The sequence below is a fragment of the Leptosomus discolor genome, chromosome Z (genome assembly GCF_034619465.1).
Source record: "Leptosomus discolor isolate bLepDis1 chromosome Z, bLepDis1.hap2, whole genome shotgun sequence".
In the NCBI taxonomy this organism is placed as follows: domain Eukaryota; kingdom Metazoa; phylum Chordata; class Aves; order Leptosomiformes; family Leptosomidae; genus Leptosomus; species Leptosomus discolor.
This window is the reverse complement of record NC_141419.1, coordinates 24,779,654-24,923,832: the sequence shown is the minus strand read 5'-3', so window position 1 is coordinate 24,923,832 and position 144,179 is coordinate 24,779,654. Positions and strand designations below refer to the sequence as shown.

Sequence of the window (144,179 nt, the reverse complement as noted above, 5' to 3'; positions counted from 1 at the left end):
TGTTCTGTTTGCTGTTTTTCAGTGCAGGGTATTTGTATGGTATAGGCAGTTCTTCAGGCACAACAAAGGAAAGAGCAAGCAGATGACAGACGATAATTTTGTGCTGTGCAAAGAAGCATCGTGAACAAAGCCCAGTGAGCATATAAATCCCTGCCTGGTCAATTATGAAGTTACATCTTTATCTGCCGTTTTTACCCAGAGGAGAGAAACTTCCAGAGCTCTGGCAATTTTGCTCCAGCACCAGCTGCAAGACAAGCCTACAGCTCTAATTGCTGAAACCTTGTCACGGTGATGAAATCTGCTCTTTCTTTTCACCTCAGGGACAGCCAGGGATACTGATTGAAGCCAGAGTCCCAGAGCCTTTTTTTCTCATGGATGTATATGCCACTGCAGTAAATCAACTTCCTTAATCAGTCCTCTGATCTATGTGGACTCGGATCAGGTCCTTTCCAACTCTTCATGCACCCAACACTCAAAGTGCAGATGCCTGTCATTTAAAAGCCTAAAAACCGTCACAAAAAACATTGCAGCTCTTTTGCAAGACTCTTCAACTGGGGGAAGTTATTTCCAAACCACCAAACTAGGAGCCAGCAGAGCTGCAACTGGCACTGGTGCTGAACCAGTGCCGCAGGTCAAGCCAAACTGGCCCCTGCTTCCACCCCTGTGTTAAACCCTGCAGATGCTGTGCCAGAGAGGGCCAATACCAGTCCACCACTGGCCAGCCTCCTTGTGACACCCCAGCACACCTGGAGAGGTGGGAAGTGAGAAAGAGAAAGAGATAATTTCCTCTCACTTCTGCTTTGTTGTCTCCTTGCAATGGGGTGAGCCCTGCTCGAGGTGCCCCTAGGACCTGCTCTCCCACAGCCTCCACAAGGTGCTCCTCTGCTCAGGGGCTTCAAGGAGAGCTTTGAGATCTTCACAGGGAGGGAGGGGGATCTTTCTGCCCCTTTCTGGCTGGAAAGTAACCTACAGCTTCCAAAGCAGAGTTTTTTTTCCTCTGGTGTTGGTTGGAACTGATTACACCTCCATAGTACAGTCTAGCCTTGCCCCTGGCAGGGCAATGTCCCTACACCCCAGGCTGAAGCAATTAAGAAGTGATCCATTACCTCCCAAGGACACTTCCCAAATGTGGCCAGTAAGCAGATGAGCTCCAGCAGAGCAAACACCTGGTTTAGATGTTGTAGCCATGACCAGCGATGTTGACATCTAGTTTTCAAAATTTGGAAAGAACAGTTTCCATATTGTTTCTTATGCTCAACACCTTGTGGTTTACTCAAGGGCATTTAAAATAAAACCAGACAGAATTTTCACTGGGAAGACTGACTCTTTTAGCAAGAGTCAAATTCTCTGTGATGTTTGTGAATTAATTTCTTGTATTTTTTTAGGATAATGAAGGTCATATCCCCACAAGAGCGCTTTCTCTGCTCTCCTTTCATTCATATGCAGAGACAGGAGGGAGAGGTAAGGTGCAGAACTGAAAAAAAGGGTGAAAGGTGGTGCTGAAGTAATACCAGAGAAATAACATGCGGTGAATGGTGTAAGGGGCTAGTTTGTCAATTTGTGCAAGTCAACATCAGTGAAACTAAGTGAACTGCGTCTGCTAGGGAGCTGACCCCTTCACTGCAGAGATTTCCCAATTCTCAGCTGCCAAAAGGATGAAACAGGAGGCTGGTTATATAAATTTCTGGGTGACTCTTTCCAAACATTTCCAAAGAATTTTAATGTTCCTTTCTTGCTTGTCAGGGTTACACATCCTTGGATAGGGTCTCTATAGCAGGTTTTAACATCCTTTCTTATATCCTTAAAATGGCCTGTAATGCTAGAGAGAGCTCCAACTTTGCATAGTTTAAACCAGTCATAGTTACAGAGCTGTTATATCCTGTGCATCTTGCCTCAAGGCACAACGTAAATGAAAGTGGATCTAAGAATAGGGCCTCGTGTCTCAGCTGAGGGGAGAAGCATGTGCCTGCCTACATAAAGAGAAGTGGGTTACACTTGGAATAGCAACACACTTTCTTCTCTTTTTTTCCCTCAAGAATTAAAAAATAAGGTGTCAAAAGTATCAACTAAGCAGAGCTGATCTATTCTCCTTGCCTCATTCCTAAGCAGGTAAACTATATATACAAGAAAAACAGACAGACAGAAAATATTCCCAAAGGAGAATCTTGTCTTGTTTAAGACGTAATGAATTCAGTCTTCAGAGACCATGAAGTCTGAGTGTTTTTAAGCTCTGTAAAGTCAGTCGAATAATTATCTCACAAAATGTGTTTGTGTAGGTGAGGTCCCTCTGGTTTGGTTGCTTTCCTGCTATGAAATAGAAAGCTGCTAACCCCTTGAAAAAAAAATACAGTGAAATCAGAAAACGTCAGGTTTGTATAAACACTGTTTTCCACTTGCATTCTTCATTTAAATCTTTGTGACAAAACACCTTAGAAATAATGCTTCTCTGTGACACAGACTTCTCTCTCAGTTGTATGTGCAGACAACCAGAGTGAAATGTTAAAATAAAGAAAATTAAACACGTTGCCAAACTGTTGAGTGTAAAACATGTCATTAACTGAAAATCTTACGCTGAAGTGAAATACAGACATTTCAGAAAAACACCCTAATCAAACACATTTATTTTCTTTTTGTTAAGCTAATTAAAAATAGAGTATTAATTCAGTTGCAAAGTGACGATGTCATTAACTTGATTAGGTATTTTGAGATGTAGAATATTTCACATTTAGGAGATAAAATCTGGCAGTGTGGACAGTGGATATGCAACTGGATTAAGAATTAATCTGCTAATTGACTGGGCAATTGGGCAAAGAGCATAATCCCTCTGCATGCCTCATAGTTCTTCATCTTTAATACAGAGTTTTTATGCACTTCAACTTTCAGAAAGTGCTTTGATATACACAGATAAAAGGCTTATATTAATTATTATAGATGAGTACTGAAATGCCATAAAAGCATTGCTTAATGAAATATTGATTTAAAAAATATCAAGTGGGACTAACTCCTTGCCTTCGATACTGAGGAAACACCTGTGAACTAAGGGTCTTAGATCAGTCTCCTCAAAGATGATTTGCCGGTCTGACTGGAGAAGCAGACAGAAAACAGAGGTATTGCGTTGTTCAGCAGAAAAGTCAAGCCCTGGGTCTCCTAAATGACCTGCTGGGAGTGCCATTAACAGCCCAACCACATGCACCTAAGACGCCACCACCGCTCGCGGGAAGATTCCTGGTGACTTCAGTGTCTTTGGGCTGAGGTTTTTAAGTGGAAATGAAACCTAGGGGAGTTGAAGACATAATTTCATCTCTTGCAAAAAGCTTCCAATTTTGTGCTCTGCCTCTTTCAGTGGAAAGTGGTCTGGACCGAGTTGGGTGGTGGCAGGGAGCATTTAAAGGTTAGTAACTAACGAGGCTGCATGGAATCTGAGAGACGAAGGATGGGAGGAGGAGGAGGGAAGGGTTTCTGCTAACTAAATTAGGGAATCAACTGAAAGCTGTTCAAGCTTACATTTGCAGAGACATTTACAGGATCCCACAAACACCTACAGCTTAATGCACCGTGGGTATTTTAGGTGACAGTAGAACGCTGAAGCATTTCGATAACACAGTAAGAAAGTTTCTTAACTGTAAAGGCAATCTGACAGGAGCCTCATAACTGTTGCTTTATCATTAGAAGTGCTTGAAAATAGGTTGGCAAGCTATCTGGAGCATCTGGGAGGTAGAAAATCATGTGAGTAGGATGAAATGGGTTAAAGTAAGTGATGTGATCTTTCTGCCCTCACAGTTATGAAACACAACACTTTTCTTTTTATGTTCATATTAATGTCCTTCTCTGAATTCTGACCTTTTCTTGTGTTACTCCATTTTTCTATTACCATTCCACATTTTTTCCGAAAGCATTTTTCCTCCCTCTTTGTTGATGCTACTTTGTGTACCAGATGGCACCGAGATAAAACTGACCACAACCATGTTTCCTAAAGCTACAGTAAACACTACTGAAAAGTTTACCAATGTACCTAATTCAGCTTTGCTTCCCTGACAGAAAACCACTGGGAACACTGGCAGAGCATGAAAGGGGCTGACTCGGATCTCAAGCCCCAAGGCTGCATCTGCCAGCGCATCACAGGTCACAGAGCCAGTGAGCCTGGAGTGCTGCTCATCCACCAGAAAAAGAGGAGAGGCACGTGCAAAGCCGTGCTATCACCTTGGTTTGTTTCCCAATCTAGATCTTTGGTTTCTGAAAGGAAATCTGGCTGCCAGAGAGGCTGGTGGCACAGCACAGACATTAGCATTTGCACCACGCTCAGGCTGCAGATGAGCCCTGGAAACCACGGAGGTTTTGGGCTACATACAGCCATGTGAAGCTCTGATGATCCCCTGGCTAGATTCCAGTGCAGCCAGGTATTTTATCACAGGTATAATTTTACGTGCATCCGTAATCCCACTGAAATCTATTGCGTTATTCACATCTTTCTGTTTAGGCATTTTCCATAAGTACTTTGCTGAATCTGTCCCTGGGAGCTTATTGATTTTTTTTTTTTTTTAGTCATCTTTAGCCTGCTTACCCCACACAACAGTTTACCAAAGTCTAGTTAACACCACTACCACTACTTAGATGACCCAGAAGCACAGTTTAAAGCACAGATGGTAATAAAGACAGATCAAGTGAAGAAAGATCAAAGCTCCCATAGGATGAAATTCAGATAACATTGTATCAAATGCCTATGCCACAAGTTGCCCAGGTGGCTTCCAGGAGACCCTTGCAGGGGTAAGGTGATATTCAGTGGGAACTGGGGCACTGGAGTTTGGCACTTAATAGCAGAGAGGGCACACTGAGACATGAAAATACAAAATGAAGAAAACAGTAGCCAAGCAGTGAACATCTGGCACAGCCCAGCCTGCAGAGCCCACCTGTGTTATGTTTGAAGGGAGCCCACAGAAATACAGGATGACTGAGCTTGTAACCTCCTGCACCAGGGGACACGTTCCCTGTGCTCAGCCTTCTGCAGACTCTGTGCATGGTACATTAAGAGCAGAGATTCAATACAGCAGAAATAATAGAAGCCAGCAAAAAACACCACCACATTTACTGGTTTATGGCATGGGGGTTGGGGTAATCTTTCATCCATCTAATCTGCAACAATGCATTTCTGGATTTTCATTGGTGTTAGTGAGAGAACTGCAAACGCAGAGGCTCAAGGTACACTAATTCATGTCCCTCTATCTTTTCGGATCACTCTGTGTCAAGCTCAAGAGCCTCTGTTAATAAGAAAACAAGCCCAGTAGAGAAGAGCTTAGTGTTCAGTTTTGCCTTTTCTCCTGGGAGCAGGAGTACAGTCCTCTGTTTCCATGACTGCCCTGTGCCAGTCGTTTTCTTGGGTTATCCTGTTCTGTGATCCTACAACAGCAGAGAGTACAGCAGCATAAATCAAAAATATCTCCACAGAAATAATTTAAAGCGATGATCTAGAAATAGACTGAATTCTCACCTAGGGCTTCAGTTTTGCCAGTGACAGTGTCTTTGATGTGACTTCTTCAGACGCCATGATAAATTCATACATCCAACTCATTTTAAAGAGTGGTAAAATTAATCCTTATTTTAGCTCTGTCACTTCAGAGAACGTACACCAAGAAGGAATCAGCCCCTTAAAATAGATTTGAACTCAAGTCAGAAAGTTGAAAGTCTAATGCTTTATGAGTATCCATTAGGTATCTAGTAAAAGTGCAGAATATTCCAGATTTTCTCCGTCTGATTTTATAGTTATCCGAATAATAGAGACAAATCTGAAAGCTGGATCTATTAAACTCTTCATATAAAAACAAAAGCTGAGAATCAGCAAAAAACTGGAAAGTGTGAAAAGTTTCACTTCAGTTCCCTTTCCCCACCCCCCCACCCCCCCACTGTAACTTCTTTCCCACTATCACTTCAGTGATTCAAATTCTACTCCACCATCTGTTCTAAAAAGAAACAAATGGAGTGCATCTAATTTCTGGAAATTCTGAAATAACCTGGGTAATCTGGCTCCAGCACAGAATCTGAGTACAAGTCAGCTTTCTGATCTTTATGTTATACAAGAATACACAGCTGAGACTGGGTCAAAAGAATGCTTTGTAGAACAGAATGCAAACAACATAACAGAGTAAATATAGACCAAAAAATATATTTAGTCCTTCACTGCGTTGCTCCACCTAATTTGCCCATTACCTCAAGTGACAGGATAGTGTCACACTGCCAGACCGCATAACAAGTCCAAAGGACACTCTCAGAAAAGTTACTCAAGAAAGTTCCCCTAAAGCTCTGGATTAAAAGCTAAAAGCGACTATCAAATCTGTAATCTAACTTGGCAGATTTGAAACCATGTTTTTAACCTTGTCAGCTGCCCATGAGTTAAACAGCATGAAAAGCATCCCTTCCCCTTGATGGCAAAGGCAACTGTACATCATCTTTTCACTGCAATGTGTGAGGGAGATGACAGATGATCTTCCTCCATATTCCTGTTCAATGTTGAGAGATGCAATATTATGACAATGCACATCAGCCCCTCTCCAGGAAAAAAAAAAAAATAGATTGAGGGAAAAAAAAAATGCCTTTTAGGAGAACTCCTGCACTTTTTCATCTGCATGCCTAACTTAGCTTCTTTCCACATAATAGCCCGTAGGTTAACACACAGCTAACAGTCAGATAAGAGTGAGAAGAAATAGAGCTGTTATTCCTCCCATTAAAGATAAGCATAAATAGCTATGCAAGAACCCTATAAAGATTGCTGGTTAAATGTACAGTGACTAACTAGACATCACAGCGTGGAGTCCTCGCTTCCGAACACCACATCTGCTGAACATCGCAGACTTAGATTATAATGGTTTATAAAACAGTCAGGCTATTAAAACAGGTAACTGCCTTTCGGATTCCCTCTGCAGAAAGCTTGTTCTGTCATTCCAGGAGGCTCGAAATGAACTTCTGGTGGGGCCTTTGATCACTTCTGCTGGAGATTTCTCTTTGGTCTTACAGACTTTATATAGGCGGTTTTTAAGTCACTGTCTAGTGTGGCCAATATCTAGCATGTAGATATACAAACACAGTCAGTGGAAGTCTGAAATCTCTGAAGTCTGAAAGCTTTCTTTTTTAAAACACCTGCAGAGGTACTTAAGAGTCTTCTGATGGCCAGCACACAGCTCAGTTTTTCCTTACTATGTGTGCAGGATCCAAACAGAAATTATGACAGTGCTAGTTCTGAAGATTAATGGGTGTAGGACTCACCTTAAGAGTGAGCTCTGTGGCAGTTCTTAACATTATCCTGATGAATGGAACTCAGCCCAGGTTTAGCAGTCAGAGCCCTTGCTTCTGCCACTTTCCTCTGGGAAGCTTGACAAATAAAAAAGCGTTCTCAGTGCAAAACAGAATTATTTTAGCATTGTTCACAAGACAGTAGTGCCCACAGGTCCCTTTCAGAATCAGGCCTGTACTGCTCTGCCATTATACAAGCAATCCTACCCCAAAAGTTAAAAAAAGCAAGTCCCATATGAAAGACTACAAGTTAGATAAAATAAATTGCAAATAAAAACTGTGCCACACAGCACCCTGAATCCTGTATGAGTGACAAGATTTATAAGAAAAGAAATGGAAATTATTTTAAAATTATTTTAAAAGTACTAGAGGGGGCTCATATATCCCTTAGAAGATGAAGCCAGCAGTGGGAAGGAGAAGAATATAAGTAATTCTTGCAGAGTTCTAAATGATGAATGGCTTATCATCACTGGTCACCAAAAAATGGTGATCTTAAGCCATTCTTTTAGATAAAACAATATTTTTGATTCAACAATAACACCTTCCAGTCTGCCACGGCTAAATGAACTCTATATCATCACAGCACAGGAAACAATTTCACAAGAAGGTTTTATTAGGTTGCAATTAATGGACCACAACTTCATGGCTCACTGCAGGGCTATGCAGAGCTACCTTCACCTGCCTCTGTAGTGTTTCTCTGTTGCTCAATCTGCCTAAATAGCTCTGCTGAAAAGCAAAATATTTTAGCCTGGGTAGTGGGCTGTTCTTTCATGGCTACTTCAGCACCTCAGCTATCCCAGGTATCCCCACATACCACTGCTTGGACCTGCCTGTGTTCCCATTTTTCACCTTAATTTTCTGTGGAACACACATTGGGTAGCCTTTCTTCAAGAAATTCTATGTGGCAGAAACCCAGGTTCCACAATCAGGGCAATATTGGATGCAAACGACATAACAAACACTACAAAAATAGATCCTTCTGCATGAATGAGCTCTACATAAGAAATACGGGCTTCAACAGTGCCACAGTCTTAGGATTCATATTGTAACAATATAAACTCTTGGATATGTTTTGTGGGGTTCTTCTTAGTACCTTTAGCTACATTTATAGCCTTCAAGAACAGGCATGATTTCAAAACAGAAGTCTTGGGAAGTTAGAGCTATCCCTTTCAGACAATACACGTGGATTGTATTACTGTCAGGGAATAGTTCCTCTTGTTCTTTTTTGCTTGTATTACTAGACACCACTGTCACATACTGACTTTTTTAAGGTTTTTACAATGTGTTAAGCTAGGTCCACAGATGAAGCTTGATGGAATTCTAAGTAGGACATAATTTTTCATCTGCTTCCTTCCTGTACTGACCATTTGACATTCTTGAGCCACCATGGGATGTGAGTGAATACTACCTACATCTAAGCTGATGTAATGCCTTTAAAATGGATCTTAACAGAGGCTATAGAGAAGATCCTGTAATAGTTTAGTTCTCTGTCCAATTTATTAGCTTTCTGTCACCATTTTAGCAATTTCCAGACTCCTGTAATACTACAATTATTTTCTCTGTACTTCACATATGCAACACTTAATAAATAATTTGATAGCACTTACTGATGAACTCCCCTCAAATAAAAATTCTGCATCCTCCTACCTCTGACCCTACCCCCAACTACAAATCAGCAACAGATCTTAAGGAGTAAGGTTATGAATATATATTAATTTGAAAAGAAGTAAAACACAATTTAAGTGAGCATAGCAAGAAAGTATCTGCCCTTGAACCAGACAGAAGCTTAGATCTGCCCCAAAGTGATTTCAAACACTCTTTATACATAAAAGTTATTTGACCAAGTGGATGCTTCTTGGAGATCTTCACATTTCATCAATAAGGCATTTTCTGTAGATCTGTCTGCAAACTGTGAATAACCATGTGGCTATAAATTCAAGATTCAGCTTCATCCTTTGATTTTATTTCAGGTGTTTGCAAGGAGAGGTAAAAATATTTGGGACTGTAATTTGATACGGCTTAGCTTTAGTTCAAGCAGCCTTTGGCCTCTCTTTTACGAGAAACTCCCTATCATTTTATATCCTTGCAAAAATTCTCACAGCCTGAAGATGTGTCTCAGGAAAAAGGTGAATCAAGAGATATCTTTATCTTTAGTAGGCAGCACATTTAAAGCAATCCTTCTTTTATAGAACTCCAATGTAATGGAGAGGTATTAGAGGAATAACTATAGTCTAACACCTGATACTTGGTATCCTGCAAAACCAGAACTTTCCCGGCAATCAGATTAAAAGGTAAGAATAAAAGTTGTATAAATACTAACACTGAAAGCTGGTTAAAACCAATCAACCGAAAAACCAAATAAAAACCACAACAAAGAGAAATTAACATAGGGAAAAAAACTTTCAGTTATTCTGCCTGGATGCTAAAAACAACAGATAAAAGAAATAGCTGGGTGAATAAAGGAGGGCATGTTTCCTCCCTCCCACTCTCCTCTCCTGACAAGGGAAGAAATACTTGTCCAAGAGCTGAGATTAACGTGGACCTCAGAAAAATCACTGTATCCCAATTAGCATGTTGGTAACTATTTACAACACAAAACTGGATAACCAGGAAAACTTTGAGGACTACCTAGAATTTTTATCCCCAGAAATCTGTCACAGTGAGCTTTCCTGAAAAATAATTCTGATAGACAATAAGAACTATCTATGTAAATGAGTAATGTGAGAACATGACAAGGTGAAGGCAAAATAAACTCAGGGCTGGTATACAGAAAGTAATGAATGATATGCCTCAACTGAGGCAAATGAAGTGTCAGCAGCTCTCCATGGGGATGAAGAACCAGCAGGTGTCGGAGAGCAATCTGAGAAATGATCATTTGTAAAAGCAATTTACCTACCAGCTAAACAAAAGATTTTAGCCAGGGGTTTAAGCAGGAGCCACAGTACTGCAGTCCATTCATGTGACAGAATGATGCTGGAAGGAGCCAAGTCCCCACCCGCTTGCTCGGCTGCCTACTTTACAGAGCAGCCAAACCCTAAATCCAGCTCCTGGTGCACAAGCAACAGCTCATCTGCCACACAGAGTGGGACAGCATTGACCCTTTGAAGCCCAAGTAACCCTTCCTCGATTACAGGTACCTGTATAGTAAATATGGAAACAGGCAGCTATGGGGTGAAGTCTCTTAAAAAAGATGGCAGGGAAGATGGATTGTGAAAAGTGGAGTTGGTGAAGATGGAAATAATGATAAAACCAGAGCTGGCCAGGCGGGAAACAAGCTCCTGAAGTGCTCTTTAAAATTTGAGTCATCCTTTTCCAAATGCCAAAATGACTACATCCGAAAAAGCAATTGATTAAGCGTCAGGTAGACACTGAGATCACTGAGCATTTCTAATATTCCCCTAGGAACAAACTGACCGTAAATGTGCTAAATTCTTCTGCCAGTGTTTAATTCAGTACAGATGGATCCCACTGTAGAAGGACAAAGTACCAGGACACATCTGTGTGTGTGGATGTCCATAGCCCTGAGTTCACCCACCTGGTGATGGAGATATGGAGGGAGATAAGGAGTAAACAGATTCTGCCTGGGTGACGTTCAGTGCGCTGAGGAAAACATCTACTTTAAGCTTTGAAAGGTAGGACAGTGAAATGTTACCTGATTTTGTGACTTTAGAGGAATATACCTGTGCTCAATACATCAAAAATTACATCAAATTTCATATGACCAATCCTCTGCCTTCCTGAGCAAGGAAAGCTGGATGTAAGCAAGCTGAGATTTGACATCCTGATGACAGATGAAAGAAGACAAGGTTTGAGGTAGCTCCTGCAAAAATACTTCCTTCTGCTATACCCACAAAACAAGGCTCAGTAACACTGGGAAGAATGTCTGGGCTCAGCTGCCATCCTAATGAAAGGCAGCTCCAACCAATGACTTGCTGAAGCTTACAAAGACAATAAAAGAGCTGGACTAATCTGGCACACATAAAACCTGAATCAAAGGTCTGAACAGATGAGTTTTAGGACTGAAGTGCTGGGAATGATGGCAAAGCACCCCTTTGTGGAAGCTAGGATATGCTTCCCATTAGGAACTGGAGTTGAACTGTATGAAATACAATCTTGAGCTGTTGGATTAGCAACTTAAGTGATATGCATCAAGGGAAACTAGTGGGGGACTAAATGTAACTTTATTTACATCCCCTCCACAGTCACACCAGTAAATATACATGGAGCCAGATCAGGGTTCAACATTGCTTGCCAGCATGGTGAAAAAGTGGCAAACCAGGTGCTCAGATTTGGTCTTTAGACAGTTTTATTTGGTAGCTTTTTGAAGAACCTCTCTATTTTTGAACTCTTCCTTGTTGTAGCCTGTGCTACTGAGATTGTCTTCATCCTGAAAAAGAACACTGTGAAGCCCTCTGCCCCTTGAGTGCTATATACTACCTACTGCACAATAGGGCACAGAGGACTTTACATCAATAGTTGAAGAAACACTCACAGCACAAGCAGTAGGACGGACCTTTCAGCCACACACAGCAAAACTGCAGACACAGTATGTTCAGGGGAGAACCTGAGATGCACCAGTCTGTGGATGCAAAAACGGTGCTCATCTGGAGATTCTTATGCCAAATTCTTCAGTAGGACATTGGTTTCCACTGCCTCCTGAGCCAAACGAACATGGCACACCATGGAAACTCCCACATTAAAAGGTTATCTTATTCTGTAAACATGCTACCTTATTCTGTAAAAAGGCCTGCCTATAGGCAATACGCAGTCAAAAGGATTACCCCAGCACACTGTTCAGCTGAGGTAACTGGCTGTGATACCTGAAGTACCAAAATTTGCTGGTTTCTTGGTGTTAAATGTTCTGTGTCCTGACAGTTACTAGGTTAATCTTCATTTAATAAAAAGCATCAGAACAATGGCAAGATGAGACTAAGGCTTAAAACAGTACCTACATGAAAATGAAGTATATGTGTAGCTGAACCAGCTTCATACTGCATGATACTAGACATCAAAGAACTCAAAGCCCAGCAATCAGACAGTGTGTCACAAATTCACCCTAGAAAATTAAGCCATGCGAGCTTCTGACTGCCACTCTTTGTTCCATTTAAAGCAGTAAATATTTTCAGTTTTTAAACTGGGAATACACATAGACCCTCTGAAATATGGGCAGAGGCTACTTGGTAGTCTGCTGTGCTGCTATCAGATCCTTTGCAGCACAGTCCATTAGAGTATTTCAGTTCAGTTCTGCATGTTTTTGGTAATATAGAATTATTTGTATCATAAACCCAAAGATGTTTTATGTTCTTATCTTTTGCTGATAAGAAACACATCAGTCTTGCAAGCTCAGCAGCTAGTATTTATGTGTATCTTGGTTTTTAGCAGGAAATTAAAATCTCTTGAGGAATAGTATCAAATCCGTGCTTACAAAACACTTGAGTGAAAAGCGTTGCTGATGTCTCTTCAGAGGATTTAACTTGACCGTGTCACATTAATCACCTCTGAAGTAAAGGAATGACTCATAATTGTTTTCCATTACCTTGTGTTTGCTTTTTCAGCATTGCAAAAATGCCTGGGCCAGGACCAGGTATCATAAATCTCATCAGACTCGCGCACAAGTCTTTGAGTGTTTTTTTGCCATGCTAGGTTACGTTAGCCTTTTTCTTACGATTACAAAAATATGTTTCAAATATAGGTACTTCTGAAGCACCATGTTTTCAGCCTTCTGTTCCTTTGAACACAATGCTCCTGTCAGTCCTTACAGATGGTAAAATTAATCTATAGGACTGTTTCATATCCTCTAGAATAAGCTCAGACCTGTTTGTTTTTCAATGAAGCGACTGAAAACTACTGTGTACTAATACCCAAATAAACAGACTGTATTTGCAGCTAACAGATCATTTTGCTAGTGCAGCAAAATCTCTATAAATACAATTTTATGTGATCACTTAAGGAAGCAATGGACACATTTGTTTCTTAGCAGAACTGATCTTCTAATAAAGGCAGATTAGAAATGTGCTTCATGTGTGCAGAGATGTTTCTTTTTTTTTTTTTTTTGGTTTTGTTTTGTTTTGGTTTTGGTTTTTTTTAACAGGCTTTTCTGTGTCTTACCTAATCATCTCTGTTGTTTGGCTGGTTTATTTAGTCACTTCCCCGTACCAGCAGTACTGACCTTGAGTGTCATCATGATGAACAGTGCAATTTTACACAGTATAATCCATTTGTGAATGGTGTTTTACTGGCTTTAAGATCCATACTTAGTCCTTCAAAAGTGCACAGCAACAGAGGACTCTTGACAGAAAAATGGCATATCCTGATCCTTGTTTTGAAAAGTGGCCAAGGTACATGTGTTACAAATAGGGAACAAACATAGCAAACCATTAATTACAACTTAAAATTGTAGGGCAAATTATGGGCAAAACCAGCTATCTCAAGATTCACAGTGAGTCAGGGTAAAAACAGTAAAAGACAGAATCTGTCAGCAAAGAAGTCAAAAAAGAAACTAGCAAGTTTGGAGGAAGGTTTTCATGAAATCAAAGGGAGAACTAGAACTCTAGCTCATGGTTTAGCAGGATGCATCATTCTTACTGGGCCTTTAGAACTGTCCTCAGAGATCACGTTCACAAAATCTGATGGCTTAAAGACTAGGGAAAGGTATCTGCACTTTTCATATTATGTTCTGTGAGTAAGATCCACAACCACAGGATTTCACCGAACTTGCACCCAGGGAGAGGCATGGACAACAATTCCATTTCAAATCAATTAATCTAAATCTTTGGAAATCGATTTCTAACTGTTTTGTCTCCAAGCAGACTCTTCCTTGAAGATAAAGTGTTGTTTCAGGTTGGCGTAGTTGCGTTTTCTTGGTTTTCCTCATGTTCACGACCATTGAACAGTTACCCATGGATTCTCACAGTACTGTCATCCCAGACTTGGAAAAGGATCATCTTTCAAACATGGGAGAAATATAAGGAGGAAAGGGAGCAATAAGGAGAAAAGATTATGCAAAGAAATCTGTAGCATCTTTGCCTGGTCACCAAGTCATTGGAAAGATTCTGTCAAACCAAAGATCATCATCAAACGATTTTAACTAAATGCAGTATGAAGTATTCGTTGAATATAAGTATTGACATTCAAGAGGTAGAGCATATCTTCACACAAGTGATATGAAGATGTCTCGTATCTCTTTATAAGAGAGATACAGCTGCTTTATCTGAAGGCTGACAGAGCTCTCAAGGCCTGGAGTTTCAAGGGAGGAACTATCACTTTTGACGCAGAAGTGGGCTAACACAGCAGCTGAAGGCACTATCATCTGATTTGAAACCACAGAAATCACTTGACTGAAGGTAGCTATGACTAAGGGTCTACTCTGGTAAATAAAAAGTACAGTCATGTCTTCAGCCTGGGTTTGATTTAGGCAGACCTATGAAAGGCAGAACGAAGTTCCAAGTTCATGCTTTGTGACCTTGCATGCTGAAATAAGGTTGATTAATATGAAGTTTCCTTTCTTCCAACATGCTGAAATCATTATGCCACAGGGATACGACCTTTTGCTTAGATACTCTCACACATTCATATCTAGACCTGCCTGGAAGGGACTCAAGGGCAGATTTTATTCATCTGACATAGTAGTTAAACCATGAACTTTGCTCCAGGCACCAGAGTAAGCTCCACCTTTGACTTCTCTTTCATATTGACCATTTTGACTAAGTATTCATTTAAAACTTCTCTGTTCCCAGAGAGAAGGTTGATCTTAAAACTTACCGACACCAGTGCTGAGAAAGAGATATTCACCAATCCAAAACGGTCTATCTACCCTAACAAACATAGCCTGTTCAGCCACGAAGACATTAAAATTACCCAAGGTGCTTTGCCTTCCCAGTTGGGCGCTCTTTGCAGAGGCAGGTGACAGCAGTGCTGCCCAGCTGTGCGTGAGGTCATTCAGGGCCCTGTGCCCTCTGTCCTGACACACAGAAGGGCTCCAAGGGCTATCCTTCTACTGACTACAGATACAGAGGAATCAATCAGTACACTACCAGGCTTTCAATGGGTAGATAGAAGGGTGACATCTGACAGGGAAGATGCAGTTCAATTGTAGAAGGACATTAAAAGGACTCAAAGTCACTTACTGGGTGTTGCAATGAGGAGTGCACACAGTCTGTGTTGCCCAAATAAGAACTGAAAACACTCCATTTCACTGCAAGTATACTCAGTGATATACTGTGCTCTGTTGCTTAAAGGAGACGCTGATCTGCTTATTTTTTCCTTTTTGGCTATTTATAACTTCTTTTTTCCCCTAAGCTTATGTTTTAGTATCAGATTTTCTAAGAAACTGGGACCACTGCCATTCATCCTGTGAGAGACAGTGAGTGAACATAGCTCCGAAGGGATCAGCTCATGTTTATGGGCTTGTTTTTTCTACGTTTATCTGATGTACTTCACTTCTGTTGCCTTAAATCAGATTCTGAAGATGATTTAGTTTGCTGCAATCCATAAGAATGATGTGGGGAAGCACGGATTCATGTAGGGAGTTTCGCTGCAAAGGAGAAATTGGGTCACTCATAGGTTGGTCTGAGAGTTTGCTCCAGAAATGACCAAATGGTTAGTAATTCCTGTGTCCTGAGAGGCTGGTATTGTTTTACCTCCCTTCTCATATAGACCTTTCTGGGTCCCTCTCAAAGTAAGTTTCAAACTTGGGGTGCTAGGTAAACCTCCATGAAAGCTTTACCCTACCTGGAACTGTGCTGAATGCTGGCCTGAGACAGGAGAACGGGTCTCCTTGTGAGCAGAGATGAAGCAGGGGAGGAGAAAGGTCCTTTTTCATTCTTGACATCTGCGACGCATATCTCCAGGCTGTGTATGAGTTGCAAGTGGAAGGAATGTGTTAGGAATCAGAAGAGGAGAAGATGGCAGACACCTGCCACCAGAAGGCATAGCTCCTGAATGAGACATGAGGGACTCATCCGGGATGCAAAGGGCTACTCCTCTGACCTCATTCTTCACATGGAGGAGACCTGGGCAAAAGTGCTGCGTGTCATGAAGAAAACGTTCTCATCCCTTCCAGGGTGAAGAGCTAAGCTAACAACACTCAGTCCAAGCTTTGCCCAAGGCAGTCAGCTTCTCTAATCTTTTCCTGACTCACCGTTGTCCAGGAAATAGGCAGAGCTCACCTAACTGGCTATGTGACATGCAAACCAAGGCACGTGCCTAAGCTGTGTCCCAATGCTCAACAGAGAGCAGTGGGTGGAACAGGAGACATGGTCCTTCCCTCACTCCCCTGGGCTTTGCTCAGATTCATTCTCTGCCGCTTATTGGCTATGGAAAACTCTTCAAAAGCAGAAACAAATCGAAGAAAGCAAATCTTCAAAATGCTTACTGTGTATGTTAATTGCATAATTTCTTAAATCAAACAGGGGTTTGCCTTTTCTTTTTCTTTTCTTTTTTTTTTTTTTTTTTAAACAAAGCTGCATTTCTTAACACTGTGGAGACAGAAAAACAAAAAAGTGGGTGATGGAAAACATGTGGCATTCTCCTGCTGCCCATGAAATGCAATTTAGTTAAGTTGCCCTACCGTTGAACCTGCGGATTGGAACTAGAAGAAACAAAGTTATCTCACCTGTATGCAGAGCTCTTCATGTTAACCCTCATGGGATGAACCTTCCCACACAGTGCAGATGCAAGCAGACTCGTTACCACTAAGCAGGGAGTGCTGCTTCTCATCCCTTCACTTGTCCTGAATGACTAGAGGGTGAATTCCAAAAACGACGATCTGGTGCTCCAGCATGTCCAGTCCTGTAACTAGTACTGTACAGAAGAGGCCAGCTGCCTGCAGATGTGATCTGTACTACCATCTCAGAGACAGATGCTACATTCATCCAGGTTTCCTGGAATGTATGCTGCATATCACCACAGAGGGACAGTTAAGGTAACAGTGATTACAAGAGGATAGAAGTGTCCCACTTGGAAATGGAGTTTGCTCTAACAAACTGGTGATCATGTTATGTGAACAGCCAGTCAAGACAGTTATGCTTCTAACAGGCATCGAGTTCCACATTGCCTTCCTGTGCTTTCAATAAATAGAGAAAACCTTGGAAAACCATGGAAGGTATTTTAGCCTCAGTAGAGAAAGAACTAATCTTGTCAGTGAGAGGGACATAGCTCCATACATAGCTCAACACAGCCGGAGAGCATCTGACTTTTAACAGACCAATATTTTCTCCTATCTCTTGAGAAACAAAATAATGAAGGAATGAAGGGATCATCTAAACACTTTATTTCAGTTAAAATGACAGCATATAATTTGATCAACACAATTACAAAGACCAAGGGAAAATCCAATGAAATTGATTTATTACTATGGAAATTAGAAAACACTTTATGCGAGAGTCATAGATAAAAGCATCTTATTAATTTATCTTTATGAGACACCATCAACAGTGTATCAGACAGTAGCATCAGAGTTAATCCACCTAGATGAAATCACTGTTATCCAGGAGGCCAGTTTGGCTGATCCATAGAAAAGGAACTTTCTCACACTAGCTCAAAATGTTCATTTTCATTAGTCAAGCTACACAAGGGTCACAAAATGATATGACACTTATTCACTGCGCAATAGGTTTTATTAAGCTCTGTCATTTCTTCACCATAATGTGAGTGAATTCACAATCTTTGAAGATACAATATGCCAATGTGGCCAAACAATGAAATGTTACTGATATTGGAAATCAGAGAATATGAGATGGAACAAGTGTGAAGGGGAGCTTATACCATTTTATCACAATAAACACTTTTCTTCCTTTGACCAGCGTAAGACTTAGCATTTCAGTAAAATCTTTATGCTTTGAAAGAACTTCAAATTCTTTAAAATCAGACCGTACAAAAAGAAGCTGCAAGTCATAACTCAAAATCGATGTGTCAATAAATCCAGGAATTAAGGGGGAATTTGAAAGCTGCCTCTGGAGAGCCAAAGCAGGTTTGGCAATTAGTCAGAATTTTAGATAGTAAAGTTATATTTATCTATCCATCTACACATTTTATTTCAATAAAAAGAGAATGAAGAAACTTACAGACTTTTCATATTTTGTTGAGAAAGAAGAAATATATGTCTAAGGCTGAACTGGGCAAAGAGAATCTAACACATTTGTACTCAACAAGCATTAATGTGCTGTTAGTGTTGTTTTTGCTAAGTGATGTACAAATGGTTGCTCTTCACCAGTAAGTTGGTATTTTTGAGGTAGTTCTCACACTGGTTTTCATTTTAGGCCAGAACTCCAAGTCTTCACGTCAAAACAACACTGATGCTTCTTTACACACAAACTCAAAGAATTCCTTCTTTTTCCAATAGTCCATTTGAGGTAGATTTTGATATTACAGCTTTGAGAGAAGTACAGTCACCGAAAGTACTGTCTTTAATGTCTAAGCAAAGATGAATCATGTTTTTAAAATGCACTGAAAGATCTGAAAGTAGATTTAGTAATTCTTACTCATTCAGATTTCCACTTCTAGACTTCAACAAATCTCTGCAAATATCTTCCTTCAACACTATCAGAAGCCTTGGTAATTTCAGTTCTGGATCATGCCCAAGAGGTATTACAGTCCGATGCTTTGCTAGGACCCCGACGAGAGCCTGGGGCACGTCCCTTTCCTTTCCTGCAGTAAAAACTCCAAAATACTCACAAGACTCACTCTTCAAAACTATGTTTTACCAAAACAGAAATCAAAAACTTGAAGACCTTCAGCATGCACATCCCTGCCTATGCTCCCATACCAACCTGATGTATTCAGTTCTGAAGAGGCTACATGCCTTCTTCCTCCCAGGAAGTGTTTTTCTTTCTGCCCCCTCTGAGGTAACGGCATTGGGTCTAGTCCCTGCTGCAGGCAGATCTTCCATTCTCCCCAGGCATCCCCTCAGTCTGTGCTGGTGCTTGTTTTTCTCCTGTTCCCTGACATGCTGGGACACTGGACTCTATCCTAGAGCATCTGCTCTCAGGGGAAAACTAATCTTCCCTTCTCCAGGTCCACTCAGGCCCAGAGAGCAGAAACCAAAATAAAAGCCTTCTTTTCTGCAAGGCCTAACAAAAAAAAAGCCTAAATAGTTCTGCTCTTTCATAGTTAGTCAAGTTTCTCCCTTATTCAGGAGCACTTAAATAAGTGACAATGTTCTTCAAGATGGCACTGGTTATGCTGTTGCTACCCCATAATGTACAAGCCCAAAGCTTCCCATTACATAAAGAAAAGTCTTTCTAAACTGTTTATTTCTGAGTGCTCATTGACAAAAGATAACAATTGTGCTTCTTACCATGAGCTATAGTATGGCTTTTATTATGGTTTCTGACAGTAAGACATTTGGTGCATCTAGTGAAAAAGAAAAGGCATCCACTGCCAAAGAAATCACAGCTCTCTTCATCCACCTGCAAACAAGGAGAAACACTAAATAAATTTTACAGAATCCTGCAACCTTAGGCTCTGTTTTTTCTATTTCTCCTTTTAAGATTATTTCATCACTTTTAAAATATTTCATATTAAAGCTAGATTTAAAATGCTCTTTTTTTGTTATCCCAAACTTCTGATTTTAGCCAAATTTGCACCAAGGCTGACACTTCTGGGTTAGTTCAAAACACTAGATACAGTTACACAACTGGCCATATTTTTCATGGTTAACTCTGGTTTACTTAGTTTCCCCAGTTTTCCTCACATTCCCCTACTGTATTCTCCCCCTCTGCTTAATACTTTTTTGGTAGATACACTTTTGCCAGCTTTTCCAGTGTTCCTCGTCTCTTACAGTTGTCCAACTCCCAAATTCCATCCTTGGGAATATCCACTACTCTGTTCTCTCCTTCTTTTTTCCCATGCCCAGTTTCTTCCTAGTCTGTCTTGAATTCTTATTTTGTTTTCAGATGTGGCTGCTGATCTGTCCAATGCTTCCTGCACTCGGAACTGGTCCTGCCTTCACCTTGTTCTCCAGGTTTCATCCATCACTGTCTATACTGACAAAGATAACTTAATCCCTCTCTCACACTCAGACAACTGCCTTAGTATGTCCTGCATCCACACAGGAGAGTCTTCAACTCACTTCAGACCTGACTTCCGGAACTTAAGCCACAGAAACTCATGGAAAACATTCAAGAGCAGTGTCCTAGCACATGACATACTGTCCCACAGGACCAGCAGAGAAGCCAGGACCTAAGTGTCAAGAAGAAGGGGATTTTCCTAGCTGCACTAACTACATGGCACTGCTAGTGCTGGCAGGCAGAGGGAACGGTGGGGATGTGCTCATCTGCAGGCATACACCAACCTATGCGGCCTGAGATGAGCAAGCTGGCAAGCTGTTGCTGAATAGCCAGACTGAGGATGTGATGTCTGTGGGTGGGAGTGTTGTATCCTTAGAAGATGAGGCATGTTTACCAGTGGCTTGAGACAAGACTTAAGTTTGGCAGCCAGCCTCACAAGGTGTAGAGGGTACGATTCTGCTGTGCAACAGTGACTCCTTCTTTCCAATAGGGTAATAATAGCGTTACCTTACCAGAGTGGTACAGTATCATCTGACATTTCAGTTAAGAACTATAAATGTGGTTTTTTTCTTCAGTGCCCTTTACACACACATAGGTTCTTAATGACTTTATCTTCTAAATCTGTTCTTTCACAGCTTTAAATAACTGCTGCAAACCCCTTCAGTATTCTAGAGGTGACAGCACAATCCCTAATAAAGCAGCACAAAAGGTCCAAAACAACCCTCCAAAAGCAACAAAGCAAGAAATCTGGCACAAGATGAGCTAAACACCAGCTATTCAAAACATGCCTTTTGGCTATACTTAGATCTACTGTCATGAGCAAACAAATCTCAAAAGAAACTGGCTGGTTGGATATTAACCATTCCTATTTTAGGCACCTGGAAGAAAAAAGGCTTGTTCAGGGAATCCCTTAAGGATGAAGAAAGATAAGCTAAGGCCAAAGATTTTTGTCTCCTCTCATCTTCTATTAGCCCCAAGTAAAGAGTTGTATACTCTGCCCATTACCAAGGTGCAGCAATAAAGTTGCCTGTCAATGAATGTCAACAAACAAGAACTAAGATGACTTTTACCTTCCCATACTGCTTGTGAACCTCCATTCATCTGGAACTAATGTGTGAAAACATGACTAACTTTGCCTTTAAGTCACTGTACTTTATTTCTTCCTGTTTGATGGAAAAATAGTGGTGGACAGCATTAGGAAGGACCAACAAATAGCTTTCAGAAAACTGATCGCCAGACTATTTCAGTGTTCTTCGTTATATACTCTGAGATTTCTCCTCCCAGTTTTATACCACGCTACTTAGACTCATTGGTATGCATTGTAACTTCTGTAAAAATAGGAATATGTGTGTACTTATTCTTGTATCAGTGCTGAAAATCAATGTATTTAAAGTTAGTGGCAGTGCTGGCTGCAATATTGATTGTGAGATTTTTTTGACACCAAAAAATACAAGGTGAGGGAAGCTAGTCTCCTTATCTTGATAAAGGCTACTAGGTATGAGATCGTGTACCTTGAGAGCTGCTTCTGAAGTAGTCCTAAACCAGGATCTAATGTTCTTCCTGTGGTAGTCTTTGTTATTAAAGATGCTGAATGATTATTCATTTATCACCATTCTGTGTGGAAGGTGACTTTGTAAAGCTGCTGAGGCCGAGGTCTTAATCAACATCCCCTCCACTGTCACTTGCATACTTGCATCAGTCTATAGTTACCACCTCTTGCTCTGCAAATCCAAACTTTGTGACTGAATTAAGTTTCAGTTAGACTCTTTTTTGCTACTGTGTACAGCAGGAGAAAAAGTTTAACCTGCTGAACGGAAAAGAAACAAGTTCTCCTTCCTTTTGCTTGTGTGGAGCTAAGAGTGCTAAAAGCAGGGGAGAGAAGGGCAGGAAGAATGTCTTTACTGATTAACAGCTACTGTAGTTTTCAGAGAGCTGCACTTAATGTTGTTCAGTGTTAGACAGCCTTGCTCATTATGGAATTGAACAATTCTGCATAAAGATAATGCTGTACTTACTGTGTCATTATTTTTCCGTGCCAGTATTGGATTTTCTTCCTTTTACGAGAACACCGGACTGTTGATACTCGTCTGTACAAAACTGAACTTGATGGGTTTTGCTGCTTGAAAGTGGGATTTTTCTGCTAGCAGGTGTAGTTCAGATTGGCTTTTAGTTATAGAGATTCCTGTTTGTATTAAAATACTGTGTAAACTGACATTTTGTAGATATTTTGGAAGCTTCACTTTTTCCTGAAGTTAATAGCCTATGCACGGCTTAACATGCTGCATGAAAAAACAAGAGCAAGAGTGTAATGAAAACTATTTATATGTTTTATATTATCAATTATCAATATAATATAAAGTAGTACACATAATTATATATGATATTATGTTATAATTATATTATATTATATATGTTATACTACAACACTCCCCTCAACTACACCACCACTTCCTACACGCCTCCCCCCTCATCTCACCCCTGCTCTGGGTTTAATCCCAGCTTCCTGCCCTAGTGCTGACTGTGACAGCTCTGTGCTTGCTGGGTGGGTTTGGAAAGGTGCTTTTCCCCCCACTTTTTGGGCACACCAGGCTGGGGTGGTGGCAAGTCTGTCCCTGAATATCACCATGGCTGCTAGGGCTCCGTCCTGATAAAGTTGAATTGCTCAAGGCTCAGGACTGCATTGGAGGTCTTGAGAACACTGTAGTCGGTGCTGAGGAGCTCCTCAGGCAGTGACAGCAAGCTGATGTCACCCTGAGAGATGGCTCTGCTGGTGCCACCAGGGTTCCCGGGCACGGGGATGCCGCTGGGATGTCCTGGCTGACTAAGGAGCAATACAGTAGCACCTCCTTGGGCAGTGGAGGGTCACCCGCTGGGTCCCCAACAGCTTGGATGTGGGGGCCAGCACAGTGGCTGGGGATATTGCTGCCTGGGGGGATGTTGCTGTCCAGGGCTGACCCCACTGGAGTAGCCATGTCAGAAAGCCTGAGCTGTGCAGACCACTCCTCCGTGTCCTGGTAGCCAGGGAAGCACAACGGCAGCATCATGGGGCCTAGGGCTGTTCCCTGAAGGTTGAAGGGTGCAGTTGGCCCTAGAGGGTCCCAGAGGCTTCCCAGGCTCGGGGGGTCCCACAGCCCCAGGGTCCCCACCCCAGAACCCGGCAGAGATGCAATGCCATGGCTGATCATGGAGGTGGCCACTGGAGACAAGTCGGTGCTTGTCCACTGCATATAGGAGACCCAGAGGTTGAGGAAACAGCCCCATGGAGCCATCTGCGGACCTACGTGGGTAAGAGGGAGCAGTGCTGGGCCAGGGGACCCTCCAGGGTGGCTCACCGAGCCAGTCCTGATCACCAACGTCTCCTGGCTCTGTGCCAGGCACGTGGATGCTTGTGGCTGGTGCACTCCCCATGGGGTGAGCTGCTGCGCCAGCAGGACAGGGCTGCAGATCAGGGAAGAGACTTGCTTATAGGAGGTGAAACAGGAGACATGGCCCCAGGTATTTGGGAAATTCTCTGTAAGTTGTGTTTACTGTGCATGCATCACCCAGGCAAGGACATGGACGCTCGCACAGGATTGCTGAACTCTTGTGCCAAAAACACCAGGGTCATAGGGGTGCCACCCCTGCCGGGGGCGCCCAGGCTGCAGGGAAGGGCTGCTTCAGCCCAGACAGTCAGCACAGGTTTGCTGAGCCTGAAAAGAGAGACGGGAGCCATTGCTGCTGGTCACTTCCACTCTTGCCCCCAAGAGCATCCCCAGGCTGCAGGAGTCAGGGTTGGTCCCCACCTTGAGGGTAGAAGGTTCTGGGATGGACAAAGGGCTGAAGCAGCCAGGGCATTGGAGTGCAGCGGCTGGGAACTGCACAGTAGGAGCCACAGTCCTGGCAGTGCCACGGTCTGTTATGTCTGTTGGCTGCTAAGGAGTCTCTGGAGTTGCTGGCTCTGGCCTACTGTTTGGGGGTATCTCATGAGGGAATGTGTGTCTCTCCATGTTCCACCCTGCCCCCAGTGCCTCACAGGAAGGGAAAGGGTTAAGGGGGACTACTGGGTGCTGTGGTTGCAAATGCTTTTGGCTGGAAGCCTTAGTCAGTTCCCAGAGCTATGATATCATTGGTGCTAGTGAGACTTGGTGGAATGAGTTGCACTACAGGAAGTCAGGGATGGAGGACAACAGGAGGGACAGACAGGGCAGGCAAGGGAGAGGTTTGATTGCTCAGGCTTGCAGTTAGTGATGATGTGGTTGAGAGCCTCTGCGTGAGGATTAGGGTGATGTTAAACAAAGGAGATGTAGTAGTGGGTGTCTACTACCGATTGCCCAGACAGGATGCTAGCACTGAGGAGTTAATCTTTACGCAGTTATGAGAAACCTCTGGATTAGCAGTCCTTGTCCTTATGGGAGATTTCAACTTCCCAGACATGAACTGGGCATATCATACTGCTGTGACGAGCAGGTTGGGGAAATACTTGAAGTTTATGGAAGATAATTTCTTGTCACAAGCACTCAGAGAGCCAATGAGGAAAGATGCCCTCCTAGACTTGCTGTTTATGAATGGAGAAGGACTCCACGGTCCCTCACAACATCCTTCTCTCTCAATTGGAGAGATAGTAGTGATGGATGCACTATTTAGTGCATAAGAAATTAACATCCAGAGAGTAATGGCAAATAGCTCAATGTCCAGATGGAAATGAGTGATGAGGGGTGTCCCCCAGGTGTCTGTATTGCTACCAGTACTGTATATCTTCAGTGGCAGTGGGATTGACTTCACTCTCAGCAAGTTTGCAGACAACACTGAGCTGAGTGGTGTGGTTGACACACCTGAGGGAAGGGATGCCATCCAGAGGGACCTGGACAAGCTCTAGAAGTGGGCCCGTGTGAACTTCATGAAGTTCAACAAGGCCAAGTGCACCTGCACCTGGGTCAGGGCCATCCCCAGCATCAACACAGGGTGGGGGATGAAGGGATTGAGAGCAGCCCCGCTGAAAAGGGCTGGGGGTGCTGGTGGATGAAAAATTAGACATGAGCTGTTAATGCACACTCACGGCCCAGAAAGGCAATCGCATCCTGGGCTGCATCAAAAGCAGCGTGGCCAGCAGGTCGAGGGAGGTGATTCTGCCCCTCTACTCTGCTCTGGTGAGAACCACCTGCAGTACTGCGTCCAGCTCTGGGGCCACCAGCACAGGAAAGACTTGTTGATGATTTAGAAGAAAAAAAAAACAAACTAAAAAAAGAACAAAGATAATGAAATTAAGTTAAAGTAGCCCAAACTAAATCAATTTTTAAATTCTGAATTTATTTTGACAAATTTGCAATAAGCATTATCAATCATGTGAATAACAATTAAAAATTATAGATATTTTATCAGTTGTGTGTTTTCTTAGTACTTCTATGCCTAAAAAATAGATTTTATTCCTGGTCCCTCACTAGTATGCAAATTTCTACCAGAATCAAGTAATACACATAACAGGACAAAAAAAAAGTAATTCCGAAGCAAGGCAGCATTCTTTTTTTTCTTTTTTTCCTGCAAGTAAAGCCATTCCTCACAATTGCTCAGAAAACAAGAGAAAGTCCATTAGAATCTTCAGACCCTTAAAAAAGACTCCTGGCTAATATTACTGGTCTAAAAAGGAAAGAAGCCATATAATTTTACAGGAAGCAACCCACCGAATCCTTCAGCAAACACAGCTTGGCAATCTATCTTCAATTCAAAATAATGAGGTGGCAGGAGTGTGATGGAGAAATAAGTCTTCAAAAACATCATGTAAGGGAATCCAGCTGTGCTTGTATAGTTTCCAGCTATTTAAAGGAACAAAAAAAGAGAGAAAAATCTCCAGTCATATAAAATGTTGTTTAGAAACATGCAAACAGTAAAAAACCCCCACATTCCAGTATCTTCAGCTATGCATACTAAATCTATTCACATGGCAATAAAAAAATCCTGTACTCATGAATATTTGTTTTTACATGAAGCTATTAGAATTCATTGCTGCAGTTTAAATATTCAAATTTTAAAGAAACAGTTGCCTAAATACTGCTTTTTTTACATGCACAGATGTTTTGCTGCGAATTTCCAATGCATAATAACAAGGAAAAAAAATAATAGAGTTCATTTTGATTGGATTACAAGCCTGGCATTTCAACTGAAGATGTAATGCAAAGATGCTCTTTCCAAAGAGCTCCTCATTATTAATCATCAGCTGCTACTCTCGATCTAACCATCAGGTATGCTTACAATGACCCAAGCCCTGCCTATTCCAAATTTCAACGCACAGATTCTTCCTGCAAATGCTTTATGTGATCAAATAAATCCAACAGCCTTAATAAAAGTTGGATCCATTTTCCTTCCAGTTTCATTAGATTTAATTCATATAGGCAACACTTCCTGCTGAGCAGCATAAGGTGTTTACAAAGAAACTATAGTATTGTAAAATCTACAGACCTTGTTATAGAACTCAAACAGCTCCTGATGACTAAATTCTACAAACACTCTCTTCAGGTTCTGTGAAGGAAAAAGAAAAAAAACGAAGCAATAAGCATACTTTTTTCTTTTCTTTTTGGTATTAATTCCAGTAATTCGGAATATGAGATTAAGTTATGTGAAAGATAATGGTTGCAACAGTTAGTTTTCCTTCCATTCACTACAATATCCCTCATTATGCATATTCCATTGCAGTGACAAATTCAAGTCTACAGGTACATATATTCTCCTCCTGCGAAGAATAATAATAAAATAGTCTATGAAAATGATTTTTTTACCTTGTATTTAAGTCAGATAAAAAATGAAAGATTACATTCATCTTTCTCAGCAGTCCATCTAAGATCTGGTAAATACTATTACACAACGACAAAGTCAGTAGTGTATTTGATTGAACTTGCACAGCTATTAATGTACTGCACTGGCACAGAGCTAATACTTCCATTCATTAATCTAACAGTTATGATCTTAGCATGCTGACACTGCTACAGGCAGCTATGCACAGATTCAGCCTAAGTTAACAACACAACAGCTTCAAAGCAGTGCTTAAACACTAAAAAGGCAAAACAACACAACTGATGGAAACCACTGTGGATAAAACAGATGGTGGTAATAATCCTCTGCACGCATGTGCTGATGTCTATGCAGATAGGGGTTAAACTAAAATTTCTGTCCTTTTTAACTTGCTTGCAAGAAACAGGTAGTTTAAATCTCGCTACTTTCAATCACAGTGCAGATCTATGCAGACTGTTTCTAGCCTTATTCTTTCTACTTCGCTTTGTCACTTTACTTCTTTTGAAATAAATTCCTATTACTGCATATTCTCTGTGTTGTTGCTAGACTTTCCAAGGCTTGGAGGCATTCCTGAGGATAACAGCTGCACTTTCATGAACCCTAATAAGGCTTTGTGAAAACTGAATCTGCAGACACCTCTACTCACAAAATATTATCAGCTGAAACAACATAAACATGTTAATTTTGGTTAACTGGTACCAACTTCATGTATCACAAGTCAGTAGAAAAACTTATTTATCAATTCAGCTTAAATGAGCAAGCATACTTTTGCATACAGACAGGGCTGTGGGCCAGATTTTGTGTACTCTCACACCAATGCAAGTCTCTAAGTCAAATAACACGGCTGAATTTGGCGCACCAAATGCACAAAAGCAGCAGAAGCCCTGGGAACTCAGGATAGGTACTGACTGGTGCCTGCTCCTCAAAAGGAGCTGTAAGACACAGGAAAGGGATAAAATGACTGGGGCCAGCCTGTCTGGTGCAATTCCTTCTCCCCGCTCTGCAGAAAGAAGGATCCTTTCCAACAATTTCAGGAAGGCTACAAAAGCCTAGAAAAGGACCAGTGATTTGCATGAGAGACCAATCTTCCCCCTCTGGGAAGGAACAATGCAATTCTGGGAATCATACGGTGAATACAAAATAAAACTACCAGGACAGCAGTTCTCTTTGCCATGACTCCAGCTGATCCTCCCTCCAAAGAGCATAATGCGGTGACAGGGAAGTAAAAGCATTTTCAAAGGCTTTCTAAAGGCTACAAAACAAAGAAAAAGCAAACAAGTGGTTTCTTCAGAAAAGAAAGTGGGTAGAGGAAAGAAGAAAGATACACTAATAGCAAATGGATCTACCATTTCAGCCTGCTGTTTGGCATTTGCCGTTCCAGAAGGATTATGGCGTTTGAATGGAAGGAAGTGAAAGTGAAAAGAGGAGGTTCACAACAAAAGAAAGATATCGTACATCTTAAAGATTATCAGTCACAACGAATTGTCAGGGTCATCTCTTGCATGCTTTCTGGCAGAAGAGTCTGCTGGATTTCAATATGACAGTTTTGCGATGCCTCCAGAGAGAGGCAGTGGGTGTGTAACACCCTCAACCACCAGATCTCATTTGTCCGAGCTCTATGTCTCATTCAAGACAGGCCTCTTCCAGTACTACTTCAGAACAGCAAGCCAGATCAACTTCTCACACACACACACAAATCAAAAAGCTTGTCTTTCATATTTTCCTCTAATTACATTAATTACTGTAAGTCATAAGACAGCATATGCAAATAAAAAAGTGTGGTCTTTTTAATTCAGCTTCTTTTTATACTAAAAATCACTATGCTTTATGAACAGGCTGAGATCCCTCTTCCCATTATTATTTCATAATCACAGTCTGATAACTAAGACAAAATTTATGTTGCATTATGGCAGGCAAATGTCTGTGAAGATCTGAAAGAAAGCACGGTGTGCCAGGCTACGCTTCTGATCTGGGGGCAGGAGTGTCAATGGGAGAGAGGATATAAGAATCTTTTATGAAATATGTTGTGTATCTGCACTTAATCCTCTGCTAAAATAGAACTGTTTCCATGTGTAAAAACCTGCTACATCGACTATGTCACTTCAGTGAAGAGCAGTGTCAGAAAAGACCGCACAGAAGTATGGCGCCATTTAAAAATGTTATTTTTTTACAATAATAAATTTTTCACTAGTATGATTCCCTTGAGGAAGGTGCCAAACAAACACTGTTCCGAGATCAGAAGTTCCTATATAGACCATTATCATAACTAGGTCCCTACAAGAAAAAGCTATGTCTGAGCAGGCTGACAGCCCCCCATTTTTAGCTCAGATATCCATTATTCACTTATTTGCTTTATTCTGTGCGAACACAAACAACTTTAATTAAAAAAGTGCGGCACAGTACTAGGTTACCATCTATTTCTTTAATCACTCAGTAAAATTGTATTAAAAATGACTGTATAGATAGAATATTGCTAAAGCCCCCCAGAGTAGGCAAACTCTTAATCTACTTCATGGAATTTAGTTCAGATAAGGATACAAAATTACAAACTGCAATAATTTCTCAACCGTAACTAAAACATAGGATAAAAAAAAACTTTCAGCTTACTGGCTTAATTAAATGTCACTGTGTGCAGATAGAGTCTCAGACTATTTATGAAAAGTGCAGCTAAGCTGCCTTCTTTTTATCTGCACACAGAGGTTTTCAGATGTTGTCTCTCACCTAGTATGGGCTTCCCAGCAGGTAAATAAGAAAACAGTAATTCGCTGAATGTCTAACTTCTTTCTTCCTTCTATCAAGTATATAATTCTCTTCTCCTCTTTTCTGATAAATTTCCTCCTATTCTTCACCTTCACTCTACTCCTTCCCTCATTTCTGGCATCTCACTTTCCCTTTGCTGTTATCATCTTCATGGGAAAGAAAACGAAACAAGAGTAACCAGAAAACTAAACTGAATTTGATTCCCATTGTCACACTCAGTCACTCTAATACTTTTCCTAATTACATCCCAAACTTTGTTGCTGTGGCAGTAAGAGTTGTAGCTCCTACTTTTAGGAGTTTTAGCCTTGAGGGTGCCCAGCTTCATAGCATCAGCGAAACATACTCAAGGACGTTATTCTTATGAAGACAAAGAAATCTCTAAAATACCAAAAGTTCATTCTTTGGGCAGCTTTGAAAACATGAAGACAGGCTCTTGGTCTGATTCAATACCCACGAAGAGTGGCAGGGACAGCACTGGAGTGATACGCTCAATGAGCACAGCTAAAGAGGAGATGTGCAGCATCTTCAGCTAAATAAAGTTGCTGTTAAGTTCAATGTGCTCATCTGCTGTTAAACATGGCAGAGCATTGCATTTACTACTTGGAAAAGTCTGCATGAATTGCAGGTGTCGCCCAAGTAAAATCTTTACATCACTCTGAATCTATTGCAAGGAATACAGTAGTATTTCTGAAACGTATGGTTTAACATACTTGGCCACATGTCACTACTGAATATATTTTTAAATGTTAAAATAAAATTTTAGTGCCATTTTGCCTTTATAGATCTAGATGGAATCTGATTTCATTCTACCTCTTCTCTCACCCCAGGGTTGTATGAATTTACAGCCTCCTGAGAACTGTGAAATTCTAATAAGTTTAACTGATTAGGGTTGTTTTCTCCCCTTACCTATCTTCTCTTTTATTGCCTGGTATCATTTCAAAAAACGTAACATCTTCACCAGTCTCTAAAACAGCTGTTTTAACATCTCCTTTGGGAGATGGAGGGGTGGGGGGAAGAGGGGAGAGAAGAGAAAGGAAAATGAAGATAAAAACTTCCTGCTCCCAGTCAACATTAACATGGTACTCTATCCAAAACAGCCATTCTTGTATGGCTAATTCTACAAAATAGCCACAATCATTTAATCTACACTTAGCTTATAACCACCAGCAAACAATTAGGCAAATTTTTAGCTGAACATGATCATCAGCCTAAAATGATGAAGATTCAACTACAAAAGATGTAAAAAGAGTCTCCAATTTCCCGCTGCCTCAGCTAACCATTTATTTTAAACATTAATACCTTCTTGCTGCAAAATGTTTCTGTGGAAACCATGCAAAAAATGTCTCCTTAAAATACTTCACAAAGTAGAGGCAAATTCCTGGTTATACTCAAAGCATTTGAGTTTTTTTGGGGTTTGGTTTGCTTGTTGGTTTTTGGGTTTTTTTCAATCTAGTGCTCTAGATACTTCCATTTTAATGCAAAAGGCTTTATTACTAATGACAGAGTTTTGCAACCTTATTTATTGCCCAGCTGTATTCCACACATTTAATTCCCCCACCCCATGCATAGGCATAGAGCACAGCACTAGAAGTTATAAATAAAAGGCAAAATTCTGGTTTTAAAGCTAACTTGAATATGAAAAATTGATATTGCTGTAATAGTTCTCAACTGCAAAGCTGTAACTACTTTTACGACATTGCAAAATAAATGCCAAGTATTCTGAAGCAAACAGATGGAGGGACAGCCTGGTTTGTATATCTAAATGTCTACTGATAATGATAATCTTCTATGACTGAGCACATGTAAAAAAATTACAGTATATTCAGTAAAGTTTGTTAATAGTAACTAGCTGAACCAACACATAGCCCAGTCTTCATATTCTATTATATGAAGCAACATCTCAATTAGGTTTAAAAGAAGAACATTTTCACATTTGCTTTCTATTTTCCAATTTCTTCCTATTAGATATCCTTAAAATCTTAAGATATAGTGGAAGGATATGGATAATTAAACTAATCAGTCTACAGTCAAGTTCAGATGCATTCCTAAACAGACCCCACTTGATTCTTAGTAGCATACATTTCCCTCTGGATCTATCAGTTTCTGTGTTACATCAATTCAGACTTCCTTTAAATTTGCTTGGACCCTGGAGAATTACACATTCACCTGGGCACTTACAGATGGGATGAGGGTCGTAAGTGGTATCTCACAGAATTTATCAGCAAGTTTAAGCTGCTTGGTCAGAAAGATGAATTGTAGCATGGTAAGAAAAGCAGACGCGTTAAAACAGAGCAGCATCACCTAAAAGCATACCTGTTCCTTAACTCTCCGCACGTAAGAGACAGCAATTAAGACTTTATATTCTTACAGCAGTAGATGGATGTAATTCAGCTCAGGGATTCTGCAGAACATAGGGAGTTAAATACCTACTTATATATCCCTAATTACACTTCTTTCAAATCATCAGAAAATGTGACCTTCAAACTTCATTCTTCTTCCAAAATGATTTCCATTTGCCAAAAATACCAAATAATTATTTTCACACAGAAAAAAAATAAAATTGTGCCTTATGACTGAATTACATGCATTTTCAAGTCTCAGTGTGCAACTGTTAAACGTCTTTCATACTAACCTCCTCTCTTCCTGACTGATATGTTAACATTTAGTTTGTACATATACTGCACTCTACATTTCAAAGTTGCATTTCTTTTTCATATGAGCTTAAGAAATTTGAATTCCTTGTGGTGCTTAGGGAGATCAAAATCAGCAGCCTACTAAGGATGTCCTTCCTCCCTTTCCAAGATATCTGTAAGCTCCCCACCCAAAGCTCCGTGTTGATTCCTCGGATCTAATCAACGTGTTACCGTAAATTGACAGCTTGCAGATACACACAGATAATCTTATTCTAGCAGATAGAGGGTCATCTAAGCATGTTTTCATAGAAAGTGCCTAGAATAAATCCAATGCCTAGTCCTGTAGTAAGCCAACGGACTCTGCAGGCGTTACGAGACAGACCTGCAGAAGACCTGACATACAAACAGCAACAAGAACTGTCAGTCATTTCCGTTTTCACTCCTGTTCCCTTACAGCCTCATGAAAACATGCATTACTGGCTGGACGAATTGGTGTAAAGTTACAGACAAGAAATGGGACACAACTACCATAAAGACTACATAGACTGGGAAGACCACAGAGCATTAGAGGTAGACAGGCCCCTTTCTTCACAGTAGGGGAAAAAAATGCTTTTAAAACTGAGAAAATTATCTGGAAACAAAGAACTAGTCAACACACCTAGTCAAGAGTAAATGCCATCTTGCTAAAGAAAAGGGAGACAGCAGAGCACTTCTTTTTCCAACAGCTGTATCCAGACAGAGGATTCCTTTGCCTTGAATGTACTAGGAATTTACATGCTTATAAACAACATCATTAGGTTGGTTGGCGTTTTAATGATACTTTTGCATGGAAAACCTCTCAAAACCAGAAATCTAGAATTACTCGGTTGTCACTTCTGTGCAAAGATTACGTTAAATACAATTTTACAAAAACATCACAGTGAACAAACACGCTTTTGGGGGAAATAGGTGGTAAATGTGAATCACCACTGTATGCCTATCACAAGAAATACTTAAAAGCAGGTCTTTTGTACCGATACCTCCCTTATGTTCTACGTACAGAAAATGGCTTATAGGAGATTTATTGAAACACTGACTTCCTTCTATGCCTGTTCTGTATTTTGTACATACCTTCACATGCCCTTCCCTTCTTTGAAGAAAACTATACACAGCACAAGTTCATTATTGATTCCACACTGGTCTCCACACGGGATCAGTCACTAACAGCATGAAGAGTTCACCTGCACAAATGTGTCACTGTAATTTCAGGATTCAATAGGAAAACGTATAGGTATAATTCCCAAATATCGCATTCAGGAAAAGATGTGTTTGAAAATCGTTAGTTTCATTCACTAATAGGCCACCACACAACTACTAAGAATACCACTGATTAATCTAAGAAACACAAGTCCTAATAATGACAACTTTCCTATTTTATCTCTCATCTGATTTTGCAAATTATACTGTACTCCTGTACACTGTATACCATAGAAAGCTCTCTGAAGAACCAACCTCACTGTAAGTTTACAACAAAGATACCCTTTCTTCCTACTAAATTTCACTGTACCAAGTATGAAAGAAAAGAGTCTCTGGGAAAGCACATACAACCTAATTGTTACGTATTGCTTACATAGTGTACAGTCTGCAACTGTCAGAATACAACTTCCTTCTTTAGTCAGAAGTCTACTTTGATAACTAAATATTTTTATTCCTGAGAAGAAATTAAATTCTTTGATCTTTCATGTTTTGGTACAGCTTATTTGGCACAGAATTTACGATACAAAAAAAAAAAAAAAGTTCATGAACACTGCAAGGAAAAACGGAGTTAAAACTCTGTGTTTCATTTATTTCCGTCAGGGCTATCACATAAGTCTTCAAACACCATGAAGCTTGGTGAGTTCACACCTCTATTCTAAAGATACCTCACATCAAGACTGACTCAACAGTCTTACATTCACCTTGAATGACAAGGAATTCACTTTTCTTCTTACGCTTGCACTTGTAGAGAACTACTGCTGAAGAAACAGAGAGCCTAGCAGTAAGCATGCTGGCTTCAGAAATGCTTTTAAGCTTTTCTGATCTCACATATTCACTGAGTTTGATCACAGCCAAATTAATTTTTTACAAACTACACGTGAAAAAGATTTCACACAGGCACGGTTACGAAATATTTCCATTATGTTCTCAGAAATTAATCCAATTCTAGGAAGCTAACAGAACTGAGTATAAGTATTTGAAGGGCAACATTAGCCTAGCATTGGGATCCGAAGACTTAAAAGATTACGGAGTCAAATGGCAAAAACTGCAACTTGGATAAGTATTTTAGCGAAGCTCAGGCCTACAGCATCAAAGGCAGACTGGGACAGGTTTGTATGTGGATGGTCAAAATCTCCTACAGCAAGGAGAGTGGCTCATCAACATGCACAGTGTTTTAGAGAGCTTCTCACACAGCTTGCTTGTAGCTGATGTGACTAACATGGAGTTGCAACACCTTCATGTTCAAATCAGATAAACATCTATTGCTGGGCCTGAAGAAAGCTGGACCTAGAGAAAGCTCAAATTGTGAGAAGAAACTGCATTATTGTCATATGCATCCACATCCAGAGCAACTGCTCTGAGAGGAATTTTACATGGGGTAGTCATGCAGACAAGTAACACTTTAAGAAGGCTTTAGATGAATGGAGGAAGCTGGCATCTTTTTGCAGCATTAGCTTCTGAGCCTACCTGGTTTAATAAGATACTACAACACCGCATTGTTTTATCATGAAAGGCCTTTCTTTAACACCACAAAACCTGGAAGTATCTATTGTTTCTACTGAGGGACAAGAAAAAGAGGCTGAATAAAAGATGCCAGCAGTCAGAAAAAAGATCTAAGGAAGCTCAGATCCACATGAAATCAATGTAACTAAGTGAAAACATCCTTTCCAAAAAATCTGCTTAAATATTTACAGAACATCAAGATTAGATGATTTGTAAATTAGTTTTTTTGTTTGGGATGGGTCACTCAGAGTATCAGCAGCTTGGATTGTGTTAGGCAGACAAGCAAAGATAAAATGTTTGGGTTTTTTTCTGTGCTAAAAAGGTGTTAGTGGCTGTCAGCAGGCATATTGCTGGTCTCCACTGGCAAATCATTCCAGCAGCTAGCAAATGGGTGCTCGCACACAAGTCTCAGCTGCTGAAAACGACTGGAAAGCCACGCGGAAGTGAAGGATGTTAACTAGCAGTCTAGTCCCCAGCAGGATCAAAGACAGAGCTCTTAGGGAACAAGACTGTTTGTAAAGTAATGTATATTTTCTTTTCTTTTTTTTTTTAAAATTTATTTTATTAGGAAGTCACTTACTATTTTTACTATATTCTAAGAAACGGAACAGATACACAGCTTTTGCTACAATATTCACAATTTACAAATAAACACCAGACTCCTAGCCAATATCTCTTCCTCACCAGAAGCAATGCAGCAAGGCCTTGAACCTGGGCTACCAATTTGGATCAAGGACATACCAATGTCAAAGTGTGATGAAAAAGACACCATCACCCTGACACAAGCAAACACCAACATTTCTCAGGCAACATGGCACAATGCAAAATTGGAAGGAGGTCTTTAAAAACAAAGTTCTCAACTAGACAAAAAAGCTTTTCCTTTATGCAAGGATTAAAAAAAAAAAAGACTGGGTGGTCTTTTCTGATTATGACTGCAAAATTAAGAGGAATGTGGAAACAACCACTTATTATGAAGCAGTCCACCATCAACTTCTCTTGCTCAGTTTGTTGCTGAAGGTTATGCATGTTCTAATGATGAAAAAATTAGCTATTTTGGATTTTAGACAATGTAATTTCAGCAATTTTCTTGCCTTGTTACTTTTGATGAAAAGTCTTTAACAACTTGATGCAGTGGTGTAGTGTGAATTCTCACTGCTTACAAAGAAAACTGGACAGAGTGCTAAGGACAGAAAGTACTATGAGTGCTGTGTGTTTTCACCTACAGTGAAGATGAAATTAAACCACTCACCCACAGTTGCCTTCAAAGCCAGAATATGAATGTAAGTATACAGGTAACACCCTCTCAGGGAAGAAAAAAACCAACATTTGGGTAACATAAGCAATTTGAAAGAGGCTATCAAATCCTCCTATTTTCTTCAAGTTTGTGTGCTATTGAATTACAGCTCATACAGGCTGCCTTAAAATAGAGTGCACAATCTGAAGGAATACAGTACTAGATTTGGATTATTCTACAGATGGTGGAATACAATGCAGTACTCAGGCTGGCTGCAATGGTTCCAGTGAATATCAAAACCAAGACACTTTTACGTTTTTCTTTCCAAACAAATCCCTTTAGCTCCAAATTAATTACATTTTTCTCTTTCAAGCCAGCACTGCATGATGCAAAACTAAAATGGTAAAGCAAGGAATAAAAACTGATATTATATGGTGTAATTTTTTCATAAAGAAAGACACTAAATTAATATTTAAACTATGCTTAACATCTTTCAGACATTTATCTTGTAACTACATGTTCTTCAAAGGGAAAATTGGAAAAATAAAGTGTTACAGGTCAGTTTGCAAACGCTATTTCGTCTGTATTAACGATTTTATAAACTGATGTTTAAACCTATGTTTGAGATACTAAGCCACTTCTTCCAAAAAAATACTGAAAGCTTATGTTTTAATGTCTTGTCTACACTGATTATACCGCAGGTTAAAAGTGTAATACATGGACTTGTCATTGATACTTAGATTTGCAATCTAAGAAGTCATGAAATTTTTAAAATAACCTAATACATTTTCAATTTTCTTACGCCCCCTCTTAAATATGGAGAGGATGCTAAAAACATCTTTGCTGACTACCAAAGGTTTTACATTTAAAAGAAAAATAAATAAAGGAAATGGTTTAAAATGTTTTCTCTTGAAATAGTATTTATATGCCACAACGGAAAGGAATTCAACACATTTTTTCTCCTCCTTTTAGTCAAAATAAGGTTTTCAACATGTGTACTGTTCCCCACAACAGTCTTACCTCTGAGATGGACAGATACGGATTTAACAGATAGACTGGTAGATGGGTAATGAATTGGCCGGATGGCAGCATCAAAAGAATATTAATCGACTGCTCCATGACCAAGTGGAAACCAGTAGCCAGTGATGTCCCTCAAGGGTCTGCACTAGGACCAGTACTATTTAATATCTTCATTATTGTCTTCATTAACGATACAAATAGCGGTATTGAGTCCACCCTCAGCAAGTTTGTGAATGACACCAAGTTGAGTGGTGTGGTTGGTACACTGGAGGGAAGGGATGCCATCCAGACGGACCTTGAAAGGCTTCAGGAATGGGCCCATGCAAACCTCATGAGGTTCAACAAGGCCAAGTGCAAGGTCCTGCATGTGGGACAGGGCAATCCCCAGCATAAACACAGGCTGGGGGATGAAGGGATTCAGAACAGCCCTGTGGAGAAAGACTTGGGGATACTGGCAGATAAAAAGCTGGACATGAGCTGACAATGTGTGCTCGCAGCCCAGAAAGCCAACCGTGTCCTGGGCTGCATCAAAAGAAGTGTGGCCAGCAGGTCAAGGGAGGCGATTCTGCCCCTCTATTCCACTCTGATGAGACCCCACCTGCAGTACTGTGTCCAGCTCTGGTGTCCTTAGCACAAGAAAGACACGAACCTGTTGGAGCAGGTCCAAAGGAGGGCCATGAAAATGATGCAAGGCCTGGAGCACCTCTCCTATGAAGAAAGGCTGAGACAGTTGGGGGTGTTCAGCCTGGAGAAGAGAAGGCTCTGGGGAGACCTTATTGCAGCCTTTTAATACCTAAAGTAGGCTCATAAGAAAGATGGAGAGAGACTTCTTACCAGGGCCTGCAGTGCCAGGACATGGGGCAATGGTTTTAAACTGAAACAGCATAGATTTAGATTGGATATAAGGAAGAAATTTTTTACGATGAGGGTGGTGAGAAACCGGAAAAGACTGCCCAGAGAAGCTGTGGCTGCCTCCTCCCTGGAAGTGTTCAAGGTCAAGCTGGATGGGGCTTTGAGCAATGCACTCTAGTAACAGATATCCCTGCCCACACGGCAGGGAGGTGGGACAAGGTGAGCTTTAAAGGTTCCTTCCAACCCAAATCATTCAATGATCCAAAGACACATGTCTTCTTAATGGGGGATCATTTTACAGACAAAAATACATTCTAATACAATATTCAGAGAAATTAGAATGATGTCAAGTTAATACTGAAATACCTTGGGTTTAATACTGACTTTCAATATATTCAAGTCCAAAACAGACAGATTTTCTCTTCTTAAGGCATAAGTAATGAGGCGATGGTAAACAGAACAACAAAGAAGAATGACATGCAAGTATGGTAGGTTAAAAAACCTCTAATTTTTAAACTGACATAACAACACATTCAATATTACAAATATAAATGCAGGTTTTACATACACTGGGGAGTTTAGCTTAAACGGAGAAAGAAGAATATGATGGTAAAGAGTACTACCAGGGAACTGTTAATAGCTGCTTCCCCATTGGCTAAATGGGGACTGTTAAGTCTGGCTTTTCTTTATACAACAGAAATATTTTCCAATAATCTCAGGGAAAACTTACCTATCTTGAACCTACTGTATGTTCTCTCATATTCATATTATACACCTTTACAGTATGGCTATCCATGTACAACATATTGCTTTGACTTTACTCTTCATGATTCACATATTTGTCTATCTAATGCAAGCTTCTGTGGTTTTTTCACTTTTTTCCTAAGAAAAATGAGGAAGTATGAGAGACTGAACGATCTCAAATTCAAATTAAGCGCATATCAGAGTCAAGACGGAGACTCTAGACTTACTATTTCCTCCTATTTAGTACCAAGCCAATGCTATAGCTGCATACAATGTGTAAAACTGCACTGACCAGCTGAAAAATCAATTGGGAAAACAATCAGTTGACAGATGAACTCATGAACCAGAAAGATACCCTGATTAACCTGGTCAGGTACTTGGCTGAGACCTCAGGGTGACAGCAGTCTTATAAAAAAGCATATTAAAAGAATCTGCACTCTCTTACTGGTGAGTGACAGAATTAACAGTTGAACAGAGATGAAAGGTAGATGCCATTAGATTCCAGGCATGAGAAAAGTTTTGTGACTGCTGAAAAGAGAGTAATTCCACAGCCCTATGCAGAGGAATGAACTAACAAAATTGCAAACCAGTTGCTTTAATGAGAACAAATAGACCAATATGCTTGGGACCATTATGTTAAAAGGATTAAAGCACTGTTGTGTAGGAGAAACAATTCTATTTGGATTGTTTTGTTTATCTTGGAGATAAACAGATTAACTTGTCTGCAACCATAAACTCACCCACAGCGAGAACTCTGGTGGTCAGGCAAAGGCAGTGTGCAATCAGAGGGTGTCTAAGGAATATGTAGGTCCAGCAATTAATTTGACAGTTGGCCATCCAGCTCTCAAACTCATAAATGCAGTACTTGGGTTTTTTGTGGCATTGGTTTTACTATAGCTGAAGCCTACAGAGACATTAAAATCTAAAATGCTAGAACACAGCCTGAGATTGCAAGAGGACGGACCAACTGAATAAACTGCATCTCCATACCAGCAAGAACTTTGGTAAATATACAAAGTGAGTATTTGCATTTGAGCTGAAATGTTTCTGCAGGAATTGTTCATGTTTTCTGTGTGTTGAAAGTATTGAAATATGAAAGTAAACACATGAATGGTCAAAGGTGCAAGCCATTCAACAACCACACTTGGTATATAGCAACGAATGGAAGCTTTAGAATACTGAAGATCCAGAAAGACTTTCCATTCTTTTTTCCTTTCAGAACTAAAATTTTTCCTTCTGAAGTTCTGAAATCATCCTTCAATAGCTCTACATACAAGATAAGAGACTTCTTGTCTTAAACCATACTGCATCATATGAGGAAAAGAGCATTTACCTCCATTAGCAAGAAAACAGATATCAGGCAGAGTGAAGCAATTCTCCTCTGCTTGGTACTTTGTGGCCAAGAAGGCCAACAGCATCCTGGCCTGTATCAGTAATAGTGTGGCCAGCAGTAGTAGGAAGGTGATTGTGTCTCTGTACTCAGCACTGTGTGAAGTTTTGGGCCCCTCACCACAAGAAGGACCATTGAGGTGCTGGAGCATGTCCAGAGAAGCGCAACGAAGCTGGTGAGGGGTCTGGAGAACGGGTCTTATGAGAAGTGGCTGAGGGAATGGGAGTTGTTTAGTCTGCAGGAGAGGAGGCTGAGGGGAGACCTTATCACTCTCTACAACTACCGGAAAGGAGGTTGTAGTGAGGTGAGTGTTGGTCTCTTCTCCCAAGTAACAAGCGAGAGGACAAGAGGAAATTGCCTCAAGTTGCGCCAGGGGAGGTTTAGATTGGACATTAGGAAAAATTTCTTTACTGAAAGAGTGGCCAAACAGTGGACCAGGCTGCCCAGGGAAGTGGTGAAGGTGTTCAAAAAACGTGTAGATGTGGCACTTTGGGACACGGTTTAGTGGGTACGGTGGTGTTGGGTAGACAGTTGGACTTGATTATCTGAGAAGTCTCTTCCAACATAATGATTCTATGATTCTATGATTGTGACGCTTCATCTGAGACACTGGATCCAGTCCTGCACACTCCCAGTACAGGACAGATGTTAAGAAACTGGGGGGAGTTCAGCATCATCTGGATGGTTATCATCTGGATGTACCACATTTGAAGAAATACTAGAAGTTGGTTTGCTTAGTTTGAAACAGAGTAAAGAATGGGGAATCTAATTGCAGTCCTATTTGTAACAGTTTTAGCATTAAATTGTACATCACATGATTGTAAAATCACAGTGATTTTAGTTTATCTTGTTAAAGTTTACAAATCTTATCTGTTTAGAGAGCCCACCTCATAACAAAGAATGATATTTGGTCATAAATAACAACCATCCCTTAGCTGAGGGATCCATCCATGAGGATTCAATTTCTCTGAATATTTTTTGCACGGAGCTGACCCAAATGAAATCCCTAGAAGTCGGCAGTCACACCTCTTAGATGGCCACTGTTCTTCACTCTTAGAAGATATGGATGCACAGATAATCTCAATATGGGCTGATGAGCAGTGACAGTAGCCAGAAAGATGATCTAGACAAGGTGGTAGTAGGCCAGTAAAATTCACAAGTGACAAGACTGTTCAGTGGTCAATCTTGGGATCCAAAGACTTTCCTGACATCTTGCTTGTCTATCACCACCCTTTTAAAAGTGCTATAACTGGAGTCTGATTAATGATTTTTAAACAATGCACAAGTTCAGCACCATCTCCAATAGCTCAGAAACTTTTTAAAATCGAGTATAAAACATCCATAAAGAGAAAGACAGGACTGAATACCCAAAAGGTCCGGAGCTCTTAGATAAAAAATTCCTGCTATTAGTCAGTTACACATCTAGACACTACCATTCAGAGCATCACCCACCCATAGGGTTCTTGGTGTAGAACCAAAATGCTACGGTCAGATAATACAAGGCACTAGATTCACTTCAACTGTTAAAATGTGTTTAATAGGAAGTAAATAGGCTAGCTTTGAATCAGTGGTTGCATAATCCATTCTCTCAGAATAAAGACAGCACAAAAACACAAGGCTTGCATAAACTCTGTATTACTTGCACATATTCTAGGTAATGTGACAGAAGGCCAGTCATGTACCCAACATCACAATTCTTCTGTGAGCAATTCTGTGGTGCAGAAATACAGTACTAATGATTGTGAAATCATGCCTAGACTCCATGGCGTAAACTTAATTGTGAAATTATGGCATTAGACTTAAATTTCTTCTCCAAGTACTGACTAGCTGTGAATTGAACTGAAAGCCCTATTTACAGGCCAATATGTGGCAATATTTCCAAGCAAACAAGAGACTGAAGAGGTGAAGATAAATATCAAAATGGGGCTGTAAATTACCTTGCTGGAAGCTCTTACCCAAAAGCTCCCTGGAATATTTCTCTAATGTGAAGCCATGCCACAAAGAATGTCACAGGGCATCATTCAGATGATAATAATAATAATAGTTACTAGAAAATGCTGCATTTTCTACACTTCTGTTTAATATAGCATGGCATCATCCCCTTAGTAGTTGGATTTTCCTGTACAATGCATTTTGCTAACACTGTGTTTACAGAAACCAAGACACATTAAACACTGACACAGATACACATTCAAAACCTACACAAATTAATGACATTTTAATAAAATTTACATTGGTTACTTCATAAAATCCCAGCATCCCACTGCTTGTAGTTGCTGACGATAAAAAGCTCCTAAATTCTCTCCAACTGAATGACTGCAGCTGAAAGCACAAAATAATGCAAGAACTTCAAAACAAAATATAGCTTTGTCACAAATCCTATTTTCCACCCTGACCACAGTGCTTTATATATGCAATGGTTTCATAGCCTAGAAAATGTGTGAGATCAGCTGCGACTGATGATTACAAAGAAAGTAATTAGTTCACACAGATCAATCTAGAAATCAACATAGAAAAGACCAGCCTCAGGATCAAAAGCCTACAACAGCGACTGCTGTCCAGCCCTGCCATTACTCTGTGTTCCAGGAGCCAGGAGGCAAGACAGTCCTCCTTTCACCATCTGTGTAACTCCCAGTTAGGTGATACCTGGGCTTTGGTAACAGTCTCTACCTGTATTTCTAAACCACTATGTTGGCAGCTGTGTGAACTGAGGTTGGGGGTCTCAGTCATAACCCACAACATGCAGAAAAGAAAGCAACTGAAGTTCACACGTTTTATTGGTCTGAACGCTTCATCAGTGAGAAATAAACTATTCACTCATCCAAAGAGGTAGACAAGACAGAGTCTTAGTACAGGAAACAAACAGTGTTCTTCCATATGTGTGTTTGAAGAGCAGGTCTTGAAGAGAAGGGTAGTCTTGTTATGTATTAGGAAAAACAGAACAGCAAAATGACAACATATAATACAGGAAAGGCGGAACAGAGACCTTTCTTACAGTCAGAAAATCTTAGTTTTCCTTATTGCAAAGGATTGACAACAGCAGAGACCACCAGCAGATCTTTTCTACTGCTAAAAAGAAATTTTGATGGACTTATGATCACGGACCAACATAAAGTCCATATATTAAACAAATACATACACAGTCAGGTTATTCCTACTGAATAAGGATTTGACCAGAGCGGTCACTAGTACTGTAGAACAATTAAAAAAGAGATTTTCAAAAAAGTTAAATACAGATGTTATGTTTTGCAGTGATAAAAACTTCCTGTTCCATCAGCGTAATATATTTAATGTCTTCAAGTAAGCAAACAAATTTTAAGAATCGATAGATCTCTCATTCACTTGATGTTAAAAGTCTCAAAGTACACTCAATATTTTTGCCAGTATAGCTACTTTTCCGTGAACTGCAGTGAACGCTTTACTATTTGGGCTTTATTGGACTGCTTTTCAGTGAATTGCAGTCAATGTAGTATGATTTGGGTTTTTAAATTTCTTTCTTTTTTGGCCCCCATCAGGGAGCCTATTCATGCTATATCAGAATTAGTTCCTTCCACACTACCATAATGTATAAAATATAATACCAAAGGAAAAAACTTGTCCTAAACCCTGTGGGTAAATATTAGGTGCACATATGCAGCATTCATTATTCAAAATCTTGTATTCTGTCCTTTTAAACATTTTTTTCAATTGAAGCTTTTTTGAACAGGGAGGAAAAAAGGCACCTGAAATAAGTAAAATTATTTTAGAGATTTTTCTTTTTAACGAAAATAAAATGTGCTCACAGGCACACACGCTTTATGTAAATGCTTAGCACAAAATAACTTTATTAAGGTTAAGATATATTTCAGTGGACAAAAGGGAAGAATGGAACAGGAGAAAAGTAAAAGCTTTTAATGTACACAATCAGTGTAGATTGAAAGAGCTACAGTGGTAAATGAATGTCTATAAATATATATTTTTGAGGTTTCCAGCATCTCTGAGAATTTACCAAATATATACTACCTTTGTTCGCAGGTTTGTGCATCATCTACAGCACAGCATGAGATTAGATTTGCTACATAGCCTAATGCTTTCTTGATACATTTACCTAGCCATAGCTCCAATGTTCACTTCTCGATTTCGCTGAAAGATGAAATGGCTTGCAAATGCTTCTGCTGACTTCATTTTCCTCTTGATACTCAACACTAAAAGCTGAAATTTTAAAAGCGGCACTTCTGAAAAAGCTTAGGAGACTGTAAGAGTAGTAACTTGCCTCATACATAATTTTGTAGTGGTAATTTATATTTTTTTGTTAGAAGTAAAGTGCAGATTTGTATAAGTGAGTGGTAAATTCAGTTCCCTCATGTTGCAGGGAAGAGTTGTAAGAGCTTGACTCTCAAGATGCTTTTATTTATTTTCAACCCAAACTGGGACATGTTTTGCATGAGTGATTATTTGGATTTCTACAGTACACAGGTTCTACTTTCACACTCCAATAGGAAATGTATAAATCAAATAAAGTAATGTTTTCTCTTGGCCCTCTATATATACTTCTAAAAAAAAAAAAAAGCCTACAATATAAAATGTTTCCATCAAGGAATTAGAAGTCTGAAATCTCATTTGAAAATTACTCGTTTTTCAAAAAATCCAATTAATTAACACCCAGGTTTTAGGAAAATCCAGCTGTCCATTCCAAAAGACAATTACTATATTTGCCCAGAATATTATATCTTGCATGGCCACAGAAGTACTGACACTTAATTCAATACTGTACCAACTTGCTAGAGGGAAAATGTAGAGTTGCTCTTTTGTAAACCCTATTAAAAATGTATGAGATATTATTTATTTTGTAAAATTTAATTTTTTAATCCATAACCCTTAAATGTCACACATATTAAAACCCAACATGCATTCTAAACAAAGCAGGTCAGAAGCAGGCAGCATATATTAATAACAATGGGGCTATTAGCATGAGTAGGTCACATGTCTATATAGCAAGCTGACTGACAATATTAATTTTCTCAATATGCAAACCTTTTGTCCCAAACTACTTTTGTGGCAATTGTGGCGCACATATTTCATGCAGCCACAAGTAAGTGGCATTATTTTTTAAACATACACCTGTATTCATTTTTTCATAAGAGGAAGAATTAGCAGAAGACAGAATAATAAATTAAATGGGGGAAAAATTACAATTAAAGAAATCTAAGATATAAAATGCAAATTTTTCCTGTGTTACAAATGATCACAAGAGACTTTAAAGCATGTCATAGGAATATCTAGTATTGTCACAGAAGTCAGAGATACAACCTGGAAGAAGGATACTATTTTCTTTTGCAATACCACAAAATCAAAGCATCTGGAAAACACAGGCATATTTAATGCTAGACTCTGCTCCCAATCCAAGGAGATTACAAAGCTGCAGTCATACTCCCTTTAAAAACTTCTCAGACTTAAAAGCATCTCAACACTCTCCAGAAAGAAGCACCTTTTGTCATGCTCTGCTATCCATAACTTCAACTCCATTCTTTCAATCAGTAACCTCTCTTCAGACTTTCTCTTCTCCATTCATCTGTTCACAGACAGATGGGATTGTTGTCAAAGGTCCCTGAAACTGCCTTGAAACAGGGTGTCTGGCCTTCAGAAGTCATCAACCATTAATTCATTTTTAACAAATCTAACTAGGGTATGGAAAGAACCTTTGCACATGTGTCTGTTTAACTGACAAAATAAACTTGGAAATACACTCTTTGTCATCACAATTTTTATCTAAAGTAATAGATCCAACTGGCTCTTCTGTTTAATTCTACCACAAAACCTGACAAGTTCTCAAGCAAGTCACATACAAATGAAACACCAGTAATTATGGAACAAAGATCTGGAATCAGAAAAGTAGCAGAAATTAGTAGGCAAAGCTTCCCTTAAGAGATAATCACCTTTCCTGCTAAAAAATATAATTCATTTTCAGATTTCTTCTCTTTCACTGTGAACACTCTGAAACCGATGACTTTAAAGGTATCAGTGTATGTGCACACCTATCAGACACCCTCCCAGACTCCAACTGCACTTCTTGAGCCTCATGTGAGTTTATCTGGCCAACTACCCTCACTAAACCTCTATTCACAAGCTTGTCCCACCTTCCCCTAAACCGACGTAAAATGTCTGTATCCACATTTTTGTGCAAAGCTTTCCAAAGGACTATTAATTCTCATATGAACTTATCAACACTTCAGCTTTAATTATAAAAAAAAACCCACATCCCGATATATCAGCTTCCTTTATAAAGTTAGCATGAGTCAATGACAGTTGTATTGCTAATCTCAGTAAATGCCTTCACTCCACCTGTTAATTGGCATACTATTGTCAAATTGAGGGGAATATATTAAGACACTACTTAAAGGTTATACTACATTTTATCCACTCAAGCTTTGGAAAGACATATATTATAATGCCACATTAAGGGATTTGCTTTAACTCCTAAAGCACTTTATCCATCAGTTCAGTTTTTCTCCACCTTTAGTCCAGCTTCTCTTTACTGAAGAATCCAGTTTTGTCTCTGCATGTACAACTCACAATTAGGGAGTCTTTTACTTCCTTTCAGAAAACAGAAGATGCTTAACTCTAGGAACAGGCAAAATATTACTTCAGAATGGAAATAAACTTTAGAAACACATTATTTCCTGCTTTTTTGTTGCAATCAATATACAATTATTAAAAGTAATAATCACATGTTGATTCTGCAAAATTTTTTTTTAAAATTATTATTACAAAACTACACTAGTAATGAAACAGAATTACTGCTCACCATCACCCATCTTGCAAACACCCATTACTTTCTTAATTATTTTTTCAACACCTGGATAATTCCTTCAATTTTGCATTCCTATTCCTAAAACAGAACCCCTCTTTTTTTTTTTTCCAAAAGGTTGTTATCCCGTGTAGTTAGGAATTTCCGAACATTACACCATTTTTAAATAAACTTTGTTACAAAGTGCAATAACCAATTCAATTACAGCTTCTTCAGAGTAAGTTTGTATTATTTCTTTTACACTTATACCGCGCAAATGTAAGAACTCAGATTCTTTTTTCTATCAAATAATGGCTGTGTTAACTATTAATAAACTTATCACTTATTATTAAATTTATAGTAAAAATAATATATTTAAGTAGCAGCAGGACTAACCACTAAAAATCAGTCAGACTGCAAAAATGATGTAACTGGTTTTGGTTTTTTCCACCAAAGAGCCTACTCCATCTCTAGATAGCAAAGCAGCCTTTCCTCGCGCAAAAGCCCTAGGTAAGGTTATCACTTCAATGCATCTGCTCAGCCTCTTATTTCATAAAAATGTAGCTTGCTGCTCTACTGTAGAAACCGCCCAGCAACCTGCTAGAGAAAACTAGACTCTGCCTAAACATGTCTAAATATGCTTCAAAAGTTTGTATGTCTTTAGGTGACAGCATGTTAGATTAATGTAGACAGGATTTCTGTCTAGCCAAATCTGGTAATGACTTGCAATAGTTGCTAAGTGACTATCAGCTTCTGTTAAAAGAACAGTTGATTTCCATGTATATACAACTGGTTAGAGCTGCACAATTCAGAACAGTTCAGCTGACATATTTTTATCCATAAAGAGTAAACTAGGTAATGTGAGTAAACTTCTCAAATCCATGAAGAATGAAGACTTTTTGCTTGAAAGTAGATGTTACATTCTCATAATAGCTTAGTCTCTTCTAATCATTACAAAGTTGCTACACTACCACGTGACAGGAATCACTGTCACCTAGCCACCCCAAAAACTGAACATGGCACAGATTGTTTTTTTTTCCTCCACCAAAACTTCAGAAAGAATTTTTTCAATAATAAAGCAACAACTTCTCTGAATTTAGCACGTAAATCAATATTTATTGAAAGCAAAAAAGTGTTTAATGCAAAATATTGTTTATAGCACAAAGAGAATCAGTACCTATTCAATTGCCTTATGTTTTTAACTCATCCCAGGACACTATTACTGGGTTGTTTTTTTTGTTTGTTTGGGTTTTTGTTGTTGTTGTTTCAGGATCTGAGCACCTAAAATTTTATCTAAAGGATAAATAAGTAGACTATTTAAATTTCTTAATCTTAGTTTGAGTTTCCAGTAAGCTAAACAAGAATAATATTTAATCATTCATATATGTTAATTTTTAAATCCAGATTTATTCACTTTCTGAGGCTGTATCTTTTTCCCCATCACAAACAATGTGATGAGTATCACTAAGGCTATGTAAAAATTCTAATTAAGAACAAAGAAATATTTTCATTGCCTTTAACAGAATTCTGTGATTTTAGCCTGCAATTGTATTAACATCACTCCAACTAACACTAAGCTATTTTAATAAAGGCGTATATTGTGTCCACTGCTTTTGTACAGAAACAAACAACAGACAAGACTACTATTCTCCTAATACGAAAAAACCTGACAAGAACACTATAAAACCCTCATTTGCTCTAATGACTTGATGAATCTTGAGTCCTAAAATAACAATGTTTAAGTTTAATGTTCTGCAGGAAAGCGTACTGTGTGTGGCTGGAGAGAAGAGAGACGTGAAAGAAGAAAAAAGTCTACAAGATACATATTCTACACATAGGGAAATATTTAAAGATGCTGAAAGTGATTTTCTCTCCCTGAATATCTGTCAAAGCGTTTTCAGAAACAGTCTCTATACTTACGCAATTGTTAATGTTAGTGTAACAGTTCCGTTAATTTATTCTGGCTCATGCCTGTTACTTATAAAATTCATCAGAACAGCAGCACAGTTCTAGTTGAAGATATTGCTGTGTCTCCTCAGCTGTCTATGCAACAATCTCAAACACAGGCTGCAGACAAATCTTCACTCTTCGTTTAGCAAACTTTTCTTTGTTGACACCTTAGTTTTTTTCTTTTTGTCCTTCCAGTGATGAAGAAAACAAAGAACTTGCTGAATGCATATACTGCCTTAGTCCTTGTGTACAGAAGTAGTTTAGTATTTGGTAACTCTGCAAATTTACTGCCATTTGTGTAATACAAAACAGCTCAACATTTAGACAGCTTATGATTTCATAGTACATCTGCAGAGTTCATGCATAATACATATTTTTCTGAGATTCATCCAAATAAAAGAAACTGAACAAACAGCAATCTGTGATGATGACATGGACGTCATCTTAGTTTGAAATTTTAGTGCTCCCTGAAAAGTAAAAAACGTAATTTTACCACTGCATTGAATATCACTTCAGAATTATATTGCAACAACTAATTTGAATATTCAGAAAGTGCAACCTTCATGAATGGTCTTTGCAAATCTACTGCCCATATACACAGAGAAATACTATGTTTAGTCTTCTATATGATCAAGTACGAAGCTGTGCAGGGCATCTAGAAACAGAAAGGGAATACAGATCCTAAGGAGTATTTAACACTGTATTTAACACTACATCACTGGTATAATCCTATACCATTAAAACTTGCATTCAACAAATGTAGAGAAAATTGACAGGTATAAAGGCAGAGAGAAATAAAAATTAATTAATTATTAAGATGCTTGAAGATGGTTTACATCAGTCCTCCAAAGTCTTTTATGCTCCAGGATTCTTTAAGTTTCTTACGGAGCATAAATACAACAGGAGTACAAATACTACTGAGTGAGAAAGCTGTCAGGGTAAAAGAACATGGGAATGAAAACAAATGGACATAAATTATTCAAACATTCAGCTCAAATTCAAACAAAGGTTCCTAAACACTGTGACGCAGAAGCCTGGAAAAGTCTTCCCATCAAAGTAACAGGTCCAGAAATCTGAACTAATTTTATAGCAAAGATCACAGAATTTATGAAAGAGCTATATAATATAGCAATCTAAAAAAAAGGAAGGAAATAGTAGCACAATGTATCACTTCTAGTTCCAGATTCTTAAATTCTTATCCAAAGAGTGATGACCCCAAAATCAGAAGTCACTTCTGAGCACTGTATTACTAGATATACTAGAACAAAGCAACTTTCAGAAGTATTAGAGAATATTAGTTTCTCAAAACATGCTAAATATTAACCCACATCAAAAATAAGCCAAAAATCCACTGCATATTGACAGCTTGGGGTCAGCTAGTGCCACATTCCTCCCTTGAACCCTAAAATCATGAAGCTCAAGACTTAACAAGCAAGCAGCCTCCTAGGTACCTTGCTCTCTGCCCATTGTTTGCCGCATTTTTAATATGCCCCAACACGACATAAAGCTTTCAGTTCCACGTGCAACACATCACAAATAGTAACATGTATCTTAACTTTACCAAATTTACAAAATCTCAGAAGCAGCTTTGTACTATTGTAAAGCAAGGTAATAGTATATCAGATTGTCACACAGTTCATTTGTTTATTTTGCTGTAGTATTTGTGAGAGCTGGTAAGATAAAAATCCACTCTGCCCAGATTCTCAGTTTAGTGCAGTATCCACACGATTCTTGGGTACTCTAACCAGCATCTCTCCTACACCTAATTTTCCATCAAACATCCTAAACCATGTTAAACTCAGTGATGTCAGAAACAGCTTCAGGGAATATTGTATACTGTCACTGTGAAACAGGCACAGCAGGATACTTTACAAAATAATATCTTTCATTAAATTTTTAAGAAGTGAAATATCATTAGACGATTCATTCCCTGCAATCCGTATTGTTTTGTAAAATAACTGAAAAAAAGAGTTCATTGATCCATGTTTTACTTTTCTTCCTTTAATTCTCTGGGGCGCAGAGGATAGACAGTCTTCAAAACTCTGATAAGTAGTTTCAGTTTTATTCCTGCATTTGAGCCAAGTCCCAAAAGGGCCAATCTATAGCTAAATGAACACAGGCAGAATTTTAATTTTGCTACCATAACAGGACTAATTTCCACACCACAGAAAGAAAACTTTCTCAGTCAGCTCTTGTCCAAAATGAAAATCTCCAACCTTCGTATCTGTTTCCATAACATCTCATCTCTTACAGCCTACTGCTTCTGTATCAAAAAAACCCCAAAGCTTTCTTTATTCAAATTTTTCTTTAAACGCAGTCTTCTGATGCTTGTTTCAGATACACAACAAACTAATTTTAGTTTTCTTCTTGTGCCTTCATTCTGCTGACAGATATATAAAGAGTATTCAAACTGTATTGCTGAATTTAGGAGATTTTGTAGAAGAAGGACCCTTTCACACTTCAGTAACTGTTTATCACTAAACAATCTGTACTTGACTGAAAACAAGCTTCATTGTTTTTAATGCAAGTTTCCTCAAATAGTAAGAAAAGTTCTTCAAAAATTGCTTTGCAAACTGTGGACCTGACTGAGGCACATTCTGTTTTCTGAAAATCAAACTTTAAAAAAAATGATGCGTAGTAGTATCTTTGGCATCTTTAGTTTTTTGGTTTAGACAAAAGAGGAGCTGTAAACAACACAATGACAAAGCTTGCTCCAAATTTCTTGTCAGGTGCATGTTGGTATGAACAAACATGGACTAAGTAGTAAATTCATGTATCGGGGGGGGATGAGCACTAAAAAAAATGAAATAAATGACACTGTGCAAATTCAGGCTAAGTGGTTTATAGATTCCACAGCTTGGGATCATGCCTGAACAACTTATTTTAAAGGACAAAAACTAAAAGGGACATTGTGCTTTCAAAAATACTTTGAAAGGAGCAGTGTTCCTCAGCACAGTGCAAGAGCTAACACTACATGGAACCACTAAAAGAAATGCCTAGCTTTACACGCTACTTACAAGGAGCTCTCTATTGAGAACTAGAGATGCAAAAGAAGCAACACCTGTGAAGTATACATTATAGATTTGACACAGAAGAAAGGAACAGTACCAGCATGTGAGAACAACTCAGAGTTTCAAAAATCTGAACACTTCTTGAAATGGTCAGAATGTTTGATTCTGTATAGTACACCATTTGCAGACGCTGGTGAAAGATTTACAAGATTTTTTATTACTATTATTGTTTTTACTTTTATGTAGTCAACATTTCAATCTTGTCCTTCATTTTAAATAAAAATTTACTGTATTCTTAATCTCTAGATGTGGATGCTTACACAATCACCACAATTGTAAGACAACCGTTTATGTAGTGTTAGACACCAACATGTTCTCAGTACTAAAAAGTTACTGGACTTGCACAGAGACACAAAAAAGGATGAAGTGTAACAGCAAAGAGAGCCTCTACTCTCCAGCCACCTGCCTTTTTCTCCTCCTCTGCTATCTTTCCTTCTTTGAACGATAAATCTGGTTTACCACATTATAGCATTCACTTTTCAAAACATCCACTTTGGGAGCTGGCATTTCCAAATAGAAACATCAATTCTAGGCAGATAGGAGAGGAGAAAGAAAGGGAGATACTCTAATGAGAGTAGCAATCCACTTGAGTTTTATTTGTGTGCTGTTGATGAGCTTTGGGATATATAGTTTAATTAATACTACACAAAGATAACGGTTGTGCTCAAGGTAATGCTTGTAAAAATTCAAGCAGGAACATGTGCAGTGAGCATGCTTCGATTGTGAGTAGGTCTCATCAAGCTTTACAATGTATATGGAAACAGCACAAATATTCCCCCCTTCTCTGGTATGCTAGTAATTAAAATGCAAATAACTAATTGACATCATAAACCCTGTAATTTTTAAACCAGAAGTTTAGAAGTTGCACAAATATTCAGGAATAAAAATGTAAGCATGAAAAATGTTCCGATTTCAACTACTAAACATGAGCACATCTTGGGTGGCATACCACCTTGCAAAGGTCTGTTGTGATCTGCCACGGGGTAAAACACTATTAAAATGTGAAGAGGTTAAGAAATTACACATGATCTCATATCTTTCTTCTCCCTCAAACTGTCAAAAAGTTACTAAATGAACAGCAAAACCTTTTATACTATTTCAAGCATCTTCTTGGGAACCAAACATCCAAACCCTTAATTCCTTCTGGATATTCTGGTTCTTCCAGTTTTCTGACCTATTCTAGGGAACAGTATAATGACCGCACAGAAGCAAAGAAGGTATCACCAACTTCCAGATGCCTTCATTTTATTTTCTTCTTCAGTTGAAAGGCTGAAAGAATTTAAGCTTTTAATAAGGCTGGTTAAGATTGCTCCAGTATAGCAACTTTCTGCTAGAAAATGCTGAATTTTACATGTTCCTGCAGAAATTTTAAATTCTAACAAAAGCTTAGCTGGAAACCTCTCTGCTTTTCACAGAATCATAGAATGGTTTGGGTTGGAAGGGACCTTGAAGATCATTTAGTTTCAACCCCCCCTGCCATGGCCAGGGACACCCTCCACTAGACCAGGCTGATCAAAGCCCCATCCAACACGGCCTTGAACACTGCCAGGGAGGGGGCAGCCACAGCTTCTCTGGCAACCTCTTCCAGTGTCTCACCATCCTCACAGGAAAGAACTTCTGTCTAGTATCTAGTCTAAATCTCCCCTCTGTCAGGTGGAAACCGTTACCCCTCGTCCTTCACTGCACTCCATGATCAAGAGTCCCTCCCCACCTCTCCTGTAGACCCCCTTTAAGTACTGGAAGGCCGCTAGAATATCTCTCTGAAGCCTTCTCTTCTCCAGGCTGAACAATTCCAACTCTCTGAGCCTGTCCTCATGGGGGAACTGCTCCAGCCCCCTGATCATCTTCGTAGCCCTCCTCTGGACCTGCTCGAGCAGGTCCATGTCTTTCTTGGGCTGGAGGCCCCAGAGCTGGACACAGCACTGCAGGTGGGGTCTCATCAGAGCAGAGTAGAGGGGCAGAATCACCTGCCTCAACCTGCTGGCCACGCTTCTTTTGACACAGCCCAGAATGCAATTGGCCCTCTGGGCCGCAATTGCACATTGCTGGCTCATGTCCAGCTTTTCATCCACCAGCACCCCCAAGTCCTTCTCCAAAGGGCTGCTCTCAATTCACCCATTGCCCAGCCTGTATCTGTGTCTGGGATTGCCCCAATCCACGTGCAGGACCCTGTACTTGGCCTTGTTGAATTTCGTGAGGTTTGCACAGGCCCACCTCTCCAGCCTGTCAAGGTCCCTCTGGATGGCCTCCCTTCCCTCCACTGTTTCCACTGCAACAAACAGCCTTGTGTTATCGGCAAACATGCTGAGGGTGCACTCGATGCCACTGTCCATGTCACCGACAAAGATGTTAAACAGCGCGACCCTTGAGGAACACCACTTGTCACTGGTCTCCACTTGGACATCGAGCTGTTGACTGTGATTCTTTGAGTGTGACCATGCAGCCAATGCCTTATCCACTGAGTCGTCCACCCATCAAAGCCATGTCCCTCCAGTTTAGAGACAAGGATGTCGTGCTGTACAGTGTAAAACACCTTACACAAGTCCAGGCAGGTGATGTCAGTTGCTTTTCCCTTACGAATCAATGCTGTAACTCCATTACCAAAGACCACCAAATTGGTCAGGCACAATTCGCCCTTGATGAAGCCATGTCAGTTGTCACCAATCACCTCATTATTTTCCATGTGCCCTAAAACAGTTTCCAGGAGGATCTGCTCCATGATCTTGCCAGATACAGAGGTAAGACTGAGTAATTCCCCGAGTCTTCCTTCTTCCCCTTTTTAAATACAGGGGTTATGTTTCCTCTCTTCCCGTCAGTGGGAAGTTCGCTGGACTGCCATGACTTCTCAAATATGATGGGCAGTGGCTTAGCAACTTCATCCACGAGTTCCCTCAGGACTCATGGATGCATCTTATCAGGTCACATAGACTTGTGCACCTTCAGGTTCCTTAGTTGGTCCCAAACCTGATCCTCTCCTGCAGAGGGCAGTTCTTCATTCTCCCAGTCCCTGCCTTTATCATCTGCAACTTGGGTGCGTGGCTGGATCACTTGCTGGTGAAAACTGAGCAAAAAAAAGTCATTGAGTACCTCAGCCTTCTCCATATTCATGTCTCCATATCCCCGATAGCCAGGTCTCCTGGCAGCCGCTCTGCCCGACTCCCTGGGCATGAAGACTGTCACGGACATAAAGCCAGTGAGGTTCTCATATCGTCCACCAATTTGTACAGAGGGCTGCTGCAGGGCGGAAGTACAAGGATACCAATAGTTTGGAATTTCCAAACCCACGCTATCCCTGGCTAATGAATGATGAAGATATCAGGGTTTCTGAGCTTGGGGCCTAACAACAGCACCATCAAGGGCTGCTTGAAGCTTTGGCTTGCAAGATCTCGTCAACAGGCTGTCTGGTCACCAGCCAAACCCTCAAGGCTATCAGTGATTCTAGGTGGCAGCTGGCCAAACATCTGCTACTCTGTCTTACAGGTTAGGGTACAAAGTCATCCAGGTTATCTCAGAGTCTGATATGTTCCTCATCAAGAAACCAAGATCCTTATCTGTACGTGATTTTCCCACACCTACTGTTAGACCTGAACAAGGCTTTGTAGTTTTTATAGTCCTCAGCCTGCTTGATAAAGATAACTGTATTTTGTTGCAAAAGACAAAGCATGGCAAGTATCTGGTTTTAATATGTGTTGCTGGTGGGTTTTATAAGTATATAAGAACAATATAAAAGAAGATGTAACACTGTGGATTGAACTACAACTGTGGTGTCACCCAAGGAAAGCAGTTTGTCACTTAAACTTTGGGTTTTGGACACAAAATCCAGGCTGTTTTTACTTACACTGCAGTTAAAACATTTAAATAGCAAAAGGCTTTATATATACCATGATATGTACGCAGAAATCCTGAGCCATTCTGTAGGAAATATCCAGCAACCAAATCTGAAGGGTAAAATCTAAGAATCAATGAATAAACAACTATTCATTAAATAATAGATTACTTTAGGTGTTATCACAGAAAATGGACCAGATAAGCAGGAAAAGCCTTATAATCAAACATTGTATTTGCTGCAATGTGAGTAACATATAAATGGGTTTAAAAGTAGTAAAATCATAATTTTCTGAGCACAGCCAGTAAACCACGAAAAATAAAGTGGTTTCTTAAGTAAAATAAGCTTTGAAATGAAGTAGAAGTACACTGTGCTGAAATGGATGAGAAGCTGGTGAGGTGTCCAGTAATGATGCATTTAAATAAGCAATTTGGCTAGAATTTGCAGTCATCTGTGAATAATTTATCAAATTGAGTAAAGTAGTTCAAAAACACACACTGGCTAAAAGCTGCTGAATATTTTTGCTGTGTTAAAATTCAAAGTCTCCCTCAGTTTCAGTTCTTTTTCTTCTAAATCCATAAACCGGATAAGAACATTCCTGTACGCTGCCTTGGTGACAGCTGATCACAGACTGTATTTTTCCTAAAAACATTCCCAAATAAAGACTGTAAATATGGACAAGTTCTTCTTCTTTCTCTGAGAAAACAAAGGAAAAATATAACTACTAAAGCATCATGCACGTTCACAGACACAGCATGCTCTCCATCAGTAGATCTCTACACACTCTACAATCAGTGCCTGAGACTAAGGCACACACTTGCTAATCCTACAAGCCATACAGCGTCCTACTCTCAGCAGCCTATGTGCAGTCTGTATCATAACACGGTCTTTGTATACCAACCGCCCAGAATCAAAAAAAAAACCAAAACAACAAACCACAACAGGAGCAGTGGACACTTGACTGCTTGTCCCACCCTATACTCTTCAGAAACTGAAAAGGAATATTCAGACTCCTTTTGGAAGGAATTTGGATACCAGATTCAGACTGATTTCTATTTGGGTTTGATATTTGGTTATTTTCAGTCCTAGCCTCACCGGAGAGAAGAAATTTTGCAGAAGAAAAACAAATTCTAAACAGAACTCACTCTGTAAGACAGGTGTGAAAAACTTTAGCTCCACATCACTGTCCCATATTCAGGAATAGCACATTTATTACTACAAACTGTAGAGTCCACGGTCATCTCAAAGAACCCTCTGTCTCTAATTACAACATACTTTTATTTATACCACAGGAATTCTTGTCCTTAGCAAGCATACTTACCTCAAATGCAGCGATAAAGAGCAACCAATCTCAAAAATTTTAATATTGTGTCCCTTCTTTTCTATCACAATTTAGCCTTCATGAGTATGTTTTTGCCCATATACAAAAAATCCACCTTCTGAAACCCTACCTCTGATATGGTGGAACCTTTTGCTGTACCTCAGTAATACTGCTCACTAAAAAAATCTTATTCTACCATTCTAACAAAACCAGACTTGATTCTAACACATAAAGCTCCTATCTTTCCCCTACATTTCTCAAACGCAGCTTCCAGAAAGGGAATCCCTTCAGCCTTTTACTGTTTAGCCAGCTCTTGTAATAATTCATTAAAAAAAAAAAATTAAACCCTTAAAATTCAAGCATTCCACTTGCTTGAATCAAAACCTTGATGACCTGCCCAACATGGAAAATCCATACCCTGCCCCCCCTAAACTGTCTCTACTTTATGAAGCTCATGGCTGCCATAGTTGCCATGTCTCTTCTAAAAATACTGAACATCAAGGAGAACAAAGAACATACTGACATGTTCAAACTAGCTTGACAAAGCCAAATGACTCTAACAAGTTTCTAGAATACTTCATTTATCAACAGAAAAAATGGCATTGCACAGTATTTCACTGGAGAAATGTAAGATTAAGAAAAAATTAATTTTACTAATTGAAAAAAAAGCAAAAATCTTCCACTTTATGACTTTGAGGACAGAATACTGAAAAGGTCCTAAAGCCTATTAATTAAAATGCTTTGTTTCATTTTTTTGAAGAAAGCGTTCAGATTAGTGAAACCATGTAGAACTCATCATTATAACAATACTCAAGTCCCTGATACATAACTCCTGTTTCCACCAGGAAAAACAGTGTTTCCTGTGCACTTTTGCTTTTTTATATAATGATAGAAAAAAAATCTGCCTGGTCAAGAAGAAAATACAGCATGTATTTCTTCACAGAACAAGTTTGAAAAGACTTCTGCTGACTTGACCCGGCTTGACAGTATAGATAACTGCAATGACTTAAAAGACTGTATAAATTTTCTATGTTCTGAAACACATACATACTACTGAAAATAATATATTCAGACACTACTTTAAATACAATAAGTTCTGCTAATGCAATCTATATTGCAGCATTCAGGGGATAACAGAATAGGAACATGATGTAGCACCCCTCAACAGCTGCACTTAAAATGTTGTATCTGAAATGCAGCAAATGGAATAAAGAAGTGGAAATTAATACAAACTTAACTCACAGGTACATAGATCACGAGCTAATTCTATTAAAATGTGAATAGAACTGTGTCAAAATGAAGTATAATGCTGAACAAACTTCCTTCGTCGTTACAGTTAAGTGAATTAAACTTTTCTTGATATATTCTCACTTGAGGCTCAGGAATCCTTTATGACTGTCTAAATCAAGACTGGATAATGTATGTCTTGTGGTTTTTTCATATTATCATTTTAATTTTCAAAATATCTCAAGAGGTGAAAAAGCACTAAAGATGAAAATAGTTCTATCAAAAGAAAAAAAAAAAAAGAAAGAAAACCCACACAATTTAATTAGCTGAGAAACCAGAGCTTTGTTAAAAGTTGTAAATATAATAAAGAAGATTATCACTCAGCCACAGAAAAAAATCTCCCAGCATGCCGTTGAAGAAGGATATTTAAATTCACCAAAAGATCAATTACTGTTTGTAAGGACAACTATGAAAGTTAATAGAGAGCGTTGTTCTCGTAATAAGCCAGCAAAGTACCACAGATAAAGTAATACAAAATATTAAAGCTTCAGAGATGATGGCTCTCCCAAAACACAGCTCAATCACATACAGAAAATGAACAGAGGAAAGGCTTATCTGAGAGTCTGGAAAAACTCAGTCCAGAAGTTAATACTCAAACCCATGTTACGTTTTGGCATTACTGAGTACTCAAAACTCAAGTTCAACGAAAGTATTCTTCCTCAATTGGTTGCTCTTAAGATTTCCCCTTAAGGCTCCTCATGTGCTAACTCCTTCTTCCTAGATACTTTTCCATTTGAAATACAGCCCATAAGGGCTTGCTCAGTCATGTACACAGGAATGAAGCAAGAGAACTTCAGTAATTTTATACCTGGACCTAAAAGCTTTATTCCAAGAATCCTAGTGCCTTCTTCCAGTTTTTCCAATGAAAAGTGAAGTTGGAAAATAATACGGAAACCCCCCACTCTTTAACTCTATATGTTTTGATTGTCCCAAAGCTTAGCTAGCGCAGTTTCAGTGTGCTCAGATGCTTTTAGACTATGCCTTAGGCAATGAAAAATAATGTACTTACCACCTCTGCAACGTGACCTTGGCTATCAAGTCAGGGAATTGCCAACAGTCCCTGGGAACGGTTCAGTGACAAGGGTTCACAGATAGGAAAACCTCTGCAATTAGCAGAGGTTGTCCATCTTTTCATTTCTTTGGAGCTCGAAGATGAACTCCTGAAGAAAGCTACTGTCTGAGAAACCCATACAGGAAGGACAGCCAAGAGGCTGGACTAGATGATGGTTCTCAGGGGCCTGAAAATTGCTACAAGGAACATGAATAGATATGTGAATGCACTAGAACAATGTGTTATTGTTTATGCTGTATTCACACATTTACATTCCGGCACATATTTGCAAACACTCCAGCTGCATTCACTATGTTAATGCCCAGTGTGGCAACCAGTGGAGTTATCAGCGAAAGCAGCCTGGAAAAGCTGCATCTTGTGATTTGAAAAGAGTATATATTTATCCCAAGGAACCAAGAATGCCTCCTTTCAAGGCTGAACTGAATTGATTGTGTGGGAATGATTCAGCTACAAAGGTTCCCTAGAGATGAACAAAAATGCCTTCGTGTCATGGAATTACTAATAGCCTACTGGCATATATGACAATGAATCCTGAAAGTATAGCGAGGGGTAAGTGAAAGGCACATCTCAGAATGAAACCCCAGGCAAGTCTGCTGCAATTTGTGAAGAGTAAGCTCAGTGCTGGGAAAAGCCCCTACTTGCCATACCTATTTAAAACCCCAAATTTTGCCAGGGAGAGAAGGACATGTTAGGGCTTTGCCCTACAGAGCCTAGGTGTTTGTTCTGTGCCCAGAGCTGTTGGGGCTCCTGCAGAGCCTGCGCATGAGCATGTGAAGATGCAGTGAGGCATCATTCCAGAAAAGTAGAATTAAAATCCCGCAGTGGAAGCTGAACACATTAAATCATGCACTTTCTGGTTTCTAGAGGCTTTGTATTAGCTATTCTCTACATCCTCAGAAAGTACAGAGAACCAGTGAATAATCTTAACCCCATGTTAGTGAAGCTTTTATTCATTTATTTCCTTGGTCTTCAAAGCAACAAATTTCCTGGCAGGCCTTTAATTCACAAGCCTAATCCTTCTATCCATTTATGTGGATTCTTTGAGGAGATACTTCTGAATACAGAATGCTCTAATTACTCCTTTCATTGCCCTTACATCATACTCCCATTTCTCTCTTGTTCAGCACAGCCTGGTTCACACTCCTGAGGTATCTTCCCAGAAACACAGACCTCAGTAAAGGTATGGGGAACTGAAGAGCAGAGGATGCAAAACCAGCAAAGGACCAGTTTGGAGCAAGGCTGTATTTAAAAGGTTATGAAAAAACAGGAACCAGCAGTTCGAGAGGAAGACTGATAGAAGCAGGACTTATGCCTTGGGAAATTCTGACTGTATACTCTGCTGTTACAAGTTTATTATGCAGTTTTGGGCAAGCTGCTTAACACCCATGCTCGAAGTTATACTGTATATAAGCCACTGTTGTTAAAGTTCACAAGGAACTAAAGAAATGACTCAGTCACCTTATCAAGACTTGGACAAGGTCGTAACTATCCTGCACCACCCAGACTAATAAAGTTTTTATACTGACAAATATAACCTTCTTGCTGGTATCTTCCTTCTTTAAACCAATAATTTCACCAGTAGTAATAAAGGATATGTCTGTGGGACTTAAACTGTTGATGGCCAGAGCCTCCAGGTGCATATCTTCACATCCAAAAGGCCTGTCTAACCACACATGTACAAGCTGTACGTGAAAACCAGAGGCTGAGAGCACACTTGTAAAATGCTGTTAGCCAAAACACAGAGTCCAGTGTGTGAGCCCAGCTCTCCATTCCAGTGTGGGGATTGTGCCACCAGCAGCAGGCAGGCTTTCTGTGTTAGGTGAAGGAGCACTGATGGTGCTGGCTTCAGCCTCTGACATTTGTCCCTGTCCTTAGAGAAAAGCACAGGCGTGTATGAGAGGAAGAAATGAAAAAAGTCTCTTAAGAGCACAAAAATAAATCCTGCTGGACAATTTCCACCGGTCTAGTTAACGTCTGTGCAGGAAATCTGGCAGACTGCTGATCACTCCTAGGGAGTGACGAGCTACATGGAACCACCAAGCCTCAGAACTTAAAACTTCCACAGGGGAACCAAACAGATACTCTGGGTTTTTTTACTTAAGAAAAAGGGAAGTATTGTGGTACCCTTATATATAAGAAGCAGAAAATACTGTTGCCACATTTCTCAACTTACCTGAAAAGTAAAAATATTGCGGGCATCCTCACTCTAAAAAAAAACCATACAAATGTGAACTGCCAGCACTATTTCAAAACAAGCCTATCCAAATTCTGTATTTTAGAACATTAAGGGTAACTGAAACAAAAAGTAGCTTAACTATAGCAAGCTGGTGTTCCAGGATATTAATTATTGTAATGAAATACAAACAAACAGATCAGACAACAATAACACAGGTACAAGGACAGTCATTCTTTCTTCAAAAATTTGTTACTGTTAGACTTCATCTCTTCTGATCTGCGCAAATTCTATGTTCCTACTTTTTGAGAGGACATTAAAAGAAAGTTTATCCCTTACTTTTCCACAGCGGATAAAGCTTACAGTGGAACAACAACATGAAACAACTGGAATCAGTTCAAACAGTAGCTTGGATTGCAAACAGAGAAAATGCAGCTTCTTATTACATTGAGCTATTCCTGTTCGATTTTAATAAATACTTTAATTAGGGGACAAAACCCCCAAACATCTCAGCTACCGTATGAGGCCATTACACTCTTCCTGTTTTGTAAAGTTTTATAGTATTTGGAAATCAATATGACTCAAGTAGCACACAAAGTACTAAAAATAGAAACACCCAATGGCTTAGCAGGATGTAGGATCCTTGAACTTTCAAATGAGGTTTGTAAGAAAGAATAATTCCTGTAAAATATGTCACTTTCATCCAAACTATAACTTTCATAGAGTTTCCAGAAAACTTTTATAATTACCATTATAAAATGGCATAAGGGAAAGCAGTATTCCATTTGGTCAGCACAAGGGGCACTATTCTAGAAAAAAATTACAGAGTGTCTACTGGACGTCATCTCTCACAAAGATTACTGCCCTTTTGTAAGCCATACAAGCCACACAGATAAAAATGCAAAATTTCTCATAAAAATGTAATTCATTAAGGAAATTATGATTATTTTCCTCACTCCCTTGTTCTTTTATCCAATTTGGGGATTTTTTTCTGCTCACAGAGTACTTCTCTTTTACTTGCACAATACTATTTTCCTAAGATATACGTTGTCTATTTACAGTCATCCCTACTGTCCTGTCAACACTTCTCTATCAGTCAGTCTCTTGTGATCCTCAGGAGATTTGGTCACTCCACTCCTGCATGATAGTTATAGTACAAATTCACCTTCATTAAAAAGCTTCCATACAAAAGGATTTGATTCATCATTCGTAACTCCATTATAGCAACACACAGCACCATGCTGCTCGGAGAAAGACAAAAATCCCTGTGTGTGAGTTTGCTCAGTGGAGGCTTGGGAGTTGCTGAGTAGGCAAGGAAGAGTAAGGAATGGTACAGAAGGAGACATTCAGACTTGCTAAGACAGAAACAGCATTGGTATTTGGGAAATACTGCCCCTACTGTTTTATCCCATGAACTCAGACATTTTCCTAGCCAGCAGGATTGCAACCAAAGGCTCCTGCCATCAGCCACGCACCTCTCCAGCTGCTCAGGAGAATCATAAAGAGGATTCTAGAGGAATTCAGGTTGAACAGAAACAAGTATTTCCACAGACGGGCAGGGGACACTTTTAGTAGGAGTTCTTGGCTCTCCTCCATTTTCATTTTGTTTATCACAGTACTCAGAGCCCTTCTCATAAAACACCCTTAGAAAGGCAGTCAGCGTTCTGGGAAGAGTTAAATGACAACAGACTCCAATCATTCACACCATTCCTTCCACATAGGTTAAGTTTCTTTGGATTTGCAGCCTGTTGAAGATTCCTCATTAGAACCAAAGAGGTAACTTTTTCAGGTGCAAGCAGCAATAGTACTTTATCTACTCAGTCTGCTTCAGCTTTTTATAACATTACACAAAAAAGTTAAATTATAGTTTTGCATTTTAGCCTCAGTTTGGATCTAAATAAAACAAAATATTTCATGAAAATCATAGGACCTACAACATGCTGAAGAGCACAGTGAAAGACAACTTAAGTGTTAGAAATTAGGAAAAAAATGATCTTGATTTGTATGGATATTAAAGAAAGGCTTTATTTCTGAATACAAGATCTTCATAAAGGTAAGGTAAATTCAAGTTTCTCAACAATCCAGCTTTTAATTATCTTTTATATAATTCAAATATACAAAATTCTAAGAATAAAGAATACAAAGGAATGCTAGAATAAAAAAATAAAACCATTTAGAGGACATTGTATATATTTTAAAATAAAAAATAATTCAGAAACCAGGCTATACTTGTAGCCCACTTCCCCTCAGTAAGATAGTAAGGAACAGATCTTGCGCTACTATTATCACCATGGCAAATCTAAAACACTGGTTTTACATTTATGCTTAAGCATTTCCTAAGCATTATGATACCCATGAAAGACATATGCTCTAACATGTCTTAATACTTATCTTATAAGAGGAATTCTTGTAATACTATTGTTCACAAACTTCATTTCTGTAAAATTGCCAACCTTACGCACTGCTTGTTTTCTTAAGACCAGAAATAGCTTCTTTTGTCTATTCTTCAAGGAAACAGCTTAAATCACATTTCAGTAAACAGCTTGACTTCTTCAATTAGCCTGCTTTTCCAGTATATTTATAGAAGACTTTACATACTAATCTATTTATTAGAGTAAAAGATGAAAAAAACCCAACCCCTAAACAAAAAAGTCACCTGTGTTGTTCATTCACACAGAAGTTTCAGGGGAAAAAGTCTCTGCAGGGCTGGTGAGTCAATGCAGTCTCACACACAACTGGGAATTTGTTAAAAGAGATGTAATTCAAACCACAACTTTTTTAGAACTACAGCAAGTGCTTAAGTGTATTTTCAGAAGGTCATCCTGAAAAACGCCAGAATGTACAAGGACTCAACAGATGCAGTTTCTGTTGCAGCAACAGTATTGTATATTAACTACAGGTTTTAACACCCCATCACTTCTAACGGAACAGCTAGTAAACTACTTTTATCAAAGTATGTAACTGTTTAATATTGTCATTTGTTCAGACTAACAGTTCGGTTGACCCTAAACTGCTTTGAAGCATATGCATTTAGCACCCAAGTCTCTCTTGCTTTCAGGTATAAAAGTAATATTACCATCCTAAGCATCAATAAGAGTACCAAAAAAAAAAAAAAAAGATTAAAAAAGGAAAAACAAATAAACAAACAAAAAAACCCAAAACCACAAACCCCAAACTCCATTGATGTGATCAATAGATTAACTTTTGTTGGTCTAAGAAAATGTAAAATGTGAACATAAATTCTCATGCAATTTTGAGGCAGATGCAATACAGTACTTCTTCTCTTCTGTTCCTGCTTGCTCCAGTCCAACAGAGTATACTAATTCAATCACTTTTAAATACCTGAGTGGTCCCATGGAAGACAACAGAAGTATCACAGATGCAAAGCTAAGCACATGTAAATGTTCTGGTGGACTAGAGCTCCCACACAGTAACATTCAAGCTAAAAGCAATGAAACCTTACTGAAGAGTTCAGGACTTGAATGGCAAGAGCTTGACATTTCTTTAAAACACATCAGAAAAACAACCAAAGTATTTGAGAACCCATATGGCAACTAAAGGAGGAAAATAGATCTTTCATACTGTGGAGTGAATAAGTAATTTTCTTGAAGCAGCAGTGAAACTAGAACTTGAAAAAATAATGAACTGATAATAATTAAGTATGGTTCTTAATGGATCGTGAGCTTGTATGCACACACTTGTGTGGTCCAGGAGGCATTTATGACTTCTCTTTCTTACATGGACTCTTTCTGTCAGACAATATGCGAGCTCATTCTGCGGCTTTTCATTTAGTCAAGGATTTACAGCAAGCAGTACGTCCTGAACTTGAAACAAGGAGGAAAGAAATTATGTTTGATCACTCTGCTCTTTTTTCCAAACTTAGAAGAAAATAAATAATAGGTTCAAATTGCTAGGGGACGAGAAGACAAGCACTGACTACACAGATGATGCAAGTTTTACTACTTTAGAGAAATGAACTCATCAGGACAAGAGCAGGAACCCAGCTATTAAAGAGCTGAAACACTTCACAAGCCACAGCACTGGGTACCGGTAAGACCTCTTCAGAACTGGTACATGCCAGTTTGCAAGAAATATGATTCAGGATGGCACAAGAACAGGAAAAGGATGCTAGGAATTTCAGGGAATGGAAAGCTTATTTATATGAGCAACAAAACCAGCTTGACTTACGTAAGGATTGCAATACAATGACAATTAGGGAATAAGATTGCTCTTTAAATGTCAGAGGAAGTGTCATACAAAACTCTTAGGATGAAAGATAATGCTTGCACAAAAAAAGAAAAAGGAGGGTAGACTTTGAAAAGAGACCAAATATTAGAAGGTTCATTGTCCTCAGAGTCTAGACACTGGTCAAACGTCTAGTAACAACAGCAAAAGTAAATCACCTAACTAGAGGAAAGATGCATATCACACAGCTAGGAGATGCCTTTCAGTTTCATTCTACACCTATTCTTTTTTCCCTTAGGTGATACTTTGTTTCCAATATGCCAAAGAGTATCGCATAATTAGCATAAACATTCAAGTATGTAGCCATAAAAGCTGCAGCAGTAAATACACTAAAGCAGCATGCCCTTAGTTTCTACAGTTTATTATTCTGCTATGAAAATAATTAAATGCTATGCCACTAGCCTCCAAGATGAAAATAATTTATTTCAATATTTGATTTAGCAACTCTTGAATCTGATTACTAAACCAGAATAACAGTAACAAAAAAAATACATGCTGCCTAACTTGGGGCAGGGGGAGAAATCTGACTTTGGTAATGGATTTTTAAAAGCGTGTGGCTTGTTTCTTAAACATTGAAAATGGAAAAAGGATAGAGGACTCTACTAAGCAATCCCCAAAATACATTATCAAAGTTTCCAGATTATTCCCTTTCAGAGTAGGTTCCAGAACATACACCCATTAGCAGCGAGAAGTGTTACTCCAACATCTGAACTATTTTAGATCTAATGAATCAGCAGGAGTAATACATACGGCGTTGATATACCAGCCAATTCTTCTCCTCTGGGAATGGCACAGTTCATATAAAAAGTTGAACAACTCCTTAAATATCCACTGTTGAGTAAAACTTTGAGAACTGAAAAATAATGTATTGTTCTAAATGGCAAGGCTTCACAAAATGAAACCACAAGCATAGCAGCTGTCATAATAGAAACCCATATGAAATCTCTTTGCTGTCGTTTTTTGTGAAGAAATATAGACTTTCAAGGCCAAGACTTGGATAATAACCTTATGGACCCTCTTAGGCATTCCTGTCCTTTCAACTCCTGTGTACATTTCCCTGCCCTGTAACAAAGGTATTACTCTTTTTCTCACACTTGTGCACACAGTAGCTGGTAATACAAATAATTTCCATAAACCACAAGTTGACACGTGAATCATTCCATTATTGGGACCATCATACACGTTCTGAATTTGTAATACTCAGTAACTCCTAAAAAAGAGCTTATTTCAACTTGCTTTTGAAAGAGGGGAAAAATCTTTGCAACAATTAACTAGTAAACAACTGAAATGCATGCAGCTTTTCTACTTTGCATGTTTTCATTATCAGTAGAGTATTTAACCTAAGTGCTGCCACTGAAACTGATGCAACGGACTGTGACAGCAACTGCTGTAGATGAGAGCAAATATTCCCGCTTGCCATCAGAAGCCAACTCACTGGGCAGCAGCAGCGTTCAGCTGGCTGACCTTGGCGTGGTACACAGCAAGGTCATGGTAACTTAACTGCCTGTAGCAACCAACTGTCCCAGGCAGCAGCACCGGGTAAGACAGCCCCTCCTGGGGCACGAGGCTGCACATTAGCAATTCAGCACAAGAACACCGTGCTTTAAGAAGCAGTAATGGAAGCTCTTATGACAGTGGAATAGCAGGTTGAGATCTGACAATGAACTTGAGTTGAAAGAGAGGAATTAAGGACAATGTTGCTCTCCAGACAAATGATTTTGATGAGAAATAGGTAGAATCAAAAGAATCATGGAAAACAGGGAAAAAAAAAAAATTAAAAAAATGGAGAAAAGTATTGCTTACCCCAAAAGTGAAAATTCCAGTCTGCTTCACAATTAGTCCACCCTACTGAACAAGATGGATCCATAAATATTCTCCATTAAATACACTTAAGTAAATAAAGACAATATTTCTCTTCCACTTTGTAGGGAAAGTGTTTAACTCCATCCTGATGGGATGTCCAACAGCAATGTGTTACCAAGACAGCAAAGAATTACAAATACAAACATCTGATTTTTAAAATATATATATTGCTTTCAGAGAGACAGACTAGTGAGACTCCATTTTTCAAATTAAAAAATGCAGAATAGTAACATGAGGAAGAGTCTGTTCACTATTGTTTTAAATATTTTCCTTACGGTCTTTCAGGCTAGAGTGTTTTCATAGCCTTCAATGAAAGAGCATGAAGACTGAAGAGAAAAATCCTTCTTATTAATCTTCAAAAAAAACACAAAATGCAGCTTTCAGGGCATATGAAAATTCAGATCCTGACAGCTGTTACTAATGATAAATTATGAGTTATAAACCAGCATAGCTAGAGATTTTCTGGAAAAGAAGCTGCATTCAATCTGAAATTTCAGAACTCATCTGAAACTAGAAGTGTGCCAGAAGCATACGTCAGTTTGTTTGTTTGCTTTGTATTTTAATTAATTAATTTACTTATTTTAAATCTGTTTTGCATGTGGGCAAAAGCTGAGGAGGAGGGGGGGAATTTCCTGTGACCAAGTGTATTTTTGCAATAAATACCATGTTGATTGTTAATACAACTTTACTCTCGTAAGAATAACAATGCCATTGCTTCCTTATGCTCCCCTAAACACTAGTGTCTAAGGCGATTATAGCTAGGTTACAAACTTTAAAGGGTAAGAAATTCAAAGAGTTCCTAAGAGGGAAACAAAAATAAGGCTACTTGGGTGTTCAGTGTAAGGCCTGCATTCAGAGACCTTTTCCATTTAAAAAATGAGGAATTTTACATCCTCACACAATCCCATGCTCATGGCCACAGAGAAGGCCACAAGCTCAAATATTAGAAGTTGTATCATCTTATTGAGAGTTTAATGAAAACTCCAAACATAATTACATGTAATTTTTATCCAGACTAAGTTAATGACTACTTACCATTGTGCCTTATTGACCCAGACTGGGTGATTCTAAAGTTATGTTTTTAATCAGAAGCTTCTGGTGAGGAGCCAGTCAGAATAATACTTACACTGACATGTCTCAGTCACTTGGTTGGTACAAATGTGAGTGGCTAAAAATGACACAGGCCTTGTAGCCACTGTTTCACAAATATCAGTCCCCTGTGGAACTTTGAAAGTCAACTGCACATGACTTTTACTGGGGCTAACAAATATGTATCACTGCTTTTACTTTAGAGTTATCTCGCATTTGAAGTGCAATCCAGACAAGACACTTATGTTAGCAATTTCCACCCTCACTGCTTCTTTCCCTTCTCATGCAGTAACCCTATAACACACAAATATTTGATCACTCTTATTTTTCCAAGGTTCCTGCCATAGAGGATCATTTACACGCAGTAGATGAAATCTGCACAAAATACTAGATGCTCTGGAAACTTTTGAGTTGCTTCTGCTTATTATTTTTAACAACAATTTCTTGTAAGTATGCTAGATTTACATGTAGATGTATTCATTCCTTTTCATACGTTTCTTTGGGAAATATGATCTGAAACAGAATCCAAGGAATACATTCAAATGCTCCTGGAAAAAAAAGCAAAGCTGTATTCTCCTCCATAAGCTCTGACCCCAAGACTAAAGAGCCATCCTTGCTCCCAAAAAATGAGTGAAGAATTCTCTGATCTTCCTAAGCCGGGTATTGTTCTTTTCAGACTTTGCAATCGAAAGATTTGCATTTCCTGAAACTCTTTTTTATTTTCTCCTTGGACAAAAACCCAAGTCTTAGAATTTTTTTCTCTATAGAAGACTGACCTCTGCAGTCAGTCTCTGCAGAGCTCTTTATGCTGTTCTTTAATCTCCTCTTTTTCAGATTTGGGGAGGTGTGGGTGAGGGGGGATGGAGAAGAGAGGAAATAGGAAGAAAACCAGAAAAAAACTATCAACCTCAGAGGTCTGATATCAAGCATTTCAAATGTAGACAAGTTTCTCTCTCCCTTTCCCTTGCTACAGAATGAAAAACAGTTCCAGATTTTGAGGAAACAAAAAACAAAACCTTCACCAACAAAGGAACCATGCCTCCATGCCTTCTTCCGCAGTACTGAAAGAAATACAATCCTGAAATGTTCACTCACGAGGTGATCCCTCTGAATCTGTAGAAAAGGATTCTGAACCAACTGAAGACCACAAGATGAATCAACAGTGGGATGATGCTGCCCTCTCAAGTGCATTAACAGGAGTGATGTATACAAGACACACGAAGGTTTTTTTGTTGGGGTTCTTTTTTTAGTAGCAGTGAAGCATTAGCTGTGTCCGATTTCAGCAACTTTACTTCAAATGCAGACAAACTGAAAATAGTTCAGGCAAAAGCAGCAGCATAAAGTAACATTCAGAGAACGAGATTTACTAAAAAATAATAAAAAAAATTTGTTTAGAATAAAAGAGATCATCAAGGGCATATACTTCACATTTTGATATATTCAGAAGGCTTATAAAACAGATCTGTACTCCATGGCTACTTCACATAGCAAAAGCTAGTAAGCAGACCAATTTGCAGTAAGAGAGATTTAGTGTGAATGTTACACAGCCGGAAAGAGTTCCTTTCCAGCTATATGGATAATTTGCCGCAGTAGAAAGTATACAAGGAACTGAAAGAATCTCTGCCACTGGAAAATTGTAAAGAACAGTTAAGAAGTATCTCCTGGTGAAGGCTTTAGCACAATGTATCTTTGCATCAACTTGCTTTTGCTTTCCAGCCTGTCATTTACACTGTAAATTCAAATGGACAAACACAGGTAGTGAGACCAGAGACTGCTTCCTACTTTCCACCTTCTCTATTTCCACTGAGAGCAGTGTGAGAATGTAGGGTACCACAGCCAGCTTCCAGCGCAACGGGGACAGCTAGCATAGGTACTTTTACATCCAGCCCAAAGTCTCTACCTTGCTGCCTGTAGGATCTTTGCAGCACGTCAGGCCAGCCCACTACACATGGCACCCAAAACGTCTGCACACACCTGCAGCTGTATCTACAGAAACAATCATCAGAAAAGTTTCTGCAGTAATGCAAATCAGCAATACTGAGTAGGATCCCATTTTGCAGGTCCTTAACGCTTTTTCATCTAAGCAGGCAATACAACAAGCCTTCATAGAGTGACAGAGTGGTTGAAGACAGAAGGGACCTCTGGAGATCATGCAGTCCAACCTCCTTGCTCAAGCCTTGTCCCTTCCACCTTTTGAAAACGGCTACATCTGAGTGTTCAACAAGTTCAGTCACTCCAAGCCTGTTTCAAATGAAGGTCTGGACTTGCCATCAAGGAGCAGCAAACAAGAGTTTGCTAGGTAAACGAAGGATTTTGTTATAAATGGTTTATTAACATGCCCTACATGCCCATAATATGACGAACTAAAAGCCTTTATGAGACATTTTTTCCTTGCCCCCAAATTAATATATATTTTCATATATACCATAATTTTAGGCTACATTTGATTAAGTAAATGACCAGTAGCTAAAAGAAAAATAATAAACATACTGTCATGACAACACTGTAAAAGAAAAAAAAAACCCACAATACAATCATTTTATATTCCAACAAAATGCAGTAAAAAGCAGCATTAGAAACAGTCCACAAACTCTTTTTCAACACCAAGATGAATTCAAAACCATAATAACTACCTAAGCTTACGCAGCCCATTTTGCAAACACAGAAAGATGCAACACATGACATGATGATAAAATAAGTGTTAACTAGGCATTTGTTCAAGATCATGTTTACCATACACGGTACACAAACCACAGAAGTTAATATAGAATAAAGAAAAAAAGTCCTAAAGGCTTTTCTACTTGTAACTGACTGAAAGTAGAAAAGCTGCTTGCACTTTCAATATTTCTTGTCCAGAAAGTGTTGTATCTTTCTGATACACAACATCTTGTCCTAAACAAAGGAGTCTCTGCTCCTGGAGAGAAAAATCTTATTTTTGAAAGATCAATTACAAAGGAACAATGAAGAAAGTCTACACTTAATGTTTGGTAAATCTACTCAGGACAAAGGTATTGCAAGCACAGTGGACTGCATCAATTGGAACTCAAGAGACCAAAACCATAGCTTGGATTTCTATAAAAATCACCATACAAACTACGTATGTAAGAGCCCGAGCTGCCTCTTCATTCATTCAGCTTCTATTTTTTGCTCTCCTGTAATACCCTGGTACCTAGGGATGTCCCCTTATATGTTCCTCTCTCCTATAATGTATCCCTCTGTGTCCCATTATGTAGTTGTTGTCACTCTGAGATTTTTAGTCTAAATTACCATCCAATTTACCCATTCTTTTGCAAGTGATTTAGATACCCAAACAGTGCCTCTAGACAGGTAAGAGCTGTATGGTCACACCAATAACATCACCACAGTCAGGCATCACTACAAGTTTGATTAGATATATAAGAAAGACTATTTTTTTTCTCTGACAGTATAAACATGTATTGAATTTGGTTAGCCAACCTATATTCTGGGTACCTCTGTAAGTGAAATATAATTGCAGAATTATGATAAGTAACATTACACAATTTAAGTCTAAGCACTGGGCTCAAATCCAAAATAAAAAAGGCAGGGAAGCTGAAAATGCCAACGCACAGACTATAAAGGCATCACTAATTTTGTTTGATTCAACATATTATCTATAATTTGGGGGGGGGGGTCAATTTAGTTTCAAAGGAGAGACTTTCACTATTGTTTAAATTTAGCCTTTTTCTAAAACAATGTAACAAATGGCATAGTCAAAACAAGTATCGTGAAAAAGAAGAGTGAAGAGAACAAGATCGAAGATTAAATTACCTTAAAATATGCAGAGAGAGTTTTAGAGGAATATCTCACTTCAGCTATAAACTTTTTGTTATTTATTGTTCCATAAAAGTCATGAAAATGAATGACGCAATAGTTACAAAATAAACAAATTAAATGCAACTATATTTATAGGCATGTATCTAATCAGGCAATATTTTATCACTATCAACTTCAAATCTATTCTAGACTTGTATTTAAAATGCATACTCAACAACTACCACATTAAAATCCCACATCTCACAAATCACAATGCAAACTAAAACCTCTTCTCCACTGCCAGTTTATAAAACCTGAGTCTCTGTTTAGTGCTTACCACTCTCTGAGAGCTAAAAAGAAAAAAAACCCAAAATACTGAAGTAAAAGATGTCCCAATTGGATTGGATTTTTTTAAAATCCTGACATTCTAAAAATTAAACAAAAATAAAACATGATTGCAACTTAAAACTAGGAGCCTTGCACTTTTTTTTAATTTTATCTTTAATAATATGTTTGAATTGGTAAAAACAGGATGCAAGTGTTTCTGAAACGTTTTGTGAAGCTGTTTAGAAGTGCCATAAATTCAGCCACTAGCTACAAAGCATGAAAACTCAGCAAGAACATGATGCATTGTCCCCAACAGGTAACAGCTTCTCTAAACTGTGTATTTGGTCAAATTACACAAGTATCCAATAAGACCTTCCAGAAAGCTTCTTCCTTGTGAAGGTTCAAAAGAGTAACAGTTAAGGGGCAGGATGCTTGCTGGGGTTTGCACTGAGAACAGAGAAAGTTGATGTCATTTTTCATATTTCCTATCTTTCACCTCAGGGTTTGGTGGTTGTAGAAATGTATTTATTGTCTAGAAATCATGTGCATTATTAACTTGCAGATTTTATTTTATGGGTGAATTTTGAGAAAGGTGGAAACAAAAAAATAATATATTAAAAAGGATAGTTTCTAAAAAGACAGAGCTGTACTTAAAATGCTGAATTTATATTGAGAGAGAGAGAGAGAGAGAGAGAGAGAGAGAAGGCAGTTTAGTTTTCAAAAGTTCTGAGTAACCAATTTGTGACATCTATACAAATAAAATTCTTGTAGTAGATGTATTCAGATATTAACTAACACAGAAATTATCACAGTGACATATACATAAACAATGCTGTAAAATCAGGAGGAGAGGATCAGCACATAACATGTTTTTTTTCTAATTAAGATTTAAGGTATACATACAACTTAGAATAAACTTTCATGGTATCAGTAATTTGTTAAAAATTATTTTAGATTTACTGAGCTTTGAAATAAATACATCCCTTTCCTGTAAGACTACACACCATACATTCAAGCTACCTATACCTCATGTCTCTACATACTCTGCACCACTTCATCCCATCCCAGTTTTTACAAGAATATACATATAAATTTATTTTTATTCATTTCTTTAAGGAGAGTTTTGGCAACACAGCCAAAAAGAACAACAATACTTGGGCTAAAATTTTTCACAGAGGTGTCTCCCTCAGACTTTGCTTTTAAATTTACTTAATTAACTTTTGGCAAAAAATTATTTAGCTTTTTCCAATAATTCTCAAGGAACATCCCAATTTCTTTGTTAGAAGACTCTCTTTTCCTGCTACCTTTTGCCTCACTCACTATACAGCTTTTACAACAAAAGAGAGAAATGCCAAGAAAAAAACAGTGCGTTGTCCTGTAGTAAAAGAATGTAGGATGATGATAGCTGGAAGCAGACACATCCTCTAACTTCTGTGCTTGAATCTACAGCCTTAAGCTCAATAATGCTATACTAATGATTAATTCAGGATCATTTATTAAACATGCATCAATTCTACAGACTGCTACCCCATCCACAATTAGATATTCATTGAAATGACAGCTGAATCTTCCTTCTTACAACAGCAGCACTTCAAACGAGTGCACTGACTCTCAAGGTTCAGCATCTACGGTGAAAAAAAATCAGTAACTGTTACCTACAGCAGTTTCATATATATGTGCATGTTGCATATGCATTTCACTTCCTCCTCTGCCTTGCTGACATTCATAGAAAACCAAATTAGCATGGTGAAAAAGTAGCTTGAGTTTCATAAGTGATTTTGCCCCAGCATAATGTCTGGTTCCTACTGCCTTGCAAATAATGATGAATCTGGATTATAAAGGCTATCTTTTACTACTTCTGTATAAAGGCTATCTTTTCCTTCTTCTGTAATTTTACTGAGGGGAAGGGAGTAAAGAATACCATACTGCAAAGCAAAAAGTCTGTTTTTCTGAACCAAAAAACTGATGATAGCAGGAAAGCCTACACATCACCAATCAGGTTACTGAAACATCTGCTCACATGCTCACATACAATGCTGTAACAAATGTCACAGACAGGAGCACAAAATACAGAACAAATTAGTTTACATTCTTTCATATAAAACATTAAGTCTCTTTCACCTTTAGGCCAGACACACCTTCTGTTGATAACCAGTCTATTATTCTTGAACCTAGACTCTATTTTGACTGTAAAGCTACATATCTAGAGATGCAATTATCAGCAAAAAGCTGCTAGTGTTCTCCAAAAGATAATTTATCGATATTTTTGTAATCAGAAGTAAAAAAACAAAAACCAAAAATAATTGACAGCCATAAAAAAAAGTTTATCTTCTTCCAATGTCACATACAGTCAATGCATAAAGATATTTGTCTTATTCATGAATAACATAGAGATAACTTTTAAAATTTGGAACTAGTTTTTAAAGTCTCGACGTTTTAAAGCAAATCTTTCAGGTAATTTTTTTAAAGGAATACTTCAATAAAAGACAATAGCAAGGAAAAAATAAGACTGGAGCAGTACCTATAGCTTCAGCAAATCATGAGTAAGATGACATGAGGTTCTAATTGCTTCATGGAAAAACATACTACATTAGAGTAATTTGACTCAGGACAACTCAGGCCTCAAGTAAATAACACATGAACTTTCAAATTAGTGAATTAAAATAAAATCTTAAAAAGTAGGTACTTTCCCGCAATCAAACTAGGAGCTCTTTCAGCTACACTGAGCAATGAACTCAATTAAAATTAGTAGTTGCATCTGACTTCATGACGGAAAGATGAAATTACACCACTGCTAGCAGCAGCAACCAAATGGCAGACAGTAGCCATGACACAAACTGCAGTATATTGCAGGATCAGCAAGTAACGCATAACTAGATTAATTTCAATAACTTAGTGAGCAACTTGGAAGCTAGTCTTTTTTTTTCTGTCTGCATTTATAAGAAGGATGTTTATATAGGAACATTTAACAGTGTCTACAAGTACCAAGTGTTTAAATATCTAAAGTACTAATGAATACTTGAGCCATATGGTCAGCCCAGAACGCATACACAAAGTATACCTATAATACTTACCCAAAAATTAATACATTGCTGCTAGACTGATTCTTAATAGCTCTTTTGTATAAGTGGAGACTTCTTTCATCTGCGTATTAGATTTACAGTAAATTAGACTTTGATTAATTCAAAAACATACAAACCTGCAATTATAACCTATTTGGAAGTCTCCTATCTTTAAATGCTCTATTTCAGTAATTTCACTGAAATGTATTTCTCTTTATCAAATATTCATGTGAAGACTACTCTAAATATCAACTACAACAGACCAAGGACAATACTGATCCTGGGGCCTGCCAAATGAGGAATAAAAATGTAACTACATCCTGTACAGATTTTTTTCATGGATTTTATGAACTTAGTTATGACAGTATTTTGAACACTATGCTCTGCTATCTGTCTAGAACTACACAGAAATGTAAATCAGTCTTCCCTAGCTACATGAAGAGTGTTAGCACATAGGTTTTCTGACCACTCCGTCTCTCAGAAAAATACAACTGGCCTCCTCTTCTGAGTTGCAACAGTGTAAATTTCTCACAACAGTTAGCTCCAGAAGTTAGTTGTGTTCTATAATCTCAGGCTTTCAGGGCAATTAAAACACTCACATTTCTTAAATGTACAAGAGCCTGAATTTTGCAAGGTACCCATTGAGTTGGGATCTTCCAAAGCACATGGGGTATGCATAACTAAATCTTTTTGCAGTTCTGCCACATCCATTTCCCTCCTACTCGTGAGATAGCCCACCTCTTTTTACTCCTGAGCTTTCTTACTTTAATGTCTTTTTTCTTTATTACCCACGATTCTCCTGAATTTCAGTTTATGATCTAGGTGTAACCTACCACGATGCAAGATGCTATTGTATTAAAAAGGGATAAACAGTCCCTTCTGTTTTTCATTGCAAACAGTGGTAGCTATCAAATGGGATGAACTAAGCTCTCATTGGTTAGGCATATCTAAATAATTATGATAATAATAACAACAACAATAATAACAATAACAACAACAACAACAATAATAATATAATCACCTTCAAGCACATCACAACAAAAAAGAAAACAATCTCTTGAAAATAATGTAAGAGATCTTTGGGCGATTAGGCCTAATGTCATTACTGGCTTTTCAGGTGGGAAAAAAGATAAACATAAACAGAGACAGACATCAAGTTTCACAGATTAAAAAAATCCCAAATCCAAAATAAACAAAAAAAACAAAAAAAAAAACCCAAAGAAGAACCCCATATTTACAACTTCGTACATCAACTGTTAGTGCTTCTGAAATACTAAAAAAAAAAAACCAACAAAAAAAGCCCAAAAAAACCCCAACAAAAAAAGGCTCTCTATGGCTCTCTACGCCTATGAAAGAGAGAGACAACTCACTGATAACACAGCTTCAAGAAACTCCCTTTTTTATCTCGTGTTTCTGACAACACAGGGGCAATTTCCATAATGCAGGACCATACTATTACTTAAATATCTAGTCTGAAACCTAGATATACAAGGCTTCAAGACGGTTAGTAAGATACAGCATCTGCAAAAGTTAATAAAAATAAATATTTTCAGCCTAACTCATATTATAGCTCTGCATTTTTTCTATTAAATGAAATTTCAGGTTGAGTAGATTTCCAAATTAATCTATTAACATTCAATTCCAGTGGCTAAAACAAACTTGTCTGAAGATACGGTTGGCCAGGCTCCCTCCCTGCTACACTAGGGAGTATTTTCACAAAAGCAGGGCTACTAGTGGAGGTTAAATTGAGCTTGAATGCCCCAGAAGTTTGTTTGGCATCACCGTAATGCCTTCCCCATTGTGCTCTGGGTCCTACCTCCCATGAGAAAATGTAAAAGTTCTCTTCTTTTATCTTCTCCCTCTTTTGACTGCATTTCATAATTGCTAACACAGCACTGAAGCATCACAGCGTGCTCCAACTGAGTAGCAGAATTCTCAATACAGAAGTGCAGGGATACACAGCTACTTAAAGACTCTCTGATGCCACAAGAAAGCAGCATATTTTCTTGTGGGAGGGGAGGAACATATATAGACTATTTATATACATAGCTTGGAGGGACAGATTCACATTATTTTAGTGTTTCTCTCTGAGAACTATCTTTTAAACACTTCCTTCTATGCCCCCCTAGCTTCATAAAGACCTTAGGCTCACCATACTGCATCTGCATGCTTCTGATGGTATCAAGGTGAAAACAGAACTTTTTAAATAGCTTTAGTTACTAAAAATACAAAACCCTGTGTTACTTTCTTTCAATATAGAGAATTCAAAATGTTGATTAGGTTTATGTGTAAATTTATCAAAAGTTTATCTGTTTCTTCTCTTTGATCATAAGCTGCTACTAATATTATCATGTTAAATCACACCACTCTTCCTCCACAAAAAAAAATATCACAGAAACATAAAAAAAACATTAATTACATCACGTGAAGAAATCACAGTAAGGTTGACCAGAGCCAGCCAGAGAGTAGCTAGAAGTGTTACTTCCAGCGTTAAAAAAATAAGAGTGAGGAATCATGAGAAAGGACAAAGCACCCATTTTGTTTTCTCTGAATAGGATCAATAGAGTATATAGAAGGAATAGGTGTTTTCAGGCCCGTGAGAGTCCTACTCCTTTTCCTTTTAAATAATATTCAGTCCTAACAAAAATCTGAGTCTTCTTAGCACAACTCCTATCCCATCAACTTCTGTTGAATAATAACTGAAATGGTTGTTTCATAGATGCATCTGTGTTCTCCAAAGCAAAGAAAGTGTTCTTCACTGCTTGCTTAGCATCACACATTGATGGTGTCAGCGCCACTAAACTGGAAGATAGAAACAGGAGAAAATCACTCATAGACATCTACAGCCAGCAATCTTTCACTCCATCCCTACCCACGATAGGGCAAAACCATAACTGTATCACATATGCCCGACCTCCACCTTGAATTACTCAAACCACTGTGCTGACAACAAACGTGAGTATATTAACAAAAATCCAGTTCACATACAATTGAGCCCAGAAAATCTAAGTAACAGGAAGGCCACCACTCATTGCTCTGGCATAGGTTTTGCTGTGTTCTGAGCACAACCGTAAGCATCTCCCGTTTCCTATGGCACCGGCACCAGCTGCCGGAGGGGGCATTTCCCTCCCTGCTGCTCACTGCTCTATTACCACAACAGCTATGCTCCTCTGCACCAGCGAAACTGCCAAACAACAAAAAGCACTGAAACAAAGAGTTTCACGTGACTTTGACAAAAGATGGCAGCAATCGCTCGTGGAAGAAGAACAATAGATCTTAACCATATTCAGAACAGGAGCTTCAACCCTTCAATTTAGCTTTTCCCTCAAATGTCTCACACTTTCAACTATGAACTAATCAAGCTAAAAAGGCAGAGGGAGAGAGATTGTCATTTCTATTTTTAAATACAAAGGAGACAGTCAAGTACTATCAAGATGAAGGCTAGCAAGATTGACACAGGTAGGATTTATGTCTAACAATCATGTTGGTTAAGGAAGGCACACACCACTACAGACCTTTTCCAGCAGATTTGCAGAGTACGTTTCTGTGCAAGAAAAACAGACTTGAATACTGTATTTCATTAAGATGTTCTGTAATCCTGTGGCTGGCCTGTTAGAGGAATATTGCTGGATTTTTTTATAATATCTTTGAAATTCTTTTTCATCATAGAGGAAAATATAGTATCTCACAAAAACTACTACAAAATCCTCTGCCTCCTTCTCACAGCATGCAGCAAGAACTCAATGTAGTTCTGAGTCTATACTGTAATTTTCAGAAGCCAAAGATGAAGTTTCCAATTACTTGCCTAATACATTTTTAAAAGTAGGCCTAGACAGTCTTACAAATAAAGACCTTACAAAAAGGCCTAGACAAGCTTATAAACAAGTATAATTTACCTTCAGAAAGGTTCAGAAGAAATTCAGAGAAACTGCTAAGAGTCACTAACGGTTCTTTTGACATCAAAGAAGCCCGTATTCTTAATTTAGCATTTTCATCAAGTCATGTTGTATTTTAACGGTCAGATTCACTGGATTTAGATATGATCACATTCAGAAGCAGATAGTCCAGGATAACCTCCTATATTGTCAAGGTAACTAAAATTTTAGATCACTAAAAGGAATGTCTTAAAAATAGGTAAGTCCTACAATACCAAACTGTACAGACACTTGTAATTTAAGACAAAAAAAAAGACAAACAATACAAAACTGCAAGGGTTTTGCTAAGAAAAAGTGAGGCTACAATGTGGAAGGAAACTATCAGACTAGAATGAGATTTAGAGTGGAGTTCGTTACAAACCATTCTGAGAATTGACCTTATCGCAAAAACGGAACAATAAAAATGGACCACAATAACAATACTTGATGCTGAAAAAAAAAAAAAAAAAAATTCGGACTACTAGCAATACAGAGAAAGATCAGAGCATCACATTGCAAGAACTGAATAGCCTTCGAGGACCAAAGTAATAGTAATGACAAAATGCAACAGCACAAAGTCAAGGTCAAGCACTCTGAGAACACGAAGAATTTCTGTTGTAAGGTGGAGGATCATCAGCTGGAAATAACAGAGGAGGAGGAGAATGACTTGGATATATTAATCAATCAGGATGAATATAAACTCTCAGAGAGGTACATCTGTGAAACAGGCAATTGCAATCTGGCTGTATGAAGGGAGGAATTTTCAGTAGATACGGGGACATATTAAAGCCATTTCACAAGGAACTGGTAAGATCTCAACTGGAACTCCGTGAACATTTCTGGTAACCTGTGTTAAACCAAACATGATTTAAGCTGAAGCATTTGCAGAGCAAAGCTACAAGAACAGCCAGGGAAGCAAGGAGAGGATAGTACAAAGAGCACACTAACTGAGCCTGGTTTAATTAGCCTAGTAAAATGAAGGCTGAGAGGCAATGAAAGCGCTCTCTATAAATAAATCAGGGGTGTAAGAAAAGAGAAGGAGAAAAAAATCTAAAGCTGTAGACGACACTGGCACACAAGAAGCCGGTATTAACAAGCAGAGTTAGGAACTGGAAGTCCTTGTCATCAGGTGAACAATATTTTGAACAGTTTTTACCAGCAGTAATAGGGGCAAGAAACGTCAGAGGAGCGCAAGGCATTTTTGTATGGTTAGACACAATGCTACTGTTGATGAAGGCCAGAAGACCCTGGCAGTTCTCTTTTCTACAGGCCTATGCCTTACTTATATTCCAAGCTCAGGCACCACTTTTTTGATTGTTAATTCTTTCAGGTTTTCTCTTTTCCTATGTACCATGCAGAAGCATAAGACTATTTGCACACATTTCCCTATAAAACCTCCTCACTCTGAGGTATTCCTCAGCTCAGGGACTCTAGCCCAAAGGCTAAAACACTAACATTTTCTGACATAACCACTAGTGTTCCTAAAGGTGTAGAAGCAGTTTTGTCAGGCTCTCCCTTAAACAAAAACCCAGAGTATTTTTAACGTCTGCAATACATCCCAATACAACAGCACCAGACAACAACTTTATAGATCATGCTGTTCTGCATAATTAACCAGTCTGCCAGTTCTAGCTTCTTCTCCCCATCCTTATATTGTAATCCCACAGAAAGATGGTAATAAACTAACATCTGTTCCTTGCTGCATTGTAGAACAAACTAAATCAACTAGTCAACCACTCTAACCACACTATTTAATGAAAGCAAGTTCCCAACATCCTAGGCAACCTACATAAAGTTTTCAATCTTTAAAGAAACACCTAACTTTGTCATGTAACATGTCGTTAAATACAAACACAAAATCCATATCATATCTATAATAAACTGTAGTATTTAAATGCCAAAAAGTTAATTAATTTAAAAAATAAGGTTCAAATTTGAAGATAAATCCATAAATAAGGGTGCTTAAAAGCAATAATCCCTGAAAAGAGTGAGTTCTCTTCAATTTGCTTAGTAACTTTTCACTACTAATCAGAACCAGCTAAGATCATGCACCTGAACAATTACAGAGACCAGGCAATAGCTTGATTCCTGCTGTTGCAATCCATCTCATACCTACATTTTTCCAATCTAGTCTATATACTACACCTGTAATACTTAAATCAAGCTACAGCTAGCAGCCTAGCAGAGCAGCTTTTATTTTCAAACATAGGGGCAGTGAATTGTCAAAATACTGCTTGTCCTACCCAAAAGTTGCACATTATCCCAAGGAAGAGCCTTACACTACGAAAAGCCATGCGCTATCCACATGGATACACAGCCCAGAGGAGACTAGCAAGGATCTTCCTCAGTGATGACCCCAAGCATCTAGCACACTAGTTATTTACATTAGTCTGGCTAGATTATAAATGTGCATCCAGCAAAGGAGACATGTAGGCACATCCCAAATCCCTTGTGTTCAGACCCCTCATGATTATTACAGTCAGCTGTAGGAAAACACACATATACCTTAAAACTGTGGAGACATTGGTGGAAGACTACGTACTCAAACTTGGCTGCAGATTCAGAGGTCAAGATAGCATGCATTTTTGTATTTTAAAAGCAGACGGTAATAGAATTTGGACATATCTAAACACAGAAGTGCAAGCTTAGTTAAAAATGTGAGCTATATAGACCACTGATACAACCACAAGACTCTTCTCCTGGCAGGCAGGAAAGGTGATGAGCTCTTTATCTAGGGATGGAGAGGCATTTTCATTCAGTATAAAATTGGATAGATGTATTTAATGTCTCATCCTCTATTAGTCCTAAACTTCACTCAATTTGTGTAACTTTCTTCCCCAATTTCAACCACTGTTGTATTGACCATATTAACATTTAGGAAGTGCTTGTCTTTCCAGTTCACTACAGCTTGCGCTTGCAGATACTGTGCTAACACACTGATCCTAATTACTGCTGTTATTGAAAACTCAGTGCCAGTTTTTGTAGGCACCTGAAGATAAATTTGGCTTGGGCAATTACGGCTTCTGTATGTTATTCCCTTGCTAGCTAGGTTTACTCCCTCCCAGCTAAATTCAGTCTCTGCATCACTGTACTCTACTTCTAATGAAAAGATCCTAAGCAAGGCATATGTCATTCATTTTTAAACTAACATTTTAAATGTAACTGTCTCCATCTAATACACAGTCCAGCCTGATGCATGCATACATTAAAAAGAAAAACATAATAAGGAGGGTAGCATGGTGATCAAGCAGAGAAAATCAACTGTAAATACCGAGTTGCTATTAGAGAGAAGGTAACTTGGAAGGGAAGATGCACCTTGCTGCTTCAAGAGCTACGTTCCTGGAGAGAAACAGCAAGCTGCTGCTCTTTCAGGATCAGGTATACTTTTAAGTCTCTCTGCATGGACGATATTGATTTGGAGGCATTCCTTATGTAATGGCCATCTGTAACGCTATAATTAGACTGAGCAGCATACGTGCTGGATTCCTTTTCAACTCTGCGGGCATGCAGCCCTTCACCTATAACCGGCATATTAGGTGTCTTTGGCAATGACCTTTCACTGTGTGTTTTGTCCTTGCAGGCTAAACAGCACTCTCTGCTTACACATATTTCATCTCCTTTGGAAGTATACAATAATCTCAGCAGGCACCAATATTTTCACCAGTTAGCTAAAAACCACTCATTTAACAAGAATTAAATGATTATTTAATTTACTGGATTCACTAATGAACTTTATGAAGGATTCCGTGACAAAAAAATGAAGATATAATGATAATTTCAATGAACATGTTTTTCCTAAAAATTGCCACTTTAAAATTATCTGTAAAAAAACCAATAACACCACCACTGATTTTTCGTTTCACTGTAATTTCTCCCCCTTCTGCTGACCTGGGGAAGATGTTCTTGCTGGCGTAAGAGCTACAAAAAGACAGTATGTTATTTTCCCAATGAGGGCTTGCTCATTAGTTTTGAAATAGATCTAGAAAAGAGGCTTTATTTTAATAGTCCTTGAAAAAAAGATGAAGGTTGAGGAAAATGGCTAAAACAATATGGCAAACTTCTAAATGAAATGTGACATTGAAAATCTAATAATTCTTTGTGTAGGTCTTTCCTTAAATTCCAGGATCAGGCATTTGTGACACTTTTGATAGAAAATATAAAGACACTAATACAAGAGAACATTTTTTTTTAAAATTAGGATTTAGACAAGAACTACCACAGGGTTAAAAACACAGGGTACCTGGGTGCTCTGTCCTGTGGAAATCCAACTAGGCATTTATAGTGATTTAAATCACTTACACATCTGCAGAGTATCAGGAGTGAGCTCCACCCTCTGATGGTTTCTTCCATGTCCCTCAATTTCTCAGTGACATGAGAACTGTGCAACACAACTGCAGGACAGTTTTATCTGATTGCAGTATCTGTTAACAATGTCCAAGTCGTTAATATCCACCAACTACTGGTGGCTATGTAAAGCACAATCTCAGACTAGTTCCCTAAAAATATCTATCTGCATCCCAAGATGACAGCCTTCCAACAGATCACCTTTTTTAATCTTTTGTAGATGTAATTTGTTCTGTCCAAAACCCACATTTGAAGCACACCAGCAAGAAGTTATGAGAAACTGTCTACAGCATGCAACTCCAGTGTAATTTTCAATCTTCAGTACCTTCTCCTAGGTCCCTGCTCACGTACTACCTTATGTATACCACTTCAATACTCAATTAAAATATATTACTTATTTTCAGATGAAGCTATGGCACAGATAAAATGGTCATTTGTTACAAGCAGGAGAGATGCACAGGGAAGTGCCATGCTCTCTTGCTATTCTACCTAAAGGAATCTTTCAACAACTTCAGGACATCACTTGACCAGAAAAAAACTTGTGTCCTTTTTCTGCAAGACCAATGAGACTACTTGCGGTAAAGCTCAATTCTCAACTACTACAAAAGATCATTATTCAATATTTAGCCTGAAGTAAAACATACATTAATACCGTTCTTCCTTTGTAATACTGCCTCACAAGATGGAATATAAAAGGAAGTAAACTCATCCCAGAAGCAGGAAAGCTGCTGCAAACAGCACTGTCTCAAAGCACAGAAAACAACTAAAGAAAGGAAGCCTCCCCAGCATCACCTGAACCACGGGAAGCACCAGTAAAGCAACCTTATTGGGATGAGACAGTTGAGTGGACAGCATGGCGCATACTACAAAGTCTGACTGGGACTATCTGTCTGATGTAGACTTATGGGACACTTTTGAGATAGCAGACAATGGAGATCAACAGTGTGTAGCAAACAGCATTCAGATCAGTAATCCTAAACTATAACCCCTGATGGACATGACAGGATAACAAATACCTCAGCACAAAGGTATACCGCATAACACAAACAACAATACAAAACAAATACATTCAATAACTCTTGCTTTCTGGATCCTATTAAGAAAAGCTTCTCTCCTAGGACTCTTCCTTTTGAAAAAATAAACAGCATAATGATCTTTCCTCCCTACACTTAATATGAAATTTAACTTTGAAAACTCTGACATTTGACTAGGAGCACAAAGCTGTTTCTTAGATGGAAGAAAAAAACCAAACAAAAAACAATCCCCTCTCTGCCCCCCCCCCCCCCCCCCCCAACAAAACAACAACCACCAAACCAAACCAAAGTATGTTTAAGCTGCTGATATATTTCCTACAAAAAATATCTATGGAATTAAATTCCAACAAATATATCATTAATAGGAAGTTGAGCTGGAATAAGATGCACAATAGGAACACTATAAAACTAAAATTAAAATCAGTGTTGTACTGAACACAGGATGTTCTTGCCACATTTCAGAAAAGTATTTTATTATTCACTGTTACTAAGAGTATTGTGGAAGTCAAAGGTATAATCCTAAAAAGCACACATGAAACTGAAACAATCAGCAAAACCACCCCTTCTCCTGACATTATTGAGCCTATAAAATATTTTAACATTTTATTTTTGTTGCAAAACTTCATGAATCACTTCCTTTCCCACTCTTTAGATACTTTGAAAACTTCAAAGCAATGTGAGAGCTTCAATGGACATGAAATATAGCTGTGTTCTTTTAAACAGCGTTCTGAAACTAAGTTGAAATACTGCAGAATAATAGGAAAGAGCAGATGAACCTATAACTGTATTTGAACTGGGCACACTGCAGAATTTTATTTTTTTTTTCCATACAGCAGTCAACGCTTACAGGCATTTGGAAAACTTAAAGTAATTAGAAGTAGTAAGTAGGCCACAACTGTACACATCTGTGAAAGGCAGACACCAAGATAAGAAGCTTAGGTGTGTTGATAAAACTGCCTGAAAGTGGCTTTGCTTCATATACTGCTTTTTTTCTGGAGTCAGTTTTATTTTCTGTACACTGAAGCTTTACACTTCGATTAGAAACCAACTTTTAATTGTACTGAACATATTTTAAACAGGAGCATTTTAAATGCACCATTCTCTCCTTCCTATATTTAGTGGTTCTAGATGATAAAGTTAATTTTCTACTGCTTTACCACCTATAGGATAGTGACATTAATGGCTCGAGCAAGGAGAACAAATGCCTGGCTGAAACAGGCATTAACGAAACAGCAAACAGCTCTGTGCAGCACCAAGGTTCAAGTGTGAATATCAGTTCTCCAGACTAAAACTGCCCCCTGTACCTGCAAATAATTACCCACACTAAAGCAAATGGGTTGTACATGCAGTTTTCTTTACATATTGTTCAGTACTTTCCGTGTGCAGTGCAAACTTACGGTACCTAAGAAGTCCCTTGGATCTAATCCATAGTTTTACACTTCACAAGATTAAACCTCATTAAATGCAAAATACAAGAAAGTAGAAGAAGCCCTAATACATAGAAGAAACCACAGCATGGATGCTTGCTGGATTACAAAGGCTACATGTGCTACGTAACCTTACTTTGACACAAACATTTGCATTTTTTTAAGCTTTCATTTGTTTTCACTTTTAAAAAAATGCTAGCACCAAGTGATTTGTTATCTATTTTTCAACGAAGGTGGTTGGAGGCTATTTTTTCAATACTGTCTTGATAGATTACAATAATTGTATTTCTTTTAAAAGGACATTATCCCAGTGGAACAGATTTTCACGTGCAGACTATCTGCACTTTAAAATACGATCAGTTCAAACTGTAAATGAAAATAAAGTAAATGATTATATCAACCTGTGCTGCACCTGCACAAAAGAATGTTTTGAGTAGCTGTCCAGCTGCTCAATACTTACTGTCTCAGTATTTTGTCCAACTTCCAGACATCCCAATGCTCAAATGATCATTTATTAACATACTTTATAAACACATTCTAATAAACCTTTTCTTTCTTGAAGCAAATCAGAGATAACATGCAAACAGACTCTCTGATCTGAAAGGTTCAATTTCTTAAAAGCTGGAATAAATACTGAACTGAATTTTACCAGGTTTTTTTACGCACCATTCTCATCATACAAGACAAGATTCACTATTTTCCAACAAATACTTACTCAATACGAATAATCCAGGAACAGTAATCTGGTTGTCAGCATTCGAAAGAAACACTGCAAACAAGTACACAAGTTCTCATATTTCTATCTGGTAACATGGTGAAGGCTGTCCTTTTGGACAACAAAGAGAGGCACTTAGGTCTCAGTTCACAAAGAGCTTACTCCTCTTCAGAAGAAACGAAACTTAAGATTTTTTTAAAGAGGGTAGAAAGAAGGACCCTGGGAACTACTGACCCGTCAGCCTCATCTCTGTGCCTGGGAAAATCATGGAATGGATCCTCCTAGATGCCATGCTAAGGCACATGGAAGACAGGGCAGTGATTCGAGACAGCCAGCATGGCTTCACCAAGGGCAAGTCCTGTCTGAGCAACCTAGTGGCCTTCTGTGGTGGAGTGACTAGAGCAGTGGACAAAGGAATAGTTATTGATGTCATCTGTTTCAACTTCTGTAAAGCCTTTGGCACACAACATCCTTCTCTATAAATTGGAGACACACGGATTTGATGGGTGGGCTGTTTGGTGCATGAGGAATTAGCTGGATAGTTGCATTCAAAGGGTAGTGGTCAACAGCTCAATGTCCAGATGGAGATCAATGATGAGTGGTGTCCCTCAGGGGTCCAGACAGGGACCAGCGCTGTTTAACATATTCAACAGTGACACAGACAGTGGGATCGAGTGCACCCTCAGCACGTTTGCAGATGACACCAAGCTGAGTGGTGCAGTTGACACACCTGCAGGACAGGATGTCATCCAGAGGGACCAGGACAAGCTCGAGAAGTGGTTCTGTGTGAACCTCATAAGGTTCAACAAAGCCAACTGCAAGGTCCTGCCCCTGGGTCAGGGCAATCCCTCAACATCAATACAGGCTGGCAGATGAAGGGATTGAGAGCAGCCCTGCCAAGAAGGGCTTCGGGGTGCTGGTTGATGAAAAACTGAATATGAGGCAGCAATGTGCACCTGCAGCCCAGAAAGTCAACTGTATCCTGGGCTGCATCAAAAGAAGTGTGGCCAACAGGTCAAGGTGGGTGATTCTGCCCCTCTGATGCACTCTGGTGAGACCCCACCTGCAGTACTGTGTCCAGCTCTGGAGTTCTTAGTACAAGAAAGACATGGACCTGCTGGAGTAAGTCCAGAGCAGGGCCACAAAAACAATTAGAGAACTGGAACATCACTCCTGTGAGGACAGACTGAGAGAGATGGAGTTGCTGTGGATGGCTATAAGCTCTTCAGAAGGAACAGGCACAAAAGGAGAGGCAGTGGGGTGACTTTGTATGTTAGGGAGTGTTTCAATCATGTAGAAACTAACAACTGTGACGCCAAGGCTGAGTGCTTATGGGTGAGGATGAGGGGGAAGGCGAATGAGGCAGATATGCTGGTGGGAGTCTGTTACAGACCACCCAACCAGGAAGAGGAGGTGAAACACTGGAACAGGTTGCCCAGAGATGTCGTAGAAGCCCCATCCTTGGAAACATTCACGGTCAGGTTGGATGGGGCTCTGAGCAACTCAATCTAGCTGAAGATGCTCCTGTTCACTGCAGGAGGGGTGGATTAGATGACCTTTAAAGGTCCCTTCCAACCCAAACTGTTCTATGATTCTCACATAAAACCTGGGAGAAAAAAGGCAAATTGAAAAATTCACATTAAAAATACCAAAGCCTGCAGCACTATAAGCACTTAAAAGATGTGGTGCATTGGTCTCTGAAAGCCTGTCCACTCACATCGAGCTGTATGTTGCAAGCATGGCAAGGTAAACTTGCTGTATGCACAAATCTCAAATTAGGACAAAATGTTCCAAGATTCTCTGACATGATGATCATTATTGGAAATGTCTCCAAATCCAAACGGAAGTAAAAGGCCACAGATGTAAATGTTACCTTACTTCTCAATGTCCAACTATTCTACAAGGGTTTGTTTTCTATTTTAAAAAAAGTACTTCCATGCTCCAATATTCCAGTAAATTGTGAAAGAAAACTTATTCATATCTTGTAAAAATATGAAGTGCTTCAAGCTCAGCATAACAAATCTGTAAGACAAAGTCGATCATAGCTGAACATGAAGACAAATTTTTTGTGTTCATTTTTAAGCTTTGCTTCATGATTATTTTATCCTGCTAGTGTATATAAAAGTAAGTTATAGTGCTCACAGTAAAATTCGGCAACTGTGAGAAACTACTTCTATGCTGTTCCTCTTACCTTACAATTCTTTCCTCCTACAGTCTGAGTTAATTAAAGCCAAGACAATTCTAAAGTGTGCACAATGGATCCATTTGAAGTTTATGACAAAGGAAAGTGGCAGAATGTTTATATCTTATGACCTAAAAGTCGGTGTTCAACAATGAATGGGGTTCTATAACTTGGCCTTGGTGCTACCAGATCTGTGGACTACCACTACAATGTTAATAAGGTATCAGCTTATACTTCTTTTTTAAACCTCTACTGGTAATTAAAACAACCCCTGATTTAGAGTTAATTAAGAAACAAGATAATGGGATAATAAAAGTCCTATTTAAAAAGCTTAACATCTTCAGTCTGATATCTCAAGTCAATTAGCAGATTGCAGTGTGCATCTTTTAAAGGAGCACTGCCAACACTTATTATTGGCTCCCCACATATTTGTTTAAATAGGTTCCTTTCCTGGTGCAGAAGTGGGAGTAACTGATTTTTTTTTAACCTCCCAAAGCAGGGAATAAAAGTAATCCAGAATTTCGGTGGTGGGTTTGGTTGTGGTTTGTTGGGATTTTTTTTTTTAATTTTTTTAAGAAATATGACTGAACAGTTGGTAGCTCTAAAAAACTAAGTTACTGGACTAAGTCACAAGGTATGCAAATGCCATCCAGTGTTTTAAGCCTCATAGTTCATCTTCTATTCAAAAACTTTGCTCCCTTTCGCTCTGCATTGTCATTGTCCCCTTCCACAGTATCCACTGCAGCACTGGGGTGCTGCACGAGTACTCCAAACGATCACTGGGTCAGTCAGCACACATACCTATACACTTTATATGGAATTTGCCCCAAACAAGGAGTTGGCATCAGTAATGTCTTTATCACGGCAATGGTAATGATTTTTTGCACCTACTCAACATTTTCTTCAAAATCACAATAAAATTTTTCCTGTTTTTTCTTGTTGCAGCAGAATACAATCAGCCTCTCTGCAGTTTCATTAGTGCTAATGCAGAAGCTGAATTTATGTCTACTTAACTAATATATATCTTTATCCAATTGTGCACTGAAGTGATCTCTGTGGATCCTGACAGGAAATCATGCAGCAAGAATACCAAAAAACAGCAGAGGGGAATTCCCAGTAGTTTCCTCCCAGACTAATTCAACGTAGAACTGGGGAAATCGATTACTTACCAAATCATGGCTCACCTTGCTACACAAAGCCCAGTTTCAGCATTTTCAATTCAAATATTTCAGTATTTTCAATTTAGTTTTTTCAGTATTTTATATTGGTCTTGGAAAAATAAGTTGAAATGGCCAGACATTCAGGGCGAGATTTACAAAGTCAGAACAAAGAAGGAAATCTCAGAGAAGAAAACATCAAATTTTCAAAAAGTTAACACTATTTTATAAAAAGGGTATAACTGAATTTGACAACCTAGACATCACTTAAGAAATCATCACCTAAATTTAAACTGATACGCATGTTAAAGTAACAAAAACACAAATAAAGGAACACTGAAAATCCCAGACAATAATTCACAATTACTTTCTGTAAGAGTCATATCTCCTTTGTCCCTCTTTGCCTCAGGAACAGAAACAATCAGCATTGTATAGCTCTAATTTTCCACTGCAAGATTATTTCAGTGTGTTCTAGCCCACAGCAGTGCATTCTAGAGTATTTTCAGGCAATATTATAGAAGTAATCTGTATGCTCCCCATTTTACGCTGAAGGTGGCTGGCTGGAGGTTCCATCAGTATGTAAATTAAGAAGTAAGGCAGGTCTTCATCTGTTTGCAATGAGTGAAGGCACAATGAAAAGGTATAAGCACAAGGCACCAGAACTTACTTTCCTTACAGGACAAGAGCAAAAAAAAAAAAAAAAGTCATTACATATTTATCCTCTGCTTTTACAAACAATCTATCCTCAATACAATGTAAAAACAGTACAAACAATAGCAGGTTAACTTTCCTTCATCCTGCCCCAAGTGCTGTCCACAGTTTGTGGGCTTACATTGTATCCCTACTGATGCGGCAAATTTATTCTGCAAACACATTGTCTCAACAGTTGCTGAGTTTCCAGTGAAATTTGAACTCGCAAGCAAAATAGTAAGTTCTCAGTAAGATACAAGCTCAACACCACCACCAACACAGTCTTTAGCCATAAACTGTGGTCTACGCCCACCTGCAACAGAAAAACCACACTTTTCAAACCTGTGTTATCTACTAAAGATTCACAACCACACACTGTGAAGATCAAGTTTTATTCTCACTGACTTGTAGGCTTTTTCTAAGGCCATGGAAGCGTTTTCCCTGGATACAATGGTTTGCACACAGAGCACATTTTCTCTTTCCTTGCCCAACCTTCACCTCCTTTTCTTGAACTTTTTGTCTGATCTCCAAGTTGCAGGAAAAAAACTGAAGGAGGAAAAAAACCTGAAGCTAAGGTAATACAAACATTGAGCTTATTTGCTTTTTAACTAATAAGATGCCATGTGCCAAATCACTGTTGCAGATGAATGGGGGTTTTTTCAAACGTTTTTGCTGTTGTTGGAGAGAAGACAGGGAGAAAGGAGGAAATGTGTTTGCTTTTTTGTATTTACAGCTCTTGAAAACCAGAAAACACAGGGGAAATCACAAACTCCATAACCACAAGAAAACAATTTATATTGCAAGTCATTTTGGTACATGAAGAGGAGTATCAGACTCCTGCTCCCTTTCTTTTAAAGCAAAGATGCAGGTCGGTCAGCCAGTTATTAAAGGACTTTTGAGACAGTAACGTTCTCCGCAAAATAGCACACAGATTATTTTAAGTGTCACCAGTTAACTGTTGCCACTAGAGAAAGCAGAAACACTTTGTTCCAGCTTGTTCCTCTAGTGTGGTTTTTGCTGAAAAAAAAACACCTAAATTTTATTTCTAATATAACCTACTATAATAAGCATAGCTTAACCTTTTCTACCCTGCCTCCTTCATTCATTTCAAAAAGCTACATTTTTTTTGACTTGGGCCTTTCTGCACCTTTTCCCCTCTCAAGCCGCATTTGGAGCTGTGAAGATGTCCCTTCCCCGATTTTAGCCTTTTATTTTATGGTACTTATCTATTTTTAAGACTTAAATGTTTCGGTCAATATGAGGCATTAGGGTAGAAAATAATTGTTGTGATCTGTTCCTCTGTGTTGCTTAATGAAGTAAAAAGGAAAGTTGTATAGCAGTTTGGCAGTCTTACTGGCTGTGAAGTGTCATTAAGTGAGAGATGGCAAGTTTTATCACGCACCTCTGACTACTAAATTCACAAAACAAACAGAAGGTTTACCATGGGAGGTAGAGAGAGATCAGGCAATATCCTCAAGTCACTCTTCCAGTAAAACAGCGTGTGGTTACTAAAATTGCTATGGGAACATGGGAGTTCCTCAGAAACATACAGTTCTAGGTGAAAATGTTCCTTAACCTTTTACATTACCACTACCACCAAAAAAAAAAACCCAAGGTGTAGAAAGTCTGGTGCTTGTATACCATGAAAACCTAAAACATTAGATTTGAAACAGTGTCATGCTAAAATCTTTTATGCAGTCTTTGTTATTAAGCTGTAGTATTTGATTAAGAAAACAAAGTCTCTGCATGTGTCCTCCAGTAATGCACTTCACTTGATTTTAACACATTCTCTAAACACAGCCAAAAAGAAAAGGCCACAGTGAAGGGGTAAACAAGAGACAGCTGTTTTCTTTTGAGCCAGTGCTGCATGCAATTATTCTGCTCAATGGACTACTCACATGATTTTGGAGGGAAGAAAAGTTATATTTGGGTGTCTTCATTGTGCACACAAATTCTGCTCTGACTTCCCTCCATGTTTTATGGATTCTTGATAATGAAAGTGTATTTTAAAAAAAACAAGTCCTTTGGCCAGAAAATCTGCTAAATTTACCAGAATTTAACTAACTGTCTGCCACATTATTCATAGCTCATCTTAACCACATATCCTGTTTCCAGATAATCACAGTCCGTGAAACAAGGGCTTACTCCCTTTGAACAGCAATTTAAAAGTATCTTTCTGGACAAAGTAAAACAGTATTCCTCAACACATAACTATTACAACACCTCCACAAATATATTTGGATTTTATACCACTCTTATAATAATTGTTGCACTGAGAAAGGCTTATTTCTCTCATTTCTGCAAAAGGGCTAAAATGTGGTCTGGAAATTAATATAAATGTCAATTATTAAAACCAATGTTCCAAATGCAGAATTCAAGTTACTCAGGTTATTCCAATTACAAAACTTGGTTTCTCAAAATACAAATGAAGTCTCCTAAACCATGAAGAAAAAACCCAACAATTTTAATTATCCACGTAGCATATTTCTTTCTGCTTCCTGTCATTTACCCCATTAGGACAGTCCTTTAAAGCAACATGGGAGAACAGCAGAGGGCATTTGAAATTTTTATGACTTCTCCAAGGTCATGTGTATCATAGATGTGATTTAAGAAATCAGATCAGTTGGGCTGATGGAGCACAAGGAATGAGTTAGTCCCTTGCTCATAAAACAAATTAATAAAGAAAAAATAAATAACATACACAAGCTTTTTTGCTTTCAACAAGCAAGCTATCTATCAGATGATGAAGTTAAAAAATTACTAGCAGAAATACAGAAAACTGATTATACTGATAACCGAACATATCTGGAATATGGTAAGTATTGAATCTGGCTACAGGGCCATGGGAAACATGAAAATGACCAAACCAAGAATGTAAGACTAATAATCATGCAAAAAGATTCCCATTACATAGGGAATCTTTCTCCATAGGAAATATTTTCTATAGCCTTGATATCCTCATGGAAGTGTATAAATTATTGAAGTAATTATGAATAAGTTTGGGATCCAAAGACCTGAAAGACAGCATTATGTGTTGGGTTAAATCTACTCTAAAAATTATGCCCAGTTGTTCATTTCTGTCAGAAGGCATCAGAACTCCTACACACAAGCTCTAAAACATCTCCTGCATGCCTGCCACACTGATGTAGGCACAAACGGCTGGTGTGAAAGCAGCTCTCTGAGAAAGCAAGGCAAGTGATTTCTAGCTCAACTCCATCCTCTATCCACCTCTTCCCTCAATTCTCCAGATTCTCTACTTCTATAAAACCTTATTTTACAAAACATAGGCATACCGAGATGCAAATCTGAAGTTTCACTTACAGTTTTTAACTATGCCACAAACATCATAATTGTCAAACCCCACTCATCCACTCACCCACCAGTCTGCTGTGCGTGCCATATTTGTATCGCCAAAAGTAAAACAGAAAGGAGTAAACTGCAGCAATACAGTCCAGACTTGCACAACAGTTACAGCACAAAATTAAAGACGATAAAAGAATGCGTGGATTTCTCACTTTAAGGTATTGGCCATGTATCAGACATACTTATTACTTCAGCATATCTGGCAGTGTAAGAACAGTTCACATTGCTTCAACTGTTACAACACACATTACGAATATCCTCGTTTCCCTAATTCACAAGAACGAAAATGAAGACATCCTGCTTTCCAGAAGAAAGTGCTTGGGTTCTATGCCTGAACTTATTGTCAATGTGTGGCATGACCTTTTGCTAATATTTCACCTCTGTGTGCATCAGTGTTTCAGATTAAAGAATTCAAATATTTCTTTTTTGTTGTAAAGCTTTTAACAATTTACAAATAGAAATCAAATTGAAAACAGTATGTCAGAATTCCAACAGACTTTATTCAAAAATATATTCTTTTAAAAAGCTAATTCCACTCCTAACTCACAATTGCCTGCCATTGTTTAAGTTGTCACACCTAAAAGGTCTATCATGTCTTTGAGAGCATTGACAGAGACAAAAAAAAACCCAAAACCCCAGATCCCTACTTCATTGCAAAGACCGTGTTTCATTATGACAAAGAAAGGGTTACTTTTACATTTCCAAAACTTTCAGGGGTCTAATTTACAAATTCAATCAATAAAATAGACAACACTCCAAGAGGCGGGGGGCACATATTAGAAGCCAATGGTGGAACATTTCAGTGCGTGATTTTTTTCCTTTAAACAAAGCATCATTTCTAGATGAAGTGAGAAAGGCAACAGTGTTGTTACTCCTGCTGTGTTCTGTAACAAACACAACATACTTTTATTACCAACTAACACTGCATGTTAGGATGCAGTTTCATGTGAAATATGAGCAGCACCTTCCACTGGCAGAATATCACTGTTAACAAGGAAAAAGTGTCCCAGCAAAACCCTACTTTCAGGCTTAGCCTGACAATAATTAATATGTTATATTCTATAATATGCTTTCTATAATTTTTCCAATTTATTAAGTATAGAAATATAACATTTTACAATCATCTTTCTGTTCCTTACACCTTATGAAAACTAAATGTGAATTCAGTCTAATAACTGGCTTGTACATTTGGTTTTACAAACCATCATCTTCTAACAGGTTTAAAAAACCACCATACGTACACAAGACATCAGTGCCACAGAAATGCAGCCATCCGCTACTTCGCTTTCCCTAGCAATCTGTTCAGCTTCTCCATCCTCTTTCACCATTCTCCTGCTAGCGTTTGCAGTGGACTGAAAGAAGGTTAAGTGTTTTGACTGTACCACGAAGGGAAACTGCATCAACACCACCCCTTATGCCTGACTAGCTTGTAGAGGCATTGTGAACATACGGGCGCAGCATCAGGTGCCACAGGACAGCACACCTCCAAGTACTGGGGACTGGGCACCCTAATGACGGCTTAGCGCACCAACCTGCCGCCTGCAGACCTGTCTGCAAAGCAGCATGGAGCCAGCAATGGACCACAGATTTATGGTCATTCTTATGTCACGCATCTACTTGGGTGTAGGTGTAACTAGGCACACAGCTTGACATACTGAAGTACAGGCAACATGCAATTTTAGCAGACAGAGTATTAAAACGAAGAATATCGCTGTTTGTTACTTGTGAACAGGAGGGGCAAAGCTACACTGAATCCAAATCTTCCACAACGTTTCCACAGCTTTTTCTACAGAGCGTTAGTACTGTACTAAAATTAGTATCTAAAGAAAGCTCTGCAGAACTACAAGGCTTATCAGTCAGCAGGTTAAAACACTGATATGAGGAAATAGGGAAGTGCTAGACTAAATCAAGAACTGCATTTAGCAACAGTCTGAAGGAACATTTTCCAATTGTGGCAAAAACCTGCTATTTTTAAGTATAGCAAAAACGGATCCTGGCTGCAAGGAATTTATAAATGCGTACCTTATTCAAACACAAAGCAAAAAAAAAAAAACCCACTACTAATTTTAGACCTCCTTAGGGAAATTAATCATAAAAGTCACCTATCACTAGAATGTACTTTCTCAATGCAGAACACTGCAGATTTTAGAAAGAAATCTGCAGCAAATTAAGGTCAGCATTTAAAATGTTGAAGCTTTTCAGAGATGCACAATTAATTAATTTTAATATACAATCTTCACGTCCCACTCACCAAATCCCATACTGTAAAATGTGGAATCAGATCACAGATTCACAGAAAAAAAAATAGGAAAAAGAAGTTACCTTGAAATGCTACTCTGCTTACTGGTCCTAAACAAGCTTAAATCACTAGTACTACTCTTAAAATAAACTAAGTCAGTAATCATAAAGAGTGACAAAAGATTAGAATCCAGGTCCCAAACTCTTTGTTTCCTGCACTACAAGCTCTGCCCAGAGTAACTGCAACCACAAATATATGCCCAAATGCTACTTTAATATAATATTAAACATGGAATAGCATAAAAACCTTGCACTCCAGGCACAAAGCTACTATTGCCTCTGGTCTTTTATCCTGTATATTGTTTCTACCTCATTTTTTGCGCTTTCATTTTTGCCCAACAGCTCCTTATTGTGCATGTTTCATGTAACTAATATAATGCCAGGTTACCCTAACTATAGTAATACTGGTTAGTGGCTGACACAGGTGACACACCTGCGAGGTCATGAGCAACTCATTATTTTCTAGTACAGACTGAGTGATTTTAATGAGATCAATGTCACTGAAGAGCTCATCTGCAATGCTATAGCACTTTCATGCATCTCTTGTTAAGTAGCATTTCAAATGAAAAAATCACTTGGACATCTTAACATAATACCCTGAATGGAAAAAGTTATAAACTGACTAGAATCGTGTAGTTTTTAGAAAGGCCAAAGCAAATAGAACCTTTCACAAAAGCTAAGTGCAACTCTGTCTACGAAAGAGATCCTTTGATTTGTGGATTTAGCATCTCTCTCGCTTTACTCCTCTAAAAGGGTGGTCCCACCTTAGACCCCCTCTGGAACCTGGGTGCTCTCGCTTGTTTTTCTGGTTTAAACAAAACAGAGCAGATTAAATATCAAATTAGTCATGACTCTATTCAGCTTCTTTTTCAGGACTCTGCAGAAGATTCTAGTTACACCTTCGTAACTGAAATTCCTCCATAGCTGCAAAATAATTTAGCTTGAAATGGGCCTCAGGAAGTCATCTGTCCCAACCATTCTCACCCTCTCTGCTCAAAGCAGGAGTAACTCTAAAAGTCTGAATATTGTGCTTTACAGAGAATTTTCAACATACAACTTACTCAGTAATGTCCACTTCTGACATCTTACTCAAGGACAGCACTTTCACAGCGTGAAAATTTAAATCTCTTTTTAAACTTTCCAGCTACAGAACCAAATAAACTGTTCCTTCCAAATTTAATTTAGCCATTTTCAGTTACATTCTCCATTTGCTCCCCTCCAATTTGAAAATCTTATTTAAAATACTAATTGAAAACATTGAAATCCTTTTGATGATAAACACTATCATCTTAGACAAGAATTTCTGAGTTTCATTTGTCATCGCCTTAATCACTGTATTCCTTTTTATCTTTTATTCATAACGTTATCAATTTTTACTTCCTGTATTACTGAACATTACAAGCAACATCCTTTATTTCTATGATTTCCTTAGCTAGCTACATATGAATTACTAGTTGAGAAAACAAAGTGGTGGGCTAATTCCTGAAGCTCAAAAGAGGGTTTTGCTTCTCAGCCGTTCATTTCCTGCCTCAGTCAATTCCATACATTCCATGTCACTCTTGATCCTTTAACTGAAACTATTTTGACAATTTTATCTTATCTGTTACTAATGTGCACAATATCTACTCTTAACCTGTTCCATATTGACATTTCCAAAATTTCCATTCTTCTCCCCCTCCTATTTTCATTTTCATAATGCATATTGATTACGATCAGGTAACTTTCTTATCGTTGCTATTTCACACCCATACCTTTTAGTTATATTTACTTTACTTACAGACAAATTCTTCTTACTGTAATATTTGGTTTACATTTGGACACAAGAGAAAATTATTTTAAAACAGCTAGAGTAGCATGAGATAAGATTACCATTTGTAAAACTTTATATGCTATTTTGAGACAATGAATTGATTGGGGTAAAAACTGTATCATTTTAAGGCTGAGCATATGAACGACACAACTAATCAAATAACACTTCAGACACACATGTACAAATATGATTACAACACCCCCCCAAAACCCAAAATGCTTAATAATTTCCTGCTTTTTAAATTTGTAGGAATTTTTCTAATATTTGTTTCTCTCACTGATTTCATTAACAAGAAATGTAAATGCAACCTTAATAAATTCCATGCAAGTCACTTCTCTTTCCTGCCTCTGAAAACAGTTTTACAAGCTTACCAAAAATCTTCCTCATCTTTGTATTAGCAGCAATATTAAAGGCACATATATACACGTAGAAGAATCTCACTTTTATCTACACCTGTAAAACAAAATGCTAGTCTTAAGATGTCTGCTAAAATCTGGCAGATGACTGCCATTTTGGAAACCATCAGTCCAGCAACTATGACAAAGTGTAACAGTTAAGAACAGGGCATAGTTTAAAGTTGCATCTTCTTTGCTATGTCACACCCTTCCTCATGCTAACAACTCACAACCACCTGCAAACCACAGTCTATTTCCTTCTGCGCCAGTGCAAATTTTGTAGGGCCCACTGGAAACTTAAGCACTTATGATTTCTAGAAATCTCCAGGACATCGGTTTTGTTTCATTTTCTAATTCATTTCAGGGATCCATTCTGCAGCGTAGCTTTACAAACATATCTGCGCAACTGAGAAAGTGGTGAACTTCATTCATCAGCCTTTCTTCAACCTACTACAGAAGAACACACACACTTGGGGTTTCGATGGATTTAGAGGGACAATGAACGCACTTCTCAACACTGAGCAGGAGGAAGGGGTTTGGTTAGGTTTTGTTCTGCTTTTATTTCTGAGCTTCATCTCTGCAGTCACAGTTTGTTCTGCTGCTTTTGTGTTTACATTGAAGGACACTTGACAACTGTTGACACAGGCATCTATTCACATGCAAAAAATTCCCACTTACGTTAAGCAACGTTAAGGTTTAGAGTCTGTACCAGTAACTTCAGGACAAAAACACCTCCAACGTTCTAACAAGAACAGTCAAGGAAATTCCATCCCATGCTGTGCTACTCCCCACGATGCCTGTTCCAAAGGCAACCTTTCCCTCCTTCTTGGTTGACGATTTCCTGCCCCTTTCCAAACTGCTTTCCAGGCTCTGTGCAGCCCACAGACGGAGTAACGGAATTGTAAGCAGAAGAGATTTTACTGTCACTTGCACATCTGCAGTCCCTCACTATATACATATATATATAAAATTTCTAAGTTTAAATAGGGATTTTTATTACAAGAAAAAAAATATTGGAAAAATCCTTTTGGTCACCTCACCCATCTTTCTGCTAGCACCTGAGCATATTCCATCTTACACATTCTGGAAAGATTTTTTTTTTCTATTTTCTGTAGAGCATTCATCTACCTGGGGGGAAATCAGTCACCTTCTTCTACTTTATTTTATACGCTACCTTCAGAAAGTGGAAAGTACACAGCTGATCCCTGTACTAGATTCAAGACTAGAAGGAAGGCCAGCCAAGCACTCTCCTACTCCCAGGTGCATTATTTCAGCACTTGCACTGTATGCTTTCCACAGTGCCCAAGCATGTTATCTGCTCAGTGTTTAATGACAGCAAAGCCTGACCTTACATCAGAATGCTTAAACTCAATTAGTGTTTGGGCAAAAATCCAGAATTTCTATGAAAAACAATCAGCATAAATGAAACGGCAATTTTTGAACAGTTTAAGTCAATTAAACTTGAAAGGGATTTTCTGGGACAAACTAAAAGCCACTTCTCTAGCCCAAAGGCTTTCTCCTTGACATATTCCAAATGCTTTTACACTCAGTAAAGATGTTAGTATTCTTCAACCAAACAAAAACCAAAAAAAACCCTGAAAAGAGTATTTCAATGGAAGTGTGAGAATTGTGACGCAAATGACAAGGAAATGCTGTAACTAGTTGGGTTTTTTTAAACTTTATTTCCACAAAGCGAAAGAATAATTTAACTTTCTCAAGCTCTGAGGCAATAAGAAGATATTAACATAGGCTGTACATGTATAATTGCAGAAGATTAATTTTGCACCTGTTCTGGACCTGTTGATAGAACAGCACGTTACTGGATATTGTTTCTAGTGACTATAATAACCTACAGTCTTCCTAACATTCACACTCTCCCTACCCCCGCAACTTTTTGTGAAAGAATTAAACACATGCCAATTCCACGTAACTCTGAAAACATGAAGTGCTTGTTTTTTATATAAAAACACATACTAAAGTAATAGTATTTTGGTTTCAAGCTGCAAAGCTCTTTTTGCAGTTTTATAGACTGACTCATGTTTGGTCCACAATTCTTATTTCCTTCTTTAGTTTAGAAAAAAAAAGCTAATGCTGAAGACACATTACTGAAGTGCCTCAGAAAACAGTGGGAAAAACAGAATGCCGATTTTTTCTGTTGTCTGAACCCACATTGCTATAAAAAGCCAGTAGTCTCTCAAGTTTGTGAGTTTCGAGCACCTTAAAAATAGTCACATTAACAAGAACATTCAAGTTACTTCCACAAATTCAAAGCTGGGTTACGTTCGACTGTAATGTTTTGAAAACAAACTATTTTATTGCAAAGAAGGAAAGAAAGGGTTTAGAACAAGAATCCACAACCTAACATCTCACTATGCTGCTTAAGTTACAGCACTGTACCTCTCATGCTCAGTGCTGACAAATACGTTTCATCTGTTTATCCATAAAGAACAGATATACTAGATGCCTTTTTTGGGATTGTGGTGGTCGTTGTTACATCCTTCCTCTGCCTTACAATTTCTACACATTTCTGAAAGATCTGCTGTTGGTCTGTGGCTCACCCTTGGATCACATTCCATCAGTTAAATATGTGTCAAGGTCTTCTCTTCAAAAAGCAGGAAACACAACAAGTGTACTCTGGCCTAGACAGGCATCGCAGGCCTCAATCTTAAAGTCAAGGATGGCTCCAAGTTCTTTGTGACTCCCTCAAGGCCACAGAAGCATAAACTGCAGTTTGAAACTGTAATGTGAATTTTAGAGCAATTAGAGTAAAAAAAAAATGCTTCAAATTATGCTACACTTGAATTTTCAAAAGCTTTTCAGAATGACTTTTCAGATATCATGTTGAGAACAAAGCACTGTGCCATGTGGCATAACATTTCTCACAGTACATCCCTGCACATTAATTATCCTCAGCCTTACCCAAAAAGACCTCTACAGGTTCAACTCAACTTCAGTTAGCTCTCAGTGAACACTTCCACACTTCTCTGTTTTTGTCAATTGCCCTTACTGCGTCTGCCTCCCCATATTTGTGTCATGCACTTCCGCTCTGTTCTCAAACATCACTGTGCCAACATACCCGAGTCTGCCTGATTACAGTACCCTTGGCAAATCAATCTGCTCCAACAGAGAAGCTCCTGACTGATGCAGCAAAGCAGTTCTCCTGCGAAGGTTTAGCATTAAAAGTTTCCTCCTGTATATTGTCTCAGGTACATCTGTATTTGGAAAGAAATCAAATAGTATCAATTTCAATACTAAAAACTGGCTATTCTTGATCTTATCCATGTTATCTTCAAACCATTCTGGTCCTCATCAGAAAGTCTTTCATTTTCACTCAACGAGTTAAAAATTCAGAAAGAGGAAACTAAAATGCTCACTCAAGTACTTGTTAAATGCTAGCCTCCAAAAGCACAGATAGGAATACACTGCCATCCAGGAACGGTGAAACTGTTTAACACTGCCTAAGCATCTTTCTTGCATTTATATCATTTCATGCTACTCCTTTAGGAGCAGAAGAAACCCTACAGCACAAGAACAGCTTTAAGGCCTGAACAACAAAGGAAACTAATTAATAAAGAATTGTAATGGTACATTATTTAATCAACTATTGTTCAAATAGAAAAGAAACAGAACCAACAATAAAAACAAAAAGATGCTAGTTGCATGATGGCAGCACTTGAAAGCATGTATTAGAACTTCTTAGACATATCATCAACCCAGGAATTCTGTCCCACTTCAGTGGCAACTCTGCTGTTTAAGGAATTTCAAAGGTATTTTGGAATCTGCAGCATTTCTTTGACAGGAGCACAATGCACTTGTTCCTATGAAAATGGCATGACAGAAAGGAAGAAGGAACAGGAATGTGAAGAGGCAGAGCGATCTAGAAATAACAAGAAAAAACAGCTCTGGAATTCTGTTTCTCTGTTGTCACAAGGACTTTCCTGAATCTACAGATAGCTTTCTTCCTGCCTCTAAATCCCATCTTCAAATTAACCTTCTCCTCCTGAGTACTCTTAGGATCTTCTAACAAAACACACTTCCTTTCCCATAATGGCTTCAGGTATTTGTACGAAGTATTTGTAACATTTATGCACTTGCTCTTGAGCAAAGATACATATTTCTTTCCAAGTGTGTCTGTTACATTTTGAAATTCCTCTACTGAGGATTCAGAGTAGAAGAGGAAAGACAACACAAATTTGAACTCCTCTCTGCAGATAATGAATGCTATACTCAGTTCCAGGAACCTTCCAGGACTACTAGGTATGATGACACTCCTAAGCCACCAGTGGGCAGCCCCCTAAGGTACACTGTCAGTGCTCGTCAAGAAAGCATAAGCCTGCAACTCTCCTGTGCCAACACAGTGGATAATACATTTTTCCATCACATGGAGACAAATGCACCCTTTACTGTTGAAGTACCTAATCAAAGCAATATACAGCAACCAGAACTGCCTACAAATCTGGCCCTTGGCAACTTGTTTTGCAGTCAAATTACTAATCTCATAATATGACTTACTCCCAAGCACAAGTATCTCCAAGCTCCTCGTTTCTGTTCATGTTGGAAAAGAGGACAGAGAAATAATCTAGCATTTTCAGCCTTCTTTAACTCTGTTGCTTGCCTCTGTGCATCATAAGAAATCCAAAAAGCCTCAAATGAGGCATTATTGAAAAATTCAGTACCTAATCCTGATGTTGTCAAGCAAGGAAAGCATTTACCAACACAACTTACAAAGCAATTCTCATAATAATTTGTACATGCACAGCAGAAATTGTCATCCCCTTACACCTAGACAGCTATAAACTCACCAAGAAAGCATCATAGTGTAATTTTCTCTTCCATTTGACCCATTGGTGTGGTTCCACCTCATGGGCTGACTGGACAACTTAGTTACTCCGACTACACACATACAAAAAAAAAACCACGTTGCTCAAGGAGTCAGAAAAAGAAGCGGCTTTTCGTTATGTAGAAATTTCAAGCTAGACAGGCATTTTCATTAGGTTTGGCTCTATTTTTGGTTTTATATTGCCCTTTCATTACTACAAGGATTCAAAATGTATTCTTAGTAACAAGATCTGTCTTGATATAGGAAAAAAAAATATTTTCCTTTCCCCCTTGAAATCTGTTTCTATTACTGCCTTGCCAGTGAGTGTGCATTCCTAGAAATATGTATTTGCTATTTCATTAGTAGTGATTTTATACAATCATACTGAACAAGATTTGTTCAGGGGCTGTAGGCCATGCCGTGGGTTGTGGTTTCCCTATGAAAGAGGTCATATTTCATGTATTTTAACCAGTGAAAAAGGTCACTTGTCATAACAGCTTTTAAAGTTTGCTAAATGTTCATACAAAGCCAAGTGGCACAAATTTAGATACCACACAGTTCCAGACACCAGAATCCCGTCATTTGTAAACAATAGGAAATGAGTGAAAATTGCCACCCTCACACATAATCGAGGTGCTGACCCACCCTCTTCCACCTGAAGCATGACTGGAAAGGGTGTCACAGCATTGTTACAGACACCTGTTCAATGTCAAATGCACAATGCTGATACTGTTTGACAGCATGCACTGTATATTTATTGCCTCAAGCAGGACAGATGTTAGCAACAAAGGAGATGCTCACTTTGTACTCTTTCAAGAATATACATATACTACTTTCTACAGGCAGACAGATCAGGCAATTTCATTAGTTCGCACATTGACAAAAAAATTAGCAAAAGTAACAGGAAGGTAACCCAGCAATTCCGCAAAGCAGACAGAAAATACAAAACAATCCAATTGCTTTTAAATTCAAAACCATGCTATTAACCCACAAAGCAGCTTGGTTGGAAACTCATAATTACCGAGAAGATTACTTTTCCTTGACAGTAACATTTTGTACCAAAACTCATGAAACAATGCATTTAAAGAACTGACAAAGGAAAAGCAGAGCACAGGGGAGAATCACAACGATGGTTAATACAAATGTAAACTGAATGCAAATGAAGAAGTTCGGGCTCCTTCTGTACTACTCTGATATCTAGCAAGATGCTTGTCCCACAAATATCTCATTAGTTTGTAATAGTCTAAATAATACAGAGCCACTGGCAAGGTATTAACAACAGGGTGACTGGATATGGTTCTCCTCACCATCATGTTATCTAAAGGAACATGAGACATAAGCAAGGTGCAACCTGCAAGGTATGTGAATTGGTCTGGTAGCTGCTCCTTGCCACCCTTTCACCCCCAAACAATCTCGTCTGATGTAAGTGTGGACATGGTTAGGAATAAAAGGTATGAATGTGTGTCATTCAACAAGGTGCGTGACAGGTCGTGTATGGAGAAAACAGAGAGGGGGGAAATGTGACTGGGTGCAGGATGCACAGCCCCAAAGCAGGCCCACAGTAAGCTGTGAGACCTGACCCCACTAAGATGCAAATGCTCTGACACAGATCAGCTTCTCTCCTTTGTGCTGCACAGTAAAAATACTGTACTAGAATCTGCAATTTCCTAACCCAAATTAAACAGTTTCACATGTGATGTCCTCACTTTTCACTATTATAAAAGGAGACACTGTGTTCAAATGCTTCAAACAGTTAATTTTTGGTTTCTGTGGCTAGCCCTACTCTTGAAAGGACTGCAGAGAAAGACTGAAAGGAAAACACTGCCAAGCACTCATATTTTGAAGCAGAATCTCACAACTGTTCAACTTCATACTGACAAAAGTACTCATGGCACTGTACAGTTAAAGCCCCTGTAGATTTACCGAAACCATCCCTCTGCCCTCAGACACTCAGCAGTGCTTCTTCTGGAAGAAAGGTAAGCTGCCCCATTACATAAATTATAGGGATATGACCAAATTTCCCAAGTCCTGTGCAGATCCTTTGACTGGAAACCTCTACCTCACTCAACCAGTAGCAGCCCTCCCCCAGGGCAGGAGATGGAGTTACGACCACTATGGTCAAGATGCCAAAGGGAAAGCAAGCAACTGTTGCCAGGGCAGCTCCCCAGCTCGCTCCCTCCCAGGACTGGGACCTTGCTGTTACCTCTCTAACAGGCCAGTGTGCACTTCAGCTTCCCTGAAGCTCCCCGCTCCAGCAGTGCGCTGCTGACTCTCCAGCTGATGATCATCTTCATCCATGCAAACATACTAGCTACTCATATGCAGCCCTGTGTGCCCGTTCCAGAGCACCTCTCTGGTAAGGAAGTTAAAAAGTTTGTTTCAGAGGACAAAACAAATTAGAATTTTTTTACTTTTTTTTTAAGTCCGAGATTTGACATGCGAGAAAGTCAAGGAACAACGAAAGTTAACTTTGCTAAATATTCCCAGATTTTAGGAGTTACGTAAAGATTGTGAATTGTCCATTAGATTTTTAATCCACTTGGCTCAACTTTCTTTTTGCACTTCAGAAACTTGAAAAGGCAAAATCATACTTGTTAAATGTCATTTATTTTTAGCTCTTCTTTCTATTAAGACAGACATCTTCCAGCATCTACGGGCAGCCAAACAGATTTTTAAAAGCATACAGTTATACTCAGGCTTGCAATGAAATGCTTACAAATATTCAGAGCAGCTCTGTAATTTCAAATATCAATTCCTGCCTGCACAAGGCAGACACACAGCTTTAGTGCTAGGACTGCCTTAGAAACATTCACGTCTTCTCTGGATTTGATGTTGAAGCTGGCCTTATTTTGTCAGGACAAACAGCACAACTATATTTTCAATGAAAAAAAATAACGTTCAGCCTAAATAGACAAAAGAAAAAACTTTACAAATAGAAGGACTGGAATAACTAGGTCTACTGCAACTGAAGATAAAGCAAGTAATTTGATACTGTAGGGAGAAAAAAAGAAAACTAGAGACTGATTAAAATGACCCATGTGGTGTACATAAAGACATAACACAGCAGAAGTTATTTAGGCAACATGACGCTCAACAAGAAAACAAATACCCCAAATATTATGGTACTTTTTAAAATGTTGTTATCAAATTTGCCTATAAAAACCTGCCCTACAGCAACAACTAAGCAAAATGGATTGAAAATACTACATTTTACAAATAGAAATTAGCTATAGTGTACTTGTAGTCTACAAGACTTTTTTATGAAGATAGCAAAGACTTATCACAGGAGAAGAGTGAAAGCAGAGTGACTTGGGTTACAATACGTCAGCCTGCAGCTAGGCTTTTCACAAGCTGCACAGAGAGCAACATAAGTAAGACACTCACAGGCCAAGTGACTACTCCATGCCTCTTATTCCTTCCTGCTCATCTCCCTTTCTCTTAGAATACCTTTCACATAATTTAAACCGCAACATAGTATCAGAGTTTCCAAGCTAATGCATCCACTTTACTTTCAAAGGTGAAAAATATACAACTTGGGACAAAATAATTAAGTACATATCAAAAAAGAAGTTTAAGAAGTTTGTGCAGGTATGCTTTTTCGTGCATTAAGAAAAGGAAGATTGGGGAAAATAAAACTCCTGCCAGTGTTCCTCAGCAGCCCAAATTCAACCAAGTCAGTACAATTATTTAGTCTACGAAGAAAATGGAAGAAAAGGTTACACAAATTACTACAGAACTGCTTAGAGTGGATAGAAAGAACCGATTTAATTGGCATTTGGATTAGACTGTTTTTCTGTTTCTTCACAGAATTTTGTTTTCTCTGCTTACAACAGAAGAGTTCCATTTCTATCCATGCCCACTGCAGAACCTGCTGAGCAGTGTTTCAGTAAACAGCACTTTCTATCACACGCAAGAATGGAAGGCAGAAAGTTTCCTCTATTTTCTGCCCATCCTGCCACAGCTGCAGAAGTGAAATGCAGCGGTGAGAAAAGAAATTTTACCCAGCTACAGTAACCCTGAAAAAACCAGGAAATTATGTAGAGAAAAGGTGGAGCACTGCAGTCAGTCTAGGCAGGTGGGGACATCATTCTCTCTTCTACAAGCCTGGTATTTAATCACCTTTTCTGGTTTGGTTGGGTTTTTGGTGTGTGTGTGTGGGTTTTTGTGTATGTGTGCGGTTTTTTGGTTGATTGGGTTTTTTGTGTTTTTTTTTTTGTTGTTGTTGGTTTGGGTTTTTTGTTTTTTGTTTTACACAAGTAGGCTATATAAGACTTAAAGCTTTCTTTGAACACTCCACACTGTTCTTTCTGGATAACCCAAGCAAAGTGATTAACCTACCTTTTTTTGGAGTGTCTGCAAAAAATGCATTTCTGTGATGCAGCTACACAAGTTAGAGGCATTTATAGGCAAGTTCACAACTTCCATTAAATCATTCTGTATATATTTAGATCTTACTTTTAAACTCCTCTTTTTCATATTTTGCTTCCCTCTTACTAAAGATCTCCTCATATTCAGAGAGCATCTCCAAAACAGTACGCACTACCAGAAGACAAGGCATTAAGAAGAGTGCACCTCTTCCATTCCCAACGAAGAAATGAACAGCAAAGCACAGGCTGCTCCTAAGCTACCGCTAAACAGTAATACAGAGCAAAGCTTCTGAAGTGTCTGTATAAATAAAAAACAGGCAGTGATCATGACTGTAGAAGACAATTTTTCCTCTACCAAGAGGCTCTGAAGATATCCCTTCCATGAGAACTAGCTACAGGAAAGTAAAACACTGTTGGCTCTTAAAGATGCAAAGTATTTAGAAGCATATTTCTCTCTACTGAGAAAAAACACATGGAAATTCCTTTTTTAAAATTCCATGTGTCTCCTAACTTTTCTTGTTTAGAATCCCTCAAAGGAAAAATAAAGGATTAATAGATAAAACTTTCCACAAGCAAGTCTCTCCAAGTTGCACTGCTGAGCAGCAACAAGTTCACCGTTTCACAGATGGACGAACTGAGAAGCTGTAGGTGGAAAACTGAGAAGTATTTCCAGCGGTACTCAAAAATGTACAGACACATGTTTATAGGTAGGTCTGCACAGCCTCCCTAACACCAAGGCTTTCATATATGAAGAGTTCATCTTCTACTTTTATAAACAACATACTCCATCTTTTCTCTGCTTGCTACTAACTGCTAAAGAATGCAAGAGACAACAACTCCTACCTGATTTAAATGCCATAAAATGCTGTTCACTTGATATATACAAAGGCTTTATTACCCTCTGAATTTTACACTTTTTAACATTCAGGAGAAATTTTGATTTTTATATATCTATATGTAGAAGAATTACCTGTTTTCAGACATCCACATTAGAAAGCTGCTGACTTGGGAGATTATGTGTTGTCTTCCTCAACCCTCACCTCTAATTCTCAAAGGCAGCAGTCAACATCGTTGCAAAGGAGGATGCAGAAGAGCTATGTTGGTAAGACTGAGCCTTGCTGTCAGAGAAAGTTAACCTGTATGTTCACCTCTCCCTAATCTCACCTACTTCTTCCACTACCTTATCTTTCTACCTTAGAGTCACAAAGAAACAGATATGTGAGAGATGCCAGTTTTTACCACATTTCTGAAGGGACCACAAAGCTTATTGCCTAAGTAAAAACAGGGGGGTCAGTACTGTCAGGATGTACAGCAAAAGCATAGCAAAAGTACTGAAAAAATAGGGTTATTTTCCATTGCTACACACAAATGAAGACAACAGTTCATTTGTTAAAATATTGCATAGTTTCTGAGAACAGCAGGCACAAAAGTATACAGAAGCCTGAGAATTTACAGTAAATCCCATGAATATTTCTTCTTCATCTGAAAAGACTGAAGGATCAAGCCTACGAAACCAGTTGGATGCAAACAGGAAACAAATTTTGTAAGAAAAATGGTGGCTTGCACTACTGCATTAAATGAGAAAAACTCACCAGATCTTTGTGTTTTTCAAATGCCCTCAAGGCCCTAAAGTTTAACTCTGCCTGGCAGTGAAAAGCTTCACCAAGTTTAAACTTAAAAGTTAAGTATTTCAGCTACTTTTCTGCTGCTTATTTGGACTGACAATGGTAAAGTTACACACTACAGACAATTAAATTTACTCCTGTACAAAACAAGAGTTTCAGTACTCACTATAGGCTGAGGTCACCCAAGGCTGCAACCAACTGTACAACACGGTCAACTGGGACCCTTTCCTTCTTTAATTCCATGGCACAAAGACACATGGACAAAGTCGTAAGTGTGTTTTATGGGAACAATGCTTGTGCAGAGGCTGTAGCCACTTAGTTTGTAAATTCATGTGTTATAGATTGTATTCATTAATTGTATATATAGCCAAGTGAAACCTAAGAATACTGTAAAGAGATCCTGAATATAAGCTGCGTTAATTAAATCATGTAAGATCACAAATGGAGCCAGATAATTAACTATACCCTGCAGTACAATTGCCAGAGGTGAGTGCATACTCCTGGCATCTCACCATCTGGTAAATGGTTTCTAAGCAAAATGTCTAACTACCCACAACTTACAGGACAGGGGTTACCCTGCCATCCATTTCTACGCTGGTAGAAAACAAAAGTCGTTTCAACATCTTGAAAATTATGGACTGCAACTTCATTTTTTCCTCTTATTAAACAGATTTAATCAGAGATAATAGATATGATAGATCAAGAACAGTCTAATGCAAGAATTGCTGTGCATCGCAATTCCAGAATTTCTGGCTGTCATGGTTGAGCAATGAAATTTCTGACAGCTTTCTGTAGCAATGTGACAGCCTGGAAGCAAATTATAAATTTCAGGCTCATTTTTCTGAGCTGTTCCACACCCTCAAGATTATACAATCATTCTTACTACAGCTCCTACAAATACGAGGACTTTTCTCAATATTCTGAAGTTTCTGCTTTCTTATCTGCAGCAGTATTTATTAGATTTTAGTTCTCAGAACAACATTTGTTTCGTGATGTACATCGCCAAAAGCAGCAACAGAAGTTCATAAAGACCTTGAACCAGGACTGTGCTATCTGAGGCTTTCCAGGCCTCCAATTACCTACTCTAAATAGGAACAAAAAACCCTTTTCTCTCAATCTCATCCTTAAACATTTGTGCATTCATCCAAGGTCTGTCCTACTTGCTTTTTACAACTGCTACAGATTTACAAATCTGCTTGATAAGATACTAAACTCAGTTCAAGGGTGTACACGCAAACTTGCTTGTGTTCTGAGAAGGAAAAGGGTGATGTTCTCATCAGAACAGAAAATAATTGAAAGGTAGCTGATGAATGTGAGAAGCAATTTACAATTGTTTAGTCTTTGCACTGCACAGTTCCTCCAGCATCAAGTTTTTTAATTGTCCTCTTTTTTCGAGGCCTTACAAACAGGACACCTAAATGCATCACCTCAAAAGCTCTGAACTGAGAAGGCAAATGAAGGGGCTAGATCATTCCATAGATGCTCAACTCTGCCACCTCCTATCTCTCTGGAATAGGAACATATCACAAGCATCCAACAACTTTCACTCTTATGCCACTCCACAAATATAACTTCCTTTCCGAAGGAAACAAAGGGCTAAACTGAAAGGAAAGGGGAAGCAACACCATATTTCCTTAAATTTCCATTCAAGTTCAGGTCCTGCCTGCATGCCATACAGGCTGCACAGAATCTACAGCCTGAATGGAGTGATTGATCTAGCTCTGCTAGAACAAAAGCTTTGTTTCTCATCTACTCTGCTTTGCTGTCAAAGATGTGGAAAGCATTCACAATGGCAAACTTAGAAAGCAGAATGGCATACTTATTGAAGTGAACAGAGCAAAATGTCTATGGTCTAGATTTGTTCACAGTCCAGCAATGTATAGAAAGTCTGTGAAAAATAGGAGGAAAAAAAAGAAAACCATGTTGTGTTACTTTAACAAGTACAAAACAATCATTTAAGATTTCCAGACTTCTATTTACTCTGCAGAACAATGAATATGTATTACAATCTCAGTTTCAAATGCAGCCAGACCTCATTTTTATTTTGAACAAACAACTACAGAAAAAATAGTTCAAGATGTTTCTGTTGTTATATTCCCCTTTTAAAGCATCTAGAAGTTAGGGGAAATAAATTAAATGGAGATAAAATTAAATTAATATAGTAACATTTTAATATTATCCGTCTTTTGTCAAAAGTATTACAGTAGCAGGTTTAACAAACCAGCACATGTATCAGTTATTTTTTGTCTTGCATTGGCAGACAAAATCCTGTAACAAGGAATAAAATAAACAAATTATTGAATTCTCACAAGGAAACTATACATAGCATTCACACTGAAAAAAAGAGCTCATCCAATAAGTCCTTAATGGTTAGGAATAAAATCATAAATGAAGTAAGAAAAACCAAGAAAAGAGCAAAGCATTCATTCCATAGGACAAATCGTAATTAGGTAACTGAATCTAATGAAATCTGTGGAACGGATTTACAGAAAAAAAAAATATGCAGAACTATTGAGAGATAACACTGGGCAAGAATAGTTTATTTATCCTAATGATTTTCAAGCATAAATGTTAACAGCAGATCATGTGTAAAAATACACAATAATAAATAGCTTATATAGTAATGCACCTTACTGGATCTTCCTAGTGAAGAGGCATAGCAGAAACTCTTTAAGAACACACTCTTCTCACATTCCTCTGTGGAGATATTCAGCACCAATTACATGACATTTCTGAAGCCCTCACACCTTTTCTACAGACTTTACTGGGTTTTTTTTCTCCAATGGTTATAGAAAATGATTACAGTTGTTTAGAAAGGTATGAGCTAGACAGCCTAAGGAATTACTGCTATTAACAGCGGGAAAGAATGTGCAAGCATATGCCTATGTGGATAATTATTAAATAATTTACTGAAGGAAACAGATATTAAATAAACACAGCACTTTTTGGGATCAGTCTTTGTTTGCAAATCAAAACCGTAATTAACAGCACAGATTATCAAGATTGTGCTCCCTCTGCTGGTTAATTCACCCTATAGCAATAAAAATAATGTGTAAAAAAAGCCCAGATTGTTGTGTTGCAACTCAACAGCCCAAAAAATCTGAAATCAAATTATATCATTAAAGAAAACCCTTACACACAGCCAATATCTTACACATCACTTCAAATATCACCTTAGCTCGTTAGAACTGAAGTAAAAGCATCTTGCAGTTCAAAAAGATGTTTCCTATCATTCCACCTTGTTTTGGGTGCCTAGTTCATAGAAATTCCATCTCCCTCAGATTTAGAAACGCAATTAAACATTTCAAATTCTGAATCATTGTAAGAAGATGCTGTTAATTGGATTTTTAATTGAAAGCTCCTTTTTTCTCTGCCTCATACAAAATGCCATCAGCAATTGAGCTGCAAAGCAGCCTAGATCAGAGGAAGACTTGGGCTGGAACACAGGGTTTGGCAGCCCACCTGATCCAACCCCATGCTCGTGGCAGAGCTAACTCCACGCTTCAGTCAGGATGCTCAGGGATGCTCAGTCCTGCTGTCTCCTGAGTATCCCCAAGGCTGGCAACTCTGCAACCTCTCCAGGTAACTCATTCCTGTACTTAATCACCCCCATGGTGAAAAACTTCTCATGGCATATGCAAAATATTTCTTAGATCCAAATCAAGCACAATTCAAAGCCTCAGTATAATCAAATGGCACATTTGTAACAAAACCCCGTAAAAAACAGTTTACCAAAAATCACATGATCTGATCACAATTACTACTAGTCACAAGCAGCATATTTCCTGGGCAATGCAAATGTCACTGGCAGCTTGAATCACCTGAAAGAACCAAAGACCATCTTACTTTTGAATTTTGAATTTTGATGGTATAATACCTATGGGACTCTGCATTTCATCTGAAGCTGACAAAATACACTCTGTAAGTATTTATACAGCATATAGCAGATCCCCTGACTTTTTATTTCATGAAGCACAAATAACGTTCATGTATCCACAGGTTTTCTGATTACCTCTCCTAGAGAAATAAATTAAATACAAATTTTAAATGTCAGCTTCTGACAAGGAACTATTTAAATGATCTTTAAGTGGCATGAGTTGTAGTAAACATTACCATATTAGTACAATTACCTTTAGTTAGCAAAAATGGAAAAAATGGCCAATTTTATTTATTTTGCTCAGTATGGAGCTTTAGTTTTGTAGATGAGCAAGATAAACACCTATTGTTATATACAGATTAGAAATGTAAACACTTTCCACAATGACTGACTTCAGAACTGATGCCGAGTATTAGCAAAAAAAAAAAAAAGCAAAGAGCCAGTGTGACAAAGAGCGCTACTGCCCCCTAATGAGCCAGGCCACAAAAGCTCCTCTAACAGCATTTGGTGTCTTTCCTGAAAAAACTGAAGTTACTATATTAATGAATTATTTTTAAAAAAAGAAATTAAAATATTTCATGAGAAATGAAGACAATCATTAAGAACACATACACTAAATTCATTCCAAATTTCTGTGCAAGAGTCACACACAAAAGTCTGGGGAGAAAAAAAAAAGAAGTATCTAGAATCTAGGATTTTCAGGTAACAGTGCACAAAGAGATGATGAAGATGCAAAATACAACACAGAAATTACGCTCCAACACTTCTGCCAGTATATAAGCAGATATTAGCCAATCTTAAACCTATTCTGTACTAGGATGGAATCATTCAGACAAAAAACTCTGTAGTTATCTTCACACCAACCCAGATTTTTAAATTTAATGTCTGCAGTGTGAGAGCATCAGTATGCTTTTCTTGTTTCACTGTTCTATCTAAATGTCCATTACAAGTCTATTCTAGGCTTGTAATTATTGCAAAATAATTCTGATCTTGTTATCTAACTATATCCACAAAGAGAAATACAGAGGAAACAATCAAAAAAATCCACTTTCTGAATTCTGTTTGTAGAGGAAAGAGGTGAACTTTCTCTGCAATGTGAAAGTTCCATTTTTTCCTCATTTCTTTAAAAATTGTTTTGCCACAGAATTGAATCTGTATGCAGTGCTGCCCAATGCAGCTCGGACATAAAATATTGTCTGTTTCCTGCATTTGCATTTCGAAAACAACAAATTGCAGTGAACTGCTGCAAAAATGCAACTGCTGCAGGTCCTGGTGAGAAGCACAAACATAAGCTGTGTATTCTCTTTTATTGTATCATAAATCAGAAATTCCATTCCCATTAGTAAAATTACTGTGATTTACATGCAATGCTAAAGCACAACTAAGTTCTGTTTTTTCCCCTCAAATCTTTTATACTGACTTTTTCATGGATAAGCATTCTGACAGACACCACAGAAGACTCCAATTTCCATTAGAAAAAATAAGGTTAAAAGCAATTCATACGTTTAATTTAAATCAATTTTTAAAATGCTAGCTAACAAAAGATATAGATTTTATTAATAAAAAATTATCTTCACTAGTCGATTTTGGCACTGAAACGCAACCAGTCAATAAGTCCTTGAACTTTACCTTAAAACCTCCAGATACCAGCTTTCTGTGGCCTCACATACTATGTAATCATTCATATAAATACATCATTAGCACAAAAAGGTTGCAAGTGATGAGTAGTATCTTACATAACTATACACACGGTAGAAGGCTGCAGGCTAGTAGGCATTAAAAGTAGAAGAAGTACTAATCATATGCTATGTGATACAAGTAAATTATCTACAAAGATATTTTAGAGACCTAAAGTAACCATATTCCATTACATTCTCTATTACATTACAGACTAAAGAGCTGGTATCACAGCCCTCAGTCTACCTAACATGTATGCTATTACATCAGTACTTCACAACGCCAAGCACTCACTATTAATTTTATGAAATATAAAAATGAAAACACTGGCAAGGCTAACGACAAGCAAGAGTTCCTACTGATGCCTCCAAACTATGACCATACGGCCATCAACATAACTCAATCAAACTCTGCCAGACATGTACTTCTTACCTTCGAATCTTCATTGCTCACGCCCAGCTCTAGCACAGCTCGAGGAGACTTCAGCTTCGCTTGCATGGACTCCGCCATTTGAAGATTAAGCTGCCATCCAACTGTTTCAAGCTATAAAACATAAATTTAGATTACAATCAGATGGTACAGAAGCACTCAGGTCAACTTTCAGTATTATGAACAGTCTGTGTCAGTGAACATGGTCAGGCTCTAGAAATGTTAAGCACTTTTATACAACGCACATTCTGCAAATTCTCCTGGACTCTAAGACAGATTTGCTTCTCTCTCTTGCCAAATTCATCAGTTCAAACTGCCTGTGACCACCTGAAATAAAGGTATTTCATATGCCTCAGATCTCCTGGAACCAATCCATAAAACAGAAATAAGGATGCAAAATAAGGTAGTTTGCCCTTTGTTGTGGAAGTTTATCAGCAAAGTTGCAGATTCAATTTTATTTCATATTTATTCTTCTTTTAGGAAAAAGAAAAAAAATAACAATAAATGGTAAACCAGCTAAGAATGGTAATTTCTTAATCAACAGATCTACTTACGTGTGTTCTGCTATATACAGATGTTAATGACAAAAATAATTCTGTGCTGCTTTTTAAATTGTTGCTACTGAAAAGCCAAAAACCAGTTAAGCATGTGAGCAACAGAATTTTTAATAGAAAACTACACAAAAACACATTCCAAATTGCTTTTTAATCATTAACCTAAAATTATATTCAAACATTATCAAGGTACACCTCATGCATAAATGAAGTATGCAAGAACAGAACTACAAGTCTTTCACAAAGTAACCTACTTGGCCTTCTTGACTAAAGAAAAATAGAAATACAAAGTCTTACCATCTGGCAAGTTAATTTGCATACATGTCCTTTTTAATCTAGTCTCTCTTCTCTGCTAGTAAAAATTGTGGCTGACTTGGTAAAAGTGAAAGCATACCACATCTCAGTTAATCTCTTCCCAGTCCAACAATGCAGCTAAAATCATCCACAGCACAAAGCCATCCCAGAGGCCCTGTACTGTGAACGGCAAAGAAGCCAATACATGCCCTGTCTCCCACAGTGACAGTAATCTCTAGTTGAAAGACAGGTGAGAAACTGCATGTCAGAAACATCTTCCATGGGCACAGCTCAAAGACAGAACTTCCAAAATTTATTCCAGCTACATCATTTACATTTACACATTAATGTATCTTATACTGCATTTCTTTGTATATTGCACCAATAGTATACCAATTATGTAATAAACACTGAAAGCCACATGACTAAGCATACCAAAAGGAAATTACATATCATGATCTATTAACCACCACTGCCAGCCCAAGACGGTTAAGGAGTTTAGCCAAGGCCAAACAAACTTAACGGAAAGATACAGACAGCCTCAGACCGACTTTGTGTACAGCTACAGGAACAAGACAGTAGGAAGAACTTCAGCAGGTCAGCCTGCAGTCTGTCAGCTGATCTGCAATAAATGCCCCTATTCAGGCTTCATTCTGTGGTAAAAATAAGGAAGTTTACACATTAATCAAATCAATGAAACCACACATACAAACGGACACAGCTAAAATGCTGTAAAACTAATCTAGCTCATTTTGTGGTAGGCATAGCCTTAGTAACAGTGACTTCAGCCTATGAGCTGAAGGTGCTTTAAAAGACAAGTTTTATAAATTCTAAAAGCAGATAAATTTTTAATCATAATTCTCTGTTTTGATTTCCTCTAACCTGATTACATATTGTTTGATGAAAATAATAGGGCATTGGCCATCCCACCCAAAAGTACAGCACAATCCAAAGTGGACTGTGTGCATGTGCTCAAGTCAATCACACTAATGAACAAGTCTGTTAAGTCCCTGTGCTGGCCAGTACCTGGAATCTTCCAGCAAATTACACTTGAATGACACGGCTGGAAAACATTTTTCTCTTCACAAACTTCAATAAAATTAAGTAAAGAAATTAACTCTGGTTCTCTCAGGAGTATAAAGATCTTAGCACCTTCCCTTATTCCAGGTTTTAGATCAAGAAAGAAATTCAGTTCAGTTACAGAACCCTATCAAAATTGCTAATGGTCAACAGAAAAGGACTCAAATGCTGCCTTATGGACTACGGTGGGAGCAGCCTGAAGCAGGTGACAGGAAACAGTACCAGCAGTTTTGACAAAACACCTAAACACTAAGGTCAAACATCCAGACAGTGAGCAAGCTCTGGAATACAGTGGCTCTTCATACTGCAGTCACCAAAGTTCAAGCCCCGCACTCCTCAATTTAGAAAGGACTTTCTATCAGTTACTTAAACAGTTTATTACAGTAGTACAGAAACCAAGCCTTACACAGGCTACCAGCCTATCCAGGATTATAAAACAATGACATTAGAGACAAGAACAATATCCTAGGAAGCCTGACTTTTAAGACTTTTCTAAAGCTGTTAAACAGTGTACTGCATGTAGCATGAAAAACAAACCATCAAAAGTAAAGAAATTCAAATTTATGTGTTCTATTTCACTTTCAATACACAATCATCCAGGAATATTGCAGAGGGCTCAGAACAAATAGAATACATGTAGCAGCATAGTGGCCAGAGTTTATAGCTGAACAGCAGACGTAACTCCTTCTTAATATTGCTTTACCTTAAAATTACTTTATTTTTCTGTATGATTCACACGTCTTTTCCATTTTAAATATAGTTGTATGAGAACAAGTTTTGATTAACAAACAGCATGCTGCCTAAGGCTTCAGAATGGTCTGACTACCTATTTTCTTGAAAGAAAAATGTAACATGTATTTGGCTATGGTTGTGTTTACTCAGAAGACAGTCAACATCCCGAAATATCAATTAACCTTTTGCGAGTGGTGACATGTTGCTGCATGGCATTTGTGTCAAGGCACACTATTTGGTAGCAACGAAGTGGAACATATTTTAGGGCCAATTTTTTAAAAAATTAAAGGACTGTGAAGTTATTTTCACTTCTGATATAAAACTTGTTATAGAAAACAAAATGTCGGGAGAGACTATATGGTGCCAGAACCTGCCATGTATTACCTGAAAAGCATTGGGGCGGGGCGGCGTGCGGCAGGGGGCAGTATGTCTCCATAACTAGCACGAAAATAAAACCATGTTTTTAGTTACTGTAGACTTCTAGCTTCTTTTTGCAATTTCTTATCAGCAGTTTAGAAACATGCAAGCTACCTTGTCACTGCAACAATAAATACTGTTGAAAATATACTACTAGCATTGTTCTCATTGGTATCTTTGGCACTTACTTAACCTCGGGGTTACATTTAGAAAACAAAAAACAGGTGCAAGCTGAAAAAAAATAAAAGGAAAAAGCATAGATACCAATTAAAAGCAATAGTAAGCATGTATGAAAATGCTTAAGATCTGCTCCATGAACCCTACGGCAAATGATTCAGAGCAATGAAGATACGAGGAAGCTTTCCACAACACCTGCAATCCTCAGTTGCCATGTCCATTTTGTCCACTCAGGCTTCTGAAGAGGATAACACAACAGCTGGGACTAACAGACATGGAAGAACCTATGCACTTCCCCCTTCCAGAGCTCAGTACCAGCTGTAGAAAAGATAAGGTGTTAAACCTGCTAAACCAGCTCTGTAGCCCCTACAAACATAGGGCTTCTCAGTGGCCATCCACACCTGTCCCAGGGGCATATCGACACTAGAGAGCTGCCAGTTCCCCTAATATGACAGGGTATGACCCTTCATCTGTAGACCACTAACACTATTACAGGTACATCAATACACCACCTCTGGTCTGTCTGTGATGAAGTCTATGATATCCACAGTCATCTTCCTCTGGTGTAAAACATGGGAGCTTCCAACTCATGCCCACTGTCCTGTCCACCAGACTACTTTCCATACGAAATAGCGGAGTGCAGTATTTTACATGTTAGGACAAAATCATCAGCAATCTAATGTAACTATGGTAAAATGTTTGGTTGAAAGTCACCCTCTGCAAAAAGCCCATGTGCACTAAATGTCAAGTCAGCTTTCACAGCTTATCTGATATGAATTTTAAGCACTATCTTCAACCAAATAAAGCATTTCATATAGCCAAAATTAACATTCACGGAATCCACCATTTCTCTCATTACAGCCCATTACATTTTTACATACTCTTTCTTGTATATTTTCACTAGTTCCTTACCTTCATTTTTGACTGCCCATAAACACTACTACAAATTAAACCAAAACTGAGAGGAAATTCAAGAAATCAGACAAACATGACAAGTTTCTGTATTAGTTGTCAAAAAAACCAAAATATTTCTCCTTTCTCAACTACGTAAAGGTATTTATCTTATATTCTTTAATGAGAAATCAAATAAATGTTCTGAGGCAAAGAAATTTAGGTTAAAAACGTCAAGGAGAAAACAATTATCTTAGCTATACAAGAACTAGTCTATCAGACCCAAAACCAAAGGACTATGACTTTGAGAGTGACAGCAGACTGGATGTCCAGAACACACATGTTGGAGGGCTCCAACCTGAAAGACCAAGAACTGAGCCCAAGTGACTGAGTAACTCATTCTGAAAAAAGTTTTGGTAAGGACCTTAACGTGAGAAAAGAAAAGTAAGTGGGAATACTGTGAAGAAAGGGAAAACTGAAAGTGGAAACAGAATTTCAGAAAATATGGAAGTACCTGAAGTGTCTTCTTAATGCCTCCAACTCTAGCCGTCCAAAACCTCTGGAACAGTGTCCAGTATGTTTAAGGGAAGAGAAAGAAAAAGAGGTTTAAATGCTCATTCAGCACTAAAGCAGGGAAAAGGGATATTTTTTTATTTTTGACTTAAGTGATATACTGAGATCACATCTCCTGTCTGTCTCTACATCCATGAAGACTGGAAGCTTGTTTTAATTTTAAATGGAAAACCAGAATTTTCATATAAATTACCCAATTCTAGACGCTGAAGCTTTCAGGTCATCTAACAATACAACAAATCATTACAGGAACTACAGAAAATCAGTATTACTGCCCTCAGAACTCACAGATGTGGCACAAACAGCTTACTTCTCACCACAGTACAAGTAGGGTACCATAGTACCATGCAAACCACCTTCTTGTCCATCAGTAAGCCATGATTTGGCATCTATTTGTCCCTTAGAAAGTGCTGTAACATTGACCTCAGAAAAAGTAGAAGTAACAATGAGTAAACAAAGCACTGAACCTGCAATTATGGTATGGAAATACTGCTTGGACATGAAATCAAGGTAACTGAGGTTTTTATAACTGCCTGACATTTAGACAGTTATGAAATAGCCTATCACTTCACAGCTCAAATTTAACATATTATGAAGATCTAATTATGTACTCAGATTCTTGCATTCCATTCGCTTGGCAAGATTTTCTGCTTTCAGAACACCTAGCTTTCCCTAAATAGAGTAAAATACTATGTGCTTCACTTCTATGTAATACTAAAATACAAAATTGTAGTATTCACAATAATTATATTCAGAACACATACATGAGTCCTAACATGTGGACAAATGCAATTAATCAGCATTATAGGTTAATTATGATTTAACAAGCCACTATAGATAAACTGGCTACAAGAAAGGTTCTTAAGATTCTGGCCCATCCATTATTAGCCTCTCAGATAAACAAATGACTGTAAGCATTTCTACAAGGAGGGAGAGAAATGCTGATTAGCATTTAGCAAAGAGCAAGAATATGAGTTCTCAAAATTAGAGTTTCATCTTAAAGTCTAAAAAGTCAGAGAAAACCAGACTTCTGAGTTGAACTTGTTGACAAGTCTGATGGGCAGAGAATTCAGAAGCAATTCTAAATTAGTAGCAGTGTTCTGTACTTTTATGTACAGGGGGAAAAGAGCTTATGAAAGCCCTGGATGGGAAATGAACACATAGCATAAGCAAACTAGCACAAGCAATTTGTGAAGTCTACTATTACAATAAATGTTTTCAGTATTGTCAAAATGTAACTGATCAAAAAAAAGTGGCGGCATTACCACTACATTTGATAATGTTCAAAAATAAACTTTACAATAACATAATTTTTCAATTGTATTATTACAATTGGGTACTTCTCCCATTGTCAATGGGTTAGGGTTTAGTTTGTCTGGTCTTCTTTTAAAAAGCAACAACATGTGCCTTTTTAGACAGCAAAAGGTTTTCCTTACCCTGAAGTTGCTAAGGTGCTGTTGAAGCCTTCCAACATGAGTGATGAGAATTTTAAAGCAAACTCAGCTTGTAGTCCATAGTCAGAATTAAAAAAACAGTAAAATAACCTTCAAAATAACTAGGTCACATGTTGTAAATATTGAGAACAACAACATATACCAGGAAATTATGGTATGATACTAAATCTTATTCATCTAGTTCATAATGCACGTATCAGTTCAGTTGAACTGGCCTCCCTCTAGTAACATTACTAACTTGAGCACAGCTGAAAATAAATCTTAACATCCCTTCTGAAAATTCAAATCTTGGCACAAAACTGAGTGCTTCTAAGAATACTGCTTCTTGTGGTATTGGTGGTGCTGAAGGACTTGATTAATATGGACATCCCTATTCTTCGCTGCCAGCAGCTCCCTATGGTACAGAATGCTGGTTTAGACTATCATAGTCTCCTGACTTTGAGTCAATACTCAAAGAGCCACTTCAGGGTAGTTTAACTGCACCTATAGTTACTTTCCTCCACAGGCAGCCTGATTAATTTGAGGACAGGCTGTAGCAGTGTAATTGCCTTCATTTTTGTGAGGTTTTAAAAAATTGCATAATAGAAGTAGAATGCCAAAAAGAACTTCTTACTGACTGATGCTTTACAGGTACCACAGAAAATAAGTCTTCTGTTAGGCAGAAGACTAGCAAACTATTTCAGGTAAAGTAGGATGGTTACAGTAACACAGAAATCAGTTTGCTCCACTGGTATACAGGCCCACCCATTTGATTTTCAAATACTTTAATCCTTATTTTAAGTGGCCATTCAGTTCATAATAATCTGGTATTTGTGATAAAGGTTACTGCACATGAGATTATGCCTTTCACATACTGAGAAAAAAACTACACACTTGTTTCTACAAAGCTTTTTCTGTAAAAAACCAAAATATGCAAGTGTAATGGCACTATTTTTCAGCGGTACACTCTCCTCATCTGTTTCTACCAAATGTGGTATATCTGTAAGACCACTGTATCAGCTTACACACAGCAGCTACCCTTAGAAGAGTTTACCTTCATTACACCAACGTTGGAGTTAAAAGGCTACTTAATGTCTTAGTTAAAAGGCTACTTTAATTCACAGTGTAAAGAAAATACTGAACACTTAAGATTCCAAAGTCTAAACTTCTACTATTATAGTATTAACAGTGAATAACTAACACTATAGAAGAGTGCATAATAGGGGGATAAAAACCCAGCAGTCAGCCCATTCTTGAGGAAGTAATTTGATAGCTGGAGAAATAAGGTCCAAGAACTACTCTTGAATAGCACCAGTGTGAGCAAAAACTATTACATACTTTAAAGATGGAGCCTGATAAATTCAGAAGGTGCACTATATGATGTGGCTACTTGCAGTAATAGGGAAAATCAACAACTCTGTGTCTCTTCCCACTTGCACCTTCAATCAGAACCTATCCGCCGCCAAAGGCAAGAATAACAGAAAGAGAAAAAATAAATCCTGTTCTAACAAATGAAATCAGAACTTTGTCTTTTTAATCAAATACTAACTCACCCATTTCAGGTATTTTTCCCTCTAATTTGAGAGGCATAGTCCAACTTTAAAGATGAAAACATTTCCTGGAATAACCTGAAAGAGCTATTTATGTCATTTAAGACATTCATAGTATTACTGTCATTTGTTAGTGAAGTGAGAGATAATGGGATATGAAAGATAACATAAGAAAAAGCTTTGCTGAAGGTATTACAATAGTATATATCACACTGACAAAACATTTAAGAATGTTTTCCAACTAACAAAATATTTTGAGGAAATAAGTAATCCATAACTTAAGAATTTTCTTCTGGTGCAGATCTTTCACTTAAAATACACTTCAGTTCTAACCAAATAACGTAGAGGAAAATTAGTATGGCTGTCCTTTCACTCAGTTTAATTCCTGAAAGATTTACTCCTATAGTCCCTCCACTGAAGACCAATTACTCCTCATTTAATTGCAGAAACAGAAGGTCAGAATACTCATGTTTTAAAGTTTGGCGGTCTTCTCCCCTCATCTTTCGACAATCGAATTAGTCAAAATATACTAAGTCATAGTTACATAAATGAATACCTGTCACTTAAAGAAAGTACTGCAATACATATATATGGTTTTAATAAATTAACTATCAGTTTTGTATGGATGGGAGAGGACTAAAGGTGTATTACATGTTAAGAAAAACACTGGTCTTCAACACACTAACTTCAAACTTGTGTAGTCACACCAACATAAAACCGGAGCAAACTATTGTCAGCTCTCAAAAATTTACAGCCTAAGATGCCAATTCTGCTCTTCATCAGCAAACTCAGCATTGCAGAATCAAAACTCCAAATTAGATATGGAAATGTCATATTTTCCTGTTGTGATGATGAAAATAGTTTAGGTAAGAAGCCAAGAGAAGGATGACAAAACATGTCTGACTGTGAACTCCTTTGAAAATTCTCCCTAGCTGCTTAAGAAAAGAATGTTACTGCAGAGGAGACAATAGCAGGATGAAGTCAAAAGTGTACTCAATATACCAAACAAATATCAACACAGAAAAAAGTGCACATTTTAAAGAGGAAGGCAATGAGTGACAGGCACAATTTACCAAATATCACAGGTAGGGTCTTCATCACAGAAATATTCTGTAATCAGGAAGAGTGTTTCCTTTAAGATAAGCCACAGATCAAACATCAGTTTCCGACTGATGGGAAACTCTAGTACCAGGGGAGATGACTGCATAAACACACTGATTTCTATTCTCTACTGTTGCTACTGACTTCAATTGTATTAAGTAGCATGAATATTTTTGAAGGAAGTTCTGGATGTTGCACCTTCTTTTCAGCAGCCCTCACTGTAACGACTGCTCCACGGACAAGGAAGATTGCAGTGAAACAGCTCAATTTTCACACTGATTGCATAAAATTTCTGACTACAGCCCTCTACCACATTTTGAATAGTAAGAGAAAAACCTGAGGGTATACAGTATTTCAAAATCCGTCCCCCTACTGTGCAAACATACTCAACTTCAATACAATTCAGCATCCCCACTTTATAAATGGATTAGAGAGGCATTTTGAGGTTTCAGTGAAAAGCAGTCTTCAATGGCAGACTTAAAATCTGTATCACTCAATTTTTATCCAGATATGAGTCACAAATTGAATGACCAGCATCTTCAGCTGACAGTACTAAGCAAATCTTGCAATTAAACCCAAGACTTGGAGCAGGCACCACAAAAACAGTATGTGACTATCAATAAAACCTTACATACATCCACCTATATGTAAAACCATATCAGGATAATAGGGTTGGTTGTGGGTTTTTTTTCTAAAAAGCGTGAAAGTCATAACACATATGAATAGCCAAGTCAAGCAGAGGTTGCACAGTCAACTACAGTGGCTCTTACTAAATTTTAAGACTGGACTGTCACAACCTTAATGAGAGATTCGCAATGTATCTTTGTCATGTGGTCAGAAGAAAATAAACATCACTGGATGGATCTTACCTATCTAGTCAAAATACTAGGATGCAATGCCAAATCCAATTCTGCTTTAATCTCACAGATACTGCAAGATCATCAGCAAACAGACAAAACAAAACAAAAAGGAAAACAGTAACTACATTTTTCACCAGTAGACAGGAATAATCTTCTAGGCTCTTAAGTAGTACCACATGCTATGACTGTCTCTAACTAGAAAATAGTGGTAGTTGTAATGTAAGAGCAAGGAAAGGGTTGGATTCGGTCAGGCAGACAGACAGTGAATTTAGAAAATCCTGTAAAAAGACTGACTAAATAGAACACAATTCCCAATGAAAAATATTCTGGAAGTTTAAAAAACAAAGAGAAACTATTTATGTGGCTTTGTATCTTAGCCTCAAAAGAAAGCACTGTAAGACCAATGGACTGAAGATAAATTGGGCCAAAGACCCAGTCAAGTGATTAAGCCAAGTGAGTGGGATAGAGGGGCACAGGAAATGCATCATGTTTGCTGTGAAACTCTCTGATCCCTCACCACAACTTTCCCTAACGATATCAGTAACTTTAGAAGGCAGAAAAAAAAAAAAATAAATAAAATGAGGAACAGTAAACAGCTTTGTAAACTGTGAGTTTCAGGTTGTAATTAACGCTATAAAAAGCAAGAGGAGCAAGCTAAAAAAACAGTACTTCAGTTACCTCTCAGAAAGGATTTGAATATTAAGTGTATAAAAAAAAAAAGAGAAAGAGGTTGACATTTAACTCTAAAAGAAAAATCTGCACAAATTATGTACTCAAAGCCATCTTATTTGGTGATTATGTAAGATGAATTAAGATTCTTCATCCAAGATTGGCTGTCTGCTGGATGGTTAATTTCCCGACTTCCCATTTTTGTCTGCAAGGATAAAGTCCTATTTCTCTTCAGCAAACTTTCAGACTTCTTCGTTCAATATTCAAACCAAAACCTCTTACACCTTTAATCTTTGAATTTGAAAAAGGAAAAGACACACACCAAAAAGTAACAGTGTACTTCAAAAGGGAGGAAACAAAAGAAATAATATGACATGAAATTGGTAGAGCAAGACTAGAGCTAAGAAGCAACAACTTCAAAAGACTTTTCCCTAATTGAAGTTACTACAGGTTTTCATCTTTACATGTATTTTAACTGATAAGCAGCTAGCTTGAAAGCAAACATAAAGGGACTGTATGAGAAACATTAGAAACAGTATTCAAGTTTCGAAAACCCTAGTACTTAGGGATTCACTTTGTGCAAAAGGCAAAAGTGGTGTTGTGCTCTCTCTCCAAGAAATTTGTGGACACAGTCACAGTAAAAATATGCACCAGTCTAACAAGGACTTATATGGAAAAGTCACAGCTGACTAGCTCTTTTATCTAGCAGAAGACTATATAACAAGATCCAATGGCGCAAAGAAGTTAGACAGATTTTAATTAGAGATACAGCACATGTTTTCATTAACCATAAAAAATATCCCAGAAATTACCTGTCATTTCAAGCCTTGAAATCACAACCAGACTACTGTTTCAAAAGCTCTTTTACATATTGAAGAAAACTTACGGTTTCTATTACACAGGAAGTGACACAAGATAAGCATGGTACTCTTTTATAACCTTAAAAGATGCTATTTTGAATGCAGGAACAAAACAAATGTTTCAGATGTTTTTAAACATTCTCAAAATACACCTTCTTCCAACCTTTACCATTTACTCTTTCCTGGTAGAAGACAGGAAGAAACTTACTAAAAAAAAATCCTCAAGAAGTAGTACGTCAAAATAGTGATCAATTAAAACACCTGCTAAGAAAGCTGGGTGAGTGGAAGATTAAACAGACTCTGTTGTGCTACAGCTGGCTATTAAAATAAATCTCAGTAGGTGTAAAACTGTGGTTTTACTACATCTTCCATCATATGCGTTCGCTTTGTCACCGTTTGTGATGGCACCATATAATGCATGCTGGTTCACAATTCTTTGTGACAAAGCCCATAGGTACAACAGTCTTTGTGACCTCTCTGTCACTGTAAGAATGACTAGTGGATCAGACAGTAACAAGAAATGGAAAGATTCTTTCTGTTTAAGTTGTATTCTTCCTCATTTTGCATTTCTTCTGATATCGGAAAGAACTTTTCCCCCATACCACACAAACATACCATGCCAATTCTCTTTTTTTGTCATAATCACCACGGATGCATGTGTTTCAGAGTATTTTTGTAGATTTGCCAGCATTTAGCAGAGGGAATTTAGCATATTCACTTTACATATATACCCCTTAGCAAGGAGGCCAGTTTCTGAGAAAACTACTTTCAGAGGTTTTCCCATATGGCTTCAAACAGCCAGTCAAGATACAGAATTGACAGCTCTGTCAAGAATTTTAGGTACGTAATTTCACTAGTTGCATTCCCACACAAGCATCATTAAGTAATGCTGTCTGAAGGCTATAAAAAAACCTCTCCTGCTTGGCAACACAGGACTCTTATCTTTTTTGTTACATATATTTTAAAGATAACTCTGAATAGTTTTCTAAAACAAGAAAGCTATGAGGCATTTAGCTTGACCTGCCTTTAAAACAGATTTACACAGAGTACCAAAAAAGATACAGAGAACATAATACAGGGGGAGGGAGAAGGGAAGAAAGGCAACACAACTGATGAAAAATTTCCATGAGAATCCAGAGTGAATGCTACTAAAAGCTGGTTCTTCATAGAGAGGAAAAAATACATTTTTAATCTGATCAATACATGTCCTGATTTCTAAAGTGATACATTACCAAACAAAGACCTAAATACTGTGCCCAGGTGGCCAAGGTGGCCAACAGCATCCTGGCCTGTATCAGAGATAGTGTGGCCAGCAGGAGTAGAGAGGTGATCGTGTTCCTGTACTCGGCACTGGTGAGGGCGCACCTCGAATCTTGTGTGAAGTTTTGGGCCCCTCACTACAAGAAGGGCATTGAGGTGCTGGAGGGTGCCCAGAGAAGGGCAACGAAGCTGGTGAAGGGCCTGGAGAACAGGTCTTAGGAGGAGCAGCTGAGGGAACTGGGGTTGTTTAGCCTGGAGAAGGAGGCTGAGGGGAGACCTTACTGCTCTCTACAGCTACCTGAAAGGAGGTTGTAGTGAGGTGAGTGTTGGTCTCTTCTCCCAAGTAACAAGTGATAGGACAAGAGGAAATGGACTCAAGTTGCACCAGGGGAGGTTTAGACTGGACATTAGGAAATATTTCTTTACTGAAAGAGGGGTCAAACATTGGAACAGGCTGCCCAGGGAAGTGGTGGAGTCATCATACATGGAAGTGTTCAAAAAACGTGCTGATGTAGCACTTCAGGACACGGTTTAGTGGGTATGGTGTTATTACATCAATGGTTGGACTTTATGATCTGAGAGGTCTATTCCAACCTAATGATTCTATGATTCTATATTGTCACTGACCTATCATTCTAGAGGCCAATTTAAGGATGCATTCAAAGAAAAAAATGATACGAATACTATCACTCTAGTTGACTAGGGCTGTATTATACAGCAGAAATTATATAATAAAGGGACTGTCATATGAGTAAAGATTCAAAGAACCAATTAATGCAACAGGAGAATATACATAACTAATAACCCTGTGCAGAAGACTACCCACAACCCAGTGAAGAAAAATGAAAAGATGAAGTAAGAAAATAAATACTATTAAATAGTACAGCTGTAGTTCAACTCTACAGTTTTTCACTTCTCATTCTTTTCTCAAGACAGTAATGCCCTACCAACTAAGCAATCTGCAACAAAAAAATTCAAAGACCTACATTCAAAAAAGAACATTTTTTTCTCCAACAGTTAGAAGTAGTGTTCAACATACCACAAAAAAATTCATCTAATCAGTATTCTGGGAAATACTTGTTCTGTTGCTCTAACAAACTCAATTTGGCTTGTCACCCTAATGAAGCTATCAGCCAGCGCATTATCACCTCATCTCTTGCACAGAACTGACAGATCCAGAACCAGAATACTAGTTTTTATGAAGTTGTAGCTTGCAGGCAAGGAGAGAATCTGGTTTAAGAGAAACAACATCTCAACACAAGCAAAATATCTGCAAGAAATTACATCTCACAATAACTAGCGGTCCAAGTCCTAATCTGAACACTGCTGCAAGCCAAACAATGCAGTGGCCTAGTCCCTCAAAAACAGCAATGAGCCAAATTTACATAATTTTATGAAATAATAATCCTGGACAGTCAGCTACCCACTAGTTTTGGCCATCAGTTTATCAGTCCGCAGTTCTTCCTTCAATTTGCACAATGTGCAAACCAAACCCCAAATGCAAAAAAGAAAAAACTGTTGACCATTTTATATTCTCTTAAAACAGAAACGTGTGCACTACAGAAAACAGACTTAGTGACAGCATTTCAGTACTTTCAAAATACACAACTTCTAAGATGCCAGGAGAGACTCAGAATTATTTGCCATTTGGATTTTAGCAAAACACTTTAAAATGAAAATAACATTCTGATTAAATTTTTCTTAATTACATTGCAAACTATCTTGCACACAGTTGCCCTGAACACTGTCTCATGCTGGAACAGAACCATCAAGATCTCAGTAATACTAACCACAACCCTGATTCTGCACTCAGATCCAGATGAGCAATCCTATGGAAACACCCACTAAAGCCATTATAAAGAAAATTCAGAGTTGGTAACTGTACAGAAAAGCACATGGCAAGCAAAAGTGTACAATATTCACACATACTCTGAATTCTAAATTAATATGTCATCCTGCACACCACCTGAACAGGTCAGTAAAAGCCCCTACCAAAATGCAGTGACAACAAAAAAGTCCATACATATTTTTGAAAGAGCATTAACAGGTAAAACTCTGTATTCATAGAATCATATAATGGTTTGGATTGGAAGGGACCTTTGGAGATCACTTAGTCCAACCTCCCTGCCATAGGCATAGGGACATCTGTCACTAGAGCACATTGCTCAAAGCCCCGTCCAACCTGACCTTGAACTTCCAATGATGGGGCATCCACAGCTTCTCTGGGCAACCTATTCCAGTGTCTCACCACCCTCACTGTAAAAGATTTCTTCCTTATATCCAACCTAAACCTATCCTCCTTCAGTTCAAAATCATTGCCCCTTGTTCTGTCACTACAGACCCTGCTAAAAAGTCTCTCTCCCTCTCTGTCTTATAAGCCCCCTCTAAGTATTGAAAGGCCACAACAAGGTCTTTCTGGAGCCCTCTCTTCTCCAGGCTGAACAACTCCAACTCTCTCGGCCTGTCCTCACAGGGGAGGTGCTCCAGCCCTTGCATCATTTTCATGACCCTCCTCTGGATCCGCTCAAGCAGGTCCATGTTTTTCTTGTGCTGGGGCCCCCAGAGCTGGAGGCAGCACTGCAGGTGGGGTCTCCCCAGAGCAGAGTAGAGGGGGAGAGTCACCTCCCTCAACCTGCTGGCCACGCTGCTTTTGATGCAGCCCAGGATGCGGTTGGCTTTCCGGGCTGCAAGTGCACAGTGCCAGCTCATGTCCAATATTTCATCCACCAGTATCCCCAAGTCCTTCCCTGCAGGTCTGCTCTCCATCCATTTATCCCCAAGTCTGTAGTGATACCAGGGATTGCCCCAAGCCAGGAGCAGGATCTTGGACCTGACCTTGCTGAACTTCATGAGGATCACATGGGCCCACTCCCCAAGGTTGTCAAGGTCCCTCTGGATGGCATCCTGCCTCTCTAGCAAATCAACTGCACCACTGAGCTTGGTGTCATCCACAAACTTGCTGAGGGTGTACTGACTGCCACTATGTCATTGATGAAGACATTAAACAGTGTTGGTCCCAGTCCAGGCTCTTGAGGGAGACCTTTGTTATAAAGTCACCATATAAAGTATTAATATTCCAGGCAAGCCCTTATCATACCTTATTCACATTAGTTTCTTCCTTCCACAAATTTGCAGATGTCACAAAACAGAGGAACAGCTGATACACCAGAGAGTTGTGCTGCCATCCAGAGGGACCTGGACAGGCTGGAGAAATGTACTAACAAGAACCTCATGAAGTTCAACATGGATAAGTGCAAAGTCCTGTATCTGGGGAATAACCACCCCAGACATCAGTATATGCTGGGGGCCACCAAACTTGAAAGCAGCTTTGATAAAGAAAAACTTGGGGGTCATGCTGGACACCAAGTTGAGCACAAGCCAACAATGTGCCCTAGCAGCAAAGACAGCTAATGGTATCCTGGGCTGCATTTAGGAGGTGTTATCGCCAGCAGACTGAGGGAGGTGTTCTTTCCCTTCTACTCAGCAACAGTAAGGCCAAATCTGGAATAGTATTACCAGTTCTGGGCTCTCCAGTACAAGAGAGACATGGACATACTGGAGAGTCCAGGAAAGGGCCATAAAGATGATGAAGGGACTGGAGCTCCTCTCCTGCAAGGAGAGGCTGAGAAAACTGGGACTCTTCAGCCTGGAGAAGAGAAGGCTCAGGAGGACCTCGTTAAATGTATACAAATACCTGAAGGAGGCTGCAAGGAGGATGGAGCCAGGGTCTTTACAGGAGTGCCCAGTGACAGAACAAGAGCCAATGGGCACAAACTGAAACACAGGAGGCTCTGCCTGAACACAGGAAAACACTTCTGCACTTTGAGGGTGACCGAGTACTGGCACAGGTTGCCCAGGAAGGTGGTAGAGTCTCCACCCTCTGGGATGTTCAAACACTGTCTGGACACAGTCTTAGGCAACTGACTCTAGGTGGCCCTGCTTGAGCAGAGAGGCTGGACCAGATAACCTCCAGAGGTCCCTTCTAACCTCAACCATCCTATGGTTATGTTTCTGACAATTATCACAACAGAACAGTCACGTTATTTTTATGTACCTAATACTGTTTCTGTGAGAGAAGTGAATAGCACAAATCATTAACTTACACACAGCCATGAAAGCAGCACCTATACTGAGGACACATTTACAGGGTCAACTGTTTTAAATGTTATACCTGTATATACATGCTGCAGAAAGTATTAATAATTGGATACGTATCTCTTTTTTCAAAGAAAAAAGCTAATATAATCTCTAAACCAATCCAAAAATCTAAATTGTAAATCTAATCTAACAAGACAGCACTTTGGTCTAAGTATTTTTCAGGATTCTAACTTTAATTCAAGCTGTTGATGAAAGTTTACAGCAAGTGGGCTGCTGTAACAATGTATCACAAGTAAGAGAATGTTTTGGCCATTTCTCAAGGTATAGAAAGATAATGCAGCAAATATGTGCTGATACACAATTACTTACACAATATAGAAGGGAATGATGAAGGGATCACACAGTCATCTACTGCATTTACAAGACATTACAAGGAGATTCATAAGATTATAAGGAGATGGCAAGTTCTTCTTCCACTATTCCATGCAATTTTTTAAAATATTTCACCTCTGTGTGCTTTGTTAGCAGAATAAATACTTTGTTTAGCAATTTGTTCTGTGAATTGAGGCTTTGCATTAAGGAAAGTTCTCTTGAACCTCAAGTTTTTCATTCAACTCAAGTCTGCAGGATTAAGATGTTTTCAAAACAGAGAAAGTAAATTCAAATTCAAGCTCAAATTACACCTTAGAGACTACACTCCCACTCAAACTGATACTCAACTTGTCATCTAGGCTAGGAAAAGAAAAAAGGGGGGTGAAATGATGATTTAAGCATACACCTATATTTAAACCTGCTTTCATGCTAAAAAACAAGTATGGTGCACTACAGTATTTTGGCAGTTGCTGTTCGGCAAGCTTAACTACAAACAACAGTTTAAAACTGCTTAGTATGAGATCTAACACACCAGCAAAACACTATTCCATTATAGGAGATCATGGTGAAGTCACAAAGCATCTCCAAAACTGTAACACACAAAAGTATGTTGCAGGGCTCACAAAACTACAGACAAGAAACAGAGCAATGTCATCCCCAAAGTAGGTCACAGAAGGACCACAGGTGTGTACGATACATGCTCCAAATAAAAGAGGATCAAAGGTGGCTTTATTCTTTTCTCATATGCTGAGGACTGAGCAGTAAAATACATATTAGTGTATAGGCTGAAAAAGTTCTCAGACAGCTACTTTGTAGTGTATCTTCAGAACTGCCTTCCATTCTGTACATATATGCTGTATTCTGAAAAGTTAGCCTTGTAACCCTCCGTGATTTTACTTTCTTTTCAAATTACTCACCTCCTCCAATGGATAGTCACACTCGCCTACAGAGTCACTGTATTGCTGACCATTTAAACTTTGGGACTTGTATGCTTAGCATTAGTAAATATTATCACAAGAAGACAGAAGCCCAAAATATACTGTTTAACTCAATTATTATTTTTTTTTTTTGCATACTTACCTTATCAGTCATTGGCTTGGTTAGGTTCATTATAATTTTGCACATGAAAATTCTACAAGTTTGTTGTCTAAAGTTACTCAGTTTTACAAAAGATCAAGTTTAAATTCTTTGGAAAAATCATCTGTGATGCAATTCTGAATACCTCCACAAACATACCTCGTCTTCTCAAAATGTACATTTTACACCTAAATAAAATTCTAGGTTTATTCAGGTGTAAACCTGCTAGTATAAATGATGTTGTTCTATTTCTATCAGTGTATTGTGTACCTTACATATAAAATTTATTTTCTATGTATATTTTACTGACCAAATCATAAAGTAACAAACTGAATCTTATCCCAACAAGATATATAGCAATGATAAAAATAAAGCATGAAGAATGGGGCAGCGTTCCACAATTCTTTTGAACCATTTGATCCTGGGTGACACTGATGTGTCCTGTATACATCTTCTAATGCAGCTGAAGGCTTATCCCGAATCAACAGAAGGACACTGTCATACCTTCTCTTAGATGTAGACATTTATGCCAATGAGACTTCCACAGCTCATACTGAAGTGGTAACAGGCACACATGAAACAAGATTATTATGCCATCACAGAAAAGTATCTCAAAATCATGGTATCCCACAAAATGCACCATCCAAGCAGCTTACAAAATTAAAGCTAGATACACTTTAAGTACAGAGAATCAACAGGCTGATGAGCTAAACCACTACAGGTGTTCATGAGCACACTCTAGCCTTGCCCTACTTTAAAGCATGCTCACAAACACCTCCCTATGGTATGCAGGCCACATTACTTTACATGGCTAACAGTTCACATACAGTCAGGTTCCAAAGGTTACAGAAGCTCAGCTAACATGTAACATGTCTTTAAGACAATGGGACTCCAGTGCCCAAATCACATTTATCTACTACCTAGTAAGTACCCTTTTTAAATTCCAGTACCTTGGCTCGTCATAAGATTGAAATCCTTCCTTTAAAACAAACCTACACAGCTTTATTCTCTCTCAGAAAAAAAGTGTTACCTTCTGAGGGGTCAAAACCCTCTGCCTGAACTTTTCAATTGTATCTTGACCTGCAGCCACCCACGCACTGGCAAATGCTTCAGCTTTGTCTTGATCCAGGTGAATGCTTTGCAGCTGTTGTTGCAATGAAGCAGGCTTCAAATTATGATAGACGGCCTGTTAAAAGGAAAAATAACTGCTGTTGTTGAGTACTGCTCTACAAGCTGTGCCAGATATATTCTACCACAGATGGCCACCATGTTCAGATAAGATTTTTACTAGCAACTCCACTACAGGACTGCAAGCACCCTGTTCATCTTAATCCTCTGACTGAGAAAATAGAAAAGTGTAACTATCTGGATGATTTCTATCTCAAAATGCAGTATTACAAATGACTCTTCTCAAGATAGACTAACTATGAAAAAAAGTATATACAAGCTAGATCTGAGTATATGTATATGTTTCCACTGTACATAACGCCGAAGCAGCTATCACTGGAAAAACTCTGGGCTCTGAAGTCAATTATGACCACGAAGAAAGGACAACTTTTCTAAAACTAACATGTGTAAGACAGGACAAGATTCAAATCCCACAAGAGACTATCAGCACGCATGCCCTCTGCACAGGCTACACTTGCATGAAATGGATAGGTAACATCATAGCTATGACAATTTCTAAGGAAGTTACCATATTTACTTGGCAATACATTGGCTTCCCAGCCTGAGTAGTGGCAGATAGAACAACCAGAAAACCTTCTCTGTTTATAAGATATTTAGCTCTACATCAGGCAGTCACCTACTCATTCAAATACTGACCCTTTCAGATACGGCAACAAAGCTGGTGAGGGGTCTGGAAAACAGGTCTTATGAGGAGCACCTGAAGGAACTGGGATTGTTTAGCCTGGAGAAGAGGAGGCTGAGGTGAGATCTTATTGCTCTCTACAACTGCCTAAAAGGAAGTTGTAGTGAGGCTGGTGTTGGTCTCTTCTCCCAAGTCACTAATCACAGGACAAGATGAATGGTCTCAAGCTGTGCCAGGGGAGACTTAAGATTGTATATTGGGAAAAATTTCTTTACTGAAAGCGGTTAAGACATTGGAACAGGTTGCCCAGGGAGGTGGTGGAGGCACCATCCTTGGAGGTGTTCAAAAGACATGTAGATGTGGTGCTTAGGGACATGGTTTAGTGGGGGGCTTGGTAGTGTTAGGATAATGATTGGAACTGATCATCTTAAAGGTCTTTTCCAACCAAAATGAGTCTATGATTTTATGATTCTATACTAGAACCACATCAGGTGCATCTGTTCACCCAAGCACAGACTGCTGTTGTGCACAACAGTTTTCCTTAAGTGACACGTCGTGATTTAAGCAGTGCTCAACAACACCATCTAACATTTTCTTTGCAGGAATTAAAATGCATATCTGGCTTGCTTACGATAAATAAAAGGAAAGACTACATCTCAATTATCAACACTTCTCTCAGAGTCATGCCGAGCTCGCTCCCACCATCTATATTTACATTAGCTGGAAACTCACTCCACAAATGCAACGAGTCCAATCAAAATCAGGAAGGTATGCAAACAAAGCAATAAAATCACACACCCAAAACATACATAATACGCTACATTTTCACTAATTCCTTTTTAACTTGACTTTTACATTTTGAAATGTACAATTGGATAAAAAAATACATTTACCAATTCATAATGATAAAAACAAGGTACCTGTTCCAAAATGAATGATATAGTTTCAAGAACTAGATGAAGATCCTGCTTCTCCAGCGAAAAAGCTATTTGAAGTTTTTCCTCCTCTTCTTCACTGAAGCTACTTTCAGCCTGAAGCACAAAAATGGTTGTCCTGACATTCCATTTAGCAACCAAGAACATTCATTCATCAAAACAAAAACTTTCTCCCAATTTCTATAAATATTGTGGCTTTCTGCCTGTTTCTAAATAGAAGTAACAAAGCAAAGCTCTTTTCCAACAGAAAAATACAATGCAACTCCTCTCACTGAAAATAAAAATTAAAAGTCAACAGTATCACATGAGAAGAAGATACCAGGATTACTTGAAATACATCACAAGAAAATGCCTTCTCTTTGCACCTAAGAGGCACTAAATAAACATTTTTCTTTCAACCATCAGATCATCTCCAATAACCTTTTATAAATAAAAATAAGAAAAGTACAAAGTGCATTACTTGAACTAGACCCCAAAGAAAACAGAAGGCAAAACTGTTGTGAAGTTAGTTACACACACTTCTTCCACCCTGGATACTCTTCCTACAAAGGAAATACAGGTCTCATGTATGCTTATTTTCACAGTCAGATTTGAATCTACAGCCTAATGTATTACTGAAGATTACTGAGAACGTGCTGCACTTTCAAATACAGCCGTTATTATTTGTTATACCACAGCAAATTGAATAGTAATTTCAATGCAGATACTGCCATCTTTCAAAATGTAATTACTAACACATCTACGCTACAGACATCAAAACACCCTATTTAGACCACTTAGCAATCCAAAAGTGCAAAGCTACATGAAAGAAACAATTCAGCTGTCATAATAAACAAAATGAAGCAATTACACAAGAAGTTCAATGATCACCATGTTTGTAACACAAGTATCGAAATGGAAATATTATTTGAATCATTAGCTGCTAGAAGGAAACGTGAAGCCCCGAGTACCTGCTTCGTTAAGGCAAGTAAGTTTAAAGTTTCCAGCAATTTAACATGCCCTAGTCAGATACTTTGGAAAGGCCGACAAAGCGATTCACAAGACTGACCGAGTGGGCTAAATTAAAAAGACTACTCCAGCTCACGTAAACGTTGATTAAAACGGTGATGAGCTACTAAACTGCTATTGAGTAGTAAAAAAAATCCAAACCAATGGAAAAAAAAGAAAGGTTGGTGACTTTCCAGTTACCAATGACTTAGTATCTATGCAAAACAATTGAGAAAACCCTCTGCAATAACAGCAGCATTTCAAGCTAGTAATTTCGGTAGGAAAATCAGTAATTGAATCAAATAATCAAAACAATTCTTATAGTCTCATAATTATGACCTTTAATAAATCTGTATTTTCTATCCATGCTGTTAACTTGTAAAATTTTACAATTTAGTTTGTGTATATATACGCGTATAGAAAATTAATTCTGCATTTCTTTTTGTATTTTTCTAAACAAGGGAATAAAGAAAATCTGACACTGAAAGATAAAGAAACTCAACAAAATAATTTCTGGTTTAGCATTTATCTTACAGTTTCCCCTGCAATATTTATTCCCAAAGTTAGATTTAGTCTCCATTTGACTTTTCGGTGCTGTGTGACAAAATTGACTGCTGATTTTATTTCTTTATTTTTTTATTTATTCTGCAATTAAAAAAACAAAACAAAACCCTTCCGTAAAGATGACAAAAATATTCACTTAAAGTTATGGACTTTATTTTTAACTTCAATTCCACAGATGGCTTTGGCTGATGGACATACAAAAATGGAAAAAAAAAAAAAGCATTTAGTGTTTCCCTTGTGAGGGCAAGAGCAGAGCTTGTGCAAAAAGCCAAGAACTTGCATCTCCTCTGAGACAGTTCTGAGAGGTAGTGACTAATGAAATTAATATCAAAACTACTTAAAAAAAAAAAAAAAAGGGGGGAGGGGGGGGGCGGGGAGTAATCGTCCCTTAGCAAAACAGTGCCGGAACTGTCCCCAAAATACGACTACGTGGCACTTGGCCAGAGGAGCGACGCGGCTCCTGCCGGCCGGGCTCCGCTCCCCTCCCGCCCCGCCGCAGGGAAGGCCAAGCTGCCCGCGCTGCCCAGGACGCGGCGGAAGGGCGGGCAGGGAGACAGAAGCGGGACTCGGACGGTCGCTGTACTTCGAGTACACCGGCACCGCGCATCGCTGACCCGCTCCTGCGGCCGCAGCGGCACCAAAGCGCCAGCAGGGCCCGGCTGAGCCCCGGCCCGGCCCGCGGCGGCCCAACGCCGCTCCCGCACAGGCGATACCCGCGCTTCCGCCGCCTGCCGAACGCGGCCCAGAGCGCTCCCCCCGCCCCGCCGCCCGCCCCGCCAACCTTCAGGTGCAGCTTCTGGAGAAGGCGGGACAGCAGCCGCGGGAACCGGCCGGCGTCCACGGCGTTGAGCAGCGACACAGCCCGGCGAATGCTGCGCGGAAGGAGAGGAGCCGGTCAGGGGGCCCCAGTCCCCGCCGCGCCCCGGCCCCGCGGCGAGGCCCTGCCCCCGACCCGACCCGATCCGACCCGACCCGTCCCGTCCCGTCCCGTCCCGCTCTGCTCTGCTTTGCCCTGCCCTGCTGCGGCCGGTCAGCGCGGGCAAAGGCGGGAGAGGCGCTACCGCCGAAGCAGCCAGTACCTGTCACTCTCCGGCACGACGAGCGCCGCCATGTCTGCCGCTGCGGCCCCGCCCCCCGACGGCAGCCCGGCGGGGCCAAGCCCCGCCGCCCCGCCCGGCCACGGGCCGTGTAGCGGTTGTGTCTCCGCTCCCTGGGGGCCCCGGCCCCCCTCGCACAGTCCCGGGGGAAGGCAGGGGAAACATGCGGCGGCCTTCGGGCCTTGGGGGGAGCGGTGAGGGGCTGAAGTCCTCGGGCTGAACCGTTTTGAGGAGGCACTGCTGCCTAGCAGAATCAACCGGGGGGGCACGTTTTCCCCTATTGTCATGCCAGTGCTCGCATTTGTATCACACCGCTGAAATGTGGGTTGTGTGAGACTCCTCAGCACCCCCAGGTCCCATAGAGCCTTTTCGTTCCCATGCGGTAGCTGGTACCACTGAATTGGGTATTTCTCCTCCATGGATATTACCTTGAACGGGTGTAATGTCTGTCAGACTTCTAGCTTCCACCAGATTTGGCTGAAATTGAAAAATGGGCTAAAAGACAATGGGACAAACAAACAGAGAAACAGGCAGCATGCCTGTGTAAACCTTGTTTGCCTAGGAAGCTAACTGAAAACACTAAAAATCTGCAGAAGACTTCTGAAAGTGACTGTAAAGCTTCATAAGATGCGGCCAGAAGGGTTAGGTGTATGGTAGGCTCAGGCAGGGGGAAAAACACTGGAAACTTCTGAGATACTGTAAAGAAGTGTTTTATAAACATATACACTGAAATCTTGCCTCTGCTGAAGTGAGGGGAATTTAGTTACTAACTTCAATAGGACCAGGATTTCAGCCAGGACATTTGAAAAGATAACGTTGTTTTCAACAGACTAGACCTTAAGAACAACTTAAGTTCATTCTTAAGAAATCAACTTAAGGAAAAGGAAAAAAGAGGGACAAACCTGGCCATACACCAGTGGGAATTCTAAAGCAGAATATTCCTGGCTGAGACACTAATATTCGTACTATACCTCATACCAGAAGTTGGACTCATAGTTGCTGTTATGAAAGGCAGCTGCATTTTGCAAGTTATTGTTCTAGGGTGAAATATAATTACATTCAACTATTTAATCTCTTTTTCTGTACTTTCTTAAAAAAAAAAAAAAAAGACTATTCTTGCAATAAATTTGTTTGACTGGAAAGGAAAAATTAGTGTTTCACTCCACGCTGAAATAATATATCTCCTTTTTTTAGGAAACCTACCCCAAGAGTCAGAATTTTATAAAGTTTGTTCAGTCAAAATGAGCAAGGGCGGCTGTAAAATTGCTTACTTATTTTAAAAGTTCCAGCTGATATAGGTATTGGATGTGCCACTTGAGTTTGCTGCCAGTTCTCTGGTTTTGTAATCAAATGGACCTATTTTAAAGTGTTTTCTTTCACGCTTTGCTGCATCAAATAAATATTAAAAAATGAATAATGAAAACAGTGAACATTCAAAATTCAACTGGACGGGATCCTGAGCAACCTGCTCCAGCTGGACCTGCTTCACACGGGAGGTTTGACTTGAGACCTCTGGAGGCTTTTTCCAGCCTGTATGAGTCTTGTGTTCAAAGCCTCAGTGAAGAAAGACAGGGAAGAGAGCACACAGATGGAAATAATAAATAATGAATCTAACCCGACAAGGTGCTGTCAAGTGCACAATTAAAAGGTTTTCTAATACCTTTTCTGTACCTAAAAAAGAATAAAAATTTCTGACTACTTATACATCCATTCATTTATTAATGTTTTGTACTTGCATCCATGATCCATTTTTCCAATGTGAGTAATACCTTTTTTCACTGAGCTAATGATATTACACAATTTAATGTATTTTATCAGTTGTCTTAACTATACATCTGGTTAAAATGTATTTTGAGTCAAATTGTTACCCACATTTTGCCTCAAAATATTCCACTTAGACATGCAAATGGATGTTGTATGGGCTTTTGGATTAATCTGCTCACAACCTATGACAAAATCTTAGGCACCAGTGACTGAGATTTTAGAGCATTTAGCTGCTACTGAAAGCAAGGAATATTACTGCTGTACAACAGTCTTGAAAAGCTCAGTCTCTCCTACTTTGCATTTTCAGAAATTGAACAATATATTCTGTTCTTTCACAAAGACCAAACAAGCTTTCATGTTACTTGGTTATGGTTTATTTTACAGACTTCTCTCAACAGCCAGCCCTTCAGTTAGAATTTATTTGGGCCCTGCTTTTTAAAATACTTTTATGGTTCTTAGGTGGAACTGATATATAGAGCATGGAAAGGATGTAAAGTTAGGAATTACAGAATACTTTCTACACAAGGTTAGTTAAGCACTGTAATAAATTGCATGAGAAAGTTGAAGAATCTCTTCCTTAATCACCTTTGTGGCTCTGCACTGGACTCTTTCAGGCAGTTCCCTGTCCTTCTTGAACTGAGGGACCCAGAACTGGACACACTATTCCAGAGGCGGTCTCACTAGGGCAGAGTAGAGGGGGAGGAGAACCTCTCTCGACCTACTGACCACAGCCCTTCTAATACACCCCAGGATGCCATTGGCCTTCTTGGCCACGAGGGCACCTTGCTGGCTCATGGCTGTCCTGCTGTCCACCAGGACCCCCAGTCCCTTTCGCCTACGCTGCTCTTTAACAGCTCAGTCCCCAGCCTATACTGGTACATGGGGTTGTTCTTTCCCAGATGCAAGACTCTACACTTGCCCTTGTTGTATTTCATTAAATTTCTCCCCTCCCAGCTCTCCAGCCTGTCCAGGTCTCGCTGAATGGCAGCACAGCCTTCTGGTGTGTCAGCCACTCCTCCCAGTTTGTGTCATCAGCAAACTGGCTGACAGTGCCCTCTGTTCCCTCATCCAGGTCATTGATGAATATATTGAATAGTACTGGTCCCAGTACCGACCCCTGAGGGACTCCACTAGATACGGGCCGCCAACTAGACTCTGTCCCATTGACCACAACTCTCTGATTTCTTTCCTTCAACCAATTTACGATCCACCTCACTACCCGATCATCCAGACCACACTTCCTCAGTTTAGCTGTGAGGAGATGGTGTCAAATGCTTTACTGAAATCAAGATAAACCACATCCACTGCACTGCCATCCTCTGTTCACCTGGTTATGTCTTCATAAAAGGCTATCAGGTTGGTCAAACATGACTTCCCCTTGGTGAAGCCATGTTGACAGCTCCTACTGACACTCTTATCCTTGATATGCCTAGAGACAGAGTCGAGGATATGTTGTTCCATCACCTTTCCAGGGATGGAGGTGAGGCTGACCGGTCTGTAGTTACCCGGGTCCTCCTTCTTGCCCTTTTTGAAGACTGGAGTGACATTTGCTTTCCTCCAGTCCTCAGGCACTTCTCCTGTTCCCCACGACCTACCGAAGATGATGGAGAGTGGTCTAGCCATGACTTCCACCAGCTCACCTGAGTGGAGGTGGAAGCAGGTCAGTACTTTGTAGGGCCAGGCCAGTGGGGAAAAGATGTATTGCCCTCTGCAAATGATAGGACACAAATTCTTTCTATGGTTCACTTCAAGATGGAAGATTTGGGTTAATGGAATGCAAGTATCGTGTTCTAACTAATGTTCAAAGTAGCAGTTAGCTCAGACTCGATACGTCTGTTTTCCAAATAGAATGGGATCAAAGTAGTCCACTGAAACATGCATAATTTGTTTTAAAATTTTTTAGGATTGTGAGCAATGTGTCAAAGGAGAAGCTACAATGAATATTGCTATTGCTAGCTAAGAAACTCATCAGAACTGCAGCAACTATAATGCTTTTGGGGCAAATATTTATCGAGGGCATATTTAAATATTTATCCAGAAAGGACCAGTCTATATTTCTTTTGTCAAGCTTTTCTGGTTTTCCCACTGAAGTGAATCAAATCTGTATTCTACTCCGATGTGGTTGTATATAGAGAAAGTTCAGTTGTGCTCTTATAGGAGGTCTTAAAAGGATCATGAAAACTGTCTGGAAAAGAGTTCAAAGTGTGTGATTTTTCTGTTTTCTTTAATGTCTTTCTGTGTTTGTATGAATCTCAGGCTGGCAAATCTTAACTGTAGAGTTCTTACGTTGATAAATGCTGGCACATGCTAGTATAAGTTCAATAACGGTATGGACTTATTTTCCTCTAAACAGTGTGGTGGGATTGAATGGCACCTTGCCATATGCAGAAGTTCATTTTAAGTCGGGAGGAACAGTATCTAGACTTTCTGAAACCACAGATCTGACTTCTCCCAGGGCTGGCTATACTTCATCATTTTTAAAGCACTGTAGGTAAACTGAATACCATGCAGTTTACTGCAGTTACCTAACCTTAAGTCTCTATGTGAACAGGAATTACGTAACACTTTTCATACAAAATTTGGGAGCTTACTTTGGGAAAAAAATACCTCCATTTTCTGCCTGTTGTTTTACAGTGCCATAATCTATTGTATT

The 144,179-nt window shown here is 38.7% G+C and overlaps 1 protein-coding gene across 1 annotated transcript; it reads right to left on the bottom strand.

Moving 5' to 3' along the window:
• Window positions 1-25,764: 25,764 nt before the first annotated feature.
• On the bottom strand, window positions 25,765-139,776 carry COMMD10 (COMM domain containing 10). The gene is made up of 7 exons (XM_086479755.1): window positions 139,745-139,776; window positions 139,447-139,537; window positions 137,100-137,210; window positions 135,400-135,555; window positions 116,375-116,485; window positions 26,721-26,780; window positions 25,765-26,077 (listed from the first exon to the last, which is right to left on the bottom strand). The coding sequence occupies exons 1-7, from the start codon at window positions 139,774-139,776 to the stop codon at window positions 26,039-26,041; spliced, it is 600 nt and encodes a 199-aa protein (XP_086335881.1). The 3' UTR covers window positions 25,765-26,038.
• Between the last annotated feature and the right edge of the window lie 4,403 nt (window positions 139,777-144,179).

Excerpts from the sequence above, each read along its gene's own strand:
- COMMD10 (XM_086479755.1), bottom strand. The coding sequence starts at position 139,776 with ATGGCGGCGCTCGTCGTGCCGGAGAGTGACAG. Across the intron at positions 116,486-135,399 it reads GGGTTTTGACCCCTCAGAAG|CTTGAAACAGTTGGATGGCA; the intron begins GTAACACTTTTT and ends TATGTTTTATAG. Across the intron at positions 26,078-26,720 it reads TGTTTGAGTTCTATAACAAG|CTGGAAACTATACAAGCACA; the intron begins GTCTGTAGATTT and ends TCCTTTAAATAG.